General features: G+C 39.8%; 4 protein-coding genes and 1 long non-coding RNA gene across 11 annotated transcripts; 3 read left to right on the top strand and 2 right to left on the bottom strand.

The window, feature by feature from the left end:
* Positions 1-7,326: 7,326 nt before the first annotated feature.
* Positions 7,327-37,590, top strand: LOC106543328 (arylsulfatase H-like). Of its 5 annotated transcripts, XM_014059319.2 has the most exons (10): positions 7,327-7,459; positions 16,398-16,538; positions 18,946-19,067; positions 20,631-20,753; positions 22,189-22,606; positions 24,673-24,809; positions 27,426-27,560; positions 29,059-29,221; positions 29,512-29,633; positions 37,173-37,590. In XM_014059319.2, the coding sequence occupies exons 1-10, from the start codon at positions 7,422-7,424 to the stop codon at positions 37,523-37,525; spliced, it is 1,752 nt and encodes a 583-aa protein (XP_013914794.2). In that variant the 5' UTR covers positions 7,327-7,421; the 3' UTR covers positions 37,526-37,590. The 5 variants fall into 5 exon arrangements, with proteins under 5 accessions (XP_013914794.2, XP_087582671.1, XP_013914809.2 ...); XM_014059334.2 differs by lacking the exon at positions 16,398-16,538 and having other exon boundaries at positions 7,382-7,459; XM_087726545.1 differs by lacking the exons at positions 29,059-29,221; positions 29,512-29,633.
* LOC148043305 (uncharacterized) lies at positions 26,662-48,394 on the bottom strand. The gene is made up of 3 exons (XR_015698222.1): positions 48,306-48,394; positions 37,769-37,960; positions 26,662-26,914 (listed from the first exon to the last, which is right to left on the bottom strand). It is a non-coding gene; the product is annotated as an uncharacterized LOC148043305 (long non-coding RNA).
* LOC106543315 (arylsulfatase H-like) lies at positions 48,320-64,353 on the top strand. The gene is made up of 10 exons (XM_014059298.2): positions 48,320-48,433; positions 50,197-50,346; positions 52,800-52,921; positions 54,522-54,644; positions 56,180-56,603; positions 57,065-57,201; positions 59,822-59,956; positions 60,684-60,846; positions 61,711-61,832; positions 62,458-64,353. The coding sequence occupies exons 1-10, from the start codon at positions 48,387-48,389 to the stop codon at positions 62,823-62,825; spliced, it is 1,791 nt and encodes a 596-aa protein (XP_013914773.2). The 5' UTR covers positions 48,320-48,386; the 3' UTR covers positions 62,826-64,353.
* A 1,216-nt stretch (positions 64,354-65,569) lies between these two features.
* On the top strand, positions 65,570-97,973 carry LOC106543355 (arylsulfatase D). 3 transcript variants are annotated; one of them, XM_087726441.1, is made up of 10 exons: positions 65,570-65,647; positions 67,994-68,128; positions 71,086-71,207; positions 71,851-71,973; positions 72,582-73,005; positions 73,678-73,814; positions 74,404-74,538; positions 75,721-75,883; positions 76,747-76,865; positions 95,881-97,973. In XM_087726441.1, exons 1-10 carry the CDS (start codon positions 65,616-65,618, stop codon positions 96,249-96,251), a joined length of 1,761 nt encoding a protein of 586 aa, XP_087582567.1. In that variant the 5' UTR covers positions 65,570-65,615; the 3' UTR covers positions 96,252-97,973. The 3 variants fall into 3 exon arrangements, with proteins under 3 accessions (XP_087582567.1, XP_087582569.1, XP_087582568.1); XM_087726443.1 differs by lacking the exon at positions 95,881-97,973 and adding an exon at positions 79,469-79,638; XM_087726442.1 differs by lacking the exons at positions 65,570-65,647; positions 67,994-68,128 and adding an exon at positions 68,329-68,372.
* Positions 97,974-98,259: 286 nt separating this feature from the next.
* GYG2 (glycogenin 2) lies at positions 98,260-120,841 on the bottom strand. Its single transcript, XM_014066329.2, has 10 exons — positions 120,627-120,841; positions 119,253-119,389; positions 116,548-116,689; positions 113,888-114,062; positions 112,977-113,139; positions 108,162-108,288; positions 103,701-103,914; positions 101,678-101,818; positions 100,814-100,912; positions 98,260-100,161 (listed from the first exon to the last, which is right to left on the bottom strand). The coding sequence occupies exons 2-10, from the start codon at positions 119,257-119,259 to the stop codon at positions 100,000-100,002; spliced, it is 1,230 nt and encodes a 409-aa protein (XP_013921804.1). The 5' UTR covers positions 119,260-119,389; positions 120,627-120,841; the 3' UTR covers positions 98,260-99,999.
* Between the last annotated feature and the right edge of the window lie 1,656 nt (positions 120,842-122,497).

Genomic DNA, 122,497 nt, shown 5'->3' with positions numbered 1-122,497 from the left:
TGCCACATATGGTAATAATCCTCTTTTCCACAATTCTAACATTTACTTGAAATGGCTGAAACCAGAAGCATCACAGCGAGAACGGCTGGGAAAATAGCGAGCTCCGTGGAGCCTCATGAAAAACCCAGCAGGCAAACTATCATCAGGAGGTCGTTGGACCAGAGCCGTCCTGAAGGGATGGTGAAGAAGGAGATGCGTTTCAAATGACCATGAGGAGCAAGGCAAGCTCCTCGGCAGGTCGGAAACAAGCTCCTCAGATTGATGGTGGTGGCCATCTTTCAATGACTGCTCTGGAGCCTGGGCAACCGGACCAAGTTTGGAGCAGAAGCAATGTTTAGACAAAGTGTTGGGACTGGAAGAAAGGCTGGCCAACCCCAGGGTAAAGAAATTTAAATTTGGAGCTTAAAAAAATTATCCAGAGTTTAAAAGCAATGGCTAATTAATGCTCAGAATACGAAGGGAGGGGGGGAACGGTAACTGTCCAAGAAGGTTTTGGCTAATATAATTGGAATTGGAGAAGTTTAAAATAACAAAAGGGAAAGACTTGGAGAAATCAGGATAAAGTCTCTGTGTTCCAATGTTATGGAACGAATTATGGTTGTGACCAGAGGTTCTACTCTATTCATGCCTTTACATACTCTATAATATCACCTCAAAATGTTGCACAGCCTTCATAAGTTTCTAATACAAATAAAATTAAATGCAACATCAAAACCATAAAAAAGTAAAATTAACCTGGCTGGAAAATCCTATGCTTGTCTTGCTATTATTACTGACACACTTGCTGCAGTATTTGATGGCTAAAAGAAAAAAAATATTGTTAAAGTGTGTATTATGTTCACTCCCATGTCTTGTCTGCTGCGTTGATTTTGAATTCATTAAAAGAGCTTATTTTACATCAAATCCCTCTCATATTATTCTCCTATGTTCAATAAACCCTAAGAGACAGCATACTATACATGAAATTCCTGTAACTGTATATTTAGTAAATTGTGGAGCTGAGTTTATCCAATTAACTCAGTTTTTGGACTTGAGTAATCACATACAATAAAGGGAATAAAACTATTTAGAATGAAGTGTAGTTGGCTATTTGTGATTAAAAGTGTCATGCAGAAACAATTATAGTTTTGATCAGGAAAATACCCTAAAAAAAAACTTTTGTTCTTTCAGGGTTTTTTTAAAATGATTTTTCCATGGCACATCACATATTGTTTTGAATAAAAAAACAGCAGCTGCACATTTTTAAAAACCTACATTATTTTAAAATGCATTAAAAAATAAAAGAAAAAAACCCAGCACACTTACCAGCAGGCAGAAACTCCAAGTCAATATTTAAACTTTCCCACCATTTTGGAGAGTCCTCCAACCTCCGTGCCCCTCCCCTCCGGAAAATCCAGGAAGTAACACTGGCGACCTCTCTAGCCATTTCCTGCAGCTCTATGGTACTAGATCATTTTTTTCTTATAAAATGAGGTAAATGCGACGGGGGGGGGGTGTCTGTTTTGTTGCTTTAACGTTTTAATATCTTCAATGAAAGTACTGAGACAGAGAGAGAGAGGGATTAGAGAAGGTGTCTTTTGTCTTGCCCCGGTTAGGATTTCTTAGGCAAATCCACTGGGCTTTCAACATGAAGCCAGAAAATCGGGACTTTTTTAAAAGGCGGAGGGACACGGGAAAAAATGTTATAAAGCGTGCTTGTCACGCTGAAATCGGTACGTCTGGTCACCCTAACTATGCTACTTTGGGACCAGATATTAAAGCTGGAAAAATTGAAAACAAGAAGAGGGACTTAATTAATTGTGGTAAAATATAAAGGTGTTAAAAGTTTGTTAAATTTGAACATGGAGTTCGGGATGTATGAAGAACTACTTGCAATGTTAAACGTTGCATGTGCAACATTAAAATGTATTAAAGAACCACAAAAACCATTGAAAAACATAGAGCAGGAAGTAGGAGAGGAACTGACAAAATGAGGAACACAAATGAGAAGCAAAAAACTAATATTGCAGAAAGAAATGCTGAAAATAAAAACCAGTTAGACAACTTTATCGAGATTTACGAGACACAGAAAGAGCAGAGAGGAAACAAGGGAAATGGTATCCAAAAAAGGAACAATTCAAAAACAAAGAGAGCAATAGTGGGAAATGAAAAAGAGAAATCCTGGGAAGGGTTACTCAAAACAATCTATCGAAGAGGGATAGAAAAGATTCAGAAGAAATGATATAATACATTTAAAAAGAAAAAAAGGGAATCTAAGAACATGAAATAAAAGAGCAACCAGAACATTGATGAAAAATGGAATATTAAAGAGAATAAGATGAACTAAGAGAAAATTGTTAGAAAAAGAAGGGATATATTAGTAGAATAAAATGAAATATGTTAACACTGTTAATGATATGTAGTTAATAAAATGTGAGGGAATTATATTAATATTGTTAACTGGATAATTAAGTAAAATGATTATTATATAAAAATTGAATTTGAAGATATATGCTACCTATAGAAAATAGAATGACAGATGGAAAATGAAATGATAGATTTGGTTTACTTCAGAAGGGGCAAAAATGATATATTTTATGTGTTAAGAAAAAATTAAGTTTAAGATGGAAATATGGGAAGAAAATAATATAGCTGAAATTGGGAATGGTAATATGATGTAAAATGAATTATGTATATGAGAGAATGTAAAAGGGGGAAAACCCTGACAAAACTTTGTTTATAAAAATAATTTAAAATGTGTAACAAAAAACAATAAACTTTATTTACAAAAAAAAATACTTGTAATGCTTTTATATATTTTTCACAGTTTCACAGGTACAATTTTATTAAATATTTTCTCTCAATTTAATGTACAGAATAAATTTAATATTTAAATGAATATTCAAAATATTCATGCCAATACTGCATTTAGTATTAATTAAATGTATTCTTTAACTCATTCAGCTTCTGTATCCTATTTTAATCACAGTATCTATATTCCTGCTATTACATGTTTGTCACTTTGCATAATTCTATTTCAGATTGATTTTTACTCCATCTTTTTCAATTTGGGTCTTTATTTGCGCATAGGGAAACCAAGCCAAATATAAATCTTTTGTACTTAATTGCACTCTAGTCTTACATATAGATTTGCCTCCTATACAGGTAGCCATCAACTTATGACCACAATTGAGCCCCACATTTATGTTATTAAGTGAGACAGTTGCCAGATGAGTTTTGCCCCATTTTAGACCTGTCTTGACACGGTTGTTAAGTGTATCACTGCAGTTGTTCAGTTAGTAACATGGTTAAGTGAATCTGCCTTCCCCATTAACTTAGCTTGTCAGAAGGTCACAAAAGGTGATCACATGTTCCTGGGACATTGCAACAGTCATAAATGTGAAACATTTGCCCAGCATCTGAATTTTGATCATGTGACTATGGGGATGGTACAACAGTTGCAAGTGTAAAAAAAAACTATCATAACTCACTTTTTTCAGTACTGTTGTAACTTCGTATGGTCAATGAATGGTTGTAGGTCAAGGAGCATGTATACATGAGCAAATCCTCACAATTTAACCATTGTGGGATAGTTGGAAGCTTGGGTTTTAATCTGAATGGAAGTACAAAATGTGAAGCTTATATCATTTTTTTTCCCTTTCTGGCACACATTAATAGAATTGTGTTAATGTTAACAATTGTGACACTTTTTTCCATTTACGATCCTTCAGAAAGTCTAGTACAGTAATCATGCTCCTCCTCTCTGATTTGGCAAGAGTACTCTTGGCCTCCTGGAGAGACAACCTTTCCACCCAAAATAAGTAACCTCAAAAAAGAAAGTGAGGATAAAGGATTTGAAAAGACAGGTGTTTCCCAGATTTCTTTCTTCCCTCAGGAAATATGTGACATCTTTTCCCAGATATTTTTCCCTCCTTAGCCAAAGTACTCTTGCCAAAATAACAAATGTACAAAAATACTGTTCTCTTCTTTCAAATAAAAGAAACAAAGGAAGTATCTGATATCTAGGGCCAATCCTGCCCCCCCTTCCTCTCTGGTTACACAGAGGTTGCAAATAAGTTACTTTAGAGCCACAGAACTAATTTGACTGGTTCTTCATGAATCAGGATTCTGAAAAGAGGACATGACCATTGACCCAATAATCAACTTTTAGAAATAGAACAGATTTATCCATTTACCCATTAATGCCCAAACCCTATTTTCTCTGAATTTAGCCTTTCTTGAAAAATACATTCACTTGAAAAGGCAGTGTGAACTCTTCCTTATATATAAAACAGGCATAAACTTCATATGAACATGTTACAGAATTATTTCAGGTAATATTTAATCAAGTTTTTAAAATGGTGCCAGTTCTGTGTTAGCTTGTCATTAGAAATGAAAAGTTTGGAGGTAATGGCAGGTAAGCCTTTCTTTGGGTAAATGTTTAATGAGTTTTTCATAGGCAAACTACTTACTTGAACAAAAGTCTCATAAAGTTATTAAAAAGACATACATAGTATTGTATCCATATCAGATTGTATTCAGATCTGAGTCCTAGTGGACAATCACTTAAGTAGCCAAAAAAGCCAATGCAATCCTAGGCTGCATTAATATAGGACAGAATCAAGATCACGTATCACTTAACAAAGTCTCAGTAAGATCACATTTGGAATACTGTGTGTAGTTTTGGTCACCACAATATAAAAAAGATGTTGAGACACAGGAAAGAGTACAGAAAACAGCAACAAGGATGATTAGGGGGCTTGAGGCTAAAAACCTATGCAGAACAGTTGTAGGAATTGGATATGTCTAGTCTGGTGAAAAGAAGGACTAATCCAAGGAAACATGAGAGCAGCGTTCCAATATTTGAGGGCTACCACAAAGATATATATATATTTTTTTAGTGATTTTATTAATATTTATAGGCCACCCTTTTCCCTGAGGGGACTCAGGGCGGCTTACATAAAATAAGGAAGGGAGGGTACAGACAATAGATGCAAAACAATACATAAAAGTAAAAATAGTAAGCAACATTCATTCATCATTCGGGTGGGGACAGATTATCCCCAGGCCTGACGGGCTAGCCAGGTCTTAAGGGCTGTGCGGAAGGTCTGGACGGTAGTGAGGGTACGAATCTCCACGGGGAGATCGTTCAAAAGGGTCGGAGCTACTGTTGAAAAGATGAGGGGGTCACCCTATTTTCTGAAGCACTAGAAGGCAAGACAAGTAACAATGAATGAAAACTAATCAAGGAGAGAAGCAACCTAGAACTAAGGAGAAATTTCCTGGCAGTGAGAACAATTAACCAGTGGAATGTCTTGCCTCCAGAAGTTGTGGGTCACTGAAGACGTTTAAGAAGAGAGTGGACAGCCACTTGTCTGAAATGGTGTAGAGTTTCATGCTTGAGCAGGGGGTTGGACTAGAAGACCTCCAAAGTTAAGGTGACCAGATTTTCAGATTGGTAAAGAGGGACACCTTTGACCGGGGGGGGGGGAGGGCTTGATTAAAAATTTTATACGGAGCAACAAAAATTTTCATATAACGCAAAAATAGTATTGTAATTTTTTTTCAACATAACTGCAATTTACAAATATAAATTGTAACTGTTGCCAAACATCAAAATTTTGATCACATGACCATGAGGATGCTGCAATGGTCACTAAGTGTGAAAATGGTCGCTAAGTGTGAAAAATGGTCATCAGTCACTTTTTTCAATGCCATTGTAACTTTGGTCACTATACCACCTTTCTTGCCACAGTTCTTAAGTGAATAACTGCAGCTGATAAGTTAGTAACATAAGTGAATCTGGTTTCCCCATTTGACTTTGTCAAAAGGTGATTATATGGCCCCAGGACACTGAAACCATTATAAATACGAATATGTTGCCAAACATCAAAATTTTGATCGTGTGACCATGAGGATGCTGCAATGGTCGCTAAGTGTGAAAATGGTCACTAAGTGTGAAAAATGGGCATCAGTCACTTTTTTCAATGCCATTGTAACTTTGGTCACTATACCACATTTCTTGCCACAGTTCTTAAGTGAATAACTGCAGCTGGTATTTTGTATTTTGGATAGAATCTTTTTTTAAATAGTCTAAGACAAATTAAAAAAAGAATCCACACAGAATAAATTGAAGTAAAACATTTCAAACTATTCCACACAGAATAAATTGAAGTAAAATTATTTTTAAAAATTCTATGCACAATATATTTCAAAGTATTGTGCATAGAATTTTTAAAAATGGTTTTACTTCAATTTATTTTGGATAAATTTAAAAAAAGAATCCATACAGAATAAAACTTTAAAAAAATCCTATGCACAATAAATAAAATATTATTTTAAAGAACATCAAAAAATGCCCCGGGACACGGGAAAAATTGTTATAAATCGTGACTGTCCCGCTGAAATCGGGATGCCTGGTCACCTTATCCAAGGTCCCTTCTAACTATTATTCTTGCTATGTTCTATAGTTTTTCCTCTGGTCCATTGACTAGGGGGCGCTGTCCTCATTCCTGATTGGTTACCTGTTTGACAGCGGGTATATATAAAGAGCTGTAAAACAGGGCTCAGCTGTTGACAGTTAGCTGAGATGCACGAATTGTGCAGTGCCGCGTTTGGCAACCTGTTACCATTAAAGCTGTTAGCTTTCTGAAGTCCTGGCTCGCCTCCATTTGTCCACCCGTATTCTCCCAGCTAGAACAATTCTATGTTACTATATTCTATGTTCTTAAAAAGAGTTGGAACTTAAACTAAACATTTTCCTCTGTGTTTCTTGCTCTTGTTCAATTAAAGCCTAAATCAGAATACAGAAAAAATTAAGGAAAGCTATATAGGAAATGTTTGTTCCAATGAAAAATTCAGAACAAACAATTAAACAAATAAGACTAAGCAGAAGATTTGTGTATCTGTGTATGTGCGTGCGTGCATACTCGTACTGCATACTCGAGCCTGCATTGAATCCTGGTAGTTGCCAGAGGAAGTTCCTGTAGTTTTCTTTGCTTTCCAGAGCTGAGAGAGAGAGGAACAGGCCCAAAGTCACCTAGCTGGCTTTATACATAAAGTGGGACTATAATTCATGATCTTATTATTTTTAGCCTTATGTTTTAACCACTAGACCAAATTGGCAGTCAGCAAGTTACCGTATCAAACTCTAGTTAAGAATAAACCAAAAATATGTTGGCAGACTCAAATCAACTGTACACATCAGCCAGTGCCTCTGCTTTCCCCTGCCAACAATCTCAATCAGAAAAAAACTAAGGTGAATATTTGGCTTTTAAACTTCTTGCCAATGAATGAAGTATGCTGTCCACAGAGATTTGTGTCAGTTTTATAACATTGTCATTAAATCACAGCCTATAAAGTAATCCAAGGGCGGGGAAAGTGATTTTAAAATAGGATGAAAGGACGTCCTGAAATCCCTTCCAGTTCTGCCTCTTCAACAAATGAAGCTGTTTAACAAGTTCAGTGGAGGAAATGCCAGGTAAGAGAAGCCGTAACAAGTTTGCTTCTGATACTCATTTTGAAATATCCTTTTACCACAGGACTGCTTGATTCTTTAGCTGTTATTTCTAGCTGTTTTTGTAATTATGTCTATGAGTATTTTTTCATATAATGGTGGCTTTGAGTGTCCTTGTAGATAATGATACGTAAGAACTGTAGGTTGGGTTGACAATTAACTTTCTAAGGCTTTTATATTCACCCAACTAGCCATAAATGCAGCTCAAAAGACTTTACATCTTCATAAACAGGGACAGGATTATTGTGGAATTTAATTATCTGAGAAAAGTAGGCAGTTTTTCAGCAATCTGGGGTTGGGACCTAAGACTGAAAAGCTGAATTCTTAAACAATGATTTTATAAGTGATAAGTTTAGCATATTGTGAGAATGATTAGGTTATGATTCAACAGACAATGATATCTCGGTGCAAAGTCTTTGCCTGCCAAAGATCAAATTCTGGTGCAATTTATTTAATTGCATAGCAACATTAACAATAGCAATAGCAGTTAGACTTATATACTGCTTCATAGGGCTTTCAGCCCTCTCTAAGCAGTTTACAGAGTCAGCATATTGCCCCCAACAACAATCCGGGTCCTCATTTTACCCACCTCGGAAGGATGGAAAGCTGAGTCAACCCTGAGCCGGTGAGATTTGAACAGCCAAACTGCAGAACTGCAGTCAGCTGAAGTAGCCTGCAGTGCTGCATTTAACCACTGCGCCACCTCGGCTCTTATTGTTATACAAATGACTGAGTAAGGAAATTCTGTGGTCCTAAAACTGCTGCCAATTATCTAAAAATAAGGTCTGATGCCAATTTTCTTTGAGTTAGTCAGGGAGGAACATAGCAATTCTGTAAGAAAAAATAAATTTATTATAATGAATTATTTTTTGTAATAGTATGAAATATAAGGCATTTTGTTTGGGAAATATTTTAAGTTTGTAATAAAAGGAAGGGAAAGAAGGAAGATGGGGTAATCAGATGGTCTTCCCATTCTCTGCCAGAAATCAAAGTATTCATTGCTGCTACTTTCTTCTCCTTCTCCATATGTTTTCTTTTTCATTCCCATGTCATTTTTACCCTTTTCTTTCTCATTTTCATGACTATCAATTCTTCTAGAAGAGCCAAGGTGGCGCAGTGGTTAGAGTGCAGTACTGCAGCCACTTCAGCTGACTGCTAGTTCTGCAGCTCGGCGGTTCAAATCTCACCGGCTCAGGGTTGACTCAGCCTTACATCCTTCCGAGGTGGTTAAAATGAGGACCCAGATTGTGGGGGCGATATGCTGACTCTGTAAACCACTTAGAGAGGGCTGAAAGCCCTATGAAGTGGTATATAAATCTAACTGCTATTGCTATTCTACAGTCCTTGTTTAAAGTTTTATTACTACATTTCATGATATTTTTATTAAATTTATATATTTTATTTTAAACAGCCAGCTTTAAGTTGGCTTCTTAAATAAGAACAATCCCTTTTTGTAATGTTGATATTACTTTTCTAATATAATTCTAAAATAATTAGAATCAAGTGTATAATTATATATCTACATTCATTCATTCATTACAATAATTTTACTATATTTTGGAATGTCAGGAATCGGAGACTTATACCTAAGAAATTAAAACAGAAAAAGAAGAAAAGAAATACAGCTTCTTCCCAAATAAAACTTTTATTTATACTTACAAGAAACTGGGTGGATCAGATTTATATCAGTAGAAACATTATTAATAAGAAATCAACTGAATATAGATTATTGATGTGTATTTATTGAATTTGATAATGTTTTATAGTCAAATGGATATAAACCAGACATTTTGCATAAATGTTTTGCAAATCCTATTCACCACAAATGGTCTATAAAATTTGGGTAGTGTGTTTCATATAGTTTTGTAGCCACCAATAGACTTCCAAGAAAAACTGCTTACAGAATTGTAGTAATATCTGATATTCATACATTTGATTTGATTAATCTATAAAGACAACTAAATATAATAGAATGTATTGTAAAAAGATCTTCATGGCACATATTCTTATCAGAATGTTTAAAAATGTATCTATACTATAGTACAATTGACTGAAAATTGATCAATAGTATATTATTAGAATATCTGACCTTGCTATATTACTATTAATTAATTATATTTGTACATTCTCAAGCTCTCAACAAATAAAAGTTCACAAATAAAAAAACATTAAAACCAAATAAAAATGAATAAAAATAAAGAATAGAAGATGGCAAAGATGACCCCCCCCCCCAAAAAAAAAGAAATGGTGAAAAATCTGCACAATTCAATTAGGTGAGGCACTCTTGCCAAAGGTTTGTCAGTAAAGCAGACCCTTTGAAACACCAGCAAGAGGAGGGCCATTCAAATCTCAGGGGAAACATTCCAATAAGTGCTATAGAGGAGGTACATTTCTGGGGACCTGATAGATGGCATTGTTTAATCAAAAGAACCCAGAGTCCATCAACCCTACCAGTTCAAATTGGCCAGGTAGATACTATGGGAGACAGGCAGCCCCTCAAATAACTAAGCCTAATACCATATAGGACTTCATAGGTAATGACCAGCACCTTGAGTCATGTTCAGAAGCAATGGTGATACATGGTAGTCCTCACGTAAGTGCAAATGGGGAAGGAGAGGCTGGATGAGTCACACGCAGGCCACTCTCACCCCAGCTCTGCAATAGCAAAAAACATTGTAGTATGTCACAGTAGGTCACATGACGGAATCAAGTTTTATACCTGTGGGATGGGCAATTCTATTACTAAGCGATGCAGTCATTACATGAGGTTTACATAACCATGCCAGACTTATTATATCATTCAAGTAAATGAGGACAGATACGATATTGTTGCCAATACAGAAACTTGATGGGATGAAACCCACAAATGGAACATAGAACTAGGAGCATTTAAATTATTTAAAAGAAATAGACCAAATAAAAGAGGAGGTGGAATTGCACTATATATAAGGAATAACTACATTTGTACAGAAATAGAGCACAACAATGATGAGAACTATCTTGAATGCATTTGGGTCAATATTAAAGGTTGGGAGGGGAATGACATTGCCATAGGTCTATACTACAGGCCACCCAACCAAGCAGAGGAAGTAGATGAACTTTTTGCTAGTCAGCTAACTAAGGTATGTAGGAAGCACACCACAATAGTAATGGGGTATTTTAACTACCCTGACATCAACTTGGAAACAAACTTTGCACCAAGTGGAAGATCCAACAAGTTCCTAATGAACCTAGCAGACAACTTGGTTTCCCAAAAAGTAGAGAAGGGAACAAGGGGATCAGTCATATTGGACTTAATTCTCAGTAACAGAGAGGAAATGATAGCAGGAATGAAGCCACAGGAACCCTGGGGGCAAATGACCATGCAATATTGGAAGTCAACATTATGCAAACACAAGTAGTAGAACAAAGTCAAACTAGAGTCTTGGGCTTTAAGAGAACTAATTTCAATAAACTTAGAGAGAGCTTGGGAAGAATTCCATGGATGAGAATCCTCAAGGGGAAAACAACTCAAGAAGCTTGGGAAATTTTGAAAAATTAGATTACAAAAGCCCAGACTAGCATAATACCAATGAAGAAGAAAAATAACAGCTCCCAAAAGAAACCAGCATGGCTGCATAGAGAACGCTCTGACAAATTGAAAGACAAAAAAGATAAGTATAAAAAGTGGAAAGAGGGGGACATAATTAAGGCAGAATATCAGCAAATAGCCAAAGCCTGTAAAGATGAAGTGAGGAAAGCTAAGGCTCACGATGAAGAAAGGCTTGCCACAAAAGTAAAAAATAACAAAAAAAGTTTCTTCCATCATGTTAAAAACAACAAAAAAGTTAAGGAAACAATTTGTCCATTGCTGGGAGAAAGTGGCAAGAAGGTGACAAGCAACAGGGAGAAAGCAGAACTATTTAACTCATTTTTTGCATCTGTTTTTACACAAAGGGATAAAACAGTCCAACCTATCAAAAACAGCACCACAAAAATCAGATTAGGAACACAAGCTGAAATAGGGAAGAAAATGATAAGTGAGCACCTGTCTACCCTAGATGAGTTCAAAGCACCAGGACTGGATGGATCCAGGGTTCTGAAGGAACTGGCAGACGAGATCTCAGAACCACTGAACTATATCTTTCAGAAATCCTGGAGCACTGCCAGAGGACTGGAAAAGAGCTAATGTAGTTCCCATCTTCAAAAAAGGGAAAAAAATAGATCCAGGAAACTAACAGACCTATCAGCCTGACCTCAATACCAGGGAAGGTTTTGGAAAAAATAATCAAGCAACGAATTAGTGAACACCTAGAAGTAAACAAAGTAATAGCCAAAAGCCAACATGGGTTTGTCAAAAACAGATCATGTCAGGCTAATCTTATTGCATTCTTTGACAAAGTGACAAAATTAGTGGACCAGAGGAATGCCGTCGATATAGTTTACTTGGATTTCAGTAAGGCATTTGATTAGGTAGACCATAACCTACTATAGATAAAGTAGAAGAATGTGGGTTAGACAACATCACAACCAGATGGATTCATAACTGGCTGACCAACCACACTCAAAGTGTAGTCCTCAATGGAACTGCATCTACATGGAGGGAAGTATGCAGTGGAGTACCCCAAGGCTCTGTTTTAAGCCCAGTACTCTTCAACATCTTCATCAATGATTTGGATGAGGGAATAAATGGGGAACTCATCAAATTTGCAGATGATACCAAGCTGGCAGGAATAGCCAACACTCCAGAAGATAGGCTTAAGATACAGAAGGATCTTGACAAACTTGAATATTGGGCACTATCTAATAAAATGAAATTCAGTGGTGAAAAGAGTAAGGTTCTATATTTAGGCAAGAAAAACGAAATGCACAGGTACAGTATAGGTGGTATCTTGCTCAATAGTAGTAACTGTGAGAGGGATCTTGGAGTCCTAGTGGACAACCATTTAAATATGAGCCAGCAGTGTTCAGCAGCTGCCAAAAAAGCCAACACATTTCTAGGCTACATAAACAGGGGGATAGAATCAAGATCACATGAAGTGTTAATACCACTTTATAATGCCTTGGTAAGGTCACATTTGGAATACTGCATTCAGTTTTGGTCACCACGAAAGAGAATGAAGATAATGTATAACTATATTTTCAATGTGACAAGAGAGAAAAATAACTAAATACATGGGAAATAATTGACTGCCTTTTTTAATAATTTTAAATATTTTACAAATACATTTAAATTAAATGACATATAGTCTTAATGTATACCTGCCTACTTTTTGGAATACTGTCCCCAGCATGCATTCAAAGTCCTCTATCTGAAATGCACACCAATTCTAAAATTTCAAAATGGTTTTTATAGCTTTTCTGAGCATGCCTCAGTTTGCACAACCAATATGTAGATCTTGTAATGTCTGGGACCATGTTTGATTCTTACACGGGAAATTGATCATTTTGATGAAAGTAATGAATTTGGCCAAGATGGTAAAACTGGTCGTTTTAAATTGAGAGAAGAATTTATCTAGTTTTGCTTCTACGTGGAAACACTTTTGTACTTTGCTCTCAAAAAAGTAAATTTTGACTTTAGGTTTTGAACATTAGTATGACTGTTGTTACAGAAATGTCTTGAAATACTCAAGAAATTAAGGCAAAAAGTGGGCTGTAGCCTTTTTTGAACCCTGCTAGATTGAAAAAAAAAAGTCAGAAGTCACTATTTTTCCCTTTCTTTTTCTCTGCATCTCTCTTTTTTCTCTTTACTTTTTCTATTTTTCATACAAAAATATTTGTATTGTATAGGATTGCATCTTATAACAATCTTTAATAAATATTAGATAAGTAATAGAAGCAGGTATGGTAAACCAGAATGGAATTTAAGATCACGGTGGAATTTAAGATGGCATTCATAACTGTCACAAATGAATGTGAATATACGTGTCCCAGGATAATGTTGCAAGATCCAGTCTGGGTTGGTCATTGGGACCAGAGGTTTTGTCTTCTGAGCTTTCGGACTTGTGCTAGAGCCCATCTTCAGGAACTTCTCTCTAGCAGAAGTGTGCTGTTCTCTGTGTGGTATTTATATGGTCCCTGTTGTATGTGGCTTTTTAGATGTTGGCTGGGATGTGTTGATGGCTGGCTTTTAAGACATTAGCTGTCTTTGCTTATGCTGCCCAGCCCTCACCTTCTAAGTACTTGATAGGCTGGTGATAAATCAGCATTCTTCTTGACTGACAAGGGGCCTGTTTCCCAGGCTTCAATCAGTTCCTTGGCTGTGACTTTTATCTTCTCCAAAATACAGTTCACAGTGGAGGACCAAACAGCTAGGCAATTACCATTTTAGATGTACTTGTCAACAGACAAAAGGGTGGAAGTCTAGAAACCACAGTTTATCCCAAGGCCATAAAAATTCCACGCATTCTGAATTTCAATAGCAACCATCCATTGTCACACAAAAAGAGTTGCATCAGAATACTGTATTGCAGGGTGAGAACCCACTGTAGTACCCAGCAAGCCAAACAGCTGGAGAGCAGGAACAATTCAAGCAGAATGGTACCCACAATCATTTGTCACAAGATGCTGCGCAATATGGAGGAGAGGAAGAAACAAGGTACAAGACCAACCACACATCACATCTTGCCATACATCAAAGACTTTTCAGAAGCTGTAGAACGCAGCCTCTGAGATCTGCAAATGGTCATCGCACACCACCCAGAGCTACCATACAAGAACAAATTGTGCATTGCAAAGATTGGAGGTGGCAGATGCTTCCAATGTAATCTACCAAATCCACTGTGACTGTCCCTGTGACTATGTAAGGACAGATGGGGAGGAAGCTCACCACCAAACTACAAAAGAACGCAAGCAAGCGGTCAGACAAGGAGACCCAAACTCATTGGTAGCCTCACACTACCATGAACAAAGACACACATTAATTTTGCAGCTACTAAGATTGTTGGATGAGCAGACACAAAAATAGCTAGGGAAAGGATTAAAGCCTGGGAAACAAGCCCATCATCAGTCAACAGGAGTGCTGATTTACTATCAGTCTATCAAGTACTTAGAAGACAAGGGTGGGCAGCACAAGCAAATGACAGCTAATGACGTAAAAGCCAGCCATCAACACACCCCAATTTCTGAGTCCTCAATTTGCAACTGGTCCTAAAGTCCTTGACTTACGACTGACAGCCAGCAACAGCTCAGCCATGCCTGATTAGCTAAGGTGCGGCTGGCTGAGCGCAGGCTGTCTAAGCATTCCTATTGGTCACCCTGTTTGACAACTCTAGTATAAATAGCTGTCAAGCAGCGCGAGGTGCTGAATCTCTGTACATAGTTTGTTGTTGCCATTCTACCGAATAAAGAGCTGCTCTTCTTACCTCAGCTGCCTCACGCCTCTTCAATTAATAATGAATCTAACACTGGCGATGAAGTTGGGATGCTGAAGGTTCCAGCCTGAACAGCTATGAGAAAAGGAAACTCAATTAATTTCATTTCCGTCTACCAAGCAAAAAAAAATTTTTTACCTTAACTCCACAACAGCTATGACTTTGCTGCCGCCTTTTGCACCCTTCGGGACTGCTGGAGAGTCCTGGGCTGGTTTCTTAGAGTGTTTTGAGTGTTCCTTGTCACAAATAATAATCACCAATTACCCTCAGACCGCAAATGCAGCTTTTTCTTAAACTCATGTTAAGATGTTTAACACAGCTAGAGCTCTCACTTCACCTTTGGCCATGTACGAGCTCAACTGGGACACTAATCAGCAAGCTGAGAAACCACTATGCCCCGATGCCATCTAGAATAGCCTGACAGTATGCTTCCAGGTAGTGCGTACAAAAAGACACTGAGACTGTAAGCCAATTCTTACAGTCTCTCCGAACAGCGGCTATTCAATGTGAATTCATCGACCTTGACGATTCCTTGGTCGAGTAGTTCGTCTGCGGGGTTCGCAATCTCCACCTGAAGCGGAGAGTGCTCGCCCAAGCAGACATCACCCTACAGCAGGCGGTGGAGGAAGCTACAGCCACCGAGCTTTCTGAACAATCAACAGCTGAGATGCACCGCTACCAACAACCGCTTGCTCCTCCCCAGAGAACCTGCCTCATTGATGAGCTGGTTCCCCTGGACTACCTGGAGGAGGACCAGGTAGACCGCCTCCATGCTCTACCCAGATGGCTGCTGCCTCAATCGGCCAGTCGTACCGCTGCAACTGCCTCTTTGGGCTGCGGGCAACCATGCCCGCTCCGCTTGTCCCTTTAAGGCTGCTATTTGCCGCCGGTGTGCTAAGAAGGGCCATCTCGCCCAGGTATGCTGTGCCACCCTGCCACCTGCGCCTCAACCCAAGTACCAGCCACTACTTCAGCCTTACAGTCAGCCGGCGCAACCGCACCTACAACAGCAACGCCGCCAGCAGCAGCAAAAGGACAACTGCTACACCATAATTAGGAATCCACCTGCAGTGTTGGTCACCAAGGCATAGGCTGACTCCAAAAAATCACCGTGTCTCTGCTGGTCGAAGGGTTGCCCTGCACCATGGAGGTGGACTCAGGATCCTCCCACTCCCTCCTCTCCTGGACCCCGCTGACCAAGTTGTGCCCGGCTGTCTCCTGTGACCAGCTGACCTGATACGACCCTAAAAGACTACCAGGGGACTCCAATCAACATATAAAAATCAACTTACAACAGGCACTATAAATACCATACAGAGGCAGCACACACTCTGCTAGAGAGAAGTTCCCTGAAGATGGTCCATTTTCTGATTAAGAAAGGAGGCAACCAAAAGTTGAAGAAGCTACAACATTTCAAAAAAACTTTAGCATCAGAAGGTCTTTCATTCTGTATCTGATTGTATTAAAGAAATCCTCTATCTGTGACAATTGTGGGACATTTCTTTTTTGAAAATTCTAAACTACTGGTAATATTGCTCTTATTTTTACAGTTGTTCTCCAACTGTTTTGCTTGTTTCCATCTTATTTTCTCAAACCTGGGTAACCAGCATGTCAAAACCTAACATTTTGATCCTAATGGCAGACGATCTTGGAACTGGTGATTTGGGATGCTTTGGAAATGAAACTATGAGGTATATGTTACAAATTTATCTTTTTAAAACTAGGTTTAAAATAGTTTTTTAAACACTGTTCAAGAATAATGCACTAATTTCTAATTGGGGTATAATAAGAAAGCTAAATAAAGTGACAGGAAGATGTTGTCTATCAGTGCAAAATATCTAAGAAGCCATATAAAGAATACATATACAGTTAGGACTACAATATGAATCATAAATGCCTTGTACATGGCTCAGTGACATCACATGCATCATGATTATTACATAAGCATGCAGGTACCTAGGATATAAATAGATATTTCAATTTAGAAGAGTGGTCTCTTGTATTACTATGCCTGTTCACTTAGAAAAAAACAAAAATAGAAGATACACAACACAAAGCCTTTAAGAAAAATCCGTAGGTCATTCTTGTAGTCAAATTTTAGCCAAACAAGGCAAGAATTTTCATTAAAATTTGATAAAAGAAATCATAGTAATTTGACTAAGTTATCCAATTATGCCTTTCCAGCAGACTTCAAAATGAACATTAGTTTTCATAAGGTATCAGATTCCCAGGCAATTCCATTCAATTTTGCCCTCTAGTGGCAACAGCAATTGCTGAGTAACATCTGACTTGCAAAGCTAAATCAGCCACACAACATCTTTGAGTTGAGGGAGAAAAAAGAAATTATATTTCTGTCTAACCCCTTTCTTTCTAAACATCATGTCTCCTTTGTGTGGCAGAGAGACAGTCATCCACTGATGAGTCCTCACAGCCTTGACATATGCAACCCAGATGCATGCAGGTGATTTATGAATGTACATGCAATGCATTTGGTTCCATATGAGCCAAAGTAGCTTCTATCTTGCAGAAATTCATATTCAATGCAGTATCTGACACCATGGATATATGGAAAGGGAGGGTTTCTCAGGAATGTTTATATGGTAAGTGCTTGGAATTAATAACAACTAAAGAGGAAAGATAGAATTGATTCAAATTCATCTTACCATATAGTTAATTACAGTTAAATTAGCAACAAGTTAAATAAAATCAATAATTTCTAGTGTTAATTTTATATAAACCTTAATTGTATATGATAGTTTAATTGTATTTGGCAATTTTGCCCCTTTAGCAATGACTAACTGCAAAAGAAGGATTGCTTTGATAGCTACAACCCTAGAAAACTGTTTTGAGATCAGCATTTCTTACCTTTTTAATGAAGAACCTAGACAATTGCTACTTTGTTTTTCCCCTTCTGTCCCTCCATGCTTTCTTCACAGTAATTCACTGGCTAGAGAAAATGATATTTAAGACATTTTGAAAACAATTGTGCTATCACAATCCAATCTCTTAGGGCTTGAAAAGCTTTATCAGGGAGTAAAGAACTACAGAGCTACAAAACATGAGATTCACATTGAATGGTAGATGCTCTGGACTGGGGGTGTCAAACTGGCGGCCCACCCAAACACATCACATGCAGGCCACGGACACCCCAGCTCTGTGAAGGGGGGAAAAATTACAAAACATCATGTGACAGCAACATGGCACTGCTGGTTTGACACCTGTGCTCTGGACTAAGAATCTAGAAAGAAATAGGCATCAGAAACACCTGCCCCAAACACTGCTCCAACAAGAAATCAACAAAGCTATGATCTCCTACATCAACCCTTCCCCCTCCCCAGATACTATGAATACCTGTGTGTCAAATAAAAAATACCAAGTCTTCTGCTGAACAATTAAGGATGTGAAAAGAGCAAATTTAGCTAATCCAGAAGCTCTGGGTACTATCTCATTTAAGATAGTACCTCCTCCGTCCGGTAATGAACGCAGACACAGGTTTAGCTGTTTGCCACTCTTTATTCACAGCAATCCTGTTGGCTGAAAGCCCAAACACGACTCACTGGCAAGAAGTTGGCAGCAACCCAGACTCCAACAGACACGGGAACACAAGGCAGAACAGACAAGGAGTTCTCCAGATTACTACGAACGGTTGTGTCCTGCAAAAGGACTCCTCTCAAAGTCTCTTCTTATATACTCTCTTGGAAGGGGCCAAGCCACAACCACCTGGCCTTGATTATCTCTTATGAGTCTGTCTCCATAACTGCTGCCTCCGTTTCTCTGCCCTATGTTGCCTGGCATCAGGGACAAACTCCCTTTGATCTTCCCCACTGCTCCATGCCTCAGGCGCCTCCTGGTGGCCAACCAGCCTTTCTGGTCATTGCTCTGAGTCTGAACCCTGCCCAGGGTCCTCCACATCTTCCATAGCAGACTCATAGGGGTCCTCGCTATTGGAGTCCATCGGCAGCTCCAATGGCTCCTGCTGGGCCTCAACAGTAGTTTAGGCCTTATTCTGAAAAGAAGCATTAATGTTTTCCTTTGTTAGGATTCTTGAAAACAAGACAGACAATTCTATTTGTGTATCATTTTCGCTCTCCTTTTTAGGACACCAAATATCGATCAGCTGGCAAAAGAAGGGGTAAAACTTACTCAGCATATTAGTGCATCATCTCTTTGTACTCCAAGCAGATCTGCTTTCCTGACTGGTAGATATCCCATCAGATCAGGTTGGTAGATTTTTGTGAAGATAGCAGACAAGAATGTTGATTTGCTGTGGATATACTATTCTGCTGTTCAAAATTGTATTAGATGGAAAGAGTAGCCAGACCTTCATATTGCAGATTAAATATATTTACTGTATAACTAATAAGGGTATTTTTTTTTAAAAAAAAGATTACTCCCTAGAAAGAACTACAGTACATGCCATTTAGCGTTAGGAAAAGGACATGCAGACTTAGTATCAATTCACAAAGATTAAATGCTAATGGGCAACAGATGGGCAACAGATGAACAATGCTGTGTCCTAGCTGTACATCTATATTTTATTTGTATCCTAATTCTGTTACTTGTCAAGAAGCACAAGTTTATGGCAGGTCTTACTCATATGCTATACTATACTATACTTATTCATATGCTTTTAAGAAGAGATTGGACATTTTATGAAGTGGTATGGTTTCCTGCTTGAGCAGGGTTAGACTAGAAGACCTCTAAGGTCCCTGTACTGTTCATGGTTCCTGTGTGAAAAGTCTGAACTCAAGGTAGTATATTAATCTCCAAAATCAGGCTGAAGTCTTATTAGGGACACACTTCTATGTCCTCCATGTTAATACAATGGGAGAAGCAGATTTAAGAAATGCCAAGCTACCTTCCCCTGCCAATTTTTACTGATTACATGAAAGAAAGAAAGCATAGCTTGATATTTAAAATGGATTGTAAGATGAACTGTTTTGCCTCTGGTGAACACTACAAAGTTCATATGGCAGTGATGTATAGTATCATTTCAACATCTATGTATACTGTTGTATACTATTTATACAGATTCATCCCCTATTCAGAATTGATACTTGCTCTCTCTCAGGTTGTCTCAGCTTGGTCTCCAAAGTTTTGGTCTTCTGCCTTCTTGCCAGAGCCTCTTTGCCAACTGATCTGCCCACCCTGGTCCCAATCTTCACCACCTGATCAATTGCCAGGATTGGTTCTATTCATCTGGCTGGCTAGGCAGATGTCCCCCTTCTTCCCTCACCACACCATGAGGAAAAGGACAACCAACCCAGACAGAAGAAGTATGCAAATCTTCAGTCAAGGGTATATGATAAATTGCATTCCCCTGCGAGACCCTTCAAACAAGCTCCATCTTCCTTTGCCACTCAACTCTATTAATTATCTTCTATGAGAAAGCCTTTCTTTGTTGAACAAAGTTAAGTCCTACTGTCAGCTTTTGCTTATTAGCTGACTGTAACAAAGGGTTTGGAAGTCTTGTCTGTGATGGAATTACACAACAGCATGGCCTCCTGTAGCCTGTCACATCACTCTTACTTACACTACACTCACCAAAGATTTTCCTTCTTTACTTCCCAATGAATAGAAATGTTGGAGAGTTTCTGAAGGCTAGAATGGATATTCAGTTTGGTGGTCTTTGCTAAAGTTTGCAAAACTGTTTTCACAGGTTTGTCAAAGGCTTTAAGAGCATGTTGTTGTTTTTAAATAAATCATTCCTCCAACATGGATTGTATTTCTAATTCTGGGAAGGACAAAGAGGGCATTCATTTATTCTCCTGTTGATATTTTAGGCATGGCAGCTACAACTGAGAGGCGTGTCAAGGCTGGGCCTGGTACCACAGGAGGGCTGCCTACAAATGAAACCACATTTGCTACCTTATTACAGCAGCAAGGTTACACTACTGGCATAATAGGTAATATGAATTTTTCTCTATGTGTATTCATAATGGCAGGTCTCAGGGTTCAACCTCAATTCAGATTTTAATTCCTTTCTCCAAGTTTTTCAGATGAAAGAATAATATTTCAGGATAGAATAAGCTATATTTCTTTGGACCCTTACAGCTTTTACTCTTCATTTTTGAAAGTATAAAACTACGCTTCCTATTCTTATTCCAAACTTTAAACCAAAAAAATATACATATTTTAGGTTAATCATATCAAAGTAACATACATTTTATTGACCCCAAAGCAAAATGCATAATAACACTAACTATTTTAGGCATAATATGTTATAATCTTGTCTTTTCATTCCTAGCAGCAAGAATACAATTGTAACAGAATACAAGACTGGTTAGTGAAATAACCAGATTGCTGCAAAAAAACCCACTCTTTTGCTGGCCCAATGCTAGGTTGGTTCTGCTTCCATGTGTTTTCTAGAGTTGAAAAGTCAGGATTCATGGTTTTTATATTTTAAATAATTCATTTCTAACCAGGCACAAAACTGGGCATGTTCACTAGGGGGAAAATTGCATGGAACTCAGTAAGATTTCTACTTGGGTCTGAACTGACTTACACCAGACTGGAGAACATGGATCTCAATTAAGAGATCTGGATTTGAGTTGCCAGCATCATTTAGAATTGGCTCTATTAGCTGTAAATGATAGGAATAATATTTCTACAAATGATCTCTAATTCACTACATTATTTTTTTCTATTCTTGAGCCTAGGTCCTTTATGGTAAATGGTTCTCAAATTGATTATTAATCCTTGTACATAAATGTTGAATCTATTTTTGCTGAGCTGTTATCAATCATTTTTTTAATAAAAAATTTATTAGTTTTATTACAAACAAAAACTCACACACACACACAAAGCATCATCTGTCATTACATCTTGTAGAAAGCGTATCCATTGGTCACAGGTACATTTCGTGCGTTCTGTCCACAATCACATATATTCCATTCAGTCTAAATTGTACATGTTAAAAATTTATATATTTTACTATCACCATATCACAGTTTTCATTTGGTTAAGATTTCAAAAACACAGCCACCTGTTGGCATTTTTTCCCCTTCCCCCAGTTCCAGTCAATATGCCATATCTCTATATCTTTATAACATGTTCTAAAAAAAAAATAAAAAAAATAAAGTCAATTAGTAGGACATCTTATATTTCCTCTCTCTAGCATATCTTTGTTATTATTATAGTTAACTAAGGGTTTACATTTTTCTCTCCTCTTCTCTCCACAAACACAAAAAGCAACGATCTCTGAAGAACAATCTATTAATATATGTTAACGAAATGACCATTTAAAATCTAAGACAATCTAAAGAAAGAAGAAATAAAAATATTGACATTTCTAATTAATAATCACCAAAGTATCAATCATTTCTGTGTTTGTATTTTCAGGAAAATGGCATCAGGGTTTGAACTGTGAATCCCGCAATGACCACTGCCACCATCCCTTAAACAATGGCTTTGATTATTTCTATGGTGACCCTTTCACTCTTGTGAACGATTGTCTAAGTTGGGAATATTCAGAGCTTGAGCCAGGAAATAAGAATCCATATTATGTTCAAATAGTTGCCGTTTTGCTGTTAACTCTTCTGGTTGGAAAAATTATTGGTTTGGTTTCTTTGAAATGGAAAATAGTTTTCATCATTATATTGTGTGGAATTTTCTATATTACCTACACTTTTGTGCATTATTTATTTCGGAAATCCTGGAACTGTCTGATGTTCAGAAATCATGAAATCGTTCAACAACCACTGAAACTAGAGGATGCGGCTTTTAGGATAGTGAGGGAAGCTGTCTCGTTTATTGAAAGGTAACTAATATCAAACTTCAGTAGACTATTCTCACAATATTGAACATATGCTTGTTTCCATCCATCCATCTATTCATTTGTTTGTTTATACATTCATTAATTCATTCAGTATATAAATCTGCCTATCTCAAAAAAGTGATTCATAGAATCATAGAATCAATTAAGAAACTGCAGTCACAACTTACAAACATAATACTAAAGATTAAATACATATAACAGGTGAGAAAAATATCACAATCCATAGATATTAAATATAACAAGAAATGTGATCCTTCACACACTTGGGACCCCAGGCACATAACCGGGTCCCCAAGGCCTTACAAAAGGCCAACAGAACCAGGCCACCCTACTCTCTGAAGTGAGGATGTTTCAGAGGGCAGGCACAATGGCAGAAAAACCACACTTCCTGGTCCCAGCGAGCTGATATTCCTTGGTTGACAGAACTTGGATCATGCAATTTGCAGACTGGATTGGACTGGGAGAAAAAACTGGGAGAAAATACCATGGGTAATCTCTCAAGCCATGAAGGGCTTTAAAGATGACAAATAGCACCTTGAATTTCAGCAGAAAGATATTGACAACTCACAAACCAGTGGGACTACATATGCTGAGTAACTGACACCATTTACTACTCCTACAGCAGCTGAAGATTTCAAATGTTCTTTAAGGGCACTAACACCACTGCCCATTGCAGTAATTCAGACAGGAGATTTCAAGGGCATGAGTGACAGTGAGCCGAGCCACTATTGATGCTATTTTCGTTGCTCCATGTGGAAGAAAATTCAAAATGTGCCCTGTAGATATCTTGCCACAAGTACCATACCCCCGCTATTTCAATTCAGGATCACAAATATCCATATTAACTAATCCACTACCCAAACTATCTAAGATTGTTTTGGCAATTCTTCTTTAAAACACTGACACTGCTACCCAAAAACAATAATGGAGCCGGTGGTCTTAGATTCTCTGGTTTTATGCATTAACACGTATGGATCGTCTTGATTTCTGTGCACAATTTTAACCAGGTTGGCTACAAAATAAGGTATTTAAAATAGCTCCATGAATAATATTAATGAAAGTAAACATACACGTCCCAGGATAATGTTGCAGGATGCAATCTGAATCAGTCACCAGGACCAAAGGTCTATTTTTCCAAGCTTTCAGACTCAGGCTGGAGCCCACCCTGAGTCTGAAAGTTTAGAAGAATAAACCTCCTGGTCCTGGTGACGAACTCAGATTGGATCCTGATAATATTAATAACCATGAAAACCGTATATTAATAATACCATACTTTTCAAACAGCAGCACCCAACAAACTACCATAGTCTTTGCATTTTTGCATATTCCTGAAAGCCGAACATTTCTTGATAAGACAGAGATAGGTCCTGTATATAGATCTCTCTAGACCCAGATTTTGCTATGGGGAAATTAGTTTTGATGTAATATTAAGGATCAAATGCTTTAACAAATATATTGGTACACTTTGACTAAAGATGTTGGTATAGGTATAGATGTTTATCTATACCTGTAACAAGGATTAAATTGAATTTGAAATATGGCTTTATCTTGCACTTTCCATGGGAAAAAAGATATGGAAAACCTATAATCTTTATCTGTGCAAATGTAGTCATAAGTTATGTATTACATAAATTTAGTTTGAATCAGAATCAGCAATGAGAATAATTAATGCTTAGTTTAAGTTTTTATTAGTTCCTCCACAGCAAGGATGGATCCCTATGGTTATGTGAACAAAATTCAGACACTTGGCAATTGGCTCATATTTATGATGGTTGCAGTGGCCCATGGTCATGTGGTAACCTTTTGTGACAAACAAAGTCAATGAGAAAACAAGATTAACATAACAATTCTATTATTAACTTAACAACTGCAGTGATTCACTTAACAGTTGTGGAAAAGAAGGTCATAAAATGGGGCAAAATTCCCTTAACAACTGTCTTGCTTAGCAATGAAAATTTTGGGCTCCATTGTGATCATAAGTTGAGGACTACCTATACCTTTAACGGAAACAGTGAGGTGATTTAGTTTATCTTTGTTTTTTTTTCCAGAAACAAAAAAAGGCCATTCCTTCTTTTTGTTTCATTCTTACATGTCCACACACCATGTTATAGCACTAGTCTGTTCCATGGAACAAGCAAGCATGGCTTATATGGAGACAATGTTGAGGAGATGGATTGGATGGTTGGTGAGTATTTAAAATTGTTAACTTTCTTCAATCCCTTTTCTTTTTATTGATCTTCAACGTCTTTACCATAGCCAATTGTTTTTAGTTTTGTACCTTAACTGCCAATAATTAGGGACAAAATATATAATTCCTCTTCTATACATGATTTTTAAGAAAAAATGTTTTTGTATAATGTTCCATATATCAAGTTATTTCTGTTAAGGACTCATAAAGTCCTCATAGTTACGGCCTCCCCTCGATCCTCTAAAATTTCCTCTCAGGGAAAGAAAGATATATATAGCTAAATCTAGTTTTTGCAGAACAAATAAGAGGAGAAATACCAGGAAATGTTAGGAGCTGGATGCTTCATATTCTTTGGTCTATTGATATCGCACTGTGTATTGCATTTATCATACTTAAGAAAGAAAATATAGCAGATCCAGTTAATTACCCTTCTATTTTCTCTACAACACTCTCAGTTGCATGCCAAACCTTTGCATTGATGTTACAGGAATAAATAAAGGAGAAAAGGTACTATCTGAAGAACAGGAAGAATTTGAACAGTAGGATCAATTATAAATCAGCCCAACTGTGTAATGCCAATATCTCCAAAGGGTTCCCCTATGTCCGGGATGGTGAACCTGTGGCACGCAGAGCCATATGTCAGGGCACGCGAGGTGTTGCCTGCGCACTGGCCGCTGACTTCAGCCTTTTTTAAAGCCATTTTTTGCCCTTCCCAGGCTCCAGAGGCTTTATAGGAGCCTGGGGAGGGTGAAAAGAGCCTCCCCCAGAGGCCCTCCAGAGGCTTCAGGAGCTTCCCTGAAGCCTCCGGAGCACAAAAAAACAGCCCTATGGACAAACCGTAAGTTCAGGAATGGACTTCCGGTTTGCTCGTAGGGTCAGTTTAAGCCCTCTAGGGGATTCAGGGACCTTCAGGAGGCTTCCATGAAGCCTCCAGAGGGCTTAAACCAGCCCTATGAGCAAAGAGGAAGTCACTTCCGGTTTGCTCATAGGGGTGTTTTTTGCCCTCTGGAGGCTTCAGGGAAGCCTCCTGAAGGTCCCTGAAGCCTCCGGAGGGCCTCTGGGGGGGCAGGGGAGACTGTTTTCCCCCTCCCCAGGCTCCTATAAAGCCTATGGTGCCTGGGGAGGGCAAAAAAAGCATGCAAAAAATGGGGGGGAGCACCTCTCATGCGCACATGTGCACTGGGGAGTTGTGCATTGCATTATGGGTGTGGCAAGCCCACGCACAACTCCCCTGCACTCCCCCTGCTTATGGCACGCGAGCCAAAAAAGGTTTGCTATCGCTGCCCTATGTGATAGATATTGACTGATTTTAGAGCTGCTTTAATTCAAAGCCTAAACTCTGGGAAAGATATCAGCACATTGTATGTATGTATATATTCATGTATGTATGTATGTAGTTTGGTTTTTTGGATACCCATGTCCCTCAGAGAATGTTTCTGCGTGGTGTACAATTTAATCAATAAAATTAGGCATAATAAAACTGTTATTATTATAAAACTGTTTAAAATTATAAAACATTGTAAAATTTCAAAAAGGTTGGAGAATTCCAAGAGGCCAACAGTTGTTAATAAAGGCAGGTAGGATTCTTATGGAGTTAATCAGCCTCATTGTTCTGTGGGTTCCCCCGTCCCCCATGTAAGGCTACTATTTTTAATAGCACCTTGAGTAAGATAAAGGGAAGTGTCTGCCACTTATACAGGCCTTGAAAAATGGAAAACAACGAGATATTTTGGTCCAACACTGTTTAATCTTTGTAGTAAATCCTTTATTGAACAAATGAATGGTCAGCATCTCTATCTTATGAGATTGCAGATAAATACTGTACCTAGTGGTTTTCTATAAGGGATGATTGTCCAGGTAGATTCTCAGTAAACACCATTTGAGAAATAATAATTTTAAAAATGATGACAGTTATTCTTGTAGGGTGGGATGTACTGAAGGAATAGGACATATCTTCAATTCTCTCATTGTCCCACTTCTTCCTGATGTCTCTTCCTGATGTTTCCAAGATGTCACAGAAACTTTGTTTCTTTTGTTCGTTCGTTTTTTTGCTTGTTCATTATAATTAGCCATTATAATGAAGCCAAATTTTGCACAACGGTCTATGAAATCAGAGAGGAAAAAGGTTTCACTATCTCCATAGGCAGAAAGCAGTTTCCCTAATTTCTTTAACTGTGAAATAGAGACAATTTTTCATTGTGATTTTAGGACTGAAGGTTATGTCATGTTTATTTAAATGTGAACATACAACCGATATGTTTATGATCTGGTAATAAAGCTAACATGTGTGATACAAATGACAAATTCTTTTTGTTTGTAGAGAAATTTATCAATGGGAAAAAGGATTAAATAAATTACTTTGATCTTTAATATAGGCATTAAAATGGGACTCTTATTAGTACTTATTGGCAACTGTTCTCCACTCCCTTTTTTCTTAACTCCAATAAAAGAAATCCTTTGCAGGAACAAGACACTTATTTTAAACTAATGAAAGACAAGAATCTTGATACGTACAATAAATAAGTGTATTAATTCTTTTTATTTCTTCAGATATTAATGTTACTGCTAAAGCTCATGTTTTATAATAAGCTATATTTTATTTAAACTCTGCAGGAAACATTCTTGCTGCTCTTGACAAAGAGGGATTGAAGAATGACACTTTTACGTACTTTACTTCAGATAATGGAGGAAGAAGAGAAGTGTTTCAATGGGGCGAACGGCTAGGTGGCTGGAATGGTAAATATAAAGGTAAGAGTGTGTGCTGCAGAACTTTCAGCACTGATTGATCAAGTACTATTTGTGAAAAGTACTTCTTTAAAAATCATTCAGAAGATATTTTACAGTACTTTGACACTTGTTTATAATATATTATGTTCCATAAAGTAGCAGCCAACTCCTGGTGGCCCTAAAGATAAAAGCTTTCCAACTATCCTGCCTCTTGCCCCTGTACACAATTCTTGTAGGTGCTTAACTGTGGCTTCCAGTATTTCAGTTATCCACTTCATGTGCTATATCTTGCCCATCATTATCATCTTTTATACCAGTGCATCAAACCTCATGATGCATCCTCTCTTCTCCTTCAAATGCAATGACACCTAAATTGGACTTCTTGTTCAGATTTTTGAATGCTCATCCCATCTTTGGTTAACATTATATTCCATCATTACAACCTATTTATGCTTGTTCATCATGATACTGCTGTTGAGCTCTCCCAAGATCTCCTCTGGCTTGTAACATCTTCTTTCCTTAGCTATTTCTGTGGCTTTGTTTGATTGACAAAATATCCATATTTCTTACTGTTTCTGATCATGTGCTTTCCAACTTCATTTTTACAATCATGTATCATATTTCCACACTGTACCCTTAGATGCAGATCTTTGAATCTATTTTGAACCTCAGCCTTACATGTTTATTTTTCACAATATGTTTGAGTTTATACCTCAGTGGGATTGAATGCTTTTTAATTTCTCTCAGTTTAATATGATTCATTCTGTGACTCATGAGTTGTTGATCAATGTTGACTGTATGGAGTTAGGTAAACCAATATTCTGATACAGGGTGAGAAACTTCAGTGTTAATATATGTTCAGCAGATAAAAGGAAGAAGGCTTGGTCCTATTCAAAATGAGAAATAAGAAACATGCACAATCATATCTATATTTGAATTATAAAAGAATGCCCTATTGCAAAGATGATCAGAAACGTGGGCAAGTTTTTATTCTAATAAGATACATTAGAAGGTAAGACAAGAAGCAATGGATGGAAAATAATCAAGGATAGAACCAATCTAGAAATAAGGAAAAATCTCCTGACAGTTAGAACAATTAATCAATGGAACAATTTGTCTCCAGAGGTTGTGGGTGCTCCAACACTGGAGGTTTTTAAAAGAAACTGGACAACCATTTGTCTGAAATGATTGAGTTTCTTGCTTGAGCAGGAGCTGGACTAGAAGACTCCAAGGTCCCTTCCAGCTCTGTTATTCTGTTAATATGTTTGCAATTAAACATCTTAATTGAAATTAAAAAGCAAACTTGCTTACTTGGCGGCTGCTTTCATTGGTTTGTATGTGCAAAAAATTTCATATTCAGAAGGAGAAAGAGATTGGAACTAGTGGTATCACTTCTCTTCCTTTTTTCAGCTGTACTTGGGATCTAGGCTATATTATTAATGCATTATACATTTGAAAGGAGAATTGTAAGACTGTAATTTAAATTTAGATTTAATAATGCATTTTTCCTCCACTGCAGGTGGAAAGGGCATGGGAGGTTGGGAAGGGGGAATCCGTGTGCCTGGAATAGTTAGATGGCCAGGAAAGGTCGCTCCTAATACTGTTCTTGATGAACCCACAAGCCTGATGGATATTTACCCCACTGTGGCTCATTTGGCTGGGGCATCAGTGCCACAAGACAGGTATGCAGTTTTGTTCTAAAAGTGATTGAGAGATATTCAATTTTAACTAAAGCAAATATATAAAGTTGCAAACTTTATTATTGTCATCAGAGATTAGGTTAGTGTAATCTATATGCACTTAAATCTATATTTTTCCCTTAATAATGCATCACATTGTTCTCAGAGATGATGTACCAGTATAAGCAAAATGTGTAATATTATATTTTTGTTCTGATCTTGTGGTCAAGATATCACTGATCAAGACTGAGATTAAATCAACTAATGGCCTTAAATTTTATTTCTTCTAAAAGGATAATTGATGGCAAGAACCAGATAGAATTATTGCTGGGAACTGTTCAGCATTCTGCTCATGAATTTATGTTTCATTACTGTGGGACACATTTGCATGCAGTCCGTTGGCATGAGAAGGAGAGTGAGTATAAAGCTTCTCTCCCCCACCCTATTTTAATCATCAATCATTTATCATCAAGTCGCTTCATTTGATATGAGTGGACAGGTACATTTGCTAGTAAGTAAGTAAGTAAGTAAGTAAGTAAGTAAGTAAGTAAGTAAGTAAGTAAGTAAGTAAGTAAGTAGATAGATAGATAGATAGATAGATAGATAGATAGATAGATAGATAGATAGATAGATGATAGATAGATAGATAGATAGATAGATAGATAGATAGATAGATAGATGATAGATAGATAGATAGATAGATAGATAGATAGATAGATAGATAGATAGATAGATAGATGGAAAAAAAAATTCCATTACAAATATAATAAAATAGCTTGGTAAACACTGGCAAAATACAAATACAATATTGCCTTTTGATAACTTGATTATTCTTAATTTACGGCAATTTGTGCATGAAACCGATACATTTTCATTGAAGTGCTCATGCCCAAGATGGTGTCCTGTCGCGTTTGAGGAGAGCTTTGGGGAGATGATTGTCCTTCTCGGGGCTTGCAGGGAGTACCCTATCCCATCGTTGGTTCCAGGTCCATCTATGAGAACTTCCTGGGACCTTGGGGATACCCTTGAGCTGTGATTTCCTACCTCGTAGCCGGAACGTTGTGAGTGAAACAGGGCGGTTGGCAGTGAAAGGAGAATGAAGACCATCGGCAGCTGCTGGCGTGGGTATGGTCAGCGGCAGCAGGACGCCTGGCCTGGGGTCTCTGCAGCCAGCATGGGTGTGGTCAGCGGCAGTGGTGGAGGGACGCCCGGCTTGGGATCTCTACAGCCAGTGTGGGTGTGGCCAGAGGTAGCGGCAGCAGCAGCGGAATGCCCAGCTTGGGATGTCTGCAGCTGCTGCTTCCCACACCCACACCGTGGTGTTATCCCAATTGCTCTCCCCTCCTCCTTGCTTATGGACATGATAAATTGGATCAGAGGGGAGTGGCTGAGGCAGCTGGCACGGATATTGATGACTTCGGTAGTTGGCATGGGTGCAGTTGGAGTGGGGGGGTCCTTTGTTGTGGCCCCCTCCGGTATCACCGCCATTGCCTGGGCCACCGTACTGTGTCATTTGGCCATTTGACCCCTACTCTTGTGACAATATGGACTGGGTCAACGGAGTGATGCCCTGGCGATGGATATGAGCGCAGCTGACGTGGACGGAGCTTAGCTGCTGGAGTTGTTGAAGTTGGAGCAGCCGCTGCCACCACCGCTGTCCTCATCACTGCCATTATTGGCCGCTTCACCACCTCACAATTCATCATCTGCTGCGATTTTGACATCTGGCCGTTACTCTTACATATTGTCCTTAACAACGACCATTGTTATGATGGACATAAGCTTCCCGCTACCCCCTTGAACACTGTAAGCTGCCCCCCACCCCCCATGGACATGTCATCTCTTCATTCCATCTCCTCATGATGTCACCCCGTTTGGTTGATGCCACACTCTCCTCTATGTTATACTGCGACAGAATTTTATTTCCTTCAGGAACTTCCCCTTTCCCGGGGATGGCCTTCTTGCCTATCAAGACGCTTCCTTAATGACAGATCTTGAGATCCTGAGAGGTGGCATGCAAAGAAGAGACTTCTTAGGGGTTTTTTACAGGGGTTTTTAAATCAAATTTTAAGGGGGGGCGGAGGGGTTGACTCGGATGGCTCAGACAGGTTTGGGAGGGAGTCTGCCAGGGCACAGGTCAGAGCTAACTAATGGGCATGGGTCGGGAGTGCTGGGAAGGGTTGGGATTCTGGGGGAGACATTAAGCCATTCCATTGGGGGGGTTTACCATCTGTACTGTTTGTGGGAGGGGCAGATATGGTGGGACCAAGGGCCAAATTATGTTCGGGGGACACGGGTTCGCTGTTTAAGAGCGATCGCATGTTCTGACCCTCATCACCCTTCTCACACCCTCGGGTGCTCGGGATTACAGGACCCTGGTCTCCGGCTAGTGTCGCTTAATGCCAGGTCCGTGGTACATAAGGCTCCCCTCATTTACGACCTCATACAAGAGGCTAGAGCGGACCTGGCATGCATTACGGAGACCTGGTTGGGCCATGAGGAGGGTTTTCCCCTTAGTGAATTATGCCCACCTGGCTTCTGGGCGTTTCACCAGCCGAGAGCCCAAGGCAGGGGCGGGGGGGTGGCGATGGTTATTAGGGAAAGTCTCAGACCTCAGGAGGTCACTGTGCCTCAGATAGGCAGGTGTGAATCCCTTTTTGTGAAATGGGGCCTTGGAGTTCAGGGGGCCTTTTTGTTATGTACCTGTCTCCCTGCTACATTTCATTGGCCCTGCCAGAGCTGCTGCATGTGTTATTGGCGGTTGATTTCCCCAGGCTTATGATCCTGGGGGATTTCAATCTGCCTTCCATTGGCGAGACATCTGAATCAGCTCGGGAGTTCATGGCTTCCATGACGGCTATGGACCTAACTCAATTAATTCAAGACCCCATCCATAATGGGGGACACACGCTCGACCTGATTTTTGTCTCTGGGCAGTGGATGAATGATCTAGGTTTAGGGGATATTTCTATCCTTGTCATGGTCGGATCATTTCCTCATCAAGCTTGACTTCCACACTGCTACCCCTCACCGCAGGGAGGTGGAACCGACTAGATGGTTCCACCCCAGGTGCCTGATGGACCCTGAAAGGTTCCTGATGGAGCTTGGGACTTTTCCTGAATCCCTTGCTCACAACTCAACCGAAGCCCTAGTTTAAGCCTGGGATAGGGCAGCCACTGGGGCCTTGGATCGTGTTTTGCCTTTGCGGCCTCTGACAGTGTCGATCCCGGGTAGCTCCCTGGTTTACCAAAGAGCTTTGGGAGATGAAATGCCAGAAAAGACACCTAGAGAGTGGTTGGAGGGCCAGCCGGTCTGAATCTGATCGAACACTAGTTAGAATTCATATTAAATCCTACTTAGTGGCGATAAAAGTGCCAAAGCGGCAACATTTTTCCGCTCTTATCGCATCCGCAGATAACTGCAGATAACAGCCGCCCTATTTAGGGTGACCCGCTCCTTACTTAACCAAGGAACTGGGAAGGACCCCTTGCAGGATAGGACTGAAGAATTTGTTCAGTATCTGCAAGATAAAATCGCTCAGATCCAGACAGGCTTGGACTCTGACTGGGTAGATTTGGGCGAGTCGATGGGGATGAATCTTGTGGAGACCATCTGGGATGAATTTGACCCTGTGACCCCTGAGGGCATGGACAGGATTATGGGGAGACTCAGTGCTGCCACTTGTGTGCTGGACCTGTGTCCCTCTTGGTTAGTCTTGGCTTCCCAGGAGGTGACACGAGGCTGGCTCCAGGTGATTACCAATGCTTCATTGAGAGAGGGGTTCTTTCCCACCACCTTCCCTGGACCCAGCTTCTTTAGCCAACTATCGTCCAGTCTCCAACTTTCGCTTTATAGCGAAGGTTGTTGAGAGTGCGGTAGCACATCAGCTTCCCCAGTACCTGGATGAAGCTAACGGCCATGACCGGGGGGCCTTTTACCAGATTCACCTGGTACATCAGTTGCGCCCCTTCCTGGATCGGGATGCTCTGTGCACAGTCACTCATGCCCTCGTCCTTTCTCGCCTGGACTACTGTTACACCCCTCCTTAAGAAACCTTCCCTGGATCCAGACATCTAGAACAACTGTCGCCCAGTTTCCAACCTCCCATTCGTTGGGAAGGTTGTTGAGAAGGTGGTGGCCTTTCAACTCCGGCGGACCTTGGATGAAACAGATTATCTGGATCCCTTTCAGTCGGGTTTCAGGCCTGGTTACGGCACTGAAACTGCTTTGGTCGCACTGATCGATGATCTCTGGCGGGCCAGAGATAGAGGACATTCCTCTATCCTTGTGCTTCTTGACCTCTCAGCGGCCATCGACCATGGTATCCTTCTGTGACGGTTACGGAAAGTGGGAGTGGGAGGCACCGTCTTATGGTGGTTCTCCTCCTACCTCTCAGACAGGTCGCAGTCGGTGTTGGTTGGGGGACAGAGATCGACCCCTAGGCCCCTCAAATATGGGGTGCCGCAGGGTTCGGTCCTGTCCCCCCTCCTATTTAATATCTACATGAAGCCGCTGGGTGAGATCATATGCCGGCAAGGGATAAAATATCATCAATATGCGGACGATACTCAGTTGTATCTGTCCACCCCATGCCAACTCAGCGAAACAGTGGAAGTGATGTGCCAGTGCCTGGAGGCTGTCAGGGTCTGGATGGGAGCGAAAAAGCTTACACTCAATCCAGACAAGACCGAGTGGCTATTGATGCTGCCTCCCAAGGATAATCCAGACATTCCACCTCTTAGCCTGGGAGGTGAAATTATACACCCCTCAGAGAGGGCCCGCAATTTGGGTGTCCTCCTGGATCCACTGCTGACGTTAGAACACCATTTGTCAGCTGTAACCAGGGGGGCTTTTGCCCAGGTTCACCTGGTGCACCAGTTGCAGCCCTACCTGGACCAGGAGGCACTTCGAATGGTCACTCACACCCTCGTCACCTCAAGACTGGATTACTGTAACACGCTCTACATGGGGCTGCCCCTGAAGAGTGTTCGAAGACTACAGTTGGTCCAGAATGCAGCTGCGCGAGCGATATTGGGTGTACCTAGATGTTACACCTATCCTCCGGGAGCTGCACTGGCTCCCCATTGGTCTCCGAATGCACTTCAAGGTGCTAGTCATTACTTTTAAAGCCCTACATGGTTTAGGACCTGGCTACCTGACAGACCACCTCCTGCCATTTACCTCCCAACGACCAATAAGATCGCACAGGTTGGGCCTCCTTTGGGTACCGTCGACCGGACAGTGCCAGCTGGCGGCCCCTCAGGGGAGGGCCTTCTCTGTAGATGCGCCGGCCCTGGGGAACGAACTACCCATAGAGATCCGGACCCTCACCACTCTCCCGGCCTTCCGTAAAGCCACCAAGACCTGGCTGTTCCGGCAGGCCTGGGGCTGTTGATTAATATCCAGCCCCTCTTGGACAGAATGGATGTTGTGTTAATTTTAATATTGTATTTCTTATTTTAAAATTTTGATAAATGCTTTTATCTTGCCTGTGAGCTGCCCAGAGTCCCTATGGGAGTGGGCGGCATACAAATTTCATTAAACTAAACACTCTCTACATAGGGCTGCCCTTGAAGAGCACCCGGAGGCTTCAACTGGTCCAGATTGTGGCTGCGCGGGTTATCATAGGGGCACCTAGGTGCTCCCATGTTGCGCCCCTTTTAGGTGGCCTACACTGGTTGCTGGTTGTCTTCCAGGTGCGATTCAAGGTACTAATTATGACCTTTAAAGCACTCCATGGCTTAGGCCCAGGATACCTGCAAGACCACCTACTAACACCGGTAGCCTCCCACCGTCCAGTGCGATCCCACAGAGTGGCCTCCTCAGGGTGCCGTCGGACAGACAGTGTTGGCTAGCAACCCCCAGGGGGAGAGCCTTCTCTGTGGGAGCGCCTTCCCTCTGGAATGAGCTGCCCTGGAGCTTCGTATAATCGCCGACCTCTGGTCCTTCCAATGCACCCTAAAAAGTTGGGTCTTCCAGCAAGCCGGCCTGGCCTGAACAAAATAAAATAAATGATTGATTATTGTTAATTTTAATCAATTTTTTAAAATGTTATTGTTAATCTTAATTGGGTTTGTTTTTTGGATACTCTATCTAATTTTTTTTAACTTTTGTAATATGTATTTTTTTAATGTTGTCCTTAGGAGTCCTTAGGAGAAGGGCGGCATATAAATCCAATAATCCAAACCAAATCAAACATATTTTCCATTTACTGTATGAAACTAGGAATAAAATAACCAGATTTAAAAATTAAGAATACCAGATGTGATCTGGGAAACTCCATTTAATTTAATTATGTAACAGTTATTTTATATGCAGGCCACTTTTTTCACAGACAAGAAATGATAGGTGTTGCTTTGATTATAATTGAGAAAAATAATTTGGATTATTCATTGAATGTATCACATCAGAAAAATACCTTACATTTGTTATTCACATAATAAATAAACATGATGTCAAAAATATATCTATAAAATTGCATGTTAAATTAAATAAAGATTTGCACTTCCTCAGCTGACCTGAAAATGTCTGTCAATGCCATTCATTTATTAAAAAAAACAAAAAAAAGATGAAGATGTCACGCATAGGAAATAGGAGAAAGTGGGGAAGCTGCAGGAATAGAAAAATTCAAGAAAAGAATTATGGAGAAAAAAGCAGAATTTAAAGTTTCTGAGTTCCTCCTGAACTCTGAGTTTCCAATATTTTAATTAAAATTGGTGATATGTAAACAAATTGATGCCTGTCCAGAAATACATCAAATTATGACATAACATACTAGTGACAAACCAACATATAATACAGTATATAACATTTTATTTCAATACAAAAACATACTTCCTTCAGAAATCCACCCTTTTAAGAAAATGATATAAACTCAAAACAGATAGAAACTGATAACGGTATAGCAAATTAGGTTTCAAAAATGAGAGATTTTAGATCAGTGTTTCTCAACCTTGGCAACTTGAAGTCCAGACATCTTCAAGTTGCCAAGGTTGAGAAACACTGTTTTAGATAGTAGTTCACAAGCCTATATTGTGAACCTTGAATAGTTTTCATTATCTGTTCTCTGTCCCCTCCCCACCCTCTGAAAAAGAATATTTTCCTGTTTATTTGACTTAATGAAAGATCAAAGTCAAAATGTACAATTATTATTTAGCTGATTATTCAGTTTTTCACATTAACTCTTTCCTGTTTGCTTCTCTTAAACATGTAAAAAATGTTTAACTCCTATTCTTGGAGTTTGTGAAGCTATAGTTTAATTTTTAAAAATATATATAGTGATTTAATCAATAAAGTTACTGTCTGAATAACTTACATTTTTCAATGTAAGTATCAAACATACTTTTATAAACAAATCAAAGAATTTTTTTTTTGTGATGAGTAACAACAAGATATATTTCTGTAAGAGGAAAATGTGCAACTTTGTACTTTTTTCTATGAAGTTCTTATGCATCAAACTTTCCAGGTTCTTTTTAAAACCTCTCTGTATTATTATGCCTAAGAATATTTACCCATGTAGTAGGACTGTATTAGTGTTATCCTTCTCATCTTTCCTATTACCTTCTTCTATAGGTATATTATGATTATTATTTTGTTGTTTGTTTGCTTATGCACCAGAGACAAATTTCTTGTGTGTCCAATCACTTGGCCAATAAGAATAAAAATACAAAATACCATTCAGGATATTTAAAAAACCTATTTGGAACAGACGCATTAGTATCTTACTGCAACAATCAGACACCATCTAACAATATGAACAGTATTTTTATAGCCAATACATTCTTGAAGTGAAAAAAGTGGAATTCTATTGTTCTTTAGAGAGAAATAATTCAAAGTGTGATTTAAAATAGAAAAGCTTTAGGAAAGCTGACATGTTTAATCATGCTAAATTTTTATTTTTAATTGTTTTTCTGTCTTTCTCTGTTTCTACATACCCACACACATCGGATAAAAGGTGGAAGTCTCTGGAAGATTCATTATGTGACTCCAAACTTTCAACCAAAGGGGGCTGATGGATGTTATGGAAAGATCATGTGCCCATGTTCAGGAGACAATGTCACCTATTATAACCCTCCTTTGGTTTTTGACCTCTTAAGAGATCCCTCAGAATCCACTCCACTTTCTCCAATTTCTGAACTACATTTTGACATCATTATAAGCCAAGCTGAAGAAGCAGTGAGAGAACACCAGCTGACTGTCACTCATGTCCCTAATCAACTGGATCTTCCAAGTAATCAATGGGGAAAAAATCTGCAACCATGTTGCGGAATTTTCCCTTTCTGTTGCTGTGATAAAGAAACCAATTAATTTGTGATAAAACTGTCAAAGAAGTAATGTTGTCTATCTATTAAAACATTTTAGATATCTTGAAATCATGTTATCGGTGGTTATTGAGTGACTTAAAAATTACTTTGATGAAGAGAATGAAAAAATAATATTTTATTTTTAAAAAACAGATTATATACTGAAAGTGAATTAATAACATTTAAATTTTAAATGGAAGAGGGATCAATGCTGGTCACTTTTAGCATCAGATTTTAATTTGCTTACTGTGTTTCATATTTGCTAGTTGTTCCCGAATCTAGGGGGTGATGCTCATCACGGTTTCAAAGCCGAAGAGCCAGCGCTGTCCGAAGACGTCTCCATGATCATGTGGCCGGCATGACTAAACACCAAAGGCACATGGAACGCTGATTCCTTCTTGCATTTTTATATGCTTTCAAACTGATAGGTTGGCAGAAGCTAGGACAAATAACAGGAGTTCATTCCGTTACTTGGCACTAGGGATTCGAACCGCTGAACTGTCAATCTTTCTGATTGAAAAGCTCAGTGTTTTAGCCACTGAGCCACTGCATCCCTTAAGCATACTAAACATACTAAAATATAAAAAATTACATCTTGCAAAAAGTTAAGAAGTCTTGAATCCTAGAGGTGGGGCCATCACCAAAAAACAAGATTCTTTTTCACTCTTGCCTTAGGAACACCTTGCTGGAAGTGAGACCAGCAGCTAAAGCTCTAATCACTGTATGGAGGAATGATGGGAGACATAAAGTTATCCAGAAGGTTTTTGTGCGTGTTCACAATCTGGGACAATCTCTTGACCTTTGAAGTAAAGTCTTGGTGTTTCTCACTGCTACAAACTATATGTTAGGGAATGCCACACCTGGATTTCCCCCCAGCCACCCAAATTCTGGAGTAATAAATTCTATACCCGGGATGGCAAACCTATGGTACGCATGCCACAGGCAGCACGCAGAGCCATTTGTCAGGGTGTGCGAGGCGTTGCCCTGTCGCACTGGCCAGCTGAGTTCAGCCTTTTTTAAAGCCATTTTTCACTCTGCCTAGGCTCCAGGGGCTTTAAAACAACCTCCCCCCCCCCAGAGGCCCTGAAGGTCCCTGAAGGCTCTGGAGGACTAAAAACAGCCCTATGGGCAAACCAGAAGTGACTTCCGGTTTGCTCGTTGGGTCATTTTTCCCCTTCAGGGACGCTTCCTGAAGGTCCCTGAAGGCTCCTGGGGACTTAAACCGGCCCTATGAGCAAACTGGAAGTCTGTTCCTGAACTTCCTGTTTTCCGGTAGGGCCGGGTTTTTTTTATTATTATTGTAAAAGGTTTTTATTTTCCATTTTTTCATTTTCATACACTCACATATATACTGTGCATAGCCGGAGCCATACAACATTAAACAATAATCGCAGCAATTCCTCTTGTCAACAATACCACAAAAAATAGAAACCCAATACCTCTTCCACTCTCCGTACACCTCTTTCTTCCACCCCCCCTCCAACTTTCTATCTTCCCTCCATCATCCCCCTCTACCCTACTTCCCCTCCCCCTCTACCACTCCTCTCTCTCGATCCATTCCCTCCCTCCCTTCTCACCCTCCCTCCCATCCTCTCTCCCGCCCTCTCTACCCCTCTTTCTTCTATCCCACTCTTCCTCCCCTTGGTGTATTTCCACTATATGTCAATGTACTTAACTTATCCTATTTTTACAGAGAAATTAAAGAAAAACAGTATACATGTGAGGTCACATTACATTGAAATCTAGCACATCATATCTAACCTAGTATATATCCCTCCCTCCCCCCACCCTCCCCCCCAACACCCCACCTCCCTCCCCCCACTCTGCCCCCCAACACCCCATGTCCCTCCCCCCCCGACTTCCCAGAGCCCGTACACGGTATAGATTTTTAGCAAACACAGTCTAAAATATATTGAGAAAAAAGAAATAAAGAAAAAAAAGGGTTAATAACATCTCTACATTGATCTTAGCTTCTTCTTGCTACGCTAACTTTGAACAGTTTAAATCATTCCTGATCTTAAGCATAGGCTATCTGGAATTTCTTAGTCCCATATTTATTTTGTATATAGTCAATCCATTTTTTCCAGTCTCGTTTATATCTCTCATTTGAATGGTCTTTAAGATATGCCGATATTTTAGCCATCTCGGCTAAGTTTGTAACTTTCAATGTCCATTCTTGAATTGTAGGCAAGTCTTCCTTCTTCCAGTATTGCGCCACCAACAGTCTTGCTGCCATTATTAGGTGCAGAATCAAGTTAGTCTCTACCACTGTAAAATCAGTACTCATACCTAGTAGAAATAACTGAGGAGTAAACTTTATCCTTCTTTTAAAGATATTTTGCATAATCCACCATATTTTTATCCAAAATGCCTTAACCTTTTGGCAGGTCCACCATGTATGAAAATATGTAGCATCGAGAGAACCACATCTCCAACATTTAGGCTGTAAATTCGGATACATAGAAGCCAGCTTTTTAGGATCTCAATGCCATCTATAGAACATCTTATAAAAAATTTCTCTCAGGTTTTGAGCTTATGTAAATTTCACATTTCTTACCCAGATTCTTTCCCATGTATCCAACATTATTGGTTCTTCAATATTTTGAGCCCACTTTATCATACAATCTTTAACTAATTCTGTTTCTGAATCCATCTGTATTAATACATTATATATCCTCTTTATATGCATTAAGCTTTGATCTCTTATTTGTTTAAACAGATTATCCTCAACTTGGATAAAACCAATTTTTTAATCTATTTTCCACCTGGCCTGTAATTGCCCATACTGGAACCATGTTTGAACTACCTTCTCTTTTAATACCTCTAAAGAGGTACCCCCCTTTCCAAAGGTACCCCCCTTTCCAAAATGAGAAGCTGTCTGTAGGTAATTCTATCCTGTTTTTCATATTCATATTTTCAATTACGTGTCTAGGAATTGTCCACATGGGTATCTTGTCATTTAATTTATAGTGGTATTTTTTCCAGACCCGTAGTAAAGCATTTCTTAAAATATGACTTTTTAAATTCTTGTCCAATTTTTTGTTGAATAACAGGTAGGCATGCCAACCATATACCAGATTGTGTCCCTCAATATTCAATATTCTATCATTAGTTAAATGAGTCCAATCACTAATTACAGATAGCGCCACTGCATCATAATATAGTTTTAGGTTAGGTAATTTCAAGCCTCCTCTCTCCCGTACATCTTGCATTATTTTCATTTTTACCCTCGGCTTCTTTCCTGCCCATACAAATTTGTTGATACCCTTCTGCCATTCTAAAAGATTTGCATCTTTTTTAAGTATAGGTAACATTTGGAAGAGAAATAAAAATTTTGGTAAAATGTTCATTTTCACTGCCGCTATCCTACCCAGCAAAGATAAGTGCAATTTCTCCCATTTTTTCATCTCTATCTGTATACTATGCCAAAGTGGTTCATAATTATGTTTATATAGTTTCCCATTTGAAGTTAAAATATTAACTCCCAAGATATTTGACTTTTTTTTACTACCTCACATCCTAGCATCCCTCCTAGTTCTTCCTTTTGTTTAGTATTCATATTTATAGCTAATATTTTTGTTTTTCCTAAATTTATTTTAAAACCAGACACTTGACCATATTGATTAATCGTATTCATTAAAACCATACTGGATTCCTGCGGTTGTTCCAATATTATGACCAAATCATCCGCAAAAGCGCGCACTCTGTATTCTTGCTGCCTAATCTTGATCCCTTTTAGACAATCCAAGCCCCGTATTTTATTCAACAATACTTCCAAAGTTATAATAAACAATAGTGGGGACAAAGGACAGCCCTGTCTTGTACCTTTTCCAATTTGAAAAGAGTCTGTTAAACTTCCATTGACTATTATTTGTGCTGTTTGCTCTTGGTATATTGCTTTAATTGACTGTAAAAAGCTATTTCCTATCTGCATTTTTTGCAATATCTTCAACAGAAATTGCCAGTTAACTCGATCAAAGGCCTTCTCCGCATCCAAAAATATGAACGCAGCAGGAATTTGGTTGTTCTTTCCCAAATATTCTAATGCATTAATGATTAATCTAACATTACTTTTCATCTGTCTCCCCTGTATAAAACCTGTTTGGTCGGTGTGTATCAATTGTTGAATAACCAGCATTAACCTATTTGCTAGTATTTTAGTAAAAATTTTATAATCTACATTAAGTAATGAGCTAGGTCTACAATTTTTTGGTTGGGTAGTATCTTGATCTTCTTTGGGTATCAAAGATATAAACGCTGTCTTCCAAGATGGAGGCACCTTACCTTCCATTTGAATCTTATTAAATAATTCTCTAAGAGATTCTACCATTTCTAAATGTAAATTTTTATAGTAAACCGCTGTCAAACCATCTGTACCTGGTGCTTCCCTGACTTTAACTGCTTAATTACCTGTAAAATTTCCCCCGAGGTTATTGGTTGGTTCAATTTTTGCCTGTGCTCTTCTCTAACTGAGGGTATTTTCTCTTTATCTAAATATTTGTCTATATCTAAACCATTAATTTTATCCCCTTTATACAATTCTGTAAAAAATTCCCGAAATGCCTTTTGGATCTCCTCCTGTTGAAACACCTCCTTCCCTCTGTAACTAGGAAATGGTCATCCCTCCATCCTAGTGCTTCTTGACCTCTCAGCGGCCTTCGATACCATCGACCATGGTATCCTTCTGCGACGGTTACGAGAGGTGGGGGTGGGAGGCACCGTCTTTCGGTGGTTCTCCTCCTACCTCTCGGACAGGTCGCAGTCGATGTTGGTCGGGGGCAGAGGTCGACCCCTAGGCCCCTGAAATATGGGGTCCCACAGGGTTCGGTCCTATCCCCCCTCCTGTTTAACATCTACATGAAGCCGCTGGGTGAGATCATTCGATGGCACGGGATAAAATACCATCAATACGCGGACGATACCCAGTTGTATCTGTCCGCTCCGTGCCAACTCAGTGAAGCGGTTGACGTGATGTGCCAGTGCTTGGAGGCTGTCAGGGTCTGGATGGGGGTTAACAAGCTTGCACTCAATCCAGACAAGACCGAGTGGCTGTTGTGTTTCCCTCCCAAAAATTTGGTTAGTATTCCATCACTCAGGCTGGGGGGTGAAATTTTATGCCCCTCAGACAGGGTTCGCAATTTGGGAGTCCTCCTGGACCCACAGCTGACCTTAGAACATCATTTGTCGGCTGTGACCAGGGGGGCATTTGCCCAGGTTCGCCTGGTGCACCAATTGCATCCCTACCTGAACCGGGAGGCACTCGCAACAGTCACTCATGCCCTCGTGACCTCAAGACTGGACTACTGCAATGCGCTCTACATGGGGCAGCCCTTGAAGAGCATTCGGAGACTTCAGCTCATCTAGAATGCAGCCATGCGAGCGATTGTGGGTGCACCTCGGTACACCCACGTTACACCTATCCTCCGCGAGCTGCACTGGTTACCGATTGGTCTTCGGATACGCTTCAAGGTGCTAGTCGTCACTTATAAAGCCCTTCATGGTATTGGACCTGGGTACTTGAGAGACCGCCTGCTGCCAATTACCTCCCAAAGACCCATTAGATCACACAGGGCTGACCTCCTCCGGGTTCCGTCTACCAGCCAATGCCATCTGGCTACTACCCGGGGGAGGGCCTTCTCTGTGGCAGCTCCGGCCCTTTGGAACGAACTCCCTGCAGAGATTCGGACCCTCACCTCTTTCCAGGCCTTCCGAAAAGCCGTTAAAACCTGGCTGTGTCGGCAGGCCTGGGGTTGATGAGTTCCCTTCCCCTCTCGATTTGTGTGTCTGTTGGTTATTTTTAAATGCTTGTATTTGTAGTTTTTGTGTTTCCCTTCCCCCCTTGGGTTTGTGCGCCGCCCTGAGTCCCGCTGGGAATAGGGCGGCATATAAATAAAATGAAACCTAAACCTAAGTCAGTTTAGATATATTTTGAGTTTTCCTTTTTTTCCTAATCTGATAAGCTAACCATCTGCCAGGTTTGTTTGCGTTACAAAAAGTATTGTGTTTTGCATATAATAAACTAGTGGCTACCTGGTCAGAGATCAGCATGTCAAATTGAGATTTTAATATGGTGATTGCTTCCTTAACCTTTGTATCGCCTGGATTCATTGTTAACTCCAACTCTTTCCTCTTAATTTCCTCTTCCAATTCTGTTCGTTTTAGCCCTTGTTTATATCTATGTGTTTTATTTATATTCATCAGCACTCCTCTCATATACGCTTTGCTTGCATCCCATATGAATTCCATAGGTGTACCCTTATTCATATTCAAAACAAAGTATTCAGATAACAATTTTTTACAATCATTAATATACTTTTCATATCTAAATAAGTTTTCATTCAATCTCCAAGACCTTCTTGCCTGCACTGCCCTTCCCAATTCCATCCAAACTGGGTTATGATCCGAAAGGACCCTAGCCGCAATCTTTGTCTTCTTCACCCTAGAAAGCAAATCGTTAGTGATTAGTATAAAATCAATCCTTGAAAAGGGATTGATGTCTATCAGAAAAGAAAGTGAAATCATATTCCTCTGCATTTCTTTCTCGCCAAATATCTCTCAGTTCAAAGTCGTCCATCAAGTCAAAAAAAGGTTTGTGTAGCTTTGCTCGCATCTTAGTATTTGGGCGAGAAGTCTTCTTATCTCTTTTAGTGTCTATCACACCATTCCAATCACCCAATAGTATGCAAGACCTATAGTCCCACTGTACTAATTTAGCATGAAGATTTCTATAGAATCCGTCTTGCTGTTGATTAGGAGCATAAATCCCCAAAAGTAATGTCTTTTTCCCTTCTAAGATTAGCTCTAACGCAATATATCTTCCAAAGGGATCTGCTTCAATTAATTCAGCTTTGATGTCTTTTCTTAAGTATACAACTATACCATTTTTCTTTTCCATAGCAGAAGCTACAAAATGTTGACCAAGTTTTGGGTTAATCAAATATTTTTGATCAGTTGATTTGGTATGAGTTTCTTGCAAACAAATTATATCATTCTTAAACTGTTTAAGATAGTGAAATATTTTCTTTCTCTTCTGTGGAGAATTCAATCCATTGACATTCCATGTTAGAATATTAGTTGTCATCTTTGGTTACCTGAAGCTTTTTTAGAGCCTCCTGCATGGCCTGCTTAACCTTTGGCCTAGCTCTTCCCACGGCTTCTGAGCTTGTTGCTGTAACTCCTTGATCGATGGCCGGTGATTGTTGAGGTTGTTGCCTTTTAGCTTGTTTTTCCATTCGTCTGGTAGTCATACGGCTAGGTCTTTGTTCCATAACACCTTGCCCTTCTAGGGAGGGGAGATGGTACATCTTGTCTGGTAGTTGTGTGGTTTGCTGTCTGTCTTGTCCTTCTTGTGGTCTTTCTCCGGATCCAGATGGTGCAGGGTGTCCCGCCTTCAAAATATTGTGATAAAAATCTCGAGCTTTCCATATGGAGCTGAGACGATATCTTTGCCTGTCAAATGTAAATATAATACCAAATGGTGCATCCCGTCTGTACTGTATCTGACGGTTTCTGTGTTCTTCCACTAAAAAAGCATAGTCTCTCCTGGCTCTTAGCATTTGAGGTGGTATTTCTTTCAGAACAGTCAAATCCTGGCCCCCAATTTGGAGCCTAGTGTTATAGGACTCTTGTAGTATCATGTTTCTAAGCTCTCTTGTAGTGAAATATATAACTACGTCTCGGGGAAGTTGCTTCTGTTTTGCCACCCAAGAGTTAACGCAATAAGCGTTATCGATCTGCCAGTGAAAGTTAGACCCCGGTCTTCCCACCAGACAATCAAAAGCTTCTGAAAGAATCTGTTTCAAGTTCTCCTGTTTATCCTCACGCAACCCCCTTACTCTTAATGCCAGCTCCATCTGCCTGTACTGTATCATAATAATTTGTTTTTCAGCGTTTTCAACTTTTTGTTGCACCACCTCAGTTCTGGATGTCAAATTGGTATTAGCTTCGTTAAGATCCTCTAGATTATCTTCAATTCCAGAAACATGTTCTGTCAGTACAGTTACAAGTCCCAGCATATCATCTTTCATTTTAGCAATCCTAGTATCAATTTTATCATACAAGTCCGTCTTAAGTTCTTTTATCTCCTCTTTTATCTCCTCTTTCAAATCTCTAAAAGTTTCCAAAAAAAGTTCTTTCGTTAGCAAGTCTCCAGTAGGGGGCATAGAGGGTGGTGGCTGCGACTTTGTGCCAGGTATTGGGGATGTACTTCTAGGTGGGGGTTTCAAACCAGGAATTAGTTTTGAGGCCATTCCAAGTCTTATCTTCAAGCAATTAATCAAACTCTTCTGGCCCGCTATGCAGCTACGAAAAGAGGTATTAAATCACCCCTTTATTAGCTCCGTAGGACTTTTTAGAAGATTTCAGAAAAAAAGCATTGTAATGAAACAGCTCAGCATATTCAGCACTATTTTAGACTTCTCTATATTAGAAATATATATTAGCAAAGTTGATTTAAAAAAAGTCTTGTAAAATCTTGTAGAAGTGAAACTAATTAGTAAAAATCTGCTGGCCGGCTATAAGGCAGAGTGATGAATCACTCCCTTCCTTTGAAGTTTTATAGCTGTTCTTTGCAATAAGATTAAGAAGGTGAGCGTTGTTACGAAGAATTCACAGTCGCCATTTTAAAAGCTTTTTTAAATAGTCAAATTAACGAAGGAAGATCTTGTAAAAAAATGAAGCTAGGATTTAAATAAGCAAATGAAGTTCTCAGATACGGGCTCTGCTTGTATTAAAATCAAATAGTTCAAATATTGTTCTAACCGTAGGGCCGTTTTTTGTCCTCCAGAGGCTTCAGGGAAGCTATAAAGTCTCTGGAGCCTGGGGAGGGCAAAAAAAGCATGCAAAAAATGGGGGGAGCGCCTGTCATGCGTACATGTGTGCTGGGTTGCGCATTGCATTATGGATGCAACACACCCGCGCATGACCCCCTGCACTCCTCCCCCAGCTTATGGCACCATGTGTTGCTCTATGGCAATTGCTAGGTAGAAGTAAAAATATGTAATTGTTAAAGTACAATCCCTTGGACATAGGGTATCAAAGTATGTGCCTGGAATCGTTGGAAGAACTGTGCTTCTGGATTCAGTTCCAAGTGGGGAAAAAGACACTGGAAACATGGAGGTTGCTTGGAAAGATGGTTTAATGGTGGACAGGATCACATGGCTTGAGTCCTGAACAGAAAAGGGGGAAATCACATGCTTCCAGATGTTGAAGAAGAAAAAGAGAAAGAAGGGGCTTGCTGAGAGTTCCTGGGTTTTTTATACTCTGTTCGGCCCCCACCTCTCTGTTTCCTGTTCCTGTGTAAGAAATGTATTCTGATTGGTTGTCAGACTCCCAAGGGCAAGCCTTAGCTAACTCTGTAGGTTGTGTGCCTTTTGAGTCCCAAGATTGGTTGAGTTTTCTGATGCCTTGTGATGAGTTTCTGTAGAAGGCTAACCCTACCTTTGTTATGCACAGGCTTTTTTAAATGGCCCATTGATAAAGGTGTGGGCTATTAAGAGAGAGTCTTTTTCCTGCCTAAAAACATGTTTCTCTATTTTTTATCTAAGGAAATATAATATTCTGCCTTTTCAATATTTCCCAGGATATTTTATTTTTTCTAGGAGAAGGGTGGGTGCTAACTTCCTACAGAATATAAAACTTTCTCCCTTGGAAATAAACCAGTTTCAAGGTATAGAGAGTTTTGTGGAGAGGTTGGGAGAGATACAAGAAAAGAATAAATTGACAAGGTACCATAGGTAGCACATAAATCAAGAAAACAAAAGAAATGAAAAGAAAAGAGAAAAGAAAGAAAAACAATACATTTAATGATAAATGTTAGAATGCAGGTTTTCAGTGCTGAAAAAGATTGTGTTCTACCACAAAGTCCGCAGAGTAAGATTGTGGCAAGGGATAAATATGATCTGCAAATGCCAAACAATGTAAAAAGATACAAGATCCAACCAATTAAAGTAAATATAAGAATTCCAGCAGACCACAAGATGGCGCAGATTTGCTACCAAAATGGAAAATGGTTTTTAAGAGATCAGAGTCAAATACCTCTTACAGGACAGAGGAAATAGGAAGAACATTCAGCCTCAGAGTAAGTAAGCAAGTAACTACTCACACGTGGTGATTCTCAAATCTTTCTATGTATAGGCACCACTAACTTAAAGCACACGCGCACACACACACGAGAGAGAAAACCAAGACTTAAGTAATTCTATAGTAGTTTTAATCAAATACCTTTCCGTGAACAGAAAGTATACTGAAAATTATAGAAGTCATCACATACCTACATCTATACAATTTAAGATTACATCGCTAATCTCCCAATCTAGTGTGGTTCTTCAGCCTACTCTGAGTATAGCAGTCTCTACTGCCAACAGACAATCTGAAATTTGTGTCAATCCTTTTAATGCAGATATTACAAAGAAAATAAGGGGACCCTCATTCAGGCAAAATGTATGGCACATGGCTTTTAATTTATGGCATAAATTAATACTATTATAAGAAATTGGATGGTATTTTAGAGAGAGCGAGACCTCAGGGAGAAATCTGATAAATTTGATGGTCTAAAATGTTGACCTTGGAGGAAAAGAATGGATGTGTGAAGGGGGGGGGGGGGCTGTTGTTTCCCTCCAAAGTCAATCTTAGACTATCAGATTTCTTCCCGAGATTTGCTCTTACTAAAATGCTACATTTTACTGGATATTGTTATGGGTTGTTTAGTGAAAAGAGCCGTGTCTACACTTTTGCTTAAGAGTGAAGTTTTCTCTCGGTCTCTTAATTAACTCTAAACTTCCTACCTGGAGTTGAAGTCCTCGGCACATTTGCTCAGATTCTGAAGCGAGTGCTGGTTTTCTTCCGGGAAGGAGCAGGCTTTGAACATGGGGATTGCTGAGCCTCTCGTGGGGTCCTTATTTCTGTCTAAAAGGTGGGCTTTAGTCCAAGCTTCCTCGGATCATTACCACTGGTGTTTCTTTCTGTGTACACATCTCTTTTTACTCTTTTTTGCCTTTAGCATAATAATGCCTTGCTGCAAAAGTTTACCTAATTGTTTCGTAACATGCTGGATTAGCGACAGAGAAAAACATACCCTGAATTTCTTTCGTCTTTCTTTCCTTCTTTACCTCTTCTAATCTAGAAAAGCTCTCACTGGAAATTCACTAACGTAAATAGGAGGGGGTGAGGTTAATTAATAAAAAAAGTTTTGTAACTCTTAGTTAAAAATGGCTGCTGATTCTACTTGAAAAAACAGATAAAAACAAACATCTGAAACAGATTAAATACAATTATTTTTTCCAGCCCCCTACTTTTATTTGAGCCTGGTATATGTAGTAATAAAGAAGCTGTTTTGAGCATTTACCCCCCCCCTCCCAAGTTCATCTACACAATTTTTCCTAGTCAGGTTTTGAATAAAAAGACCTAAATGAGAAATAAAATGAGGCTGAGAAAGGAAGGAAGGAAGAAAGGAAGGAAGGAAGGAAGGAAGGAAAGAAGGAAAGAAGGAAAGAAGGAAAGAAGGAACAGCAGTTCTCCAAGATTGCTCAAATGACGGCCCAGATTGTTGGGAGCAATATACAGTGACTCTGTAAACCACTTAGAGAGGGCTGTAAAGTGGTATATAACTAAGTGTTATTGCTAAAGGGTTAAAGTAAAGGTAAAGGTTCCCCTTGGACATACCTGCTAGTCATTCCCAACTCTAGGGGGTGGTGCTCATCTCTGTTTCAGAGCCAAAGAGCCAGCACTGTCTGAAGACGTCTCTGTGGTCATATGGACAGCATGACTAAACACCAAAGGTGCACAGAACGCTGTTACCTTCCCACCAAAAGTGGTTCCTATTTTTCTATTTGCATTTTTACATGCTTTCGAACTGCTAGGTTGGCAGAAGCTGGGACATGTAATGGAAGCTCATTCCATTATAAGGTGCTAGGGATTCGAACTGCTGAATTGCTAACCTTCTGATCGACAAGCTCAGCCACTGAGCCACCGCGTCCATCTACTATAGTGCTATAGGGTTAGGGTTAGTGATATATAAGTCTATGGACTATTGCTATTGCCATCAGTCCAGTAGTGTGTTCTGGATCGCGTTGTCCACATGGACACATGCAGTGATGCCTCCGCGATGCTCCAGCTGCTCAGTGGAGCATTGCGCAGGTGCTGTACACACCATGAATCTGTGTGGAAGCGCCAAAGACTTTAAAGACAGGTAAGGAGGGCGGGTGGTACCCGGTGCTCTGGACAGGCTCCAGTATGCCCATACCGGGGTGTACCACCTGCAATCCACCACTGCATCTAGTCTAACCAAATAAAGAAAGATTAGCAAGATAAAATTAGTTAGATTGAACAAGTACATGCACCTTGCTTGTTTGACAGATTCATGTTACTAAAAGACCATTGTAAAAGTGTTGCAATATTAATTTGATTCTAAATATCTTACTGTATACACAAAATATTTCAAAGAGATACCTGGGATTTTAACAAAATCTTATCTGCAAATGAGAGGATCTATATTTTTCATCTGTTATCTTGAATCTTGAAACTGTAATTGCAGGTATCAACTAATTGTACTAATTATAATAAATTTTGGGTTCCCAAAAACTAAATTCTCATGTAACTTACTTTCTAGGGTGTTTGTGTGTATCTACTTGACATCTTTTTATAAATATTATTTGCTTTCCTTAATTTTGATTTCAGAATCTACTTGGTGACCCTGTTGGCTTTTCTTACATTGCTTCATACCTGTAGAATGGATGCAGTTCTTGATTCTAAGCCAAATATCATTCTGATGCTGGCTGATGATCTTGGAATTGGAGATATAGGCTGTTTTGGTAACACTACTATCAAGTAAAGTTTTCGCAGATTACTTTTTTATCGCTTTAAAGCTGGTTAAGTAGTTTGACAATGTGCTTTATTGTAAGCTGCCCTGTGAATATGGTGGCCATATAAATTTGACAAATAAGTAAACACATGCATATACCGTGTTTTCCCGAAAATAAGACGGGGTCTTATTTTATTTTGACCACCCCCCAAATTTTGCTTGGGCCTTATTATCAGGGGGGCTTATTGGTTTGGGGTTGCTGGGTGGCTGCTCTCTTGTGAGCGGGCACCCGAAGAGCCCGGCATAGTCTCAAGGGCAAACGGCTGTGTTGCACTGTCGCAGCAGCACAACAAAGCCTCCATGAGGTGACCATGCTCATGAGCAGCTGCCCGGCAACGCCCGTTTCCAGCCGGGCAGAGCATCACTCACCAACCCAGTAATATCCCAAAGGTGCTAAGCTGTGTGGCGCTCTGCCCGGCTGGAAAGAGAGGTTGTGTGAGAACTTGTTCTGCCTCCAGCTCGCGTGCCTCCCTGCCTCACCATGGCCAACTCTCCCTGCAGGGCTGGGCCAGGGCAGCGCCACTGCCACCCTGCTGCCGTAACCGCCACCATGCTCCAAGCATAACCAGCTTCCAAACTCTGGAGATCCGCTGCTGAGTCTTCCGGCAGTGGTCACTCACAGCAGGGCGGCGGCAGTGGCGCCCTTGCCCAGCCCTGCAGGGAGAGTTGGGCATGGTGAGGCAGGGAGGCACATGAGCTGGAGGCAGAACAAGTGCTCGCGCAACCTCTCTTTCCAGCCGGGCAGAGCGCCACGTGGCTTAGCGCCTTTGGGATATTGCTGGGTCAGTGAGTGGCACTCTGCCCAGCAGGAAAGGGGTGTTGCTGGGCGGCTGCTCATGAGCGCAGCTGCCCGGCAACCCCCCGCTCCAGCTGGGCACAGTGCCACCCACCAACCTAGCAGTATCCCAAAGGCGTCAAGCAATGTGAGTGCCTTTGCCCCCCTCCCCCGGCTCCTACAGCTTTGCGTCTTCGGGATATTGCTAGGTTGGTGAGTGGCGCTCTGCCTGGCTGGAGGGGAGTTTCCAGGGGGCTTATTATTGGGGAAGGGCATATATTTTTGCCCGTAGGAAAAATATGGCATGGTCTTATTATCAGGACTTGTCGTAATTTCAGGGAAACACAGTAGCTTTGGTGAATCTATCCAGGTGTTTCATTTAACTTCATTTGATTTACTTAATTTATTTAATATACTACAGTAAGTCTTATTTGTGTCTATCACTAAGCATAAATACCTACACGTGTGTTTATTTAATCTGCTACATATTGCCTTGGTATACCCCAGCTGTCACACTTAGGTTTTGTTATGCATAGAGCCACACACAACCAAAGATCTCCCGAATGAATACTCTTTAGATAGGTTTGATTTCAATTCTCATAATTGCAAATGAGAGCATGTGGAATTATGGAATCCAGAGAGCAGCAGGATAGAAAACATGGCTTCAACCTTCTCAACCTATGCATTTACTTCTATTTTATATTTTGTTTTGCTGTATTTAATCCTCTTTCAGAGCTTAGGATTTTTATAAATAATTTTCAGAAAGTAATGTAAAGTAGTTAAATTTAAAGATTTCAATTTAAAGATTTCAAGCCAGTCTGATTCTGAAATACTAAGCCATTATATGTTTATCTATCACATGGAGTCAAAAACAATACTATGATTTAGCAAGATGTGTAACCCAGTCTTTAAAATTTCCCTTGAAACATTGTCTTTAAGAAATGTAAGAAAAACATGAGTTGTTTTTAAGCTATATTTTTTAGGGCAGGAATAAAAAAAAATGCCCTTTTTATGTACTTCCACCAAAAACCTTCCTTGAATGGTTTAAATTGCTTAAAAGCAATTTAAGACAGAGCTCATCAAAGTGGAAAATCATTTTTCCATTCTTTTTTGCAGTTTTTCTCCTCCATTGTCCTTGATATGCTGATGTAATTTGCCTTAATTTCTCAAAAAAAAACAACCATCCTATACTCCGGTCTTTCCAATTGCCTTTCCCAGTACATTTCCCTCTTTTTCTGCTTTTAGAGCCGTGGATGATGATACAACTGGATACTGCCCTATGGAGAATTTTCCAAGGGCAGCGCACTTCTTCCGCCATAGACTTTGTACTCCATAAGAGGCTAAATACATCCTATAGCTTACAGACTCTTCCTTCGCAAGGGATATACATTTGATGCATAGATAGCAGTATAGTATAGATATTCTAGAGTAGCAGTCAGTGAACACAACTACGCGTAGACACAACTTCCAATCTAACAGACTCTTCAGTTTGATCATCTCTACATGTTGTTGAAAATACAAACATACCAGACAAATCACTTTGGCTATTGCTACATACATTGTTTTACATTTTTCAGTTCTTTTTCTATGACTAGCTGCTTTTTAGCTACCTACTTATATTCACATTTTATATTTTTATTGTAGGACCCCTAACATTGACCAACTAGCTAAGGAAGGAGTGAAACTTACTCAGCATATTGCAGCAGCCTCACTTTGTACCCCAAGTAGAACGGCTTTTCTGACTGGCAGATACCCCATCAGATCAGGTAGAGGGGTTTTTTATCATAAAGTTGGATGAACTTTATACATAAACCAAATATGATATAAAGGATTTAAGGAATGGGACTACCATAATGTAACAACAACATAACAAAACAACTGGGAAAGGGGAAATGTATTTGATGCCACAAAAACCTAAGGTAACAGAGCTGTGGTGGCACAGTGGTTAGAATGCAGTACTGCAGACTAATTCTGCTGACTGTCAGGGGTTCAAACCTGACCAGCTCAAGACTGACTCAGCCTTCCATCCTTCTGAGGACTCAAATTGTTGGTGGCAATGTGCTGATTCTGTAAACTACTTAGAGAGGGCTATAAAGCACTGTGAAGTGGTATATGAGTCTTAAGTGCTATTGCTATTGGTATCAATATTGAGAACACCCACAAGGAAGAACACCCTGTAATGTTCATTAATGTCCTTGTAATTTGGTAAAGTTTTTGCATGTTTTAGTTCTATGGCATGTATTCCTTTGGCCATCTTTTACATGCTCCTTGGGGATGCTGATCTTCAATTCTCAATTATTGTTAAAGTCAAATGTTCATTAGTTCAAGCAAAAGACCACCACCCATTGCAAATCATAAGACAATTCATAGCCATTCATAGTCTAGGCTGCACAGTACCATAGTCTACCACTATGCTACATATTGCATATGTGTATTACATTTTCAATCATTGGCATTGATGTAGACATCTAGCTCGTTAATGGAAAAAAGAAAATGTAAAGAACACTTCTGATTATTCTTTCTTCTTCTCATTTCTTGTAAAGGCATTTAGAAACAGCCTGAGGGAAGTTATGAAAGACTTGAGTTAAGGAAGGACTTGAACAAATGATTACACAGTCCAGAGATCAAAGCCAAACATGAGACAGAAACTCAAAATAATCTGAGCTTTCCCTTGTTTAGTATAAAATAGGATCAGAATTAAACTTGGACAACCTTTCAAGATTCCTATACTGGGGTTTGGATATGTTCCTTTTAACTGTGGTATTAGAATTCAGACTTTTATCTTCTTGAGGTACTTTTATCTAGCTTTACTTCCAAGAACATCTCTGTCAGTGTTCACCAGAAATAAACAGGATAATAATTCCCCAACTTCTAAACTTTCCTGGGCATTCGTGTGGGGCTGGTCATTTTGGTTGAAAACTTTGGGAGTCATTATCCTAATTAAACTGAAAGATACCAGCATGGAGAAGATTGGTCTAGTGATTTTGTAGTCTAAGTTTTGTGTTTGATCTGGATCGATTGTAATAATTTGCAAATTATTACAAAACCAATGCAAATATTGTACTGATGAATACATTTGTCTGATGAATCTGATGCAAATTTACTGTTTTGCTTTAATACCTTCCTGAAGTCAATAAAATGAGTAGAGCATAAGTGTCATGAAAACATTAACCATTTCCCTTTTATTTTGAAGGACAAATCATATCTTACGTTGATGAGTAGTATAATATATGCAAAGGTCCTGAGTAAATGGGGAGTTACATGGCTACATTCACTCAATCCATTTGTGGAATTGGATATATTTTAATTAGAAAGTGAGAATACTGTTTGTTACAGATTACAGGTAAAATGAACTTCTCTTTGCAGGCATGGCTTCAAGAAATACCTATCGAGCTTTGCAGTGGAATGCTGGCTCAGGAGGACTTCCAGTCAATGAGACAACTTTTGCCAAGATGCTACAACAGCAAGGCTATGCCACAGGCCTTATAGGTTTGTAGAAAGTTATTATAAAGTCTCTACATGAGTGTTTCTCAATCCATTGACCACATCAATGCTGGCTAAGGAATTCTGTAAGTTGAAGTCCATACATATTAAATTTCTTGAGTTGTAAACTGGTAGAATGATTAGACAACAATATTTTCCTCATTAGCAAGCCTTTTAATTAAAGTAGAATGAGATGATATCAGCTTCACTAGACAAGACCAGGAAATCACCGCCATAAGAAGGCTAAAATTATTGATATGGGTTATAATAACAAAACCTTTCAAGTCTCATTGTGCTATGCCTCAACCATCTGCTTATACTCTAATGAATTAAGGAGGTTGACTGCATGGGTCATTTCCAAATATTATCTCATTTTTTGAGATTATTTTTTTTGCCTAGCTAACAATTCTTGAATATTTATGTCAAGGCCAACATTCTTACTCTCTACAAATAATAGGATGTGCATAGCCATATTTAAATAAGAACATAGAAAAAAACTGCTAGATAAGATTAATGGTCCTTCTGGTTCTCACCAAGGTCAACAAGATGTTGCTGTGGAATCCACAAGGTAGATAAAAACTTAATAGTTTCCCAACCCTCTTAATTATCTATGTTAGGACAAGGTAAAATGTACATAGTTTCCTCAGCCTGCACCAGAGTAATACATTAACAACTGGCCATAAACATAGAGGCAAGACAGTGTCATGTTTCACATGTATGGCTATGAGCATTGTGAGGAACATGGATAAATTCTACAATTTACTCAGTCATGTAGGCATGGTCATAATTCCACAAAAATAGAGGAAAATGAGAGACAGGAACAGACCAAGAGGTAGTTTCTTATACGTTTCAAAAAAGTTTTTATTAGATGTTAAAAATAGATGTGTGTGGATGGTATATATACATATACCATCCATGACATATATCATCCAAATAAATTGATTAATGCACAAATCTGCAAGGATAATTATATATTTTTTCTGGTGGCATAGTAATATGAGATATTTTGTAAGAAACTTCATTGAATGCTAACATAATTCTGGGAAATAAAAAAAAACTGCCTGATAATTGATTTATGTTTGTAACTAAACCTAAAATCATCAGATTTAGCATTATCTAAATAGAATATTTATCATAGAACAACTAGAAGTATAAAATATCTTCTCAAGTCTTAGCTGTTTTGACCATAAATTCTTTATATTATTTCATCTCCATAAAAATGAGTGTATCCTTTAGAAGTGGAGACCTGAAGAATTCACTCTCAGTTGTATCATGAAACAAGATCATCAAGTTTCCCCTTATAATTTCCAATACAAATATACTTTCTTTGCAGGAAGGTAACATAGTAGGTTTAATTTATGATTAAAGAATAGTAGAGAAAGAATGTAATGAGACCATTCTCCAAGAACACAGTTTCTGTCATTTTAAATTTAGATTTAAATGGAGACGGGGAATATTTTTGGAGTATTGTATTTACTGGGTACTGAGATTATCACAAAGAACAATTCAAATTAAGTAATACTTTCCCTTTTGATTTTCAGGGAAATGGCATCAAGGTGTAAACTGTGATACTATCGATGATTATTGCCACCATCCTTTGAATCATGGCTTTGATTATTTTTATGGCATGCCCTTCACACTTTTGAACAATTGTCAGGATAACAAACCTCCAGAACTGGATAGAGCCTTTCAAGCTAAACTATGGTTCTATACTCAAGTCTTTAGTTTTGCAGTACTCACATTGCTTATTGGAAAAATTACTGGGTTGGTGTACATTCCTTGGAAAGTGGTCGTCTTCCTTGCTTTGTTTAATTTCCTATTTTTTGCTTCATGGTACTCCTGCTATGGTTTTGTGAAATACTGGAACTGTATCTTGATGCGCAACTATAATATCACTGAACAGCCTATGAAACTGGAAAGAACAACTTCTATTTTACTAAATGAAGCACTTTCTTTTATACAAAGGTAATAAATAGATCTATCTAAATATCAAATACCAAAAGTACAGGTGGTCCTCTACTTAGAACGGCTCATTTAATGATGGTTCAAAGTTACAACGGCACTGAAAAAAGTGATTTGTGAGTGTTTTTTACACTTACAACCGTTGCAGCATTTCCATGATCATGTGATCAAAATTCAGATGCTTGGCAGCTAGTTCATATTTATGAGATAGTTGCATTGTTCTGAGATCATGTGATCCCTTTTGCGGTCTTCTGACAAGCATATTTGATGGGGAGGCCAGATTCACTTAACAGTCATGTTACTAACTTAACAACTGCAGTAATTCACTTAGCAACGGTGGCAGGAAAGGTTGTAAAATGAGGCAAAACTCACCAATATTTTGGTTCATTTGTGGTCGTAAGTCAAGGACTACCTGTATTGAAATTTGCTAAATGGAACCTAAATGATCCTATTATTTGTTTAAGGAAGAAACACAAGCCATTTCTCCTGTTTGTTTCGTTTCTGCATGTCCATACACCTTTGTTTACAACTGAAAAATTTGTGAGAAAGAGCAAACATGGTATATATGGAGACCATGTAGAAGAACTGGACTGGTTGGTAGGTGAGTTGCTTCTCCTGCTAAACTATCCTCAAGAAGGATTAAAATGTGATTAATCTACTATTATATAAGCCTCTACCATTTATTTCCTGTTTTGGACAGCAATATTGTCTAGAATTCCTAATTTATTTCTGACCAGTTAGAATAAAAAAGAAAGAATAAGTGGTTGGGAATGTCATTTTATATATTTCAATTTTAAGATGTAGTTGTGTGTGTTATGATGTCTGCACTCAATCCTTCAGTGTGTTACTTTCCTAATGAAATAGGGAGTTGTCTTAGGGTTATAGGCAAGATAGAAAGTTTCCTTAATGGTACCACATACAAGACTTAGAATAACTTTATTCTCACTTTGAATGTACACTAATCAGCATACATTAAAATGAAATTTTGTTGCATACAGCTCTCAAAGAGTCACCACCTGCAATATATACTACATGAACATGACAAAATAAATAAATAAATGCAAAGTTTTGCAAATATCCTCATATATGACACAAAGAAACAACACAGTCTAGTTTGGATATACAGGTGAAACTCGAAAAATTAGAATATTGTGCAAAAGTTCATTTATTTCAGTAATGCAACTTAAAAGGTGGAACTATAGCAATAGCAATAGCAGTAGACTTATATACCGCTTCATAGGCCTTTCAGGCCTCTCTAAGCGGTTTACAGAGAGTCAGCATATTGCCCCCAACAATCTGGGTCCTCATTTTACCCACCTCGGAAGGATGGAAGGCTGAGTCAACCCTGAGCCGGTGAGATTTGAACCGCTGACCTGCTGATCTAGCAGTAGCCTGCAGTGCTGCATTTAACCACTGCGCCACCTTGGCTCAATATGTGAGATAAGACTTTTGCATGATATTCTAATTTTTCGAGTTTCACCTGTATACATGTATAGGGCAAGAAAAACGACTGAGAATGCTGCTATTGCAATACAGACTGGCTCATCTCTCTTGCTGTGCACATCTAATGAATAACCACCCAACACACCTACTCCGTGCATATTGTATGTAGCCTGAATTTAATCTAAGAGACATCTTCGAAATATATAGCCAAAAGTTCTGCAATGTTTTATTGAGGTTAAATGAGCTGTGATTTTCCTCAAGCTGGAAATCTATTTGCATCTAAGCAGGGGCACAAAGTTGACAGGCTAAATTGCTCCTTAATTAATTGCTCCTGTAACTTTATTAAAATACTGACCCACCCACGTCTGTATTATAACACTATTCAACACAACCTTGAGGGTTTACAATTTTATTAGGCTTTGTCACTCATGACCTTAGAGAAGAGTTGGGTGATTAGGAACAGTTTCACAGACTTCATGCAAACAGAACAATGCATCTCCAACTAGGAACTTAGTAGCTCTCTACTAAGGCCTCCTCCGAATTCCATCCGCCAGTCAGTGCCGACTGGCGACTACACGGAGGAGAGCCTTCTCAGTTGCAGCTCCGACATTATGGAACAACCTCCCCGTGGAGATCCGTACCCTCACCACAGTCCAGGCCTTCCGCACAGCCCTCAAGATCTGGCTATCCCGTCAGGCCTGGGGATAGGATTACTCTCACCCTGCCCGAATGTTGAGTGAATGTTGTGTTTTTATGGATAATTTTCTTTTATTCACGATTCTTTTTCTTTTAAGTCTTGTCTTGCACTCCCTTCCCCTCATGTTGTAAGCCGCCCTGAGTCCCCTCAGGGAAAAGGGCGGCATATAAATCCTCAATAAATCCTAAATCCTAAATCCTACAGTTCATATTCCAATTGGTGGGCCAGGAGGAGAGTCTTCCCGGGATTGTCTCTGGCCTTTGGAATATTCTCCCTCTCACACACATAGCGCTCACTCTCCTAGCCTTCCAGAAAGATTTGAAAACATGGCTTTGCTGTTTTGTTTGCGGCTTACAGAGGAGAACAAAGTCCCAAGGCACCTAAAGGACACCCGCCCCCTTTAATTAATTTTTAACATATATGCATTTTTAAATTTTTATATATACAGTTTCTATGTTTTAATATTTTGTTCATTGCGAGGGTAAGAGGGAATTTCAAAAATTGATAGAGATAATTGGTTAGACTAGATGAGATTAACTTTAGCTCAAATTAGATTGAAAATAGGTCAATAGACAGACAGATAGAAAGATAGCGATGGAGATGGAGATAGAGATACTTTTCAGATCCAGCATTTCATTCCTAGACTTTTTACACCCATAATTTAGAATCAATAGATTTCTGACTGTTGGATTCCCAAGCTTAAAGATTGATATCTGTTTGCCATCTTGAGGGCTTACTAGCATAGTTGTGATGTCAGAAGGCAGTTTCACACGGAGAATTTTCTGACTGCAGAATAATTTCTCTTTGTACTGACTATCTCCTGTGTTGTATCAAAGTGACCCAAGGGTCCTATTGTTGAGGAGCAGCATTTGATAGATCCTGTTAGCTTCAGAAAAAGAATTCACAAATAAGGTTTGGGATCTAAGTTAGGGATGGCAAATTCACAGGATTGTTTTGTGGAAACAATGTCTTTGTAAAGGGAAATATGGTGAGCACCATGAATAGTTAAAATATCACTTTTGTTATTCTTTGAATACTTCTGTATAATTATTTATAATTCTTTCTCTCTCTCGCCATGCAGGTCAGATTCTTAATGCTGTTGACAAGGAAGGCTTGCGAAATAGTACCTTTGTCTACTTTGCTTCAGACCATGGAGGCCACCTGGAAGGTCAAGAAGGAACAATACAGGTTGGGGGTTGGAACGGCATTTATAAAGGTGAATAAGACAGTAAGATTGTCTATCTTCATAACTAGAATTTTGGAGGTCATTCTTCTTCTGCCTATATTCCAGGATCAGTACATAAGCATACCCAGTGATGTTCAAGTGCACATTTCTTTTTTCATTGAAAGCCTCTGCAAATTTGTATCTCAAGAAACTAAGAAATGCTAGGCTGAATTATATACATGAACAATACCTTCTGCCTGGCAGCACAATAGATATTTATAAGCATGAATGTTTAAAAATATAGGAATAAAAAGTGATTCAGATTATAACTAAAACGGATAAAGTATTTTGTTTCTTTTCCAAATTATTTTACTCAAAATGATTAAAATAGAAGATAAAAAGTTAAACAATATTTATTCTTTTGTATTTTCTATTTTAATCTTGTCGTCTAAAGTAAAAATTTGAAAGTATACTTATTTGTTTCCATTGATTTTCAGATGCTTCAGCTCAAGGGAGCTGTGAATCTTTCAGTTGCCATGTTAATCATTTACAAAAGTTTCAATTTCATTCTTTCAATTTGTGGTGGATAGTAATCTTTGTAATGTTTGAAGGAATTTGGACATGCTGATTCTTTTCAAGCAATTGTTCCAACACTTGATTTTCAAAATGAGATCAAACATTATTGTCTGTAAATATATACAATATAAGATTACAAGCCAGTTTAGCATACTTGTCTGTTTCTGCTAATAACTGCAATTATCTTGTGTCTCTAACACAGGGGGAAAGGGCATGGGAGGCTGGGAAGGAGGTATCCGTGTTCCGGGCATAGTTCGATGGCCAAGAATGTTGCCGGCAAACATTGCTCTTGATGAGCCAACAAGCCTCATGGATATTTTTCCCACAGTGATTCATTTGGCTGGAAAAGATGTGCCCCAGGACAGGTATATAATTCTTATTGTACCTATATTTAAATTATTAATAAGTTATCCAGCAATGATCCAATAATTTCTCTATTAAAAATATGCAATAGAATCTTGTTTCTTCTGTCCTTCTTTTGAAATCAATATGTATTAACAGGCAGTTCCCAGATATCATTCCTAAAGTATTCCTTTAAAGAAATTGCTCTTTGCCATTTACTGAAATTGCTTAACATAATCTCCAGTATATCTAATACATTATCTAGGATTATGATTATTACACGGACTGTGATTGTATATGTGCTGAAAACATTTTCTGCAGTTTCTTTATAATACTGGTGATGCTGTAAAGCTGTTTTCATCATATCTATACCATTTTGTCATCTTTGGAAATGTTTAATTATTTATATATTTTAATTAATCTTTTGTTCCCCTGCTGAAAACTGAAACACAGTTTGTCTACTGCATAATACATTGAAAGCTATATTACTTAACCTTAGGAACTTTAAGATATATTGATTTCAATTCCCAGAAATCCCTAACCAGCAAGCTGTCTGCAGAATTCTGGAAGTTGAAGTCCATATATTTTGAAGTTGCCAAGATTTAGAAACACTAATTTAAAGTAATGTTTAAGTGACATAAAGTATGAAAATTATACTTTTCTCTAAAAGAAAGATTCTATCCAGTTTTTTTCTTTAAATATTATTTTTTGAATATTTTCTTTTAAAATATACAGTTTATATACGCTCCACCCAAACAAATATGTATATTAACAACATGCAGAATATATATATTAACATACATTAACATACATTTCACCGTATCAGTCTGAATATAGGATTTAATTTACATACTTTTGGTTGCCTACTATTTCCTGTATCACTGTAGAATAATTGATGGACGAAATCTTCTACCTTTATTGCAACAAAAAGTTAAACATTCGGAACATGAATTCCTGTTTCATTACTGTGGAAGTTATTTACATGCAGTACGGTGGCATCAAAAAGACAGTGAGTGAAAAGAGTTCTCCTGCATTTGAAAATATTCCTTTAAAATTGCATACACACATATTACCAGTGAATTATTTATTTAGTCACTAATGCAGCAATAACCATAGAAGACCATAAGTATCTAAAATTACTTTAATAAATTTGAGAAGAGGGTGGGGTGAATGTAATCAGAATTGTGGGCAAAATAAGAACACTGAAAAACAGGAGGGAACAAATATACTTATTTATCCTGTAAAGTAATACCTAAGGCTAATGCGTAAATAACTTAATACTACTTTGTACATGAGAAAATGATCAAAACCAATGCAAAATAATTATTTTGTAGATAGGTTCAGACTTCTTTGACTATGATTTGTTGAAGAAGCCATGGTTTATACATGACAGTGACAGTCTTCGTACAAGAGACAAAGCATGTTGAGGCTTAGTACAAAATATAAATCACATTTGTATCCTAGTTAAAGAGCTTTTGCATTGGGTGTACACGATATGAACAGGGATGAACACTTTTTGGTGCTGGCAAGAATTTTTTGTTTGATTTGCAAAATGAAAATACATCTCTATATTCTTCATATCCCATCTTCATAAATATTTTGATACTGTTTGTTTAATGTTTTGTTTCCACCAGGTGGTGCTTTATGGAAGGCTCATTACGTGACACCAATATTTTCCACTGAAGGTGCAGGGGGTTGTTATGGAAAAGGAATCTGTCCATGTTCTGGAGAAGGTGTCATCCATCACTTTCCTCCTTTGCTATTTGACCTCTCAAGAGATCCATCAGAGGCCATGCCTTTATCAAAGATCACTGAACCACTCTTTCAGGAAATTCTGAAGAAAATAGATGAGGCTGTGGAGAAGCATCGCAGAACTCTTACTCCTGTCCCACAACAGCTCTCTTACTACAACATCATTTGGAAACCATGGCTCCAGCCATGCTGTGGGACATTTCCATTCTGTTGGTGCGACAAGGAAGGTGCTAACATCCATTCAAATTAATAGAGACTACCCAAAAATTATATTAAATGAAAATTAAATTCAAAACTGAGAATTTCAATTAACATTATGAACTTCTTCAATTTGATTTTTTTTTCAATTAACCTTTCTATCTTTTTGGGGATAACAGTTTTTTAAAAAAATATTGAGACAGTACTGGGGGAATCATCACAAATTCCAATCATGTATATTTTACCAAATGGTCTTAATAAAGCTTTTTGCAAAGCGCTTAGCCAACCAGTTGTTAGACTGGTTGAATCACACCACAGAAGGAAACATTTTTAAAAATGTAAGATGTTTCACAAGGCAACAATGGAAGTGTGCACCAAATCCAATAGTTGCAACCTATATGTATTTAGTGCCTCTGTGCAACATGAAAGAGGATACAACCAGAACATCTTAGCTCTTAATCTGGTAATCTTTCTCTTCTTTCTGTCCAGACTTTATATTAAGATAGCAAAACTGATGAGCAGACAGTAAGCATATTTTCCTTTTATCTTTTATAAAAGTTAATATTACCTAGCTTGTTATTCAATTACTCTTTTGTAATCTGTGCAAATAAGCAGTATCAGTAAGGCCAAAAAGAAGGTGAAAACATTTGTCTTTAAGGATTTGTTACTAAACTAAAAGCCAAGCTTAAGGAATGTAAAGCAAACAAAGGAGTCAGAAATTATTGCCTTGAAGCTGTCTGGTCAAGAGCATGTTATACAGCATAGACAAGTGATTCAAATATTAAACTTCTGAATTTACAAAGGGAAATAATGATGAGGATGCTTTTCTAATAGAAGAAACTATTTGTAACTCAGTATTGGACTATGAAATAAGGAGTGCTTTCTCAGTTGTTTGCAGATGTTTCACTCCCCAATGAGTAACATCCTCTGTGTAAGTTTCTGTTGTAATTTGTCCTATATTTATTCTCTTAAAAAGCAGGAAGAATCATAATACTTTTAAAGTTTTTAAAATAAAGCTTTTCATCCCAAACATGGGGAAGAAGTGGTGTTAGAGGTGAGAACTATTCCATCTGTGCAAACAGAAAATGCACCATATTGTAAATAGATAGAGCAAAACAACCTGGATGGTGAAATGCAGAAAATAGCAAATCACGATTCTTGCTTGGTCCAAAGTGGTTCAAAAGGGGATGTGGGAAGCCAGAAGAAGAAGGAAATGGAAAGTTAAAGAGCTTCAATTACCAAGTATTATTTAAATATTCTTCAAACTTTCGTTCTCAAAAAAGTGTTATCACCAACTCTGATAGTTGTGCCATAAACTGGTAAAATGTTTATATTTTTCTTCATCAGCTCTTATCTACAATTTAACTGAATGCATATCACCTAGAATGGGATTCAAATAATATTAATGTAAATTTGCATGGTTATGATTTTAAAGTAACACTAATTATTTTAAAGTAAAGCAATTGCCATTTTGTATCCACCTGTGCAATATTAATAAATAAAAAAATGTGTTATGGTTTTTGAATAATACCAAGTACATTAAATAAAGTAAAAAAACCTTTTTCTTAATACTTGTATTAGTTACAGAACTATATAGAAAAATTTAGTACTGTTTCTAGTAAATTTACATTGGAAACAAGGACAGCTTCATTTGAAGTGTTGCTTGCTTGAGAATATACACATTCACAGTTAGTAGCAAAGTTATGACAGAAATGCATAACAAAGGAAAGCTAGACTCAGGCAGAAATGAATCACGAATGACCATTTCTATATATTTCTATCAACCTCTGCAAAAATTCACTTCCATTGTTTTTGGGTTCTCACCTTTTATAGAAAATTATTTGAGAAAAAAGACTAGCAATGGTTAAGCCTTTGGTTTTAGAAGCTGAACTGAACTTGAATTCAGATGAGCAGAAGTGAAAGAGTTGAACTGGGTAGCTCTGCTTGAACCTGTACAAGCCAGAAAACATTTTTACACAAAATATGGAAAGGCAGGTACAGGTTTCCTTTCTATTGGAATGGGAGAGAGAAGGGACAATATGTGCCTGAACTGATTGTCAGTGTTCTATAGTCATGCTGAGATAAGCTAGTCATGCAGATCAACCTAACATGATCCAGCAATCAATGTTTCAACACTTTGCAATAAGGGTCACAAAAAATGAGGATGGAACTGCTGCTTTGCATGCAGCCAGGGCTTCGATCAGGGTGTTGTAACTACCAATTTGACTTTTCCTGTTCTCCACCAAAATTAGAACATAATTTGGAGATTGGGGGGTTGATTTGTTGTTCTACATGTTGATTTTATATCTTTGAAGTTGTTTGGAAAATGCAAAAATATGCTTTCTTTTTAAACTCCTTTAAACTTAATAGAATAGACTCCATCTATTAGTCTAAAAAGTTTAAACTTTTTAAACTTCTTTTTAAACTCCTTTAAACTAATAGAAGGAGTCTGTTAACCTAACCTGTTTAGAGTTCTAAATAACTGTATATCAGTTGCTTTACAAATGAGTACCATGTTTCCCACAAAAAAAGTCATAATGCATCTTTTGGAGCCAAAAAAATTATAAGACCATGTCTTATTTTCGGGAAAACAAAGTAGATGGGAACCAATTTCCAAAACTACAGTCACAAGTGAAACTGCAACAAAACAAAACCTTCACTGTACTTTTTTAAAAACAATTATTAAAGTTTCAACAAGAGATAAAAGAGGTTATAAGAAAAATTCAAGCCTTCCCACCATGGACTTTGAACACTGCTATTCAAGGCCTAAGGTCAATTTTTAACAAAGTGAAACCCTGCCATGTGCTGTTATTAGTATATCTTCATTGCTCTCTAGTGAAGAATGCCTAGCCAACTGAGCCACAGGATTGTCAGGTAAGAAACATGATTTTAACATGATTCTAGGGTAGTTTGTGTGATTGTGTGAGCAACATCCATAAGTAGGGACAAGTGGGGGGGGGGTTAGACTGGCAAATGTGCTGCAGTGTTGTGAGCTAGGTTGGCACTTTTTCTAGATATGTCATGGCCTGCTAAAGGTGGCATGAACCTTCAACCCTGCTTTCTCAACATGAGAACAGTGCTTATGCTGTGTGGTTTTTAAAATATAAATATTTAAATTGATTAGAAATTCTGTCTTGAAAGGAGTGGTTAAGGAGAGTAGACTCAGAAGAGATATCTCTTAAACTCATTCTTTGATATTTCAGTGATAAAACCAATAACTCTACATCATTATTTCAGCTTTGTTCTGTTGCCTTTCTTGTTCATAAAATTTATATATTTGGGCTTATGACAGACCGTCAGGAGTGGGTTCCTGCCAGTTCTAACCTCTTCTATAGAAGAGGTTCCACAAATCTACAGTGCCATTTAGAACCAGTTCCAGCTCCCTCCCCCCGCCCCTCCGCACATCATCAAGATGAAGAGTGAGAGGAGGAATTCTGGGAGTTGAAGTCCACAAGTCATAAAGCTGTCAGGTTTGAACACCCCTGGGTTTTTTTCCCCTAAAAGGTTAGGGGTGCAAGGGTCTTGTAACTTGTCAGCTTTAAATCTTGCACACTTCAATGCCAGAGTTCCTGAGCCAATATGACTGGAGGAGGAATTCTGGGGGTTGAAGTCCACAAGTCATAAAGCTGTCAAGTTTGAACACCCCTGGGATTTTTTTCCTAAAGGGTTAGGGGTGCAAGGGTCTTATAACTTGACAGCTTTAAATCTTGCACACTTCAATGCCAGAGTTCCTGAGCGAATATGACTGGAGGAGGAATTCTGGGGGTTAGGGGTGCAAGGGTCTTATAACTTGACAGCTTTAAATCTTGCACACTTCAATGCCAGAGTTCCTGAGCCAATATGACTGGAGGAGGAATTCTGGGGGTTGAAGTCCACAAGTCTTAAAGCTGTCCTGAGCCACAGGATTGTCAGGTAAGAAACATGATTTTAACATGATTCTAGGGTAGTTTGTGTGATTGTGTGAGCAACATCCATAAGTAGGGACAAGTGGGGGGGGGGTTAGACTGGCAAATGTGCTGCAGTGTTGTGAGCTAGGTTGGCACTTTTTCTAGATATGTCATGGCCTGCTAAAGGTGGCATGAACCTTCAACCCTGCTTTCTCAACATGAGAACAGTGCTTATGCTGTGTGGTTTTTAAAATATAAATATTTAAATTGATTAGAAATTCTGTCTTGAAAGGAGTGGTTAAGGAGAGTAGACTCAGAAGAGTTTTTTTTTCAGAGGGGTTTTTTTTTCCTAAAGGGTTAGGGGTACAAGGGTCTTGTAACTTGACAGCTTTAAGACTTGCGTGCTTCAAATGCCAGTTTCTGAGCCAACAATGTGGTTGCTAAGTAAGAGCGTTGTTAAATGAGTCTACCCAGTCACATGGCTGCCAAACCACTCCCACTCAGTCACATGGCTGACAAGCCACTCCCACCTGGTCACATGGCTGGCAAGCCACTCCCACAAAGCAGGCCACACCTACAGAAGAAGTTCTAAAAAAATTTGAAACCCACCACTAGAGTGGCTTGCCAAGTGGGAGTGACTTGACCGTCATGTGACTGGGTGGGCATGGCCAATTTGGAAAATGTGGTGAAACTCACTTAACAACGGTCTTGCTTAGCAACCAAAATGTTGGCTCAGAAACTGGCATTTGAAACACGCAAGTCTTAAAGCTGTCAAGTTACAAGATCCTTGTACCCCCAACCCTTTCGGGAAAAAAACCCAGGGGTGCTCAAACTTGATTGCTTTAGGACTTGTGGACTTCAACTCCCAGAATTCCTTTTCTCGCTCTTCATCTTGATGATGTGCAGAGGGGCAGGGGGAGGGAGCTGGAACTGTTTCTAAACGGCACTGTAGATTTGTGGAACCTCTTCTATAGAGGAGGTTAGAACTGGCAAGAGCCACTCCCACCTGGTCACATGGCTGGCAAGCCACTCCCACAAAGCAAGCCATACCTACAGAAGAGGTTCTAAAAAAAATTGAAACCCACCACTGAAAAGAGTTCACTAGAAGCTGCAGTGTAACAAGTCAGATTGTCAGTCAATCTTAATTTAGGGTAGTCTACAGTGTGGCTGGTCTCCAGACTTCACACAGAACTCTTTTCTGCACCTGTCTTGAGATCCTTGAGAGGTTTTGAACGCAAAGTATATGGCATATCACTGTCTTTTTTGTAATATTTTCTATCACAAATATCCCAACCATATAAATTTCTAATTCAAGTGGGTTTTGTTTCTTCAGTCTAGTTGCTTGGATAGTTTCCTCTTTACTTACCCAAACATATGGAATAAATGAATCAAGACCCAATATTTTGTTGATAATGGCAGATGATCTTGGATATGGAGATTTAGGATGCTTTGGTAATAATACCATCAGGTAAGTGTAAAGTTTAAAATGTGCCAGAGATATTCTGTGACTCTAAGAACCATGAAAGCACAGTTCAGGGAAAATATGCAATCTTTCTAATGAGAGGAGAGGAGACCAGAGGGAATAAAATAAAATTAAAAAAATGAATGTGTCTTTAAAACTATTATACATGAATAAGCTAAATCCTTTTCTATTTTTTTTAAATTATCCAGATCAAATAAGCAATGTTTTGCCTGCCACAAGTGGCTCAAAGGTATCACAATGGTTTTTTTTTACTTACTAGAGTTTTTAAATTGTGTTTTTGGATAGGTAGAGGTAAAACTCGAAAAATTAGAATATCGTGCAAAAGTTCATTTATTTCAGTAATGCAACTTAAAAGATGAAACTAATATATGAGATAGACTCATTACATGCAAAGCAAGATAGTTCAAGCTGTGATTGGTCATAATTGTGATGATTATGGCTTACAGCTCATGAAAACCACAAATCCACCATCTCAGAAAATTAGAATATTACATGCAATCAATAAAACAAGGATTGTAAATAAAACAATATCGGACCTCTGAAAAGTATAAGCATGCATATGTACTCAGTACTTGGTTTGGGCCCCTTTTGCAGCAATTACTGCCTCAACGCGGCGTGGCATGAAAGCTATCAGCCTGTGGCAATGCTGTGGTGTTATGGAAGACCAGGATGTTTCAATAGCGGCCTTCAGCTCTTCTGCATTGTTTGGTCTCATGTCTCTCAGCTTTCTCTTGGGGATGCCCCATAGATTCTCTATGGAGTTCAAGTCAGGCGAATTTGCTGGCCAATCAAGCACAGTAATCCCACAGTCATTGAACCAGGTTTTGGTGCTTTTGGCAGTGTGGGCAGGTGCCAAGTCCTGCTGGAAAATGAAGTCAGCATCCCCATAAAGCTCGTCTGAGGAAGAAAGCATGAAGTGCTCCAAAATCTCCAGGATCCATCTCTGTGTGGTGGCTCTTGATACACTGACTCCAGTCTCAGTCCACTCCTTGTGAAAGTCCCCAACACTTTTGAATGGCCTTTTCCTGACAATACTCTCCAGGCTGCGGTCATTCCTGCTGCTTATGCACCTTTTTCTTCCACACTTTTTCCTTCCACATAACTTTCTATTAATGTGCTTTGATACAGCACTTTGGGAACATCCAACTTCTTTTGCAAATTACCTTTTGAGGCTTTCCGTCCTTAAGGAGGGTGTCAATGATTGTTTTCTGCACAACTGTCAGGTCAGCAGTTTTTCCCATGATTGTGATTTCTACTGAACCAGACTTCTAGACCATTTAAAGGCTCAGGAACCCTTTGCAGGTGTTATGGCTTAATTAGCTGATTAGAGCAGGGCACTTTGAGCCTAGAATATTGCATCTTTTCACAATATTCTAATTTTCTTAGATTGTGGATTTTTGGGTTTTCTTGAGCTGTAAGATTTAATCATCACAATTATGACAAATCACGGTTTGAACTATCTTGCTTTGTATGTAATGAGTCTATCTCATATATTAGTTTCACCTTTTAAGTTGCATTACTGAAATAAATGAACTTTTGCACGCATTCTAATTTTTTGAGTTTCACCTGTATATGGGAAAGAAGAGAGAATTGCTGCAATGCAGACAATGGCCAACCCAACCCAGAAAGGAAGAGTTTAAAAAGTTAAGATGTTATTCACAAATGTGTGATTGAAGCCCCACTTCCTTTACATGTAGGATGTATACAATCCACATTAAAAACATGTTTGCTTCAAGGGTTCAGTTGCAGCTCCCATCGTGACAAGTAAGAATTTCACTGAACCACTGCCTGGCTATATTCCCCCTGTCCTGGAAGATCTAGTAATTTGACAGAAGGATTTGCAAGGCTGTATTCTAGGCCAGTCCTCAAGGAGACCGTTTTCCCCCCTGTGGACAATTTTATACCATAAGGGGCAAGCTTGCCATAAACCAGTGTTTTTCAAACTAGACCACTTCAAGATATTGGACTTCAACTTTGGCAACTTTAAGATCTGTCGACTTCAATTCCCAGAATGTCTCACCTAACATCTTAAAGTGGTCTAGTTTGAAAGTCACGGCCAAAAACTGTCTAGCGCTACTGCTGATTTCCTTGGCCATTCAGGTTTTGTGTTGCTTCCCATACCCATCCCTTTGCTGTGGTTGGAGAACAGCTGCTAACTGTCAACTGAAAATTTTATTTGCCATTATCTCAGTTATGCCTTTGAGGTTTTTACTTTCTTGAAAGCAAAATTCCTTGTGGTTTTGTTCATTTGCATTTCAATTTATATCATAACCAATCCATGATAGAAGCACTGAAGAGTTTGTGTAAATTAAATTGGAAATTGCAATAATCACTACAGGATTTTTTTTATAGGAGATGACATTATAAAGATAGGCAAGTGAAGCAAAGCACAACTATATATTATTGTGGACGTTTTTTCAGGAATGAATGGGTAACAAATATAATGAATAAAGAAAAGAATAAAATAATTGTACTTTTAAGCAAACGGGATGATTATTTTTGTTTTTAATTTATAGTTTTATCAGATATTTACTTAGCTTTTGGTTTAGTTCTCAATAAAGTAGTCAGATTATGAATCTTAAAATAGCTAAGAATTTTCATGTAACTTCTATTTCCCAGACCTAGGAAAGTGCTTCTGGGCACTACAATTTGGATGTCTTCAATTATAACCTTTTGAAACCTGAAGAAAACTAAAAACTAACTACTATAACAACAACAACATGTCTTGTGACATCCCAAAGGTTAACAGATATGTTATTACAATCCACTTAATTGTAGTAGCTCTCTATATATTGGAATAATAAAAATGTGATATAAAACAATGATTTATTATCTGTATAATTCCCAAGACTGAGTGTGTAGCAAGGAAAAGTCCATTTGTTTAGAATGGTTAATTTCCCCTAATCATACTTTACAAGACAACTCTTGTTTTTTTCTTACAGGACACCTAATATTGATCAGCTAGCAAAGGAAGGAGTAAAACTCACTCAACATATTGCTGCAGCTTCAGTGTGTACCCCAAGTAGAGCAGCTTTTCTGACTGGCAGATACCCCATCAGATCAGGTTGGCACCTCCTGTAGTAATATATGTGATGAATAATCCCCTATAAAGGGTTTGCTTATTGGCCTCACCTGACATCTCTAAAGGAAGTAAAGAACTCTTATTTTTTTAGATCACAATATTCTTGGGCAACCACAGTGTAACCCAGGGCTGTCCAACCTTGGCAACCATAAGACCTGTGGACTTCAACTCCCAGAATTCCCCAGGCAGCCATACCAATTGGTAGAACTGGATCTTAATACTCTTCTGAGGATCACTCACCTCTGGGGATAAAATGTTCCAAAGGAACAGTATGATTCTATGTGCCGTGTGAACAGGACAGTGTGTAAAAGACATCATAAGAATTCCTATGTTCTGCATAGAGAACATAGAATAACAGAGTGGAAGGGACCTTGGAAGACTTCTAGTCCAATAAAATTAAACAAAATTACTCTTGTTTTAATAAAAATGGTCAGAATGCATATTGTAATCCTGAAGGCTTACAAATAAGGAAATCTATTACCCTTTCATGCCTGCATTGCTTTTCTGCTGCATAGCAAGATTATCTCACATTTCTGCCTCCGAACTTACAGCTTCCAGCCTGTTCATCACTTGGGTAGCTTAGGTTGAATATAAAACTAATTCCTTTCTCCCGTTTATATTTTAGGCATGGTATCTCAAACCAAAAAACGTGTTTTCATTCGGACTGGTGCCTCAGGAGGTTTGCCTGAAAATGAAACAACATTTGCTAAATTGCTTCAGCAGAAAGGTTATGCCACTAGTATTATAGGTACAATATATAGATGCTTTATTTGTCACTTGACTTTCATCTGCTGTTTCTCTGTTAAATCTCATGTGTCTGTAGAAAGGGGACAAGATTACAATGAAGACTATTGATGTTGGGTTGTTTTTGCATTTTTGCTTTTCCTTTATTTTCCTTTACTGAAGTTTAAAATTCCTCTACTGTTAGGTTACTTCCAGTTGGAAGGTTGCACAATAAATCTGCCTTTACTTTTTTTTTAAAACTGTTTTCTATGGAAGGAAAATAATGGGGAAAAAGCTGGAAACATATAGGTAGGTTTCAAGTGCAATTCTAAAAAAAATATGAACCTGATGGTGACCTGTGATACCAGATAAAAATATTGTCTGAAAACAAATTGTTTATTACTACAATACTTCTTTCACTGGGTTAGTTGGAAGAGAGGAAGGGAGGGAGGGAGGGAGGTAGGGAGAGAGGGAGGAAGGAAGGAAGGAGGTCAACAATATTCTATTATTCATTTCATATGACTAAATTGGACATCATGTTATCTTTATAACATAACTAGAATCAAAATCTATTAATGAACAATAAAAATCATGGTTTAGTTGGTGACTACCAATCAACTTTTAACTTTTCAGGAAAATGGCACCAAGGTGTGAACTGTGAATCCCGTAATGATCACTGCCACCATCCTTTAAAACATGGCTTTGATTATTTCTATGGTATACCATTGACCCTACTAAATGAATGCCAGGCTAACAAGGATCCGGAGGTGGATGTACAGCTGCAAGCTACCTATTGGTTTTGCACACAGATGGTTGCCCTCTTAGTGTTTACTCTTCTTCTGATAAAGATGGCTACTTTGTTCCCTGTGAAATGGAAAACAATTGCTTTCATAACTTTTTGTGGCATATTATTTTTTATTTCCTGGTTTGCCAATTATGGATTTGTAAGATACTGGAACTGTTTGTTGATGAGAGATCACACAGTTATTGAACAACCAATAAACCTAGAAAACGCTGCCTCCAGGATAGTGAAAGAATCTGTTGCGTTTATTGAACGGTAACTAATGAAATTATCAAAATGACTTCAAAGTAACTCTTGTTTCAGATTGGAGAGAAAAGATTTTGAATCTTTTTGAGGAAACAGTGTATCTAATATGCCACCACTGACCATCATTTGAGGATATGTAGTGGACAATACCCAAGACAATCCTCCAGTCAGCAGAGACAAATGTCTCTCTTAGGTTGGACAGCTCTAGCAGAGACATACTGGGACTGCTAAACTGGAAACCTTTTTGATGCATGCTGGAGGGTCATCCAGGCTGGGTGGCCATGATCTGGATGTTGGTGGGAGGGCTTTTAAATGCCTTTAAAGATGTCCAAAGCAAAGTAACACAGTCACTTTCCTTCATTGTTAGAAATAAATGGACTTTGCAAAATAGCTTGCAAAGCTTTGTCAAAGCTTGGCTGGGTCCTATTAAACATTATTATTTTTACATTGTGAATTCAGCAATAAATAGAGATAAAGTAGCTTGATTGTAATGATCAAGGGAACTGATGAGAGAGCTGTTGATTTATTGTTCACTCTTTTAGTGATTATTCAACAATAGAGAAGCAGAAAAGTTTGAATATCCGCTAAGATATTTAGGTGTTTTCAACTATGAGTCTTATTGGTTCATTGGCTATTTCTGTTATTTTGGGTAGAATGAAGTTTCTTATATTTATTTCTCAGAAACAAAAAAAGACCATTCCTGCTCTTTGTTTCCTTCCTCCATGTCCACACGCCCTGCTTCACCACAAAGATATTTCATGGGAAAAGCCAGCATGGTTTATATGGAGACAATGTAGAAGAGATGGACTGGATGGTAGGTAAGTAACATTGTTTAATGTTTAAAGGCCCTCCAATATCTACCCCATGGCCACTCTGTGTGGATGACCCTCATAGTTTTCTAGAAAATACAGTATACAGTAACTTCTTCACCATCCAGCATCTTTCAGTTGAAGGAAATACTTCATTTGGCAGCTGATTCCAAATCTTTGGAAATAAAAGCTTGCCATATTCTACAACAATAGTTCCCATTGCCAGAGCTTAAACATGGTCCTTTTTCATCCACATCCAAATTTTCAATTGACAACTACAGTACAAGAATGTCTCTGGTCTAACCTTGAGATAATTTGATGGTAGGAAAAAGGTAGAGAGGTGGTCTTGTGAAACTACAGTATATTTGTGTACCCTCCATGTGAGTACTTTTGTGTGTATCATATTATAGGTACATTTAAATGTTTTACCATTTTTATATATTGTATATGTATATTTTATATGCATATTTTCCCACATACGTCTGTAATATTCTAAACTGACAGACAGTACCTTTCAATATCTGGCAACATAATATATAATTGTATATAAAGACAGTGTTTTCTTTCATTGTAAATGAAAATTATTCTAATTATTTAGGAAGAATTCTTGCTGCTGTTGACAGAGTGGGATTAAGGAATAACACTTTTACTTATTTTACTTCTGATCATGGAGGATATTTGGAATTTAGAGATGGGAATATCCAGGTTGGTGGTTGGAATGGTAGACTTAAAGGTATGAAAGTTTTGTTTCTGTTATCCATGTACTTAAGTCACTGTCATGTCTTATATATGGGCTCTCTTTGGGAAGTATGGAAACCTGAGTTTCCAAACATATGGACAGTGGTTGTAATAACCAATTATTATGGCAATGTTATATTGTTTTTACTGGCATCCTGACCATTTTTAGCATGCTGATTTCACCTTTTAAGGGTTTTCATATGTTGAGACTGGGCTATCTGAAAAATTACGAACATTATTAGTTTGAAGAAGCTTTAGAAAAGTTCTTCCTGAAGTTCCGCTACCCCCAGTGCAGTTGGTAGTGCTATTCCTTCTCTATCTAATGTCCCTTGGTGTCTCCTCCCCCCCGCAACCTGAAAGTGATCTGAACATGGTTGGCTCAGGAATTCAGGGAGCTGAAGTCCACAGGTTGTAAAGTTGTCATAGTTGCCCACCCCTCTCCTGTGGCATATGTTATAAGCAAAAACTCTGCTTTAGCCCTTCTACTATTTCTACTGAAGCATTTGCCAGGTGTGAGGGTGGCAGTTAACTGAATCCACAAATGCAGATGTTGCCGCTTTCTTTGCAGCTTTGTTTGAGTTCACTGATTTATTGCTGATGCCAGTATTTTAGAGTTGATTCTGTGACTTGTGGACCATAACTGTTACACTTGAATTTCCCTCATTTATACCTCTCTGAATCCTGGATGAAAAAGCCTTTTCAATAGTAATATTCATATTGATGAAACAAGAGGAACAACCATAGTTTGATCACTTTTGGACACAAAGCAAATATTGTTTTATTTCCAGTGTTTAAGATCTTTAAAATCTCATTTTCCCAAGTCTTTAAAATATTTAGGTTCATTCGGAAGGGGTTGCTTATTATTTTTAGTAGTGGTTTGATGTACTGTGCCACACAGGTGATATTTTCTTATTAAACTTATAACCTGCCACACTCATAGTTGCCTTTCAGCAACTGACAGAGAAAAAAACATGTAGCAATGAAATGAAGAAAGAGTGATCCATAAAAGTGGTGAGTTGTTAATCAAAAAGGGTCATAGCTTTCTCACTAGTACATTAATATGGTTTTTTTTTCTCTTTGTCTAAAGGAAACAGGCGAACTGTAGGATAAAATCAATCACTTGTAATTTTGACTTCATAAAACTATCATCTTTTTCCTACTGCTATTCCTGATGCAGGTGGAAAGGGCATGGGAGGTTGGGAAGGAGGAATCCGTGTGCCTGGAATAGTTAGATGGCCAGGAAAGATTGCTCCTAATACTGTTCTTGATGAACCCACAAGCCTGATGGATATTTACCCCACTGTGGCTCATTTGGCTGGGGCATCAGTGCCACAAGACAGGTATGCACTTTTGTTCTAAAAGTGATTGAGAGGTGTTTAGTTTTAACTAAGGCAAAAATGCAAAATATATTAAATATTAGGCTGTGAAGGAGTTTGATTGGGAAGACAAATATGGGACACATAAAAGCTCAAATCCTGCACAGTGAAGCAACTGGCTTTTTTCTTTTTTGGCAGGATTATATGTATAAGTGGAAGATGTGTCTTTCGAGTACACTACCCATCACAGCCACCGGCAGCAATTAGGTTTCCAGCATAATGTTTTCTATTGTCCTGTGTCCCAATCTGAGGACAAGTAACAATAGAAAAACAAATCCACCAGGTGTGTTAGATTCTGCCTGCTTCCTAATAAGCGAACATAATTTTATAGACACTCATATAAACCCTAGGTGAACTGCCTGGTGAGTTTTGCAGGCAGCCTTGGTTCATACATTTCTTTATTAGCATGTCTTGACATCTCTATAAATTAGGTTTATCTAAAACAAAAGAGAATTTCACCATTGTAACAACTTGTGTATTCTAGATATGAATATGCATTCCCCCAACACTTTTAATCTATTTATTGCCCTTTATCACATTCATTATAAGTTTTATAATTTACATCAAGTTCTTGCACAACTTCCTAGTCCTCCCCGTGGAACTCATGGGAGGGGGGGGGAATCAAAACTTATTAGGGAAAAAAGAACCTGATTCAAATAAATACATGCCAACACTGGCATTCATTGTTTTTGCATTCCCTTTCTCTGCTCCTTATAGCCCTTGTAATTTTCAACAAACTCTTCTCTTAGACTTTGCCTTGAACCTTTTGACAGCTATATCAGTCAGGGGCAACCCTTTCACAGACGTATTGTTGCTTTTTTATTTAGGATAATCGATGGGAAGAACCTAATACCTTTACTGTGGAAAGATCAACACTCAGAGCATGAATTCATGTTTCACTACTGTGGGTCACATTTACATGCGGTGCGTTGGTATCAGAAAGAGAGTAAGTATAAATTGTCTCTCTTGAGTATATGCCGTACATTTCCAGGTGTGTGTGTGTGACAAAGTAGACTCCACTACTTTCTTTTTCCTCGATTTTTCATTTAATATGCATAGATTCATGCTTGCACACCATAAACATGGCTTACTGTTTCTCTTCTAAGTGTTGCCATTCTTATCTTGGGAGTTGTTCATTCTACTGTACAGTTACTTTACGGTTCTGCAAAATTGAAAAATCAGTAAGGCTTGATTTAGTTACTTTTTTAAAAAGCTATAGTTTTTGTTGGAAGATGTGCTCTGAAAACAAACCACCATTGCAAAATGGATGCCACGGATGTATTTTTTTTAATTATATATATTTTTTATTTTTAAACAAACAAGCACAGACAGACATAAAACATAAAACCATCTTCCAGTTTCATAGAGAGTGTCGATTGGTTACAAAACTTTTGTACATCCTCACCATAATCTTCACTTACAATTTATATAGAATCTCGTATTATCAATCTGATATATATGTATACAATTATTATCATTGTTAAACATTTGTTTTACTATAACTATTATTACTTCATTTTATGTGAGCTATTCTAAATTTTGAATAAATTTATATTATGGCATTTCATTACATCATCCTAAATCCATCCAGTAATAATACATCTTTATAAAATTCTCTAGCATATTTCACTTCCATATTTTTTTGTCTAACCATTGATAAGTTCCATATTTTATAAAATTGTTTATCTTTGGTTACAAAATTTTTGTGCATCCCCTCCATAGTCCTCACTTACAAATTATATAAAATCTCATATTATCAATCTAATATATATGTATACAATATTATCATTGTTAATCATTTATTTGACTATAACTATTACTTCATTTTATGCAAAAGATTCTAAATTTAAATAAATTCAAATTAATTTTTATTATAACATTTCATTATATCATCCTATATCCATCCAATAGTAGTAAAATCTTTTATCTCTTGCCATTTGTGATATTTGTAATCTAATTGCTTTTTTAGTAAATCTTATATGGACATCTCTTGGCAACTTGTATTTCACTGCATATCTTGTAAAGGCTCAAAATCCCTCATCTGTTCCTTCCATCATCTTCCCTTTGGTTATCACCAATGATTCTGCCAGAATTTCTATCATTACTTCTGCCAAATTTTCTCCCTTTTCTTCTTCTCTATTCTGGAATTCTAGTCTGTCAATCTCCCATTCCAATATCTTGTCTTTTTCAACCACGCTTAATCTGCTGTCAATATCTCCAGTTTTCTTATCTCTTTGTTCATCTTTTTCTTCAATTTTTTGAAATCTGTCCTCATATTTCATCATCATTTGGTGGATATTCTCAATTTTGTATCTGTTTTTTCTGTTCTTTGTTCAATATTCTCTGTTCTCTTTTCATTGTTCTCTGTTCTTACTTGTATTTTTTGAATTTCTTGCATAATCTTCTGCAATGTCACTTCTTTTTCTTTTTTCTGCTACAACATCATCTGTACTGATCTTTTCCTTCAGATAGTAAACACTGCCACTATACAGAATCCAAGGCTCTTTTCCAAACAAAGTTAACAGTTCTCTTTCCTTTTTTTTAGCAGATTTTTTAAAATTATTTTTCCCTTCTACAACACCTTACAGTCATTATATCAACATTGTTATGTCATCATACCTGTACATGTATATAATATTTCGCTTCTATATTTACACACCTTTATACATAGTTATATATATATATTTATATATATTGTTTTTTGGCTTAATTTTATTCTTGTTTTGCAGCCATTTGTACCGATTGTTCCAAATTTCATAATATTCCAACTCTTCTTTATCTTTTAATTTCAGTGTTAATTTGTCCATCTCTGCACAATCCAAAGTTTTATCACTAATTCGTCTGAGGGGGTATTATTTTGTTTCCAGCAGTGGGCAAATGCTATTCTAGCTGTAGTTAGCAGATGTGTTAATATGTACTTAATTTTCTTTGTATATTTCCCTTTGATTATTTCCAACAGAAAGATTTCGGGATTGTATTTTATCTGTTCTCCTGTAATTTCTTGCACCCATTTCCAAATTTTTGTCCAATATTTTTGTTTTTCCGGGCAGGTCCACCATATGTGATAAAAAGTCCCTTGTACTTTTTTACACTTCCAGCAGGTCGGCTTCATGTTTGGGTACATTTTAGCCAATCTTGTTGGTGGTAAATGCCAACGATAAAACACTTTGTACATATTTTCTTTAACTGCTGCTGATCATGTTAGTTTATACTTTGTGTTCCAAATTCTTTCCCAATCTACTAGATCTATGTTGTAACCAAAGTTTTTGGCCCACACTATCATGCAACCTTTAACTTTTTCTTCTTCTAATGTTACTTCTAATAAATATTTGTAAATTTTCGTTATGAATTTATTTTCCGGGCCACTTAAAATTGTATCTATTTGTTGTAATTCTGTATACATTCCATATTCTTTTACATCTTTTTTGTATCTCAATTGTAGTTGGATATATGGCCACCAATCTATATTTATATTTTGCTCCTTTAATTCTGGATTTTTAACAGTTCTCTTTCCAAGTTCACTGCAATCTTCTTTCTTTCAACTCCAAGCTTTTCACTCCAGTCCAACTACTGATAGTACCCAGAGGACCACCTGTATAAACAGCTGATTTTCCCTTTTCCCCTTTGGCACGGCATTTATCTTACATCTTGCCATTGCCTCCGTCGGCTTCCACCTATTGTTTAACTGCCGGGGCTGTGACCCCAGGACTTCAACGACGGGTCCCTCGCTGTGCTGGCTGTGTTGGTTATTGTTTGCTGCTGTTGCCATCTCAAGAGAGCCACGTCCGACAGAACTATTTACTGAACTCTTCTACATTGGACGCCATTGCTCTGGAAAGGCAAGGTACCTGGAGCTTAGACTCCCTCCAGTGGCCACTACTGGTACTTTTTTTCATCTTTGGGCTGGTTTACTATTTTAGACTCCCCCCTGTGGCCATTACTGGTACTTTTTTCATCTTTTTTAACATCTACCCACCCTTTCTGCAATTACATCCTCTGGGCTTCCACACGCGCGAACAAACTGTATCTGCCCGACCAACATTACTTTTCGCCACCCCAGGGAAACCATCTCAGTCACCTAGACTTTGCCTTCCCCAACATCGTTGGCAAACCGGACTAAACATCGTTGGCGGTCTTTTTAACCGCCTAGACTCTTGGGACCTTTCCAACTGCATAAGAAGGGAAGAAATGCCATCTTCCCCTTCTGTATATTTTTTGTATGACCTTTTGTAACATCTTCGCACGCTGCGCAAATTTTTTAAACGGTATGGTGAGTGTATGGGACTTGTATGTGTGAATTGAATGATCCCACTTTTATTGTTATTATCGTTGTATTTTTGTGTTTTAATTGTCATGTGGGGATTGTTTGTGTGAGCGCCTGAGTATGTCTGATTCGGAGGACCTGCCGGGGAATGCGGGGATCACTGGGGTGGTTGGGGGGACCACGGCCACGGGAGTGGGTCGGAGCATTGCGGTCGTAACAGGGAGGGGCAGATATGGCGGGGACTTTACGGCTGGCCATTACCGGGGAAGGATGGTTCGCTACATCACAGAGATCCCTCCTTCCGGCCCTATGAGTCCCACTCCGAGGCCAGATGGCGCGAGTAATCAGGACCCTGGTCTCAGGCTGTTGTCGCTAAATGCCAGGTCTGTTGTTCACAAGGCTCCCCTCGTCCGGGACTTAATTTTAGACGAGAGGGCAGATCTGGCATGTATTACTGAAACCTGGCTGGGCACGGAGGGAGGAGTCCCCCTCGTAGAGATGTGCCCAGATGGATTTCAGGTGCTTCATCAGCCGAGAGCCCAGGGAAGGGGTGGCGGTGTGGCTATCGTTATCCGGGAGTCTTTAGCACCTCGTAGGATCCCTGCTCCGGAGCTTGTCGGGTGTGAGTCCCTGCTGGTGAAGTTGGACCTCAAGGGTCAAGTGGGTCTGCTGCTAACGTACCTGCCTCCCAACAGCGTTGCAGCAGCCCTCCCCTCGCTCCTCGAGTTGGTAGCCGAGCTGGCAATTGAGTTCCCCAGGCTTATGGTTCTGGGGGATTTCAATTTGCCTTCGCTCGGTGAACACTCTGATGGGGCGCAGGAGTTCATGGCTTCCATGACAGCCATGGGCTCGACCCAGGTAATTCGGGGCCCAACCCATTCAGCGGGTCACATGCTCGACCTCGTATTCCTCTCGGAGCAGTGGACTTGTGATCTTGGTCTGAGGGGTAATGAGATCATACCCCTGTCGTGGTCAGACCACTGCCTACTGAGGCTTGACTTCCGGAGGCCAAACCCCCACTGTAGGGAGGAGGAACCGACCAGGTGGTTCCGCCCCAGGCGACTTATGGACCCTTTGAGGTTCCAGACGGAGCTTGGGGTTATTCCTGGTACTCTCGCCCACAGTTCGGCAGAGGCTCTGGTTGCTGCCTGGCACTCGGCAGCATCGGAGACCCTTGACCAGATTGCGCCACTACGGCCCCTCCGGGTCGGCGGATCCCGGAGGCCTCCTTGGTTCACCGAGGAGCTCCGGGAGAAGAAGCGCCGGAGGAGACGCCTAGAGCACCTGTGGAGGTCCGATAAGTCCGAATCGAACCAAGCACTTTTAACAACTTGCACCAAGGAATATATCAGGGCATTGAGGACAGCAAAAAGAACGTATATTGCCACCTTGGTTGCGTCCGCTGAGTCCTGCCCAGCCACCCTGTTTAGGATAACCCACTCCCTCCTAAATAGGAGGGATACGGGGGACCCCCTGCAGGGTAAGGCTGAGGATTATGTCCAGTTCTTAGCGGACAAAGTTGCTCGGTTTCGGTCGGACTTGGACTCCACCTTTGCAGATCCAGCCGAGGCACAGGGGGATAACTTGGCAGACCATCTCTGGGTTGAGTTTCAGGATGTTGCCCCTGGGGATGTGGACAAGGCCATACGAGCTGTGAGTGCCTCCACCTGTGTACTGGACCCGTGTCCCTCCTGGCTGGTTGCCAACAGCACTGAGGTGACACGAGGCTGGATCCAGGCGGTCGTTACCGCCTCCCTTTGGGAGGGGCACTTCCCCGCCGCACTTAAAGCGGCGGTGGTGAGACCCCTCCTGAAGAAACCATCCTTGGATCCAGCCATTTTCAACAATTACCGTCCAGTCTCCAACCTCCCCTTTGTTGGGAAGGTTGTTGAGAAGGTGGTGGCCTTCCAGCTCCAACGGTCCTTGGAGGAAGCTAGTTACCTTGACCCCTTCCAGTCCGGCTTCAGACCTGGTTACAGCACAGAAACCGCTTTGGTCGCATTGACCGATGATCTCTGGAGAGCCAGGGATGGAGGCCATGCGTCCATCCTGGTTCTCCTCGACCTCTCGGCGGCTTTCGATACCATCGACCATGGTATCCTTCTGCGACGACTGCGGGAGGTGGGGGTGGGAGGCACTGTTTTGCAGTGGTTCTCCTCCTACCTCTCGGACAGGTCGCAGTCGGTGTTGGTTGGGGGGCAGAGATCGTCCCCTAGGCCCCTAACATATGGGGTGCCGCAGGGTTCGGTCTTATCCCCCCTACTATTTAACATCTACATGAAACCGCTGGGCGAGATCATTCGGAGGCACGGGATAAAATACCACCAATACGCGGACGACACTCAGTTGTATCTGTCCGCCCCGTGCCAACTCAATGAAGCGGTGGACGTGATGAACCGGGGTCTTGAGGCCGTTAAGAACTGGATGAGAGCTAACAAACTGGTACTCAACCCGGACAAGACCGAGTGGCTGTTGTGTTTCCCTCCCAATAATTTGGCCAGTGTTCCATCGCTCAGGCTGGGGGGTCAAATTTTATACCCCTCAGATAGGGTTCGCAACTTGGGAGTCCTCCTGGACCCACAGCTGACCTTTGACCATCACCTGTCGGCTGTGACCAGGGGGGCATTTGCCCAGGTTCGCCTGGTGCGCCAGTTGCGACCCTACCTGAATCGGGAGGCCCTCACAACAGTCACTCAAGCCCTTGTGACCTCTAGGCTGGAATACTGCAATGTGCTCTACATGGGGCTGCCCTTGAAGAGCATCCGGCGACTTCAGCTAGTCCAGAATGCGGCCGCGCGAGTGATTGTGGGCGCACCGCGGTTCGCCCACATAACACCTATCCTCCGCGAGCTGCGCTGGCTACCTGTTGATCTCCGGGTGCGCTTCAAGGTGCTACTTACCACCCATAAAGCCCTCCATGGTAGTGGATCTGAGTACTTGAGAGACTGCCTCCTGCCAATTACCTCCCTTCAACCTATTAGATCGCACAGATTAGGCGTCCTCCGAGTTCCATCCGCCAGTCAGTGCCGACTGGCGACTACGCAGAGGAGAGCCTTTTCAGTAGTAGCTCCGACCCTTTGGAACGATCTCCCCGTGGAGATTCGCACCCTCACCACCGTCCAGACCTTCCGCACAGCCCTTAAGATCTGGCTATCCCGTCAGGCCTGGGGATAAAGATTTTAATCCGCCCCACCCGAATGTTGAATGAAAGTTGTGTTTTATTGTTTATTTTTTTATTCACGTACTGTCTTATGTTTTGTCTTGCACACCCCCTCCCATGAATTGTAAGCCGCCCTGAGTCCCTTCAGGGAAAAGGGCGGCCTATAAATAATAAATAAAATCTAAAAAATCTAAAAAAAATCTAAATCTATGCTCACCCCACTATCATTTTCAATAAACAATATCAGAGCCCTTGAAATGTAACACCATCTCTTACTTTGCACAAGATTATCAAATGCTCAAACAAAGAAAAGAAAAACAATATTTCCAAGCCTCCAAGCCTCTAAGTTGCAGTGTTACTTCTTTTCATCTACTTTCACTTCCCTCTTTATATTCCAGGAAAGAAAAACATTTTTAAAAAGAAAATATTATAGGGCGTTGAAAAAAGAAAAGACAGGCTCCTTCCTGTGGGAGGAGCCTGTCGCCGAAGGAGCTCAACGGAGCTCCTCAGAGTTCTGGTTTGTATATCTAATTAAGATCAATAGATATCACCCCTTTCTGGCAGAAAGGGGCAGGCAGAAGCTCAGGTGCTAGGATTTATTCGTAGTTCACAGCCCCCTTTCTTCTTTTTTTTTGGGCTGCGAACGGAGAAGAGATCCAGCGTAACTGAGCTCTTATCTCCAGCCAGATCCTCGCAGCTGCCTTTTTGCAGCCCTAGACAGACGACCCCCCCACTCAGGACAATGATAAATTGTTTAAAGCAACTTAAGGCAAACGAGCGGGTCTCACCCCTGTGATGTTTTTTTTTTATAACTATCTAAATACCAGCCTAGTTTTTCCTTTGAAACTTCTTTGTGCAATTGGGATACAAAATGGCGTTTTTACTGTGTTGGTGATTGATGACGCAATTAACCGGCTTTATCTCCCCGGAGACTGCTACTCATTAACAAGCAAAATCTACAAATAATTTATTGAGAACTGATCAGGTGAAGACACTGTTTATCTGTTTATTCTCAGCTTTTATCTATAATGCCTCCCAGATCTAAGCAGGCAAAAAAATCCCCCCCGCATGTGCTTAAAGAGCTTGTTAGTAAATCGCTGCCTTTGTCTCCTACACCACCTACTGGAGATTCATTGACACAGGAGCTTTTCTTTCAAATAATTAATGACTTTAAACACGAAATTAAAGGATTTGTGCTGGATTTATGCGATAAAATACAGACTAAAATTGCTCAAATAAAGGCGGATATGTTTGAAGTTACATCTACTTTGACAGATTACATCGAAGAAATGGAGTCTAAACTGGAAACTTTGGAGGAGGCTAATTTTAATTTGACTTCTAATATCCAAACATTACAACAAGAGATTAGAAGTACTCAAGCACAACTTACAATGATAAATTATAACAGAAAGGCGTCTGCAATAAGAGTCAGAGGACTGCCTGAAAAGAAAGGAGAGAACTTGAAACAGACGTTTGTAGAAGCTTTCAGCCAAGCGGTGGGAGATCCGGGACTCAATTTTGATTGGAATATTCGAAAAATCTATCGCCAGAATTCACGTGTAGCAGAGCAACGACAGCTTCCAAGAGACATAATTATATACTTTTTCACAAGAGAATCCAGAAATGTGATCACTCAAAAGTTCTACAATAACAGGTTACGAATCGATGGCCATGATTTGTTTGTCTTTAAAGAGATCCCGCTTCAGATGCTGCAAGCAAGGAGAGGCTATACTTTCTTAACCCAAGAACTTAGAAATCGTCAAATACAGTATAAATGGGAAGCTCCAGTTGGAATCACAGTTACATTTGAAAATCAAAGATTTCGTATTAATTCTGTTTCGGAAGCTCGGGACTTTTATTATAAAACTCTGAAGGCGGGGCTTCTTGACTCACTCGGAAATGCGGAAGGACAAGGTGAAGGAAAGACAAGCAGCAAGTCACTTGGTTACAAGAAGGAGGGAGTTGTTCCCCCCCTACTGGAGAGGCAGAAGAGCGGAAATTGAGGATTTAGTCTTATTCTCAAAGCAGCGGGACACGTGGTGATAAGGGAGAGGGTAGCCCTCTTTCTCCGAAAGGCCAGAAAAGTAAAGAATATAGATCCAGCGATGTCTTTAAAATACTTTTTAAGCCTTTGGACTGATTAAAACTTTAGGATTTCTGTTTGGTATGAAATGGTAAAGCTGTGTACTGATGAGGAATGGAAAGAAGCATTGCTTATTCTAGACAGATATTATACGGGACTTTTACAAGACTTATTTGAATCTCAATCCAAACTGCGCATGAAGTGTTTTCTGTGAGGAAAGCGGGGACTAAGATTTATTTGAATTGCGGTTTGGGATGAATGGAGCTGGGAGGAGTGGGGCAGAAAGGAAGGTGGAGCGGGATATTGATGAAGGGATCTTGGGATTGAACGAACTGGTATATGCAATTTGGGCTTGGGAGGAATAGAGACGTGAAACGAAGGGTAGGAAGATGAGTAGCGAAAGCATGATTAGATTGCTCTGTATTTGAAGATAAATTGATTTTTGTATAAATTAATATTTGAATATCTATCTGGAGAGTCTATAGGAAGATGGGGGTAAATATCAAAGAAGTAAGGGACGAGGACAAAATATAAATGGAATGATTCACACTGGTTAAATTTTAAGAATGATGGGAGGCTGAGCATAATGCAAAAGAATTTTTTAAAAATTTTTTATTTACTTTTTCGTTTTTTTTTCTTTTTTGGAGTGTTCTTTTTATGTTATTTTCATTATTATTGTTAATAAGATATTTTGAAGGTGAATGGTACTGAACTGTGCCGGGTGTGGGACCTGGGAAGTCGGAGGGGGTTAGGGAGGGGGGTTCATTGGGGGTGGGTGGGTGGGTGGAGATATAGCTTCAATATATAGAATAAGAAGAATACACTTGTATACTGTTGATCCTTATCTTTTCTTTTTATTTTTCTCTTTTTTTTTCTTTTCTTTTTTCTTTTTAGTGTAAAAGGTATAGAGAAATGCACCATAGTGAGAAATGGAGGAAAGGAAGAGGGAGAAGTAAGGAGGGAGGAAGAGGGGAATGTAAGGATGAGAGGGGAAGGAAGGTGAGGAAGGCGAGAAAGGAAGGCAGGAGGGGAAAGGGAAGTAGGAGGGGTGATCGTTGGAGGGAGAAAGGAAAGTTGGAGGGGGAGAAGAAGGGGTGTATGAAAGTGATAGGTTGGGTTTATGAGTTGTGTTTAGGTTGGGGTTTTTCTTTTTTTATTATTATTATTGTAAATATCCAGTATATAAGTGAATGTACAAAATTGAAAATGAAAATGAATAAAACATTTAAACATAAGAAAAAAGAAAAAGAGAATCTTAAAAAAAGAAAAATAAAATCAGTCCAGTTTTAAAAATAAGAAGTGTTTGTAAAAATTCCAGCAATAAAAGGATTAAAGAAAATAACACACTAAGTTTGACTCAGGCTTAATCTTGCTGCTTGACCTCTTCTGTCTTCAATTTTAACTTTACTTTTAAATTTTGTGGGGTGTTCTCTCATCTAATAATAAAAATTATCTCACCAATTTGACACACTTTCTCTCCTGCTTGCCTTCCATTTCTGGAGCTGTCCCAACTTTCAGCAGCTTCAATGGCTGCTTCTCTGTTGCCGGAAAAAAGAACTTCTCCTAGATCTACCAGGGACTTTGCAATGTCCCTGGGATCAGCAGGATGTGCCCTTCTTTATCACCATCTCTACAGGATGGTTTAGGTCCAAAAGGACCATCCGGTGACAGAGATATTGACGGTGATCTTGGAGCTTCAAGGTCACATGTGGTACTATTGCAATATCAGACCCGCTTCCCCACAACGGATGTATTTTTATGCCTCATATATGAATAGTCCATTTGTCTCTAAGATAGAAATCAGTTTTGTATGATACATCCCAAAAGCAGGGCAAAAGTATTTTAATTTGCTATGAGCAGCTCTGAATTTTTTTTCTCCCCTTTTGCAGTTATACATTTTATTCTTCTTCTTCAAGGCAACAGAAATGTTAAATATATACAGTATATTTGTCAGCACTCCTCCATTGAATAATTAGGAAAGAAAACCACGAGACTCCATTGATAGAAATCAAGTGTACTTTTACTAATTATAAATGATCAGAAGTGTAGCAAAGCAAAGACTGATTATTTAGGCGCGAAAGCAAATGATATATAGAATAACCCATTCCCCACCCCTTGGCATCCCAGTTACAGTCCAATCATAATTCTCCCAAGTGTCAGGTGTGAGATAACTTCGAAAGGCATCACCAAGATGGAATGTCGGTGCCGTTGGCCTTGGCGGGAAACCTCCTCCACATGCGCAGTAAGACAGGCAGCAGAACTCCAGCATCTTCCTCCAGCACAATTAGTAATCCCCTCCCAAATACCATGCCCCCCCTCCCCGTTTCAATGGCAGCCGAAGCAGCAGCAAAGCAGAGGCTGACATCCGGCCCTCCTCCGGAAAAAGGCGGTCAGGCCTGGAAAATGACAAAACACAAACAAACAGACGAACAACAAAAAACAGAAAAAGAAAAATTGGGGGGAGAGAAAGTCAGGAAGGAGAGTCAACTAGGGCTTGTCAGGATAAGCAGAATAGAACTGGCGGAGCAGTTGGGGGCCCCGGAGATGGGACTTGTCCACCCACTCGGCATGAGACGGAGGAAAATGCTTCCAAGCCACTAGGTACTGAAGCCAATTCTGCCGTCGTCAAGAGTCCAATATTTCACCAACCTCAAAATGCTGTTCACCATCAATCAATAGGGGGGCAGGTGGCGGATCGACTGGCAGACGTAAAGATGAAAAACGAAAAGGTTTAATGAGATTAATGTGGAAAAACAGGATAGACACGGTTGAGGTGCTTGGGTAGCTGTAAGCGAACCAAAACAGGATTGATGACCTTGATAATGGGAAACAGGCCCACATACTTAGGCCCCAACTTTTTTCACTTCTGCGTAGTTTGAAGGAACTTTGTGGATAGATAAACTTGGTCACCCACCTTGTACTGATAAGGCTGAGCACGTTTCTTATCAGCCTGTTTCTTATGCGCGCGATGCGCAGCATCCAAAGTATGAAGTGCCAAAGGCCAAATATGCCGCAACCGCTCACTCCACTCGGAGATGGATGAAACCTGTGGCTGCTCAAGAGGAACTTCGGGAATAGGAACAAAGTCCTGGCTAAACACAACTCGAAAAGGGGTGAATCCAGTGCTGCTATGTACAGAATTATTATAAGCCACTTCCCCGTGCGGCAACAAGTCCACCCAATCATCTTGCTGGTAACTGATGAAACAACGTAAATATTTTTCTAGAACAGAATTAGTCCTCTCGCAAGCCCCATTAGTCTGAGGGTGGTGGGCGGAGCTTAGACCCTGGGCGGAGCCAATGCGCTTAAGAAACTCTTTCCAGAAGACGGAAGTGAATTGCACGCCCCTATCAGAAATAATGCGATCAGGCACACGTGAGAAATGAAAAGTTTAGGGAGTGCCTTCGCAGAAGGAATCTTAGGGCAAGGTATAAAATGAACTTGCTTGGAAAACAAGTCAGTAACCACCCATATGACTGTGTGCCCCTGGCTCTCAGGAAGTTCGACAATGAAGTCCATAGAAATCTCCTTCCAGGGGGCGACAGGGCGAGCTACAGTCTGGAGAAAACCCTGCGGTTTCCCCGGCAGGCATTTAGCGGCCGCACAAACAGGACAGCTGGCAACATAAAGTTCAATGTCCTTCTTCAAAGAGGGCCACCAAAACTGCCGTTTCACCAGATGCAGCGTCTTTACAAATCCAAAGTGCCCCGCCAATTTGGAATCATGAGCCCGTTGGAGAACAGCGAGATGAAGAGAGGCAGGGATGTAAAGTTTCGCTCCAATCCATGGCAAATTGTCTCTCATTGTGCATTCACCTTGATGCTGCTGGAACCAATCATCCTGAGGAAGGGCCTTCTTGAGATTGGAAAGAAAATCTTGAGACACATCCACCTTAGAGTGTGTCTGTTGCCTAGTAACAACAGGAGCAGCGAGGCTGGATGTGGGAACCACGGGCTGGATAATGCTGAGCTTAGAGCAGTTGTATTGAGGGAGTCTGGACAAAGCATCAGTCATGAAATTCTTCCCTCCCGGGATGTACTTAAGTGTGAAATTAAAACAATTGAAATGCTGAGCCCAGCGCATCTGCTTAGGGGAGAGCCGCCTGGGAGTCCTCAAAGCTTCCAAGTTCTTACGGTCAGTCCACACCTCAAACGGGTGCTTAGTGCCCTCCAGGAAGTGGCTCCATGTGGCCAAAGCCCAACGTACAGCAAATGCTTCTTTCTCCCAGATAGCCCAACGTCTCTCCATGTCTGTGAGTTTACAGGAGGTGTAGGCACAAGGTTGTAAATTACCTTGGTCGTTAATCTGAAGCAAGACAGCCCCCACCGCCACGTCGCTGGCATCAGCTTGAATGACAAAGGGCTTGTCCATCTCCGGATGCTTCAGAACTGGCTCCTCGGCAAAAAGTCGTTTCAACTTTTCAAAAGCAGCTTGACACTCCATGGTCCAATTCAACGGCTTGCTAGGTTTGGGTTTCAGCCCACCTTTGGACTTCAACAAATTAGTGATGGGAAGTGCAATTTTGGCAAAAGAAGGGATGAACTGACAATAGAAATTGGCAAAACCTAAAAATTTCTGTAATTGTCTATATGTACGGGGTGCCTCCCAGTCAGTGACTGCCTTGACCTTAGCGGGATCCATCTCCACACCTGCGTGGGAGATACGATACCCAAGGTAGTCTATCTTCTTCTGGTGAAATTCACATTTGGATAACTTGGCATAAAGTTCCGCGGCTCGGAGTTTCTTTAGGACAGTGCGGACCAACTTGATGTGTTCTTCATGTGTTTGTGTGTAAATAAGGATATCATCTAAATATACAATAACGCCTTTGTAGAGGTGGTCATGCAAAATCTCATTAATTAATTGCATGAAAACTGCAGGTGCCCCCTGCAGGCCAAAGGGCATTACACGGAACTGGAAGCAACCCAGGAGGCAGTTGAAAGCAGTCTTCCACTCATCCCCCTCCTTTATTCGGACCCTATAGTATGCCTCCCGTAAGTCCAGTTTAGTAAAAATGCAGCCTTTCCGGGCGGGGCTTAGCAGTGAGAAGATGGAGTTTCAGGCTACTCCTGAAATTCCTCTATACCGAAGGATTTTTGGACGGGTTCTTTGAACTCTAGCTGTCCCGGAGACGACAGTGAAGGTGAGGAGAGACCCAGGACCTCAGAGACACCCGCAAGTCTCTGGGGGGGGGTATTAACTCCTCGTGCCAATTCCTTTCTGGATTAGCTGCGTGCTAACTGAAACTGCAGGTTGCCCCTAAGAATGGTAGAAGTGATGTCATCTGGCAAGCTGATTTTATTATCCAAGAGAGACTGTTCGCGTTAAAAACTTAAGCTAACTGAAACCAAAGAATAGGGAAATTTAGCGGCGAATTGGCTTTTTTTAATGGATTTATGGCTGGTGGTTACTTTACTTCTTAAATGCTTCAAGAAACTCCTCAACATCCTCCCCCCTCTGACTCTCCCTAAGTGGATCGTAAAATTTATTTTCTACTAATTAGCCCGTCACGATTCGACATTTTTATTACTTTATTACTTGGCTCTGTTTACGATCAGATAAGATTGCACAGCCTGCAAGAGACTAAGAAAAGTGCTTCGAAGTCTGTGGAAAAAAAAAGAGCTTGCAATTTTTAACTGCGACACATCATGGCGTCTCAAAATACCTCTAAGATTTCATTTCAGATTCTTTTTTCTGCATGTAGAGGGCTTTTTGACTCTTATCAAAGGCTGGAAAGAAAATTGGATCATCTGATTTTAAAATATGAAGTAAAAACTGAGATCGTTGAATGTTTAAATGTTCCTGAAATACAAATGGAAAATGTGAGAAATGGTGTCTGGTCTATCTCAGAGGAAGAAAGGAGGGGGGGAGCTATAAAGAAGACTCATTTAAAGAGACAGAGTGCAGGAGGAATGGAAAATCCACCCTTGAGAATTAAAGTTAACTTGGAAAATTTTACAAGCCCAGGACAACATTATTATTTCATCACTGACATTCAGAGTCCAAAGGTGCAAAAATACCTTTGTCTGGATTTGCTTATGAAAACATTTGGTAAATTTATCCAACGCGTGGCAATTGGCTTGAGAAGACTTTGCTATTGGAGAGACACTGGCTGACAGATGAAAGAACGTAATTTAAAATTAGCTAAATCTGATTACCTTAATGTGTAATAGATATAGCTGAATAATGACTGATATGGATAGTAATATATATAATTTGGAACTGGCTGATAGATTGAAGAATACAATTGAAAACTAGCTAAACCTAATTGTTTTTTTTGGTAACAGATATAGTTGAATAATAATTGATATTGATAGTAATGTATATAATGTGGAGTTGATATGATAACTAACAATTGGATATGAGAAAACATCTTTAGATTATACATAAAGAGTATTAACTACAATAATTATCACTATTAAAAAAACTAAATAAAATACATACAATCAAATGTTAATCAATACTGGGAAAATGTTATGATATATGATATAATTAAATATTATGGATGTCCAGCTAAAATAGGACATGAGGATTTGATAATAGAGGATTTTACAAATAAGTAAATGAATTGTCAGCATGTGTTATGGATTAATTCTTTAGCATAGCTAAGGATGAAGGATGTTTAAATAACCATAGGTAATTAAAACTGGAGGTATAATGATGTTGATATGGTAAATATCTGAGTTAAGATATTTGAATTAATATGAGTTAATGGAAGAGAAGCACCAAAGCATGTTGTAACCAGTTGATATACTTCTTCTTTTTTTTCATAATAGACACCTGTGTTTTGTTTTGTTTTCCTGTCTTGTCTCGTGTCGTTTTTGTCTTTTTTTGTATTATTTTTATTTTTTATTTTTTATTTTAATTTTTATTTTTTATTTGCCCTTTTTTTTTATTTTTTCTTTTCCCACCAGTGTGGGCAGGTATTGTTCAAGATTATTACTTTTATTAATATTTTTAAATAATAATTACAGTTAAATGAAAATGGATATATAATAATGCTTGAGTTAATATGAGTTATGTTGGTTGACTGTGGAGGAGATGTACCAAAACTTATCTGTAATTGATTGATACATTTTCTACAGATGTAAAGAAAGATGCTGTACCTGTTTTAAATTAAAATTAAAAAACATTTATTTAAAAAAAAAATGCAGCCTTTCCCCAGTCGGGCTAGCATGTCCTTCATCAGAGGCAAAGGGTAGAGATTATGAGAAGAAATTGAATTAAGGTTCTTAAAGTTCACGCACAAACGAAGAGAGCCATCTTTCTTCTCCCTGAATAGTACGGGGGCTGCTACCTTGGGTCTGGCTGGTTCAATGAAACCCCTTTGCAAGTTCTTATCAATAAACTTCCTCATTTCCTCCATCTCCCTGGGCGACATAGAATATATTTGGGGTTTTGGAAGCGGCACTCCAGACAAAATTTCGATGGAGCAATCAGTGGGTCTGTGTGGCGGAAGTTTATCTGAAGATTTTTCACTAAAAAAACCCTTTAGGTTCCAAATCTCTTTTGGAATCTTTTCTTCCCCCTCAATTCTCTCCTGGCCCCTGGCGGCCAAAGCGGGGTTGGAGCCAGCAGGCTCAGGGGCGTCGGCCTCCCCGTCTGGGGCTGTGCTGGTCCGAATATGCAGCCACCCCCCCCTCCAGTTAATGCGAGGGTTCCATTTACGAAGCCAGGGGAGTCCCAAAATAAGGGGTCTGTCCATCCCAGGTGCCACAATAAAAGAGATCAATTCCAAATGGGTGCCCATTTTCATCTCTAGAGGTTCAGTGTAGAAATGGGCTGGGGGGCCCTCTGCCATGGATCCATCGATTTGGCAAAAAACAATAGGGGTTTTCAAAGTCCTCAATTTCAAGCCCAGTTTTTCAACCATCGCTGGATTAATCATACATCTAGAACAACCCGAGTCAAGGAGAGCAGAAAGCTGCTCTGTCTCCCCAGCAGGTGGCACCCCTAACTCAATTGGGATCAACATGGGGCCTTTATTTGAACTCACCCAACGTGGCGAGGCGTCATCATCGGAGTCATCAGAGGAGCTGGTGGTCACGTCTGCTTCCTCCTCTGCCTCCTGCTGGAAATGCTGGGGGGTATTTTCAGCAGCGAACGCGGCCTCCTTCTTCTTCCCCGGGGCCTTGCTTGCCTTCCCTTCCCTCTTGGGAGGGGGTGGGGCGGTTGGAGGAAGTTTAACGCGGCAATCCATGGCTCGATGGCCTCCTTTCCCACAATGGAAGCATGTGAAAGGCTTGGCCTTGCCGGCGGAGCTTCCCTTCCCTTCACCCCTGATGCGGAATGGGGCCCTTTGAGCTGGGGGGGGGGGCGTTCTCTCTGCTTTTCCCTCTTTCGCACGTTGAAGTCTAATCAAGTCTAGCTCAACGTCTGCTGCATTTTCATACCAAGCAACAACTCGCTTGGGAAGGTGTCTGTTAACGCATTGTTGGTAAATGTCCTCATTTAATCCCAATGCAAACTGATCCAGGAGCGCCTCTTCAGACCAACCCCTCATATACGATGAAAGCTGTTGAAACTCCTGAACATATTCAGCCACTGGTCTATTTCCCTGCTTTAGGGCCATAAATTTCACTTTCCCTCGTTTCTCAATCAGCGGATCATCAAATCTCCTCTTTAATGTAGTCATAAAGTCATCAAAATTCCTCAGGAGAGGGGAGTTACATTGGTGTAAGCTGACCATCCAATCGGCCGCTTTTTCTTCCAAAGAAAGTAAAACCATTCGCACCTTCATCTCATCTGATTCTAAATCGGGCCCATAAATTTCCATGTAGTTTCAAATCTGAATAACAAAAAGACCCAGGCCCCTGGCATCGTTATATTTTACTGGTAAGGGAGGGACTTTTGCCATTCTGCGTCTTCTGGGGAGCCCCCCTACTCTGGCAGCAGCCCTGGATGGGGGGGGGAGGCTGTTTCTGGGTTTGTTTGCTCCCATCCCCCCTCGGCTTCTTCACCCTCCCTAAATTTATGCATGGAGTACCTTTGTTCAAATTCTTCCGTTTGCTCCCTTTCCATCGCTCTCTCTCGGGACCTCCGCTCAGTCATAGCTTCTTCCCAGTCTGCTGTTTTTTTCTTTTGTCTCCTTCTGGTAACTCCTGCATCCAAATTCTCAGAATCCTCTTTTTGCCCCACTCCCAAAGTCCATCGGGGCCAAACCGCAGGCTCTTCTACCCTTAGGCCAGCTAGCCTTTCAGGTAAAGATGGTTCTGCAGTTTCTCTTCCAGTCTCCTCATCATCGCTCGCTTGCAATGACATTTTCTCCGTTCCTTCTTGTGAGTACACCCCCCACGGTAGGTTGAAAACTCCTGGTGGGGTGTGAGTGAGTCTTCGCTTAATGTCAGCACTTCTCCATTGAATAATTAGGAAAGAAAACCACGAGACTCCATTGATAGAAATCAAGTTTACTTTTACTAATTATAAATGATCAGAAGCGTAGCAAAGCGAAGACTGATTATTTAGGCGCGAAAGCAAATGATATATAGAATAACCCATTCCCCACCTCTTGGCATCCCAGTTACAGTCCAATCATAATTCTCCCAAGTGTCAGGTGTGAGATAACTTCGAAAGGCATCACCAAGATGGAATGTCGGTGCCGTTGGCCTTGGCGGGAAACCTCCTCCACATGCGCAGTAAGACAGGCAGCAGAACTCCAGCATCTTCCTCCAGCACAATTAGTAATCCCCTCCCAAATACCATGCCCCCCCTCCCCGTTTCAATGGCAGCCGAAGCAGCAGCAAAGCAGAGGCTGACATCATTGCTTGAATTTGAAAATGATCTATCATCCTAGCTAATTATAAGAGGTTTAACTCCACAGCCAAATTTATGTAATTTTAATATATTTGGCAATGCTGTTGGAGTTCAAGACCATCCTTACCATAAGGCAGTAGCTGAATTTGCATGAAACGTTATCTTATTCTTGAATACAGTTTACTGAATCAACCCAACTTCCTGAGGTCAAATATAATATCACAGCCAAGTTGGTTGAAAAATACACGGGACCCTCTGGATAATAGGTGAAATAAAAATAAGTCTAGCGTCTTGAATTAAACTAAACAGAAATAGGAAGCCACTCTAAGAGAAAAAGGAGGTAGGAAGTGATAGATAATGGAACTGATAGATAATGGAACGGTGTCTATCATCTACTGTCTGCCCTAAACCTTGAGCTTTTGGTTCAATGAATGAATGAATGAATGAATGAATGAATGAATGAATGAATGAATGAATGATGGATGGACGGACAGATTGATGGATGAAAATTCAACAGCTTGAAAAAGAACTAATCATATGCTTTTTTCCTGCCAAATTATCAAGCCTAAACTAAGGTGGGAAAATGTCACAGAAGTAACTTAGTGAAATTAGTTCAAATCTCTTTTCAATGTTGTGGATAGACTTGGAAAATTCAACAGAATTATATGATAGGTACTGAATATCTATTCATTCTCTTAAAGGTGGTGCACTTTGGAAAGTCCATTATGTAACCCCAAACTTTGAACCTCAGGGGGCTGGAGCCTGTTATGGAATTAAAATGTGCCAATGTTTCGGTGATGAAGTAACCCATCATAACCCTCCTTTGCTTTTTGATCTTTCACGTGATCTTTCAGAGACCAACCCCTTGTCCCCAGCTTCTGAACCACTGTTTAATACGGTCATAAGTCAAATGGCAACAGTAGTGGCCAAACATCGTAATACTCTCACACCTGTTCCCCAACAACTTGATGTGTACAATATTGTTTGGAAGCCTTGGTTGCAGCCATGTTGTGGGACATTCCCTTTTTGTTGGTGTAACGAGGAAAGCAATAATGACACCACAATTAAATAGATTTTAAGTGAATTATTGAAATAAAGTTGTCTTAAATGTTTTATTCATATAGTTAGTGAGAAATAGGATATTTGTATTCCTTAAATGAGTGAATTAGGATGTGAGTTACAAGCTTATTTTGTCTGCAAATGTCATGATCAAACAATGCAATAGTTAATTATATCAAATTAGTTGCCTATCCCTTTTTAAATGAGACAACTGCTTCTTTGAGTCATATCAAACTATAACAATGTTTCATTTTTTCTTAAATGGATCACCTCTTTAGCAATGTACTTTTTACTTTCTAGACACATGCTTATAGACAGCCAAATATTTCCAAGCAGTTTAAATTTTGAATCAACTGCAAGAAGCAGTAGCAGCAGCAGATGGAAACATGTGTTCTATGACAAGTGTTTGCTTTCTTTAAAATATTCTTTTCAGATCACTTTAAGAATATAATCCACAGGGGTACATAATCTGACCTTTATGTATTATTACTAGACACCTCTTTAGTGTCACTTTTCCTTCCTGCTCCATCTATTTCTTCACATTCTTTTAATTAAGAGAAATAAATATACAGTTGGCATCCTGCAAAACCAGGTGCCACCCTCCAGCATAATCTCTATTTGCAAGAAACTAAATTGATTCTGTGTTGTAGCAGAAGGAGGGAAAGGCCTTAAAATTAAAATAGTGCCACTGTGAAAGGTAATTGTTCCCCACTGGGACCCTAGGCCAGCTGACAGAGCCAGGTCTTCAGGACCTTAGGGAAGGTCAGGATGGTGGGAGCTGATTTCACCCCGGGGTGGCGGGGTGGGGAAGGTTAGATGTTCTAAAGAGCAGGAGTCACAACAGAGAAGGTTCTTCTCCTGGACCACACCAGCTGAAATACTTTTGACTGGTGGGGCCCACAGCCTGTCCCCTCTGCCAGCGCGTTATTATTATTCCTAGTATGATACTCACTGCTTTCTAATTATTCATGAGTATACTTCAGTGACGTGCAGTCAGGTGAGGCAAGAGCCTCACCACTGTCATCATGAAAAGAAAAAAATGTAAAAGGAAAAAGGCGAGAGCTGGGGTGAGGCTGACCTAGTTGCTGCCTCACCGTGGATGACTCTGCTTAACTGTTTAAAAAAGCCTCTTAAAAAGCACCCTCTACTATGAGGCAGGAGAACTGCGTGCCTCTTCTAGTCTGACTTTTTAGGTGTTTTATGGTCGCTCGAGCAGTTAAGCAGAGGCTTAAAAGCCTAAAAAGTCCAGAGGTAGGAGAGGCACGCAGTTCTCCTGCCTCATAGTAGAGGGTGCTCATTTGGGCGGGGCTTCTTCAGAGGACCCGAGGCAAGAGCAGAGTTGAAGTCCTCTCTGAAGCAGCTGGAAAAGGTACGTGTGGGTCGGAGGGAAGGGAGGAATTCAAACTTCATCCTCCTGATGCTGTGCTGGGCTTTGGGCAAAGGCTGGAGGGAAGGACCCTGGCTCGTTTGTGCTCTCCCTCCCCAAGTGTAGTTTGATTGCAGGCAGAGCCACGTTGCCTTTTCAAACCTATAATCAGTGAAGTTGGGCTGGATCCTTCCGGGGCTGGGGGAAAGTGTGTGTGCTCCAGTATGGCTCTTTGACTGGCTTCCTGCATCCTCCTGTGGTCTCCTCGCTGGTGCTCTCCCTCCAATCCAACTGTGTGTGTGTGTGTGTGTGTGTGTGTGTGTGTGTGTGTGTTTGAGAGAGAGTGAGTGAGAGAAGGAAGGGGGTAGGAGAGAGAGTCCAATCCAACTTCTCTCTGTGTGTGCGTGTGTGTTTGAGAGAGGAGGGAGGAAGGGAGGGAGGAAGGAGGGGAAGAGAGAAGAAAAAGAAGGAAGGAAACTTCTTTCGCAAAGGAGAAAAACAAATGTTGTTGCTTTAAATCAGAACTGAGCATGCCTGGCTGTGGAATTCTGGGATTTGAAGTCCACAAGTCTAAAAAAATTTGAAACCCACCAGTGTCAGTGCCTCACCAGCCATAAACCTCACTGCACATCACTGGTATACTTTTATAAGATTCTTAAATCAGTTAATATGATGACCATGGAGATTTCAAGAATATAAAATGTTTATTTGATTTAAAAATGTATTACAAAAATGAAGAAAAAAAATCTGGACATTATAAGGCAGAATTTATACCTTTACTAGATATTTTACAAAATCAGAAAGTATCAAATCAAAATTGAAAAGAAATAAATGTTGGTGGAAAAACATAAATTATGTAACAATGACACCTCCTTGCATGCAAAACTAAACTTCTTCAAGAAACTATTAAACGAATCTCTGCTTTAGGGCAGCAACCTAAAACAGGGACAGAAATCACAAAAAAGCTTAAAGAGGGTGCAACAAATATATTTCAAATGTTCTAACAGATAAAAGGTTCACTTTAGTTTTGGTAATCATCTCAATTGATACATAAGGGTTTTAGTGATTCAATTATACATAATGCTTTGAAACAAGTTATCCTAAGATTCAATGTTAAAATTTAAGAATTTTAAATATTCTTGGGTAAAAAGGCTATAAAGTTATAATTTTACCAAGAATTAACCATTTGACAGTAAATAAAAATACACATTACCAATAAAAGAAACCAGTGTACAATGAGAAAAAAGTGGCCCATTGAATTCAATGTGACTAAGTTCCTATTACAAACACTGTTTAATGCCCTAACATTGTACCAATGGTGAGCTAGCTGTCAATTAACCAGATGAAATATTCTTTTGCCTTCCTGCATCTGATGAAATGGGCTCCAGTTCATAAAGACTTATAGGACAATGACACATCACTTGTTACAAACTGCTCTAAGGTTGGATGTAATAGATTAATATGTATAGACCTCTTCAAAAAATATTGATAGTACAATGCTTAAGAGTTCCTAGCTATCTGAATGTCAGTTAAATTACAGCATGGGTTATAAAAAGGAGGGCTGGTTGAAAATACACACACACACACAGAGACAGAGTATATTTTGGTGGGCATAGCTTGGTGGGCATGGCAGGGGATGAATACTGTAAAATCTCCATTCCCTCCCCACTCCAGGGGACGGTTACTGCAAAATCCCCATTCCCTCCCGATCAGCTGGGACTTGGGAGACAGAGAATAGATTGGGGCGGGACCAGTCAGACGTGGTATTTCAAACTATTCAAAATTTCCACTACCGGTTCTCCAGAACTGGTCCAAACCTGCTGAACACTACCTCTGCTACAAATACATTGCACTCCATGAACACAGTTTAGTAAAGAAAGGAAGGAAGGAAAGATTTTATCGAACCTATAAAATCCTCCATACCCAGAAGACTATATTTGGATCATGACCTTACGTGTGCTTATTAGCCCTGTTGTAAGCGTTTGAGTGTTTTACTTTCAAGTTTTTTATACCCTCTTCCATGCCAAATCTAGTATGGAAAACATATTTGATCTACAAGTATAAAGCCATTTATCATAGTTTCAGATTAATTTTCTAGCTAGCAAGTTTACAGGATGCAAGGCTGTAGAGGCTATTCCTAAGCTAAGGAAGGTTCTGGAGAACTTGAACCAAAGCTTGACTCAGCAAAAGGAAAGCTTAAAAGCTCCATGCATTTCATTCTCTAAAATTAAACACTGGCAAATACATATTTATCTAGGCTTGCAAGTTTAGTCATGTCAGAAAATCTATTTTTGCTGAAATTTCCCTTTCACCAAAGCAAAAGATATAATCCTGAAGGCTTTGCGTGCTCTGAAAATGTAAACAGATCAATTGCAATAAGGATAAGAAAAAACACCTACAATAAAAAAGCATCTAACTTCTTCTTGATGTTTTCGAAAGCGTCTTTTCCTAGATAATCAATATGGCCATCCTCCCACTTCCTTCGTTCATTTTCTGCACTTGATTCCTTTGCCTCCGGCTGAATAGTCCCCTCTGCAACAGGGCTGACAAATTCATTCTAGAAGAACAAAGAATGAAAGGCATTTCAGACATTCGGTGTTCCTGTTTTAATAATATTAACAGCTACAGCCAGAAAACTAGATTCAAGATGTATTCATCTTGTATACATTCAAGCCATTTGTCTGGAACGGTATAGGATTTCCTGCCTAGGCAGGGGGTTGGACTAGAAGGCCTCCAAGGTCCCTTCCAACTCTGCTATTGTATTGTATTGTATGTACATAATGTAAGCAGTTGAATTTGCAGGCCAGAAAGGATGTAGGACTACAGAATCTAAGCTGACTTAAGCAATATCTATAATACTGGAATAGAAACAGGTGCCAATTCTTCATCACATGATAAACGTAAGCAAGACATTCTTATCACTCATATCGGTCAAATATTGTTTTAAGTCTATAGGGAAAAAAGCCAAGTAAACAAATATTTGCTGTAAAAGCATATCATAATATATTGATTTATTTCATTTATAACATTCATTTATATGGTTGTCCATCTTGTGAATGTGGCTCTGCAGCTAATAACACAGTAAAATATATATTAAAAAGTATCAACAAATGGTTAAAAAAACTATAGTGATCAGCAAGGGTAAACCTGGAGTAAATAGCTGAGAAAGAATGCTCAATGGTCCATACAGCATATATATTTATTGTTACCGTAGTCTGGAGAAGAACAGGCTGAACAGACAACTCCATGAAGGACTTGCTTGGCTCAACATTATCACTTTCAAGACTGCATTCATCTTTCTTTATAGCCTGAATAAAATTAAAATACAGGCTTTAATTGCACTCTAACCAAGGAAAAAAACTACTTTTATTACAACCCATATGGAACCCACCTGTTCCATATTCCCCAATACTATTATGGTTTGCATATTTTACTTTAATATTGCAGTGGCAGAGTCCAGGTAATCATAAAAGATCAAAGAAATACTGACAATTAGCCTTCTTTGTTGAAGAAAATAAAATATTTTTGTATGCCATTGAAAAATGTACAAAAATGTTCATCATGCTGGTATGACATGTTCCAGAAATGAATTTAAAATCCCTTGTTAAAAACACTTTGTATGGTTGCGATCTCAGACATGTTTAACTAAAAATACTTCTTTTCAAAAAGGGCTCTGCAAACCACAAGCATCTTGTTAATATGGTACTCAAAAGCACAGGTACTGAGACTGTAGAAATTGTTTTACCAGATAGTCATATCTTGTTCAAGGAGACATGGAAAATATTTCCAAGTAAGACCTCCCATTGTTATTAAGTAAACAAAGACTGATTTTGTAATAGAAAGCCACAATTTCAATACAGGTCATTTCCAACTGCAAACCTAATTCAGAGGAGATGGTTTGAAAAGGAAACATCTGTTGTTTTTAAAGCAAAGCTGTGTGCATTAAATTATATTCATATCAGATAAAGATATACTGATATTTTAAATCTGTGAAAATGACATCTTTACAAATGTGGATGCATCTTCCAAATATCTACAATTATTTAAAATAATAGTAATAAAAACATACTCACAATATTATTTTTGGCAGATAACTCACAGGATGTATTTACAACAGATTCTGAAATGTATCCTGAATTTGTTGAGGCTGTCAAAGAATTGTTGAAAAGAGGATTTTTGCTTTCAGATGTCAGTTCATCATTGTTCCTTTCAGGCTACAACACAAAAATATTGTTTGCACTATATGTGTTTAAATGTATTATGTCTAACTGTTATTCCTGATTTTAACTTTATTTATTTTCTACAATTTATCCAAACAATACTCTAAGCAGATTGTAAAATAATATACAGTACAAATAAAATTGAAACATGACAACATTACTATCCATAATTACATGAATAGTGCTGTTAATACAGGTAGTCCTCAACTTCTGACCAGTCACATACAGTAACAACAAAATATTATGTTATTTGCTTAATGACATTTAACAACTGCTGCAAAAAATGTTGAAAAATTGTGTCTGGTCATTATGATGCCTCAAATTATGACCACAATGACTTATGACCATAACCCTGGACTCAATTAGAACATTCCATTTTCATATCCTATTTACAGAATATTGTTCCAAGAGTCTACTAGATCATGCAGAAGGTCTATAGCAATGAACATTTTGAAGCAATCTATGTTTTTTCCTTGGAATTCTTCCATACACAACAGTCTTGTTCGCTGTTTTTATTACGGTGAACTCATGACATTAAACAATACAAAAGTATCCTCCTTACTTTTATTGGTATTCTAAGAGTTTTTTGACTCTTGTCCACAAATATTGTACAGTTGTGATATTTTTGTGAATTTTTTTTGTTGGGGAACTACTCTTAGAAAGGTCAACAATGGGATTACCTTTTCTCCATTTGAACACCATCTGACCTGGCAATAATTTTGTATCCCTTTCAGACTCATGAACATATATAATAATATAAATATGTCGTTTAAAATCCACAGACATATCTTTTGATAGGGTCATGATTCACTTCCATTATCCATTATTCTAATGGTGGTGGCCAACATGTATTTTTTTTAATATGAGGGGCCACTCAACTCATACCTGTCATTTTATTGATTAGAACATATAACTTAAGTTACTCCTTTAAGAATGTTAATTAACCTAGAATTTCACAAACTCTGAAGCATAACAAAGGCAGTGAAAATTGGCTTCATGCGTTCAATAAAAATGTGATGCAGTATACAGGACCACGCTAGAATGTTACCAAAGTTGTGTTTTAAAAGGTATTTATACATGAATGGGCCTCAATATCTCACTAAGAGCTCTTTTTTACTGTGATCACTATTCTACAATGTAAAACATTAGTACCCAATTTCAAAAGTGATATGCTACCAGAGTGGTATGCTCCTCTTTGAGGAGTTTGCCTAAATCTGCTTGGGAAACTTAACCATTACCCTGGGGGGGGGGGGGAGATGATAATACAAATAATTTGAAAATTGGGAGGAACACCAAGGAGATATATGGAAAAGAAAGGACAGCCATAGCCGTTGCAAACATGCAGCACCAACATGTTTCTGGATACGTTTCTGAGGTAAATATTTATTCTGGCCTAAAATTATTATACTATTTTTTTTGTACCTCCAAGTTAATTTTGAGCCTGGCAGCTGCCTGGTCAAGTCCCTGAAGTTTTGTTTTTTTTAGCAAGAATTCAGAAGTGGTTTGCCATTGCCCACTAGGGCGTGAAAAAGAGTTGATTAGCTTGCTGCCTTAACCACTATACCAAATTGGCTATACTTAGTTACTTACTGTTATGTTTGGGTGAAAATAAATCCACTGTTAAAATAAACATTCACTTCTGTAAACAAATGTTTCATGACATTGTTTCCAATTCTTAATTATAATAAAGCACAAACGCTTCTGAAAGGATAAATGTGGGCTAAAGCAATATACTAAGGATTAAATTTACAATTGTTGCAATGTAACATCATTCTGAATGCAGAGTTACAATCTAAGTTACAAAACGATCATATGGAGTGGAAGAGATCTATCAGGTCATAAAAGTCTGTCAACCCTTCCTTCCATAACTATTTACCTCCTTTTGCTGGATTGGAGGCTCCTGAAATTTTTCCAGTAATGGTAATATACTGGACCTGTATGTTATCCACCAAAGCTCTAGGAATGGCAGCTGATTTTCAGATACAGAAGTTGAATCATTTGATGTGACTGTTCTTGTCTGGGGATTGTAGTTGTAGTTCCAGGGCTTTGCTGGTCCCAAAAAATGAATCACCTTTGTATCTTTACCAAAACTGTGGGGAGGGGAAGTAAAACAATATTTCTTCAGTTCAATAGTTGACATGACTACCACCTCAATATACCACCCCATAGTGCTTTACAGCATTTTCGGAGTGGCTTGCAGTGTCAGCATATTGTTCCCAACAATCTGGGTCCTCATTTTATCGACTTTGGAAGGATGGTAGGCTGAGTCAACCACAAGCCCCATCAGGATCGAACTACAAGTTGTGGGAAGAGTTAACTGGCAATACTGCATTTTAACCACTGCATGATCATAGGCTCCTAGAATAGTGTAGAGCAGAGGTCCCCAACTCCTGGTCCACAGACTGGTACTGGACTGTGGCATGCCAGAAATCAGGCTGTGCAAAGAAGCAAAGCTTCTTTGGGGATGCAGGCAGCACACAAAACCATGCCCCTCCCCGGTCCACCCCAGCTCATGACACCATGAGGGGGAGGGGCAGTGTGATACAGTGTGAGTGCAGGTGAAGGAGGAGTGGTATAGCATTGTTGAACATGGCCAGGCAGAGAAAAGGGTGGTGTAGCACCACATGGGTGCAACCTGGTAGGGGAGTTAAGAGTCATGAGAATGTGGGTGGGGAGCAGCTGCTGAGGTATTGTCTGAATGCAGCTGGGGAGAAAGGGGAGTGATGCATTGCCACTCCAGAACAGACAGACAGTTGTACACAATGGGCTGCAGGTTGGGAGGGCTGCAAGTGGCTGCTATAGAATACAAGATCCCTGATATCTCATGCGCTCCTACATTGGGAAAAGAAGTGGCAGGAGCAATTTACAAGAGCAACTTGTGACCTTCCGTGCTGGTTTGCTTGTAGGAAGCTGGCAGGGAAAGTCACAAATGATAATGACATGATTGTAGGAAGCTACAACTCTCATAAGTGCAAATTGATTCCCAAGTGCCTGAATTGTAATCGCATGGGGACAATGCAACAGTTGGAACTTTGAGGACCAGTCATAAATGCATTCATTCAGCACCATCGCAACTTTGAAAGTTACTGAACAAGTAGTTATTAATCCAAGGACTAATTGAACAAGATTTTCAACTCTACAATTATCTGACAGCAAAATACAGTTTCATTAATAACATTTCTGCCAACTTTTACTGATAAAAAAGTGTTCCAAAGGGTTACAATTAAAATTCAATACACGCTGTGATACATAAATGAAAATATGCCAAGTTTTGTCTTTGGATTAAAAAACTAAAACCAAAATCAAGATACACAAAATAAAGAAATAAAGGACAGTGGGATAAAATCGCTTTGCCAATGTCAGTTTGAAATGACAAAATACTGAAGATACTGTATATTTATAATGGACATTGGTCACCCTTTGCCAGAGTTCTTCCCTGAGATAAATGTAATTTTCAAGCATCCATGGAAGATTGCAAGAGATAATAACTAGCCTTCCATTAACTTTTGCAGTCTGTGGGCAACAATGTTTTCTTGGTATGAGAAAAGCAAGCTCCTTGTAACTCCATGGTATTGCTCCTTAGAGGCTTCCACCAATTAATAAATACAGAAGCTCCGTCCCTGCTAAAAGGGAGATGTTAATTTCTTGTAATTGTTCATTAGAAATTGGAGACTGAACCAGCTTATGCTGGGAAGGTAAGAACTGTGAGTAGGTGGGCATGATAAGACAGTTTTAAGCTAGTGCACATTGTTCAATATGATTAATTCATAAGGATAGGAAAAACTACTCAAGCCATTTTATCACCTAAAGAAATTGCTACTGTACACATTTTCCAACATTTCACTAACCACATGATAGGCTCTAGAGACTCCAGAAATTCTAACATACAGGTGAAACTCAAAAAATTAGAATATCATGCAAAAATTCATTTATTTCAGTAATGCAACTTAAAAGGTGAATCTAATATATGAGATAGACTCATTACATGCAAAGCAAGATAGTTCAAGCAGTGATTTGTCATAATTGTGATGATTATGGCTTACAGCTCATGAAATCCCCAAATCCACAATCTCAGAAAATTAGAATATTGTGAAAAGGTGCAATATTCTAGGCTCAGTGTCCCACTCTAATCAGCTAACTAAGCCATAACACCTGCAAAGGGTTCCTGAGCTTTTAAATCAATGGTTCTTAACCTCTGGGTCGGGACCCCTTTGGGGTCGAACAACCCTTTCACAGAGGTCGCCTAAGACCATTGGAAAACAGATATTTTTTTAAAAAAATACAGAAAACATAAAATAATTTTATGGTTGGGGATCACCACAACAGGAGGAACTGTATTAAAGGGTCGCGGCATTAGGAAGGTTGAGACCCACTGCTTTAAATGGTCTTTCAGTCTGGTTCAGTAGGAATCACAATCATGGGAAAGACTGCTGACCTGACAGTTGTGCAGAAAACCATCATTGACACCCTCCATAAGGAGGGAAACCCTCAAAGGATAATTGCAAAAGAAGTTGGATGTTCCCAAAGTGCTGTATCAAAGCACATTAATAGAAAGTTATGTGGAAGGGAAAAGTGTGGAAGAAAAAGGTGCACAAGCAGCGGGGATGACCGCAGCCAAGAGGATTGTCAGGAAAAGGCCATTCAAAAGTAGTGAGGACTTTCACAAGGAGTGGACTGAGGCTGCAGTCAGTGCATCAAGAGCCACCACACAGACGGATCCTGGACATGGGCTTCAAATGTTGTATTCCTCTTATCAAGCCACTCCTGAACAACAAACAACATCAGAAGCATCTTACCTGGACTAAAGAAACACAGACCTGGCCTGTTGCTCAGTGCTCCAAAGTCCTCTTTTCTGATGAGAAAAACCTTTGCATCTCATTTGGAAACCAAGGACCAAGAGTATGGAGGAAGAATGGAGGCACACACTGCAAGATATTTGAAGTCCAGTGTGAAGTTTCCATAGTCTGTGTTGATTTGGGGATCCATGTCATCTGCTGGTGTTGGTCCACTTTGCTTCATTAAGTCCAGGGTCAATGCAGCCGTCTACCAAGAGATTTTGGAGCACTTCATGCTTCCTTCCGCAGACGAGCTTTATGGGGATGCTGACTTCATTTTCCAGCAGGACTTGGCACCTGCCAACACTGCCAAAAGCATCAAAACCTGGTTCAATGACCTGACTGAACTCCAGAGAATCTATGAGGCTTTGCCAAGAGAAAGATGAGAGACATGAGACCGAACAATGCAGAAGAGCTGAAGGCCACTATTGAAGCATCTTGGTCTTCCATAACACCTCAGCATTGCCATAGGCTGATAGCTTTCATGCCACGCTTCATTGAGGCAATAATTGTTGCAAAAGGGGCCCAAACCAAGTACTGAGTACATATGCATGCTTAATACTTTTCAGAGGTCCGATATTGTTTTATTTACAATTATTGTTTTATTGATTGCATGTAATATTCTAATTTTCTGAGATGGTGGATTTGGGGTTTTCATGAGCTGTAAGCCATAATCACCACAATTATGACAAATCACGGCTTGAACTATCTTGCTTTGCATGTAATGAGTCTATCTCATATATTAGTTTCATCTTTTATGTTGCATTACTGAAATAAATGAACTTTTGCACAATATTCTAATTTTTTGAGTTTCACCTGTAAAGCAAGTTAAAAGTACTGGAACATGGTGAAGAGTTTGGATTGCTTTAGGTGAGCAAAACATGGATTGCCTTAGTTGCTATTATCTGTGTACACTATTGTCTGATTATATAATTAGATCTTTAAAATTTTGCATTTGTGGTAGAAATATTACTGATTCTGGATTATAAAAGCAAATTATTGATATTGATGCCTCTGAGCTTTGGAGTTTCTCTAACTGAATCTTATAGTCAAATTAATGTTTACCAAAGATTAAGAATGATATTATTTGCTAATTATTAAGGCCAAGAAGGATAGAAACAAATAACATTGCACTTTATTCTATTTTGGGCTTCCCATAGTCATCTGGTTGATCATGGTGAGAGTTTGAAGTTGTTCTACACAGCTCTTTCATCAAATTCTTCTGTTCTTCTACATATACTTATACTACCAATGGATTACTATCATCTAAATGTATGCATTAATAGTAATAAAGAAGAAATGTTTTCAATGGAACTAATTATATTCTAACAGGGGTATATAGCTGAAAGTGCATGTAACTGATATAAAACAGAAGATCTGCACTTATCAATTACCATTTCATATGTATATTAGGGCTCCATTTCTAGCTACAAGGAAAAGAAATCTGTGAAAAAGTGAACTGCTTATTACTGAATTATCAATAAAAACATTTTAGTACTTACTGCTGGAAAGCAGGGGCATATGTATAGACAGTGCTGGTGCTTAGATTATAGATAAATGGCAAGTGTTTATTTATATCTTTGGTTGCCCAGCTGCTGAAAAAACTGTTTAACAATCCCTGATCACCTCCTACAGAATAAAAAGAGCACACAAAGGTTCAAACTCTTATTAATGCGAGCAACAGCCTTTCCCAACCTAACATTGTACACAGGTGTTACATTACAACATCCATAATGTTCCAGAGTTGCACTTTAACACATATGATGGAAATTGGTTTGGAAAAAAATGAAGTATAGTATCAAAGCTTGTCTTTAAGCCCAGGTGAACTAGGCTGTTGTACAACAATTATTCTAAACATCTTTCCATCAATTAGCAGTCAAAACAGGAATTTGTTTAAAAGGCTCCATGTGATGATACCTGAATATAAGAAACATGCCATTATATATCATCGCTGTTTTCTTCAGCAATACAGCCCCCTCCACCAGCACTGTTCCTCTTACCCACGCTGCCTTCTTCTCCACCGCTGCCTTTTCCATCAACACTGGTTTCTTGCCATTTTGGACTTTGACCATCTGACTTCCCTCACCTATATATTTAGGGCCTTTGGACCTGTTTTCTTAGCCCTAATTGTTGCCATCACCATTACCTTCCACGGCCTGTGGACTATCAGTACTGCCATCTTTATTACCTCCCACTACGTCCCTTGTACTGCCAACTGGGATAGCGCCTATTTATTCCATCTAAGTCCTTTGAGTACGACGCTACGAACTGTGGTCGCTTGTGGGTATTTATGGCACGTGAGAAGGCTTACGCACACCTTTACTGGACTCTGCTCTTCTGGACTTCTGCACAGTTGCGCAATTTTTTAACTTGTGTGGTGAGTGTATGGGAGATGCATGTGATTGAGTGAATGATCCCACTCTTATTGACCTATTATTGTTGTAATTTGTGTGTTTTAATTATTACGTGGGGACTGCTTGGGTGAATGAATGAGTGTGTTTGATTCGGAGGACCTGCCGAGGAACGCGGGGGTCATTGGGGTGGTTGGGGGAATTGCGGACACAGGAGTGGGCCGGAGCATTACGGTCGTAACAGGGAGGGGCAGATATGGCGGGGACTTTAGGGCTGGCCATTACCGGGGAAGGAGGGCTCGCTACGTTACAGAGATCCCTCCTTCCGGCCCTATGAGTCCCACTCCAAGGCCAGATGGCGCGGGTAATCAGGACCCTGGTCTCAGGCTGTTGTCGCTAAATGCCAGGTCTGTAGTTCACAAGGCTCCCCTCGTCCGGGACTTAATTTTAGACAAGAGGGCAGACCTGGCATGTATTACTGAAACCTGGCTGGGCCCGGAGGGAGGAGTCCCCCTCGTAGAGATGTGCCCAGAAGGTTTTCAGGTGCTCCATCAGCCGAGAGCCCAGGGAAGGGGTGGAGGTGTGGCTATTGTTATCCGAGTCTCTAGCACCTCGTAGGATCCCTGCTCCGGAGCTTGTCGGGTGTGAGTCCCTGCTGGTGAAGTTGGACCTCAAGGGTCAAGTGGGTTTGCTGTTAACGTACCTGCCTCCCAACAGCGTTGCAGCAGCCCTCCCCTCGCTCCTCGAGTTGGTAGCCGAGCTGGCAATTGAGTTCCCCAGGCTTATGGTTCTGGGGGATTTCAATTTGCCTTCGCTCGGTGAACACTCTGATGGGGCGCAGGAGTTCATGGCTTCCATGACAGCCATGGGCTTGGCCCAAGTAATTCGGGGCCCAACCCACTCAGCAGGTCACATGCTCGACCTCGTATTTCTCTCGGAGCAGTGGACTTGTGATCTTGGTCTGAGGGGTAGTGAGATCATACCCCTGTCGTGGTCAGACCACTGCCTACTGAGGCTTGACTTTCGGAGACCAAACCTCCACTGTAGGGAGGAGGAACCGACCAGATGGTTCCGCCCCAGGCGACTTATGGACCCCTTGAGGTTCCAGACGGAGCTTGGGGTTATTCCTGATACCCTCGCCCACAGTCCGGTGGAGGCTCTGGTTGCTGCCTGGAACTCGGCAGCGACTGAGTCTCTTAACCGGATTGCGCCACTATGGCCGCTCCGAGGCAGTGGATCCAGGAGGCCCCCTTGGTTCACCGAGGAACTCCGGGAGAGGAAGCGCAGGAAGAGACGCCTAGAGCACTTATGGAGATCCAATAAATCCGAACCGAACCGAGCACGTCTAACATCTTGCATCAAGGAATACATCAGAGCAATTAGGACGGCGAAAAGAACTTATATTGCCACCTTGATTGCCTCCGCTGAGTCGCGCCCAGCCGCCCTGTTCAGGATAACCCGTTCCCTCCTAAATAGGAGGGATACGGGGGATCCCCTGCAGGGTAGGGCTGAGGATTACGTCCAGTTTCTAGCGGACAAAGTTGCTCGGTTTCGATCGGACTTGGACTCCGATTCCGCAGATCCAGCCGAGGCACAAGGGGATAATCTGGTAGACCACCGCTGGGTTGAGTTTCAGGATGTTGCCCCTGAGGACGTGGACAAGGCCATGAGAGCTGTGAGTGCCTCCACATGTGTACTGGACCCGTGCCCCTCCTGGCTGGTTGCTAACAGCAGGGAGGTGACACGGGGCTGGATCCAGGCGGTTATTACCGCCTCCCTTCGGGAGGGGGTCTTTCCCCCCGCACTTAAAGCGGCGGTGGTGAGACCCCTCCTGAAGAAACCATCTCTGGATCCAGCCGTTCTTAACAATTATCATCCAGTCTCCAACCTCCCCTTTGTGGGGAAGGTTGTTGAGAAGGTGGTGGCCTTTCAGCTCCAACGGTCCTTGGAGGAAGCTAGTTACCTTGACCCATTCCAGTCCGGCTTCAGGCCTGGCTACAGCACAGAAACCGCTTTGGTCGCATTGACCAATGACCTCTGGAGAGCCAGGGACGGAGGCTACACCTCCATCCTGGTTCTCCTTGACCTCTCAGCGGCTTTCGATACCATCGACCATGGTATCCTTCTGCGACGACTGCGGGAGGTGGGGGTGGGAGGCACTGTTTTGCGGTGGTTCTCCTCTTACCTCTCGGACAGGTCGCAGTCGGTGTTAGTTGGAGGGCAGAGATCGACCCCTAGGCCCCTAACATATGGGGTGCCGCAGGGTTCGGTCTTGTCCCCCCTACTTTTCAACATCTACATGAAACCGCTGGGCGAGATCATTCGGCGGCACGGGATAAAATACCACCAGTATGCGGACGATACTCAGCTGTATCTGTCCGCCCCGTGCCAACTCAATGAAGCGGTGGACGTGATGAACCAGGGCCTTGAAGCTGTTAGGGACTGGATGAGGGCTAACAAACTCGTGCTCAACCCAGATAAGACCAAGTGGCTGTTGTGTTTCCCTGCCACTAATTCGGCAAGTATTCCATCTCTCAGGCTGGGGGGTCAAACACTACGCCCTTCAGACAGGGTCCGCAACTTGGGAGTCCTCCTGGACCCACAGCTGACTTTTGAACACCATTTGTCAGCTGTGACCAGGGGGGCATTTGCCCAGGTTCGCCTGGTGCATCAGTTGCGCCCCTACCTGAACCGGGAGGCCCTCACAACAGTCACTCGTGCCCTTGTGACCTCTAGGCTGGAGTACTGCAATGTGCTCTACATGGGGCTGCCCTTGAAGAGTATTCGGCGACTTCAGCTAGTCCAGAATGCGGCCGCATGAGCGACTGTGGGTGCACCTCGCTTCACCCACATAACACCTATCCTCCACGAGCTGCACTGGCTACCTGTCGATCTCCGGGTACGCTTCAAGGTGCTACTTGTCACCCATAAAGCCCTTCATGGTAGTGGGTCTGGGTACTTGAGAGACCGCCTACTGCCAATCACCTCCAGTCGACCTATTAGATCCCATCGATTAGGCCTCCTCCGAGTCCCATCTGCCGGTCAATGTCGACTGGCAACCACGCGGAGGAGAGCCTTCTCGGTGGCAGCTCCGACCCTATGGAACGATCTCCCCGTGGAGATTCGTACCCTCACCACCCTCCAGACCTTCCGCACAGCCCTCAAAATCTGGCTATCCCGTCAGGCCTGGGGCTAAAGACTGTAACCCACCCGAATGGTATGAATGTTGTGTTTTTAATGATGTACTGTCCTACATGTTAAATGTTTGTTCCCCCCCCCCCTTTTCGAGTTGTAAGCCGCCCTGAGTCCCCTCAAGGAAAAGGGCGGCATATAAATAAACTTCCATAAACTCCATATATAAAAATGGAAAGCTGTATATACAATGATTAAGTTTAGGAATAGCTATTATTTTGCCTTTAGTTGTTATCGTAAGCTGGTGTGAAGACCTGCCCCAACTAGTCCCTCAGGAAAGCTCCATTGAGTTGAATCAAAATAACTTTTACTGAAAGTGGTTGCAGTAAAGTCAGATGGAATATGAAAGTCCTGCGCAAAGTATAAAGTAATTCTTCTATTTTCCCAAATCCAATCCTCCTGACCAGCAGCCAATGTGATTCTGCAAGTATGTTTTGAGAACACTAAGGTGCTAGGCAGATAACAGGTCACTCTCAAGGCACGACGGCCTTGGAAACAGGCTACAACCAGCTGGGAAAGAGTCTGCTCCATCTCTGAAGACACTCCCCTCCCTAATTCCCAAGCAGTTACAGCAAAAGCATGGGGGAAATGCCAGCAAGCCTTCCACCCACCCATCCCCAACAGAATGGCAGACACAATGGTGGGCCTGGTAGCTGAATCTAGATATTCATGTCAGAATTTTTGATGAACGTTCATCAAAAGTTCAGATCTTTAAAAGAACTTTGTCAATAGTCTCACTGCAGAAGCAAGGCGAAACCAAGTCCAGAGACTTACCATCAAAACTACCGTGTTCACTGGCAAACTGAAGAAGATGTTTGAAGGTTTTCAAAGAAGGTTGGAAAACAAAGACACCACTGTTAAAACAGTCTGGCCAACCAGAATCTGGAGCTGCTGATAATTCTTGCCGCTCAAAGAGTTCGTCAACATTACAAAGCACCTGGAAAGTACATGAAAATTTGAATCACAGTCAATTCTCCTGCTACTGATATGAGATTTTTTTTTTATTGAACTCACTCATTATTCTATTCTTTGCTATTAGCAAATTTACATTGGCTCTGCAGCATTAATGAAGACACACTAAGATGTGGGAATGTCTTCATAACTAAACATCTTTTAACCTAGTAAGTACATTTTATCAAGGTTGAAAAATCAAACATTTTATAGCCTTGCATGTTTTTATATTTGCACTGTAATTCTAATGAGTTACAATGACACTCACGTTAGGTGTTCTGGCCAAGGCACAAGGGATACAAACAGGGACACAATGAGTTCCCGATCCGATTTAGACTGGCTTAGGCCAGTCCCTCACTTCCAACCCCACAAAGCAAGCAATGACAAACCACTTCTGAAATTTTATGAAGAAAACTATAAGGACTAGTTACCAGGAGTCAACATTGACTCAATGGCCAAAAACAAGAAAAGGAACTCTACCATCTGTATAGGATGTCACTTATCTTTGGCAAAAGAGGTATTTTTTTTCAAGTACACAGGTATTGTTCATACATCTACATACCCCTATTTACACACTTATAAAAATATATTTTTTCTGAGTCTAAATCTCTTGAGTGAAGATTCCATAACAAACAAGAAAAAGATTCCTGCAAGTGAGAATTCTCTTTTTTTACTTTAACTGATTCTTATGGCAAATATTTCCACCTTATCACTTCTGGCACTGCTGCCCTTACCAATGTGTCTGCATCCATGAAGACACATTTGCTATACTGAGTAAGAGTCCAGCAATGCAGTTTGGTAAAGGTTACACCCAGTTCCAGCCTCTTCAGGAGAGTCAAGTGCACCAAGTCATTGCTATCAATTTCTTTAACATCAACCACGGAATCAAAGATGGTCCTCAAGGCAGCCCTGTCAAAGCAATAAAATCATGAATCTTACAATCTCTCTTTTTACAATATATGCACAGCAGTAGACAATTAAAAGAACTGAATTGTAACAATAGCTTAAACATTAATTATGAAGCAATAACTACACAAGGTAAGCAAACATGTTAATCTGTGTGCATCAGAGGTGGGTTCCTACCAGTTCAGACCGGTTCGAATGAGTAGGTAGCAACTCGTCCTGTCACACCCCCGAACCGGTTCTATCGGCAGCGCCATAAGAGCAGCCATCTTGTGTTTTGCTTCTTCATGCTTTTCCATGCGCAAAAGCATTTTTTACATTGATGATGATACTTGATGCATTGCACACATCAAGCGCATGCACGGCCGAAGCGTGCACGTGGCAGAAGCACATTCCTGAGCAAATCGATAGTAGCAGAAGTCGGAACCCACCCCTATTGTGCATATGTATGAACAATAGACATATAATGGGATATGATGGAAATAAGAAGCAAAAGTATCTGCAAACACAAACACACACACACACACATGCACACACTTCCTAAGAGCCATTTGATAGGATTGCTGATAACAAAAGGCCAAGAACCACGTGTTGAGAAAAAGTAAAATCGGACTGGAGGACACATTTAAATTTTAAACACATAAATGAAATATACTGCAGTTAGAGTTAAGATGTGATCAATATTAGCTTTAAGTTAAGCAGACTAGTGAAATGATTTCAAGATAAAAGATATTTGCATAGTGATTATTCTATGAAGGGAGCTTTATTTTTTTTAACGAGATCTAATTAGTACCATAAACCTATTGCTTCTGACCAATATTACCTATTCAGTTTCTAAAAGCAGAGAATCAAACAGAGACATGCCTCAAAGAATCTTGCTTTGCTATTTATCAATATTTGTTACCCTGTTCAAGTATCCATTGGAATATATGGAGAACAAAAACTTGGCAGAGAAATAAGAGTGTGCAAACAGCCCTGCCTCTGTCTCTCCCCTACCCCAGTGACTGGTCACTGGACTTTTAAAGTTACTGACCTTTGGCTGCCAGGTCAGTCTGTAATTAAGCTTCCTTTATGATACCTATCTTATCTATCATTTATTTATCTACCTATCCACACACAAACACACACACAGTCATGCTAACAGCTCCAGAAGACCGGGTTTGTATGGTGTGTGTAGGTATGATCATCTGGGACACTCTAGTGCAGAGCTGTCAAACTCGCATCATCACGGCAGCATCATGTGACATATTGGGACTTCCCCCCCCCTTCACTAAACTGGCAGGGGCGTGGGCAGCACGTGATGAATTCGGCCCATGGGCTGCGAGATGGACAGCCCTGCTCGAGTGGCTTTCAGATAGCTGTACATGAGACCCTATTTGCAAAGTTGGGCTTTAGGAATTAGTTGGGACTGTAACCCTTGTACCAGCCTCTGGTCGCTGGTGGTGTGATCTGTAGATTATTTTTAATTCCCTTGTCATGGATGAATCATTCTGGTGACCTTGCAATGTCCCAATGGTTTGATCTATTTTATAAGTCCAATATAGATGCCTTACGGACAGGTTTCATGGGAAACTTGAGGTTTTTTTCTGAAGATCTGGTGTTCATTTCAACTGAAGCCTTAATTGCCACTTGGAATGAGAGGGAAGCAGCAGCTTTATGGCCAATCTTTCTGCATTGAGCTCAGAATCCCGCCCGGTTTATAGAGGAATTGCAGATACAATAGAAGCAACACCTAGAACAGTAATACCTGGAATAACACTGAATGAGGAGCATCTAACCTAACATGGGCACAAGCCTCTGTTAAAGATTTCCTTGTGATAATAATAACACAAAACATTATTTTCCCATCCTTACTGAATTCTTTCAGCAGTCCTGCAAAAGAATCAAGGAAGAAATGTACTTGCAGGGCTACTGTGAGGTGCATCAATTGCATAAAATTGCTCAGATGAACCCCAAGCTGAACTCCATCTTTTTGACAGGATTCATAGAATTGACTGAAGTGTGATCTGGCGGTGTTATCTGGGATGAGTTAAGCCTGTTTGTATTGAGAAAGCAGATGGGGTTAGCTATGGCTAAACAGGGGAAATGTGGCTAGGTCCAGAAAGCAAATTCATTCTACAAAAAGTGGGTACCCATGCTTAAAGAGGCAGTGGTCTACCCTCTCCTTATGAAACCTTCTCTGGATCCTCCCATACTGGACAATTTTCATCCAGTGTGATGCTTGTGCTACAGCTTCAGAGAATCCTGGAAGAAATGGATTATATGGACCTGTCAGTCACGTTCATAGCTGGGTATCTAGATGGCATTGATTGTACTTGTGGATGACCTGGATATGGGATGGAAGGGTTCATGTTCACCCTGGTTCTCCTTGATCTCAGTGGCATTTGACACCAAAAATCACAGTATCATTTCAGATCAACTCAGATGGTTGGGAATATAATGCAGGGTGATACAGTGGTTAAGAAAATGAAATTGGGAGGTGTGGCCTTACCTCATTTCCCTGGAGACTTGAGGTGTAATTAGTATTGCCAGTCTTCTAGATGTTTTATGATTCCTCAAGGATTGTCCAAGAACCAGAGCTCCATGGCAATAAAAATCATTAGTGGCAAGAGTCACAAAAGCCTGGTCTGTTACTGGAGGAAAAAAGCATTTTCATATAATTCAGAGTTGGTTCTACTCTTGGCCCACTTCTTATTTTATCCCACTATGCAGGACAGTTGCAAATTTAGCAAAAGCCCACAGTAGTTTTCTTCTACTGCTGTTAGCATTGTATATTGTGCCACATTTGTCTTTCCATAAAGAAAAATATGGAGAGGGGCAATATATACTTTATTTAGATATTACCCAGGTATAAACATCCTATAAAAATGTTAACGTAAGGGACCACTTTTGGTGAGAAAGTAACAGTGTTCAGTACACCTTTGGCATTTAGTTATGCCGGCCACATGGCCACTGAGACAGCGCTGGTTCTTCAGCTTTGAAACGAAGATGAGCAATGCCCCCCAGAGTCGGGAACAACTAGCACATTATGTGCAAGGAGAACCTTTACCTTTAACAGACCTCACAGATCCCATATTTCAAAATGATCCAACCAGGAGAAATAAATTGATTTTTTTTCTGACGAATGAAAGAATTTGGCATTGCATATCTTATTCTGAGTCACCACCCAGAAGTCTGGGAAAAAAATATTGAAATCTTGAAATTTTACTCATCCTTCTATATCAGGAATGTCAAACTCAAGGGCCATGGGCAAGATCCAGCCCACAGGGTGCTTAGATCTGGCCCACAGGGCTGCCCTGGAAACAGTGAAGGAATGTCCCACAGTGCCTTTGCCAGTGAAAATGGAGCTCAGGAGGGCTGCATGGTTTCAGGAGGCTATTGCAGCCAAAAATGGAGCTTGGGAGCCTGTTTTAGCTGGCAGAACGCTCAGGCCACCATAGGCCCAACACAAGTGACATTGAGCTGACCACGCCTACCCTGGCTATGCCCATCTAGCACCCCCAGGTCAAACACAACCCTGATGTGGTCCTCAACAAAATCGAGTTTGACACCCCTGTTCTATATCATACAATATTGGACCATCACCATGATTCTAAATAAAATGAAATGAGAAGAGCGTAAAACTGATAATCTGGGCTGAATTATGTACAAAATATTCTCTCTCTCTCTCTCGTTCTTGACTTATGACCACAATTGAGCCCAAAATTTCTGTTGCTAGGTGAGACATTAGCCCCATTTTATGACCCTTCTTGCCAGAATTGTTAAATGAATCATTGCAGTCATTAAGTTAGTAACACAGTTGTTAAGTGAATCTGGCTTCTCATTGACTTGCTTATTGCAAAAGAGGATAACATGATCCCAGGATGCTGTGAACGTCGTAAGTATATAAGTCAAGTGCCAAGTGTCTGAATTTTGATCATGTAATCAAATACTGCAAGAGTATACTGCAAGAGTTGTAGGTGTGAAAAATATCATAATGGTCACTAAATGAATTGATTCTGATATTCTGGCACATTCTGAGAGATTCTGCTGCATCGTAGGTCATTTGTTTCATTTTTCATTTTTGTTAACAAATGCATTTTAAGCTTCTTAAAAGAAGCACAAAAGAAATAATCACAAAAATAAACAATCATATTAATTTGTCTATATTTAGATGCCTTATTGCTGCACATTTTAACAGCATGCACATATCATTTGCACTATAAAGTTGGTTTCAGAATCTTATTTTCATATTTTGGGATTTAACCCCTTTTTATATTTCTGTAACATTAATCACTTTGAAATTCTGCGAATGGAAAGGCAGGATGTATACTGAGTAAACAATATACTAATATACTAATTTTATTACAGAGATTCTCTATGTTGGCATAAGAGGTGGCTGTTTCCTTATTAAAGTAAAAATTGGCCTATTTTTTAAAATGCAAATAAAACCATTATTATTTCATTCTTCAAGCTTCTCCTTTGAAATGAATGTTTAATTATTTAATATTAAGCATCAAAGCAAAGCATATAATTTTCCTGCAGCATTTGCAAAAAAAAATTCAACTACCATAGATGTTTACTTTTGAAAACAAATGTGTTGCTCATCAAACCACACTTAGTATGTACATAAGACAAATTACTTCATTACAATTTTTGATTTTGCTCATTCCAGACTATAGTTATCTAGTAATGACTAGTATAAAATAAGACAGAATATAACATTTACTTTAAAATGGATAAATTATAAATCTAACGAGGTTTGCCATTTCTGTTGGGGCACGCTAATGTAAGCAAATTATGTCTTTCTTTTTTTTACATAAAATAAGTTTGGAGTGTTTTGTTGACACAAAAACAAAATTAATATTTCTACTAAACTCTAAGTAAACTCTTAATTAAATGTGCTCTCCCTTCCCAGGAGCTATTCTAATGCACATAAAAAAAAAACAATTACTCTTTGAAAGATTAAAGTATTATTCAAATAACTACCTTTCACATATTTGAGATCAATCCTATAACAGCAACATCTCTAATTTTATTTGTGCTGTGGGTATTCAGTAACAAAATACATACATAAAATGTTTTCTTTACTTTTTTATCATAAGTAAAATATTGCAGAAATGCTGAAGGTGCACCTCTAATGTATTAAAAAACTCAGGGAGAGAAATATCAGAGAACAAAGAACAAGAGAGAGAGTGAGGGCAGGAATCCACTTACCAGGCATTTCCCCCCCCAACTGCTAGCAGAAAAATGTTCAACTTAACAGGCATTCCTTAATGCCACAACTACTTCTGTATTTTCAGCAGGTCCTCCTTGGACCAAAAATGCCAGTTGGGATTATCTTTTTTTATTTCCTGTTGAAGACAAGTGAATTAACATTCGTATATTCTGCAGAAGAGGACTTTAACCACATAAACTGCCCCTAAAAAATATATATGTTTTTTTCCAAATTACCTTGTGTTTTAGGTTTAAATCTCTCCCCCCTTTCTTTGAGGGGAAATTCTTAAGCAAAGCTTAAGACCACTCTAATGTATACACATGCTTCCATTCCCTTTTGCTAGCAAAAGGAGGGTCTAACAAGTAGCTTCATGTTCCCTTTTTCAAAATCCCTAGCAAAATATTAACTATTTAATCACCATCAGCATTCACTATTTATTTACACTACTAGGTGGGAGGTACTTCGTGAAAAGCAAAGGACACTATTAATAAAGTTAAAATAATCATAGAATAGCAGGACAAGACATATATTTGCACATCTGGTGACACAGGCATTAGTTCTTCAAAGATGATACTATAATAAAAGCATAATTCTAAACATATTACATTTCAGCTACTGTATAAGGCATAGGGCACATAGAATTGTCGAACACAGAACTCAACGGACTTGTTTCTTAGTAAACACAGGCAAGAAAGAAATATTCAATAAAAAGAATCCATATTTGGGCGGCAGATTTAGTCTTTTTCAAAGACCAGCTTCTTAATTCGATAGTGGCTCTGAATACATTTTTTCCCAGTGGAACAATAGATAAGACGTGTGGTTTACTAACTGCTATGACCCATTCTTTGAAAAGTGGACTTAATCTTAGTTCTGCATATGTTAATCACTTTTAGATTAAACTACTCTACAGGGGACTATCCAGATTGAAACCATTACACATATTGACATAACTAGAACCTAAAAATATTTTGGACAAGGTTATTTGAAAGGAAGTCATAACTTTTATAAAGTTTGTGGTCAATTTGGGGCTTTTTTCCATCCCCCCCAAAAAAATCTATAGTTTTTTGCTCCAAAATTTTTCTCCCAAGTATTAGAGTGGTTGGCTCCATATTTTAAGAGGATATTTAGCTTAATGGTTCATAATTGTGAATTTCCTCTCCTGCAATCATATAACCTGCTTTCGTCTAAATTTTGGTGTTGGTGAATTTCCCGCTTTACTTTACCCTTGTTTAAAACGGATACATTTTTGCATAGAGTTTCAAACTGAGTATTTTTTTAGAAAGCTTTAGCACAGCGGCATAGAGATACTCAAAATCGTTTGTCCTCTATAGTTAGCCATTAAGCATTTTTTTTAAAATCTGCAAGAGACTGACCCAAGTAGCTCTCCCTCCGGAATTGATTAGCAGAGGTTAACTTGAAGGTGGAAAAAAAGAGGGAGGGAGCAGAGGAAAAGTACCGTTAGCAAAGCGTGGCTCGCTCTTAGGAGTCGAACGCGTTGTCTTCCTTGCAGAGAGAGCCTCCTCTGCCAACCTGAGCCAAGCTTTCCTCCTCCTCCCATGCCCCTTCCCCACTTGTCCTGCCGCAGCATAATTCTTCCAAGCTAGACGTTTAAGGCCCTTTCATCTCCCCCTCGGTTCCAGTCAAGGGGCAATACCAACTGCGCACACCTTTTACGAGGGAAGCCGAGCTTCGAAGGCGACGCGGGGCTCCTGCGCCCCCTTCAGATCCTCTAGCCGCCCTTGGGACTCCACACACGGTTCAGGCAACGAGCTCAGCTGCTATTCGGTCGCCGGTGCGGCCAGTCGAAGGACGAGGGGGGCAATCTTCCCTGCGCCAGCCCTGGAGCGAGCGAGGCTGCCCCCTCATTGGCCCGGTCGGCGGCTCCTCCTCCGGCTGTGCGGCACCGAATCTTCTTGGCAGACTGGAGATAGGTGGTGTCTTATCCCCCCCCCCCTTCTCTGTTGAGAGAGGACTGTTCGGCGTTAATACAAATGGCCTCTTTTACACTTCTTTCAAACCAATGACTCTCTCTAGCCAAAATGTAGACTTTGCTGCCTTCAAAAGAATGAGCTTTGTCTTTCAAATGCAGCTGAATCTTGTCCTGGTGGGTTTGATCACCTATGTTGTGTGCCCCCCACCCATCACAACTGCCGAAATTTCTTGGAGAAACGAAACTTTTGATCTTCCTCAAGGATAAAACAGTCTGGTTGTCTTTTGGGGAAAAAAACACTTTGAAGACAACTATAGCAATAGTAAAAACACTTAGACTTATATACAACTTCACAGTGCTTTACAGCCCTCTCTAAAAGTCACCATATTGCCCCCAACAATTTGGGTTCTCATTTTACCGACCTCAGAAGGATGGAAGACTGAGTCAACCATGAGCCTGATGAGATTTGAACTGCCTAATTGCAGGCAGCAGAAGTAGCTTGCAGTACTGCATTCTAACCACTGTGCTACCATGGTATCCAACTATGACCTGGATACCTGATAACCTTCACAAACAAAGCGACTTGAATTTTTCTCTAGCCATCCAGGGTCAAAAGCCTTAGGGATCAATTCCTGATTAGTTACAGTTTTGTCCCCGTTTTTTACCTGTTTCACCCTATCACACTTTTTTGAAGAATTTCACCTTCCCCAGCCTCAGGGTTCTCCGGGGTGTGTTAGTTTTTCATCATTTCAAAAATTAGGATGAGAGAGTCAACAGACTGAGATGCAAGACTTGAAATGTGCCTTTGTTTTCCAATACTGTATGGTGTTAAAATGAAATGTGCATCATATATAGCCTTCCCAACTTTGTAACTAATTTGCAATGCACCAGCAGCCTATTTTCTACTGCGTCCTTATGTTCCTGATTTGATCATTAGCCCACATTACAAGTGGCCTTAAGTTATCCTTAGTTCTGCACTAGAATTTTTTTTAAAAAAAAAATTACTCTTAAAAGGTAATGGGTTTTCCATTCAATCTGATGCACTTAGCCATTCTGAGGTGACTTGAGCCATTTTGGTATTTTCAAGCTAATGTGGTTGCCTTGCGTTCGGTTCCTGGGCATTGACTTTTCAAGGCTAGTTTGCTTTGGGCAGCAGAAGAGTCCAGTTCTTTTAAATGCTGTTCTCTTCTGATTCTGAACTCTGCATCACTTGACCAGCATCTAAACAGCAGTGTTTCTTAACACCTGCGGGGTGAAGCAAAAATGATGGTCTTTCTTCTGCTTCATGGCACAGCCCTCCCTACATCCATTAGC

This window comes from Thamnophis sirtalis, unplaced genomic scaffold, assembly GCF_051295495.1.
Source record: "Thamnophis sirtalis isolate CommonGarterSnake01/CBP01778 unplaced genomic scaffold, rThaSir2_p1.2 scaffold_12, whole genome shotgun sequence".
Taxonomy (NCBI): Eukaryota; Metazoa; Chordata; class Lepidosauria; order Squamata; family Natricidae; genus Thamnophis; species Thamnophis sirtalis.
The sequence above is the reverse complement of the archived record's forward strand: the minus strand, read 5'-3'. Positions and strand labels throughout refer to the sequence as shown.

Coding starts and splice junctions, on each gene's coding strand:
- LOC106543328 (XM_014059319.2), top strand. CDS start 7,422: ATGAAGCTGTTTAACAAGTTCAGTGGAGGAAATGCCAG. Junction 16,539..18,945: donor TTTGGAAATGAAACTATGAG/GTATATGTTACA, acceptor TCTCCTTTTTAG/GACACCAAATATCGATCAGC. Junction 27,561..29,058: donor CTGGAATGGTAAATATAAAG/GTAAGAGTGTGT, acceptor CCTCCACTGCAG/GTGGAAAGGGCATGGGAGGT.
- LOC106543315 (XM_014059298.2), top strand. CDS start 48,387: ATGGGGATTGCTGAGCCTCTCGTGGGGTCCTTATTTCTGTCTAAAAG. Junction 59,957..60,683: donor TTGGAACGGCATTTATAAAG/GTGAATAAGACA, acceptor TCTCTAACACAG/GGGGAAAGGGCATGGGAGGC. Junction 60,847..61,710: donor AAAGATGTGCCCCAGGACAG/GTATATAATTCT, acceptor GTATCACTGTAG/AATAATTGATGGACGAAATC.
- LOC106543355 (XM_087726441.1), top strand. CDS start 65,616: ATGCCTAGCCAACTGAGCCACAGGATTGTCAG. Junction 65,648..67,993: donor CTGAGCCACAGGATTGTCAG/GTAAGAAACATG, acceptor TTGTTTCTTCAG/TCTAGTTGCTTGGATAGTTT. Junction 68,129..71,085: donor TTTGGTAATAATACCATCAG/GTAAGTGTAAAG, acceptor TTTTTCTTACAG/GACACCTAATATTGATCAGC.
- GYG2 (XM_014066329.2), bottom strand. Junction 114,063..116,547: donor CAAGTCTCCAGGGAAATGAG/GTAAGGCCACAC, acceptor TTGCTTTGACAG/GGCTGCCTTGAGGACCATCT. Junction 113,140..113,887: donor TCATGGATGCAGACACATTG/GTAAGGGCAGCA, acceptor TGTACTTTCCAG/GTGCTTTGTAATGTTGACGA.